At 39.2% G+C, this 144,179-nt stretch overlaps 1 protein-coding gene and 1 long non-coding RNA gene across 7 annotated transcripts; one reads left to right on the top strand and one right to left on the bottom strand.

The window, feature by feature from the left end:
• Positions 1-25,667: 25,667 nt before the first annotated feature.
• Positions 25,668-41,597, bottom strand: LOC127528410 (uncharacterized). Its single transcript, XR_007935302.1, has 2 exons — positions 41,511-41,597; positions 25,668-35,063 (listed from the first exon to the last, which is right to left on the bottom strand). It is a non-coding gene; the product is annotated as an uncharacterized LOC127528410 (long non-coding RNA).
• Positions 41,598-41,637: 40 nt separating this feature from the next.
• LOC114653568 (uncharacterized) lies at positions 41,638-131,295 on the top strand. 6 transcript variants are annotated; one of them, XR_003716535.2, is made up of 8 exons: positions 41,638-42,073; positions 48,697-48,839; positions 83,855-83,955; positions 87,053-87,191; positions 91,534-91,841; positions 93,463-93,617; positions 128,494-128,608; positions 130,030-131,295. XR_003716535.2 is itself a non-coding variant. In XM_051929081.1 (2 exons), exons 1-2 carry the CDS (start codon positions 127,723-127,725, stop codon positions 130,275-130,277), a joined length of 1,134 nt encoding a protein of 377 aa, XP_051785041.1. In that variant the 5' UTR covers positions 112,099-127,722; the 3' UTR covers positions 130,278-131,294. The 6 variants fall into 6 exon arrangements, 1 of the variants encoding a protein (XP_051785041.1); XR_007935300.1 differs by lacking the exon at positions 48,697-48,839 and having other exon boundaries at positions 130,030-131,294; XR_003716536.2 differs by lacking the exon at positions 83,855-83,955 and having other exon boundaries at positions 130,030-131,294.
• Positions 131,296-144,179: the final 12,884 nt, after the last annotated feature.

Below are 144,179 nucleotides of genomic sequence, written 5' to 3'. Positions count from 1 at the left end.
CCTGTATGGGGTGTCCTACTATTATATAATACCAATTCCCAAAGATGTGTCAATCTCAGATTTTTGAACAGTGCGTCCTGTGCCTAGGTTCAACCTCGACATCCTGACTTGTTTCTTACTCCATTTATATTACGCACTAATCAAGCAGGACAATTACCTTACACTTTATAGACAGATACTTCTTAAAATTACAATCTTTAAAGGAGAGTAGAAAAGCATGAATGTTGATTTTAGCCATTTCTTATGCTAAGGCAAAATGGGTATTTACAAAGCTGAAAATAAAGATGCAGCTTTGAAGAGATTAGATTTTTATACTAAATTGTTCTGTCTTTTGTTTTTCTAAATGAAATTATAATCTGTTAACCACTTATTATTGAAATTTCAACTTAGTCTTATCTCTATCTCCTTGAAGCCAATGCTTCTCCCTTCTTCTAAAAGCTTCTCCCAGTCTGCATCTTACAAGCCAAGACCTCCTTGCACAGGAAACTCATTTTGGCCACTTGTATGTGTCAACCTCATTCTTTTGGTTTATGACCACAGGTAAAGATGTGGATGTACACTGACCAATTAAGTAAAAGCTTCTTCTGAGGCCTTAGCTTCCTCTTGACTGTAGTGACTCAGGTTTATGTCCACAGAACTGGTATCACTGTACCAATTTATTTGTCAATTTCACAGGCACCTTCACTCATGAACAAAGTTCTGAAGTAAATGTAATCTACCACTTGGGACAGCTTATTATCCCATACATGAAGAGAACAAGCCACTGTTTCCCAGCAAAGGACCATTACCTCAGATTTGGTGGTTCTTTTTCTCATCCCATCAAGAACAAATCAGCTACAAATGGTCCCAGTACACACTGAAGATCACACATATTGAACAAGCAACTCAACACTAAGTATGCATGCTAAACTCTTGTTATGCAATAATACCAGAACCGCATATTTTTGAAGGACCTACCACAATACATTATGGGTACACAGTAAAATACTTTTTTCAAATCCAAAAAAGCACATGTTGACTGGATTGGCATATTCTCATGAGCCCTTAAATAACTGAAAAGATGAAAAAAGGAGTTCACTACTCTACCCACAGGCTTGCAACAATAAAAAGTTTTTATTTGCTGCAGCAACACTTACAGACATGGGCTCAGGTCCAAACAATGCCTCTGTCACCATTTAATCTGAGGAGGGTGTCTCCAGTGAACTTACCAGTTTCTCAAAGAACAGCCCAGGCAATGACCCATCCTGAGTCAATTACCAGTTTGATTTTTATACCATTGCTTTAATACTGTCCAAATATCATTCTTTAGATCCACAACAAACTAAACCCATGCACAGGCTTATGCCCTGGCCACAACAACTTCTCCCCTTTGAGCCTGCTGGTACCTCTTAATCACATCTGGAGACATTCTTACTATTGTTGCGTAGAAGGCATCTTTCTTGGAAGTCTCCATTACTGTTGGCGTAAAAAAAAAAGTCCTGGGGTTCCTGTCATCACAGGTACAAACAAGGCTTCTGACCACAGGCTCTTGCAGTGCCTTGAACAGGGATGCAGGAAAAATTCCTCTAGTGTCAAAAGTTGAACTTATCCCAAACAGAACGATCTACTTGTCATTCACAGTAAACTCTCATTATCTGAATGTGTCTTACAACTCTGTCAAGCAGACACTCCATTTGTCTGAGGCATCCATCCATCCATCCATCCATCCATCCATCCATCCATCCATCCTCTTCCACTTATCCGAAATTGGGTCGCCGGGGCAGCAGCTTGAGCAGAGATGCCCAGACTTCAATCTCCCCGGCCACTTCTTGTAGCTCTTCCAGGAGAATCCCGAGGCGTTCCCAGGCCAGTCGAGAGACATAGTCCCTCCAGCGTGTCCTGGGTCTTCCCCGGGGCCTCCTCCCGGTTAGACGTGCCCGGAACACCTCACCAGGGAGGCGTCCAGGAGGCATCCTGATCAGATGCCCGAGCCACCTCACCTGACTCCTCTCGATGCAGAGAAGCAGCGGCTCTACTCTGAGCCCCTCCCGGATGACTGAGCTTCTCACCCTATCTTTAAGGGAAAGCCCAGACACCCTACGGAGGAAACTCATTTCAGCCGCTTGTATTCGCGATTTCGTTCTTTCGGTCACTACCCATAGCTCATGACCATAGGTGAGGGTAGGAACATAGATTGACTGGTAAATTGAGAGCTTTGCCTTGTGGCTCAATTCCTTTTTCACCACGACAGGCCGATGCAGAGCCCGGATCACTGCGGATGCCGCACCGATCCACCTGTCGATCTCCCGCTCTATTCTTCCCTCACTCGTGAATAAGATTCCGAGATACTTGAATACTTGAACTCCTCCACTTGGGGCAGGATTTCGCTCCCAACCCTGAGAGGGCATTCCACCCTTTTTCGGCTGAGGACCATGGTCTCGATTTGGAGGTGCTGATTCCCATCCCAGACGCTTCACACTCAGCTGTGAATCGATCCAGAGGGAGCTGAAGATCACGGCCTGATGAAGCAAACAGGACAACATCATCTGCAAAAAGCAGTGACCCAATCCTGAGTCCACCAAACCGGACCCCCTCAACACCCTGGCTGCGCCTAGAAATTCTGTCCATAAAAGTTATGAACAGAATCGGTGACAAAGGACAGCCCTGGCGGAGTCCAACTCTCACTGGAAATGGGTTCGACTTACTGCCGGCAATGCGGACCAAGCTCTGACACCGATTGTACAGGGACCGAACATACTCTCAGAGTACCCCCCACAGGATTCCCCGAGGGACACAGTCGAAGGCCTTTTCCAAGTCCACAAAACACATGTAGACTGGTTGGGCAAACTCCCATGCATCCTCCAGGACCCTGCTAAGGGTGTAAAGCTGGTCCACTGTTCCACGACCAGGACGAAAACCACACTGTTCCTCCTGAATCTGAGGTTCGACTATCCGACGGACCCTCCTCTCCAGGACCCCCGAATAGACTGTTCCAGGGAGGCTGAGGAGTGTGATCCCTCTGTACTTGGAACACACCCTCCGGTCCCCCTTCTTAAAGAGGGGACCACCACTCCAGTCTGCCAATCCAGAGGCACTGTCCCTGATGTCCATGGGATGTTGCAGAGGCGTGTCAACCAAGACAGTCCTACAACATCCAGAGCCTTGAGGAACTCCAGGCATATCTCATCCACCCCCGGGGCCCTGCCACCAAGGAGTTTTTTGACCACGTCGGTGACCTCAGTCCCAGAGATGGGGGAGCCCACCTCCGAGTTCACAAGCTCTGCTTCCTCATTGGAAGGCATGTTAGTGGGATTGAGAAGGTCTTTGAAGTACTCCCCCCACCGACCCACAATGTCCCGATTCGAGGTCAGCAGTGCACCATCCCCACCATATACAGTGTTGACACTGCACTGCATCCCCCTCCTGAGATGCCGGATGGTGGACCAGAATCTCCTCGAAGCCGTCCGAAAGTCGTTCTCCATGGCCTCCCCAAACTCCTCCCACGCCTGTGTTTTTGCCTCAGCAACCATCAAAGCTGTATTCCGCTTGGCCTGCCAGTACCTATCAGCTGCCTCCAGAGTCCTACATGACAAAAAGGTCCTGTAGGACTCCTTCTTCAGCTTGACGGCATCCCTCACCGCTGGCGTCCACCAACGGGATTGCCATCACGACAAGCACTGACCACCTTACGGCCACAGCACTGTTCAGCCGCCTCAACAATAGAGGCACGGAACATGGCCCATTCGGACTCAATGTCCCCCACCTCCCTCGGGATGTGGTCGAAGTTCTGCCGGAGGTGGGAGTTGAAGCTACTTCTGACAGGGGACTCTGCCAGACGTTCCCAGCAGACCCTCACAACACGTTTGGGCCTACCAGGCCTGACCGGCATCCTCCCCCACCATCGAAGCCAACTCACCATCAGGTGGTGATCAGTTGACAGCTCCGCCCCTCTCTTCACCCGAGTGTCCAAGACATGTGGCCGGAAGTCCAACGACATGACCACAAAGTCGATCATCAAACTGAGGCCTAGGGTGTCCTGGTGCCAAGTGCACATATGAACACCCCTATGCTTGAACATGGTGTTCGTTATGGACAATCCGTGACGAGCACAGAAGTCCAATAACAAAACATCGCTCGGGTTCATCAGTGGGGCCATTCCTCCCAACCACGCCCTTCCAGGTCTCACTGTCATTTCCCACGTGAGCATTGAAGTCACACAGCAGAACGAGGGAGTCTCCAGAAGGTATGCCCTCTAGCACCCCCTCCAGGGACTCCAAAAAGGGTTGGTACTCCAAACTGCTGTTCGGCGCATACGCACAAACAACAGTTAGGACCCCCCCCCCCACCTGATGGCGGAGGGAGGCTACCCTCTCGTCCACCGGGGTAAACCCCAATGAACATGCTCCAAGTCGGGGGGCAATAAGTATGCCCACACCCGCTCTGCACCTCTCACCGGGGGCAACTCCAGAGTGGTACAGAGTCCAGCCCCTCTCAAGGAGATTGGTTCCAGAGTCCAAGCTGTGCGTCGAGGTGAGCCTGACTATATCTAGCCGGAACCTCTCGACCTCGCACACTAGCTCAGGCTCCTTCCCCTTCAGAGAGATGACATTCCACGTCCCAACAGCCAGCTTCTGTAGCCGAGGATCGGACCGCCAAAGTCCCCGCCTTCGGCCACCACCCAACTCTCACTGCACCCAACCTCCTTGGCCCCTCCCATAGGTGGTGAGCACATGGGAAGGGGGACCCACGTTGCCTCTTCGGGCTGCGCCCGGCCGAGCCCCATGGGTGCAGGACTGGCCACCAGGTGCTTGCCATCGAGCCCCACCTCCAGGCCTGGCTCCAGAGGGGGGCCCCGGTGACCCGTGTCCGGGCAAGGGAAAACGTCGTCCAAAGGTTTGATTCATCATTGGAGGTTTGTTGAACCGCTCTTTGTCTCATCCCTCACCTAGGATCAGTTTGCCTTGGGTGGCCCTACCAGGGGCATAAAGCCCCGGACAACAGAGCTCCTAGGATCATTGGGACATGCAAACCCCTCCACCATGATAAGGTGGCAGTTCAAGGAGGGGTTTTCTGAGGCAGCTCACCACAAAGTGGGGATCATTTAACAGCTCAGCACCTCTCTTTACCCATGTTTCCAGAATACAGAGCCTCAAAGCAAATTACACTATTACAGATGATTAATACAGCCTTTTGGCCTAAGCTAGTCTGATACAAAGTGTATTTATGAGCATCCTTGAGTTTGAACATGGAGTTCATTAAGAACAATATGAAACGAATGCAGACATCTACTAATAATTCACCACTCAGATTAAAATCCCAATCACGCTTTTGCATGTATCATCGTTAATCCTCATGTGAGTACTTAAATCTCCAAATTGGACTTAAAATCAGTAAAGGATACCCTTTTGAGCACCAAATCCAACATCTTTAAAACGGCACAACACTTAAAATATTTTTTTGGTGCGTACACACAAACAACAGAGAAAGTTTTATTCTCTGCAACTAAAAGTTACAAAGTAAAACTGAACCTCTCATTCTCTGGAAAAAATTCCCACTATGACACCTAGCTTGGCTTTGCGGAGTAGGGTTATGGGTATCTCTACACTTGCCCAAAGAATCTCCCTTGAAGCAACTCAGAATTGGAGAGAGACTGACCACAATTGATTCATTAGTGTAGTTCCAGAGCCAATGGTGTTGCAGAAGTGAGTCAGACATCATCTAGCTGGTATTTTGTAATCTCCTTTACAAGCTCCATCTCCTTACCCACAAGAGAAGCTGCATTTCACGACTGAAGAGCCAGTTTCTTGCCAAGTTCTAGTGTGTCCATATGTTTTTCACTCATGTCTATTGCCTTTTGGGTAGTAAACCCAAATGTTGGCTCCACATAGCATTATTGACTAAAGCCAAATCAGATATGCAGGTCATCTGACCACCAGGCACTAACTGGAAGACATAATTCCTGGGTTTTGCTCTAGGAGTGAGTTCCAGTAGCCCTTTTCCAGACAAGGTTATTTATTAGGAGGGTTATTTTTGGATTTTTGTTAATATATTCCTTCTTCTTAAACCAATTTGCCATGTGTAACCGGGTCATCAGCACACATTTCCAGACAACACTGCCACAAAGATCATTGAGACACATAAATTCTCCCAAGGGAACAAGTCTAATATTTACAATTCAACTTTTCCACCAAATTTCAATATGAGAAGTTGCCATGTTTCCTTATTAATTTTCAAAGAACACTTTATTGTATAGGTTAAGAAATAAACTAATTCTGCCTCCAAAAATCAAATTAAACAGACTAAATAGTTAAATTAATCTTAGAATTATCATTCATTAGGCAGTAATGAAGTATGTTTAAATTGTTTTTCATTTTTTAAGTTTCTCTTCATTCATGTTACATGAATGGCCACTACACTGTCAACCTTTAGGTTACATTAAAGTATGCCAAATTCCTTGTGTGTAAACCAACATACTTACTGTATGTATCTTCAAATAACACAACATAATTTTTTTTCTATGTTAATCATCCATCCATCCATCCATTTTCCAACCCGCTGAATCCGAACACAGGGTCACGGGGGTCTGCTGGAGCCAATCCCAGCCAACACAGGGCACAAGGCAGGAAACAAACCCCAGGCAGGACACCATCCCACCGCAGGGCACACACACACCAAGCACACATTAGGGACAATTTAGAATCACCAATGCACCCAACCTGCATATTTTTGGACTGTGGGAGGAAACTGGAGCTCCCGGAGGAAACCCACGCAGACATGGGGAGAACATCTCCACGCAGGGAGGACCTGGGAAGTGAACCCGGGTCTCCTAACTGTGAGGCAGCAGCACTACCCAATGTGCCACCATGCCGCCCTATGTTAATCATGCAAAGTGAAGTTAAACATATACAGTGCTTGAATATAGGCATCTACTAACTGGAAGTATATATTAATCTATTTTTTATCATTGCTTAAATGTAGATTTTATATTAATATTTAAGATAGGTCAGTGCATGGCTTAATAGCTATTGCCACACAGTTGCAGAGATCTAGGCTCAATTATGAAATCAGTTTCTGTTAGTGTGAACCTTGTATATTCTCTCTGTGTCTCCACTGATATTCTCAGGGAAATTCAATTTACTCCAAAGGTTTTCCATGTCAGGTCACAGGCCTGATGGAAATGAGTGCCTGATCCTATGAAAACAAGCTGCTGCTCACTATAACCTTGTAATGGGAAAGTAGGATCTGAAAATGGATGGATTTTAGAAAAGCAAAAGAATCAGGAACACATTTATAATTAAGCCTATATAATAACTTTTACTGATTCTTTATAAATTGAATCTTTTCAGTTATTAAAATATTTTTATACAATATTTTTGGAAACAGCATACCTCTAACACATGGCACAATCTGTGTGCAGTACTGTAAGAGAATTATTCACTATTGCCTTTTTGAGGAGTCACATGCGTTCAACAGTCTTGTTCTATAAAGGCTTTTTATTAGTCCATGACTGCCTGCGTTTCTTTCCCATTTGGCAGCAACTGCACATTTGTACATTATGCAATACAGATGGATATGAGAAGTGAAGCTTCAGTGACTGAAAGACAGTATTTTGTTAGTTTAGATGGTAAGGTTTGTGGTGGACTAATACAGCTACAGTATAATACAGTATAACTGATGACAGATATAAATTAATATATTGAAAATGTATTTAATAAAATGATGAAAGCTTAGCTGACTGACATAAATATGTAAATTTCATGTGGTTAGTCATAAATAGCATATAAACTGATGCCTATTGCTATGTTTGTTTAATGATATAAAACTTGTTTATTTCAATGAAAACAGTCTTGTTTAGTCTAAGTGGTATTACAGTTCAATTCCATTATTGAAAGCCAAATTAGCATTTTGCCTTGCTGTAGCTGTCAATTTAAAATGAGAGAAGTGCCATGAAGATTGAGCAGATGCTAAAAAAGGGCCCCTTTTGGAGCATGTGAATGTGCCTTTATTCCTGCCACATGGCAGAACACATGGAAAGCACTCCATTGCTAGGCCTCTGAACACAGCAACCAGTTATAAGGGATTAAATGGAACAGATGCAGTAAGATGCTTATGCTCCTTCTAGACAGGCCACTTCTTGAAGCTCAAAAGCAATGCTGAGCAAGTGCAGTAATTAGATGGAATTTAGCGGATAGCGAATTAGGCTTTTACACAATTAAATATTATAACCAATGCACACATTTGCACACTCATGGTAGTGAAGACGCTATCACCAGTTTGTTGGATTCCTGCATTCACTCACTGGCTCTCTGCAGCTGTTGCTGGGAGGTGTCTGGCTTGGGCTCTGTATGATATGTGAGATTCCAATAGGGGGGAAGGGGACATGAGGCAAAGCAACATTTTTGACTCTAAAAACATTATCCACAAGGCTTTCTTCCAGCTGCCTGTAAGGACTCTTAGAGACATCCTACTTATGAGCTTCACAGCTGATTAATCAGATCTGCTAAATGAATCCTAAAGAAAACAGGTGTATTTCAATGACAGTTTTATGAAGAAATCCTATGTCATTTTAAATACAAATTATACTATTTTGTAATGCTGTTTATTACATAATGGGCATCACAGCAAAAAAACAGTTAAACAAACACTTCACTTTTTTCCAAATATTGAAGAAAATATATAGTTTACATTTAACATAAAAATACATTATTTCTTAATTGTAAAATCTCTAGCGGAGAGAAAAAATGCTGAATTAGGCAGCTCTACTCAAATACTAAGAGGGCTGAGGTCCAAGGGTTGCACTGTAATCCACAATATAAGCTACTCAAGCCATTTTCTTCCACAGTGACAGCAGACCAAGCACAGATAAGCAGATTAGTCATAAAGAAGTGAAATAAGATGTCTAAAAATTGCATTGCAACATTTAAAAAAAATAGTGTACAGTAAGCTGGATACAGCCATTCAAAAATGAAAATTTCGTGACTCAGGAAACAACACAACACTGAACCAAAGTTACATTGCACTTTACTTTTTCACATTTCTGTAAGGGAATTAAATATTTTATCTGTAGCCAATGTTACATTTAAAATGAATGGTAAAAAATGTAGTGTGACCACTTAAGATCTTAAGGTGAATACTATGAAGCCCAGGACCATTCTTATTAATAGCTTTTAATGATTCTATTTTTTTTTTTATTTTATTGATTTTATTGTAATCATTCTATATAAATAGATCAATTTTTATAAAAATTAGGATTGAAAACAAATCAACCCCCACCCCTGAGAAAGAGAGCGTGGCCAAAGGAATAAAACTTAAAACTAGTAAAAATAAATAAATTGATGAGTTTAATAAGCAGATAAAGATAAATGGAGAATAACATGAGTCTAAATAAGTACATGGGACCAGAAGTAAGAAAACTTCAATGAAGAAGTGTGGACCATAATATATACGGCTTATTGAAAAACCCGAAAACAATAATATACATCAGATTAAGTTCTGATCGTTTTTACTCCAGTACTTGGAATTTATTAGAGTTTATAGGCTTCACACGAATGCACCAGTAAATGCATACTAAGTTAAGCTAAAAGAAGTTTATTATCAGATATTTATAGAATGATAACAATGCTCATGCATATGAATAACAAAAGAAATGGTTGCTTTAATATATGGATGCAGACATTCTGTGCACTTAATGTCCAAATGTAAATTAGAAACTTTTTAAAACATTTAACAAAATGCTTTATAATTTCTCAGAAATATACACTTTTTGTTTCAGTCGGCTGTATTTTTAAAAACAGTAAGGGTAAGATCTAAATATAAATTAGATCATAAAGTTTAATTCTAATTAGCAATAATCAAAAATGCTGTGCTTTTGTTTATATTTCTGTAAATGCTAATTTGCTTATAATGTACAAACATTCTTATTAGTCATGTAAATGCTGATAATTTACCTTCTAAACCTTCTAGTAAGCTCAGTACTGACACATTAGCATGGAGCTGATAAAAACTCCTAATGTTTTTTCTTTCTTTGAAAACAAACCAGTTGACTGAAAATTTCCACTGAGGAAGGATGTAGAAAGATGTTCAAAGCACTTTCAGCCATGACTTAACAGTAACAAAATGATTTACTACATCAAGCGTAAGCAACATCGACCCTGAAGGGCAGTAGTGGCTGCAGGTTTTAGTTCCAATCCCATTGCTTAATTAGAAACCAATCCTTACCAGTCTAAGACCTTATTTAATTTTATGGCTTGTTAGTCTGCAATTTTAGGTTCTTATATTGTAGATTTTTTCCTCTCCAAGGATATCATCTAAATGATTTGAAGCCTAGAACAGATAATTTTCAGTCTGTCACATGTTTCTCTTAACTGTTTTATTAAACCAAATAGAGTACGGTGAATCCACACAGGTGTAAATGGAAACAAGTTCGATAGAGAACTGCTAGCTATTTTGTCATTTGCATTTAATTGTTAAAAAGGAGCCATTTAAAATGGTGAATGAAGCTGTTTAAGACTGAAATAAGCAATTAAGGCTGGGGAACCTTAACAAGTGAGACCACTAAAATGAAGTATCAAAATGTCACTTGAGCAAAAAGTCCTGCATCAGTAATAATTGAAATCTCATTAAGAAACGGGGTTGGAACAAAAGTACGGTACAACCAGGACCAAATGTTGCCTACCCCTGCACTACATTAATCATGAATGTAGGTCTCATCGTGAAATGACATTTCATCCAGAATGCTCCAACGATGTGGAATAAGACCCACCCTCTTCCACTGAAAGTAATATCAGGAATATGCATTGTTACAAAAAATGTTCTGTATTTCTTAATAATTATAATGTACAATTTAAGGTTGCCATTATTATGCCAGATTTGATAACAACAATAATAATAATAATAAATTACATGTACAGTATATAGCATTTTTATAACCTACTGAAAGTGCTTTACATAGACAGTGGGGAACCAACTCAATCACCACCAATGTGTAGCAACCACATGGATGAAGCGACGGCAGCCATTCTTATGCCAGTACACACATTAGCTATTATGTGGTGAAGAGGTGAGAGAGATAGTTAGCCAATTAGAGACAATGGATGACTACGGGCCAGAATGAACAAGCCTTGGTGGATAATTTAGCCTGGAAACACACTATCCTTTTCAAAAGATATTCAGGGATCTTTAAATGACCACAGAGAGTCATGCCTTGGTTTCACATCTCATCTGAGGGACAATAGCACTACTGTGATATGTGTTCAAATACCATACCTGGTCATCATCTATGTGATATCTGTATGTTCCCCCCATATTTGTCTGAGGTTTCCCATCCCCATAAGTGTGTTAGTAAAGTTAACTGCTGATAATAAACTGACCCCCTGGATGTATATAAATGGGCCCTACAATGGATTGGCACCCTGACCAGAACTGTTTCCTTCTTTCAGTAAAGTACTGCTGAGACAGGCTCCTGTTCCACCATCCTTGAATTGGATGAAATTGGTTTGATAATGTTATATTATGCTAGAAATATGCACAATTCTGAAAATGGCAAGGCACTTACAGTATATATGTTGGTTATATGTACAGTTAATCTCTATGTTGTCTGCTGATGACTTGGCAATCCTGAATTTCCAGCTTTCAGTTCTTAAACAGACTATCCATCCATCCATCCATCCATTTTCCAACCCGCTGAATCCGAACACAGGGTCACGGGGGTCTGCTGGAGCCAATCCCAGCCAACACAGGGCAGGAACCAGTCCTGGGCAGGGTGCCAACCCACCGCAGGACGCAAAGCACAAACACACCCACACACCAAGCACACACACTAGGGCCAATTTAGAATCGCCAATCCACCTAACCTGCATGTCTTTGGACTGTGGGAGGAAACCGGAGCGCCCGGAGGAAACCCACGCAGCCACGGGGAGAACATGCAAACTCCACGCAGGGAGGACCCGGGAAGCGAACCCAGGTCCCCAGGTCTTCCAACTGCGAGGCAGCAGCGCTACCCACTGCGCCACCGTGCCGCCCTCTTAAACAGACTGTTAAAAAATAATGTGTATTTTCATTCATTAATCAAAAAAGATCAATATATATTGAAGCAAACAGTTTGTTAATCTAAAGCTTGCAAAACAGCATTTTTTTACTGCACATTTGTAGAAATTCAAGAGTGCAAGTTTAATTGGAAGTATACTTCACTTAATAAACAGCTCCCTTTACACCAGTGCCACATGACGATATTACTACTACAATTACTATTACATAGTGTCATCTTTTTCTGTTTACATTTTGAAGAATTATTATCTTTATAGGACGATATGTGTTCAAACTCTTATTTTTGGGATACTAGCATTAATTATATGGCAGGATGGGAGCATAATTTGGAGTTCTCATTACTTGCATAATTATTTGCATAGTTTTATTCAAACAGAAGTGGATGCTTCGGCAAATTTCATCATCAGTACATCACATCTTGCCATTGTTGCTGAGTACAAGTGATCAAAGGAATTTGGTTCTTTTTAAACTTCAGTTGTTATAAGAATCTGCATAATTATTTTTTGTTGCATATATTGTAACCACCAGGCGGCGCTGCAGCTCCCCAAACCCAAGGCACAGTAATACCCAAACTTTTTAAGAAACAATAAATAATATTTATTTATCCAGAAGCACCTTTTCCAAAACACCTTTCCAAAACCAGTTGCAAAAATACAATTAACAAATTCTTCCTCCTTCCGTCCTTCAGTTATGTGTTGCCCAGTGTTGCCAGGTATTCCCAGGTTTGGCATAAAAGAGAGCCTGCTACCTCCTGACTCTGACTCATCAATGTGAGGCAGCAGGCCTTTTATGCCAGATCTGGGAACGCTTCTGGTGTCACACTATGTTTTCTGGGAAGGATTGCTGGGCTGTAAAGGATGTAAGGAGGCCCTGCCCTCCACCCCAATGGATAGCTCCCTCTACCAACACCCAGGGACCCCAACAGGGCTTCACTTGTGGACTCCAACTCCCAAGCACCCCTGCAGGTGTCTCAACTAGGCTGCCACACGAGAACCCCTACCACCTGCCATATGGGGAATGGAACTGCTTCAAAGTTCCGGCTGATGTTTGTCCTTTGATTATTTTATACCAGCTTGGCACAAAGTTATCTTTTTGTCTAGCCGGCTAATCCATCCTTCAATTCTCTCTGGCTTCGCATCTGGCTAATAAATATTCCTACTTACAATATGCACTGTTTATGCCTTTACAATATACTTTTGACATTTGAAAATTTAACTTGTGTGGTTTATCTGTTAATTATGAGGGAGGAAATTGGTAGGAAATAATATGGTTTGACATTGTTTATCCATCCATTTCTCAACCTACATTTCCTAACTACAGGGTCACGGGGGTCTGCTGGAGCCAATCCTAGCCAACACAGGGTGCAAGGCAGGAAACAATCCCCGGGCAGGGCGCCTGTTTGTTTATCTCCAGGAAATAAACAAAATGTAATTCTCTGAAATACAGAATCTTGTTGAGATATTTCTGAGGGTAACAATTAAGATGTTCAACAAATCCAGTGCCTGACTCGTAAGAGCTTGACAGGAATATGAGTAATTCCAGGATGATGCCAGGAAAGCCTAAATTCCAAATTCCACCTGCAGAGGAGAGAGAAACGTATACTGACAGCAGGAGCAGTTCTGCAGATGCCAGTGTGAGAATGCAGTGTTGTCTCCAGTGTCTGTGCTGGGTGCCCCAGGAAAACAACAGATAGGGTTAAAGTATGGAATCAAAAAAGCTGAAACCTTTGTTAAATGGTCCGACTCAAACCACCTACACCTGAACACCAGCAAAACCAAGGAGCTGGTGGTGGATTTTAGGAGGCCCAGACCCCTCATAGACCCAGTGATCATCAGAGGTGACTGTGTGCAGATGGTGCAGACCTATAAATATCTGGGAGTGCAGCTGGATGATAAATTAGACTGGACTGCCAATACTGATGCGCTGTGCAAGAAAGGACAAAGCCGGTTATACTTCCTTAGAAGGCTGGCTTCCTTCAACATCTGCAATAAGATGCTGCAGATGTTCTATCAAACAGTTGTGGCGAGCGCCCTCTTCTACGCAGTGGTGTGCTGGGGAGGCAGCATTAAGAGGAAAGACGCCTCACGCCTGGACAAACTGGTGAGGAAGGCAGGCTCTATTGTTGGCATGGAGCTGGACAGTTTAACATCTGTGGCAGAGCGAAGGGCGCTCAGCAGGCTCCTATCAATTATGGAGAATCCACTGCATCCACTAAATAATGTCATCTCCAGACAGAAGAGCAGCTTCAGTGACAGACTGCTGTCACTGTCCTGCTCCACAGACAGATTGAGGAGATCGTTCCTCCCCCAAACTATGCGACTCTTTAATTCCACCAGGGGGGGTAAACGTTAATATTTAACATTATACATAGTTATTGTCTGTTTTTTTTTTTCACCTGTATTATTATCATTCTTTAATTTAATATTATTTATTGTATCAGTATGCTGCTGCTGAAGAATGTGAATTTCCCATTGGGATTAATAAAGTATCTATCTATCTATCTATCTATCTATCTATCTATCTATCTATCTATCTATCTATCTATCTATCTATCTATCTATCTATCTATCTATCTATCTATCTATCTATCTATCTATCTATCTATCTATCTAAAAGCATGCAACTATTTCTGCAAGATCCAAAAGAACAGGAAACCTATCAGATACCAATGGTACATGCCTTGATGCAAATGGTTGACTGGAGATGGTTGGCCAGTACAGTAAATGGTTGGCTAGTACTTGGATGGGAGACCATCTAGGGAAAAGCTTGGGTTGCTGGAAGAGGTGTTGATGAGGCCAGCAGAGGGCGCTTACCCTGTGGTCTGAATATGGATCCCAATGCCCCAGTGCAGTGCTAGAGACACTGTGCTGTAAAAATAGTGCTGTCCTTCAGATGAGATGTAAAATCCAGGTTCTGACCCATGTGTCCATAACAGATCCCTGGACATGCTCTGTAAAGAACAGTGTATATCCCAATATCCAGGATAAATTGCCTACCATGGCCTATTCATTCTGGCCCCCTAATCACCCCTGTCTCTAATTGGCAGGTGTACAGGAAGTGAACATGAAAGGAGTTTTAAACCTTAAATGTGACTATATCCAGAAGCTATAAAATACTTTTACTTTAATTTTGCTATGGACCATACAAATGGAAGGGCTGCAAGTGATGCAGTGGTAGCTCTGCTGCCTCACAGTAAGGAAAGCAGGATTTGCGTACCAGGTCCTCCCAGCATGGAGTTTACATGTTCTCCCTGTGTCTGTGGGGGTTTCTTCTAGGTTCTCCGATTTCCTCCCACAGTTCAAAGGCATGCAGGTTAGGCTAACTGGTGATCCTAAATTGGCCCTAGTATGTGGTTGGGGTGTGTGTATGTGCGTTCGACCTGAGATAATCTGATGCCCTGTTGAAGGTTTGTTCATGCCTTATGCCCTATGCTATCTGGGATAGGCTCCAGCAGACCCCCACAACTCTGTTCAGGACTACGTTGGTAAGGAAATGACTGATTGAATATATAAATGGAAATTACTGTTCACACAGTTAAAACACTTATAAGGTATGTAACAAAAATCATTCTGCTTTTGTTTGTTCACATTGGTTGAAAGTCATCAAAACATTCTTTCTGTAGTTAAATACATTCTTTCCTGGCAGAAAGATGTAGGTGGACTACTGGAAACCTTAGACTAGTTAACCCACCTCTCGAGGTCATATAAATATCCAGCAAGTTCTCAGGTACAGTATAATACACTCAGTTAATGAGCCTTTCAATGTCATAGCTTACATTTCTTTCCTAAAAGTATGACCACAATAATGACATTCTCAGAAATGTTTAACAGCAGGATTGGTAGTGATTAGTACTGCAGCTCAAAAGGGGTACTGTGGGGACAGAGGCAGGATCGTATAAGGTCCTGAAGATATTAGAATGTCAGTCTGTTGTCTCAAGCTGGGATATAAAGCTGTCCTTTCCTTCCAGTCAAAAAGTATGGAGTTAAGAGGTAAGTCAGTGGCGAGGGCACAACTGGGAAGAGGAGAAAAGGCAGATACAATATAGAAGAAAAGTATGATTGTAAGATCTCTATGAATAAAAAATGACTCTATGCATATGTATGAAAACACTGTATGTGTCAGTATTTCAGCAACATAAAAGTGTTCCAGGAGCACTTAAACTTAAAGATTAGCAAAGATCTCTCTTGACTTATGGGGATGACTCAGCTAGGAATAAGAGGTGTCACAGGTGGCTTGTGGGGCGAACCAACTGGGACGCCGAGGAGGAGGGCTTACGCCTCCCCCAGACCACGTGGGGGCGACCGCCCTGGTGGCTATGGGGACCACGGGTGCAGAGCTTTGAAGCTCAACCCAGTAGGGGCCCGTGGTCACCGCCAGGGGGTGCCCCAATGCCTTGGGAGCCCTGGACCTCAGCACTTCCGCCACACCCAGAAGTGCTGGGGGGAAGATTGTTGGGAGGCACATGGAGCACATCCGGGTGATTATAAAAGGGGCCGCCTCCCTCCGTTCGGGGACTGGAGTCGGGAGAGAAGGAAGGACAAGGTCTTGGAAGAGGCAAGGAGGTGGCCTGAAGGAAGAAGAGGTTGTTTAAGGGCCTGGACTTTTGGGGATTTTGGGGTTAGAGTGCACTTATTGTGAATATGGATTATTATAATAAACGTGTGTTGGGTGATGTAAACATGTCCGCCTGTCTGTGTCCAGGCCAAGTTCCACAGAGGGTATAAAAACCCTTTAGGTTTACAAAGATGCTGTTGCAAAGCCAAGCCAAAAAGCATGAAACCAAAAAGAACTACAGATGATTCTTGAATGTCTGATTACAATTGGTGCATTGTCTTGATTATTCCTTGTAAAGCGCTCATATAGAAAAAATATGAGATGATAAACAACGACCTCTATTAGTGCTAAATATCTATGCACAGCTCTATCAATTAGCAAATAGACAGGCCCCTAATTGGCCATCTGTTGGGGTGTCTTTACTTTTAACTTTCACAGGTTAAAGTGACAATTTTTGGTAGCTCCAGCAAAGAGCTAATAAACTGGATACATTTGTTACCAAAATGAATTCAAAAATAAAGAGCAAATCTTTCAAGCTCCATGATTATAAGACAAAGGAAAGATGCAACTTAGTAGCAAATTACTCTAGGTGAACAGAAAATGGAGTGCACAAGTGTACTTACTGATTTCCAGACTGAATGCACATTAAGACAAGTAACTTCAGGTTATACACATTGTATATTTTCTGAATCATGCCCTTGATTTTCCTTAAAAAAGGAAGTTGGTCAATTCTGTGAATGCCGTCTAGCAACCAAGTTTAAAACAATAAATTATTGTGTAAGAAAACATGTAAACAGTATTGTGACGGTGGTTGTAAGGTGACAGAATGAGCAAATGTAAAGTGAAAGTTAAGTAATAGTAGTAGAAATTTTGCTATGCTTACAGAGTAAACTGAAATTTTTACCTGGATGTTTCACCAACAGGCAAGATCTCACCAATATCCAGTGCCATGATACAGAAGTATACATTAAAATATATAACTCAGTTTTATTGAATAGGTAAAGCAAATCAGTTTATATTATGTACACTGTACCTCTTTTAATACCACTTGTTCATTTATGAGACCAGTTCATGAAACCTTGAAGAAAACAGCCTAAGAAAAGCTTTACTTTAGCACCATTTTAATGAATTACGTCTATCTAAAATCTGTGTATTTATTCTTAAGTAGGGCGGCATGGTGGCACAGTGGGTAGCACTGCTGCCTTGCAGTTAGGAGGCCCGGGTTCGCTTCCTGGGTCCTCCCTGCGTGGAGTTTGCATGTTCTCCCTGCGTCTGTATGGGTTTCCTCCTGGTACTATGGTTTCCTCCCACAGTCCAAAGACATCAGGTTAGGTGCATTGGCAATTCTAAATTGTCCCTAGTGTGTGCTTGGTGGGTATGTGTGTGTATGTGTGTGTGTGCCCTGCAGTAGGCTGCCACCCTTCCCGGGGTTTGTTTCCTGCCTTGCACCGTGTTGGCTGGGATTGGCTCCAGCAGACCCCCGTGACCCTGTAGTTCGGATATAATGGGTTGGATAATGGATGGATGGATATTCTCAAGTAACCACATTCCATTGTAGTTTTAAACCCAATCATTTTTCTGAAATGACTTTTGTCTGAGGTCTCATTTTGTTCTCTTCAAAAGTAACCTTAGTCTTCTTGTAGTAATCAAACTCACTTTGGTGTTGAGATTATAACTGCAAAAAATATTGTGCTGCTTCACAGACCTTCCAGGTTGAGGACAGAGGGAAGGAAACAGAGGATTTCCACAGTTTAATTTCTATCAGTAACTATTTATATGGTTTAGGGAACTGTTTGAATGCAGCTAAAAGTGTTCCATACTCTCTACTTCTACAGCTGTTTCATTTCAATAGAAAAGTAAAACTAAATATTAGGTAAGTGATTAGACCATAAAAATCTTTAATGAAATAGTACTCGAATAATGATAGTATTATCCTGTTTATAGGCTGAAACACTCATAACTCAGAGGAACTACATAAGAAAGGGCAGAGAACAGTCATTTTTCTTAGAAGACTGCATTCCTTTAATTTAGGTAGTGACAACCTTTACATGTTCTATAGTGGTGTGCAAAAGTATTCAATCTCCTTGAAAGTCATCATAATTTTCTGCATGACAAAAAATTTGTACACATATTTATCCATTTAGTATTTTTAATGTGAACTCATGCTGTAATAATACATTTCCAATGTCAGAAAACAAACATTTTCTACAGAAATTTAACTGAAGAAGAAAAATCAAAAGTTAGTGTTTGTATAAATATTTAAACCTCTGTGGTTTAGAAGCTCTATCTATCTATCTATCTATCTATCTATCTATCTATCTATCTATCTATCTATCTATCTATCTATCTATCTATCTATCTATCTATCTATCTATCTATCTATCTATCTATCTATCTATCTATCTACATACCTTTTGGATAATAGAATAGAATAATAGAAAATGTGCAGTAGCTGCACTTCAGGAGGTAGCCTGAGAGAATAAACTAATATGTCATAGCACTTATGTATCTACAGGCTGTGAGTGAAGTACAGTGGTAATTAATCAAAAGGTAAATTCTGAAAAAAGAGCAATGTAATGTTTTCTTTGAAAACAACCTTTTTGTCATAATTCTGGAGTTATAACAGTGCCCTTTCTTGAGTATTTTCTAAGTTTGTTAAAGTATGACAGAAAAGATATCTACATAACAGAAAGTTCATTGTGATATGGGCAGTGTATAGTTTACCCAATATTTTAGCTTTGCACTTATTCTAATAAAAGGTGGCTCGGCCATTTCATATTGAATATTTCAGTTGCCTCTTGGAGACATCACCTGAAGTTACCTGATTAACATAATTTTTCAAAGCTATACCATTATAATTTTCCTTGTCTAACAAATTTATTAATCTGTTTGAAGTTACATACATTGATTAATATGTGTTATTTATGTAAATATTCATTAGTATCACTATTTGACATAAAAAATGAAAACTCACAATATTAACGCTATTGTTTGCCCTCCAAACCAAGTACGAAGGCTATGTTTTAGAGTTTTCAAGCCAGGCATATTTGTTAAAGTTAACAGAGTAGGAACTCCATCCATTATCCAACCCGCTGAATCCGAACACAGGGTCATGGGGGTCTGCTGGAGCCAATCCCAGCCAACACAGAGCAGGAACCAATCCCAGGCAGGGTGCCAACCCACCACAGGACACACACAGGGCCAATTTAGAATCGCCAATCCACCTAACCTGCATGTCTTTGGACTGTGGGAGGAAACCGGAGCAAACCCACACAGACACGGGGAGAACATGCAAACTCCACGCAGGGAGGACCCGGGAATCGAACCCAGGTCCCCAGGTTTCCCAATTGCAAGGCAGCAGCGCTACCCACTGCGCCAGAGTAGGAACTCTTCTTATCAAAATAAATGCTTACAAGGTGGTTTATTGCACCTCTGGGATGAGAGGAACAGCTTATGATATAGAGTTCTGTCATCCTTAGAATGGTATCCTAAATATACCCTTTATGCTGAGTTTAAAGGAGGGAGCAGGAAGGGGTTGCGACTGCAACTGTAAAAAGGACAAGTTTGCATGTTACCACTATAACCTTGCATTCAGTAGATGACCAGAAGTTCACTAGCTTTAACTGGACCCCTTTCCTGTGTGTTTGTTAAAAAGGACCTTCTCATTTATCTGATAAAGTGAATGGAACCAAGAAAATACTTACTACCTTGAAAGATTATGCACAACAGTTTCTGCTGGCAATGTGCCCATGTACACCCACTGATCAATTTGATTTTTTTTTACCTTCTGGGACCCCAAGTCCTTTTCCACTCTCCAGGTGCAGACCTATAAATACCTGGGAGTGCAGCTGGATGACAAATTGGGCTGGACTGCCAATACTGATGCACTGTGCAGGAGAGGACAGAGCCGACTATTTCCTTAGAAGGCTGGTGTCCTTCATCTGCAATAAGATGCTGCAGATGTTCTATCAGACGGGTTGTGGCGAGCGCCCTCTTCTATGCGGTGGTGTGCTAGGGAGGCAGCATAAAGAAGAGGGACACCTCACGCCTGGACAAACTGGTGAGGAAGGCAGGCTCTATTGTAGACACAGAGCTGGACAGTTTGACATCTGTGGCAGAGCGACGGGCGCTGAGCAGGCTCCTGTCAATCATGGAGAATCCACTGCATCCACTGAACAGTATCATCTCCTGACAGAGGAGCAGCTTCAGCGACAGACTGCTGTTACTGTCCTGCTCCACTGACAGACTGAGGAGATCATTCCTCCCCCACACTATGCGACTCTTCAGTTCCACTCTGGGGGGTAAACGTTAACATTATACAAAGTTATTGTCTGTTATACCTGTATTTTTATCACTCTTTAATTTAATATTGTTTTTTATCAGTATGCTGTTGCTGGAGTATGTGAATTTCCCCTTGGGATTAATAAAGTATCTATCTATCTATCTATCTATCTATCTATCTATCTATCTATCTATCTATCTATCTATCTATCTATCTATCTATCTATCTATCTATCTATCTATCTATCTATCTATCTATCTATCTATCTATCTATCTATCTATCTATCTATCTATCTATCTATCTATCTATCTATCTATCTATCTATCTATCTATCTATCTATCTAAAGCTTGCACTATAAACCTTCTGTTCACACAGTTAGCTGTTAGAGAATGCCCTTGTTTTAAACTATGCCACTCAAGTACACCAGCAATTCTATTACCAAACTGTGTTTTTATTTATCCTTTACTTACACAACTGAATAGTCACATGTAAGTGCTTTTGTCTTTCATATATTCAATGTTGAATATTCACCCTTTTTCATATATTGATTCCATGTAACATTTATTAGCAAGTCAGTCTTAATGTCTCAAAGCATATTACACTGTCATAAATATGTATGTTGGGTTATGGGTTTTCAAATTGGAGGCCACAGCAACCATGCTGTGCTTAGGGGTCCATGGCAGCCCTGGCAAGGCTGATGCTCATAAAAAAAATCAAACAGATTTTAAAGATTGTCTTTAAATTATCACACACAGAGTTTAATAGGTACAAAAGTATAAAAAGAATCCTATAGCAATGTAGTTTTTGACTAGAGCTGCAGGTTCATTTTCTTTTTCTTCTTTTGACTGCTTCTGTTAGGGATCATCTTTTTCTATATTTACCTGTCCTTTGCATCTTGCTCCATTACACCTACCACCTTCATGTCCTCTCTCACCACATCCATAAACCTCCTCTTAGGTTTAGCTCTTTTCCTATTACCTGGCAGCTCTATCCTTAACATCTTTCTCCCAATATACCCAACAATTCTCCTCTGCACATGTCCAAACAAACACAATCTCGCCTCTCTGACTTTGTCTCCTCACCGTCCAACCTGAGCTGACCCTCTAATGTACTCATTTCTAACCCTGTCCATCCATGTCATACCCAATGCAAGTCTTAACTTCTTTAACTCTGCAACCTCCAGCTCTGTCTCCTATTTTCTGGTTAGTGCCACTGACTCCAAACCATAAAACATAGCTGGTGTCACTACCGTCTTATAGACCTTCCCTTTCTCTCTTGCTGGTACCCGTCTGTCACAAATCACTCCTGACACTCTTCACCACCCACTCCACCCTGCCTGCACTCTCTTCTTCACCTCTCTTCCACATTCCCTGTTACTGTGTACCATTGATCCCTGGTATTTAAATTCATCCATCTTCACCAACTCTACTCTCTGCATCCTCGCCATTCCTCTGACCTCCCTCTCACTCACACATATGTATTCTGTCTTGTTTGTACTGACCTTCATTCCTCTCCTCTCTAGAGCATATCTAGAGCATATCTCCACCTCTCCTCGACCTGCTCTCACTACAGATCACAATGTCACCCGCAAACATTATAGTCCATGGGGACTCCAGTCCCATTTTGTCTGTTAACCTGTCCATCACCATTGTTAATTAAGAAAGGGCTGAGAGCTGATCACTGATGTAATTCCACCTCTACCTTGAATGCATCTGTCACTCATACCACTGACCTTACCACAGTCTCACTTCCCTCATACATATCCTATACCACTCTTATATGCTTCTCCACCACTCCCAACTTCCTCATACAATACCACAACTCCTCTCTAGGCACTGATATGCTTCCTTTAAGTCCACACAGACTCAATGCAACTCCTTCTGTCCTTCTCTATACTTATCCATCAACACCCTCAGAGCAAACATCGCATCTGTAGTGCTATTTGCTGGTATGAAACCACACTGCTGCTTGGTAATCATTGGTAATCCCATAACTTCATGCTGTGGCAAATCAATTTTATACTTCTGTAGTTACTACAGCTCTGCACATCCACTTATTCTTAAAAATCAGTACCAGTACACTTCTTTTTCAATCCTTAGGCATCCTCTCACTTTCCAAAATTACATTAAACAATCTGGTTGAAAACTCCACTACTACCTCTCATTCCTCTTTTCACCCAAAACACCTCCGTGCTTTCACAAGTATGTCATCTGGACCAACGACCTTCCCATTCATCATCCTCTTCATAGCTGTCCTTACTTCCTCTTTGCTAATCCGTTGTACTTCCTGATTCACAATCTCCACATTATCCAACCTTCCCTCTCTCTCTCATTCTGATAATTCATTAGCTTCTCAAAGTACTCTTTCCATCTGCTCAACACACTCTCCTCAATCGTGAGTATGTTTCCATGTTTATCCTTTATCACCTTAACCTGCTGCACATCTTTTCCAGCTCAGTCCCTCTGTTTAGCAAATCATTATAGGTCCTTTTCTCCCTCCTTAGTGTCCAATCTCTCATATAACTCATCAAATGCCTTTTCTTTACCCTTTGCCTCCTCTCACTTCACCTTATGCTTTATCTCCTTGTACTCCAGTCTACTTTCTGCATCTCTCTTTGACTATCCTACTTCTTCTTCGCCAACCTCTTCCTCTGTATATTTTGCTGTACTTCCCCATTCCACTACCAGATTTCTTTGTCCTCCTTCCTCTGTCCAGATGTCATTCTATGCACCTTTCTGTCTGTCTTCCTTACCACTTCTGCTGTTTTTGCCCAGATACCTGGTAACTCTTCATTGCCACCCATTGCCTGTCTTTCCCTGAACTCCACCTTACAGTCTTCCTTTTTCAATTTCCACCATCTGATCCTTAACTCTGCATGCATTCTCCTCCTCTTTTTGATATCCAACATCATCCTATAGGCCACCATCCTATGCTGCCTAACAACACTTTCCCCTGCCACCACTTTGCAGTCCCCAATTTCCTTCAGACTGACCCTCCTGCATAGGATACAACCTACCTGTGTGCATCTTCCTACACTCTTGCACATAACCCTGTGTTCCTCCCACTTCTTAAAATACATATTCACCACAGCCATGTCCATTCTTTTTGCAAAACCCATTATTATCTGTCCTTCTTCATTCCTCTCCTTGACAACATACATACCCATCACCTCCCCATCCCCTCTGTTCCCTTCACCAACATGTCCATTGAAATCCGCTCCAATCACCACTCTCTCTCCCTTGGGAACACTCTGCACCATTTCATCCAACTAACTCCAGAGATCTTCTTTCTCATTCATCACTCACCCAACGTGAGGGGTATATGCTCCAACAACGTTCATTATCACACCTTCAATTTCCACCTTCATAATCATCACTCTCTCCGACACTATTTTCACCTCCAAAACACACACAAAAAAAACGCTTGTTTGTGCATCCCCTTTGGATGGATTCACACAGATACAAAATAAAAAAGAATCCTGGAAAAAAACGGTAGTCAAATAATCTTAGCGGTTGAACCTTTTTTGGTACTTAGCTTTGCTTCAATTCCACCACTCTGCTCTGCCTCTCAATGCTCCTGCTTTGAGAATTCACTCCACTCTTGACCAATACACCTAATTCTCCTCTGTATATCTGCCATTCATGCCAATTCAGAATCTATTATGGAGTCAGATGTAACCCCATCCTGTCGTTCCCCACCTTTTTGAGTCAATCCATGCCAGAAACAAGACTTCCCAGAAAACCACACGCCAAAATAGCAGACTTTCTATTAAAAAGAACATCTAAACAGGTGAGTGCTGTCTTTTTCACAGCCTCTACTCCCCAACAAAAGGTCCATACTGTGTATGTGCCCATCTCTCTCTCTCTCAAGTCCAATTTGCCAACAGTTGTAGAAATTATTAGAATAATACAGAGAAATATAAAATGAAGAAAAAAGAAAATATGAATAATTATTAATAACAAAGAAAATGCATTTAACATCTATCTTAGTAATATTAATCAATAGTGGAAAACATTTGTTTTGGATGGTGTTTTCAATGTTCAGGAACCTTCATTCTACCTTAATGAAATACAGGAACAGGGAGAATACAGAAGCAGAAACATGTAATTAAGAAGTACTTCTGACTGACTTATTTATTTATTTGGTAAACTGTATTAATCCCTGAGGGGAATATCTGATCTGTAGTAGTATGTAACCTGTTAATACTTCTCTTGATCTGAATTCATATGTAACTGTATAATGTTTGTACATTAAAAGCATGGACATTTTAGGCTTTCTGTTGTTTATTACATATCTAACCACACTAATGTTCTTACATTAAAAAAAATTCTTACATAATAAAAAATAAAAGGCACACACCAACACAAAAAACTGTTAGTAATAACTTGTTAAAATCCCAAAATGCAGCGTTATGGATGGAGAACTGAAGAGACATCACCTTGCTTAACAAGTAAAACCAAGCTAGTTTTGGGATTTCAAATCATTCAATTCTAGGAAAAGGTATGCCAAGAAAAAGGGTTGAAAACTACTGGCCTGGAGCAATCACATGCTATTTGATCACATGTGTGTCAATAGTCTGCAGTAGTTAAACATTTATTTTGATTAGTATTTCTACTATTTTCCAAAATCACGCAGCATGACTACTGTTAGCAATCCAAGATCATGTTCTGCTTCGCAGCATTAGGTTTATATTAGTGGGGGTGTGATGTCCTATGCCAGCAGCCAATGGCAATGTCTCTTGTTGGGGCATCTTGAAGTTCATAGACTAACGATGAGCCAGTAGCAAGTGACAAGACAACAACAGCTTTACAGTACAAAAAGTTCAGAGTGCATATTTATTATATTCACAGTCTTTATGCAAATGAACAGTGTAATAATAAATACAGTATTTCTTTAAAAATTCATATATAATATTCATTAAAATTACATACACAGGTTAAAACAGAATTGCCCCACAAAGAAATCTTCTTTATAGTCAGTGCAAAAAAAAATGACATTGTTCATCCAGGGAAACAGCAACTAGCACAAAACACAGTCGCTCCGACAACTTGCACACATCAGAGTTATCATTAGCATACACACAGTGTGACTACTCTAGTTTCACCCCACTCTAATTCGGCTTTGCATACAGCAATGCTCATGACATCTCCCCCAGACCCAGACACTTTCCTTCCCCAAGCCTTCTAGCCTTTACTGCTCCTTATTTAGCGCTCAATAGCTCTGGCCACCAAAAACACATTAAGGCTTTTCCACCTGCACTCTGTCTCTCTGTGGTTCTCTAACATCTCACTCTTCATACTCTCACTTCTTCTTTCAAACACTCACATCTTCCTATCTCCCTCTCTCCACACTACACTCAGCCTGCCCTTAAATGGTTTAGCTAATTAGAACTCGCTACACTGTCAATCCAACCGGCACATGGGGTTATATGCTAATCAGCTCCATTACCTTGCTCAACTGAATCCAGTTTCACTCTATTAATGACACAAGGTATCATAGTGGGGCCCTGACCAGATGGTACAATATTTTGGGGGTCCTTGGCTTAAAAAATTTTGGGAACCCATGTCTTAGATTAATTTGCTGAGGCTAAATTGACCCATGTGTGAGCGTGAGTGTGGATGTGTGCATGATTGCACCTGCAATGGAGTGGTGTCCTGTCCAGGGATCTTTTCTGCTTTGTGTCTAATTCTGCTGGAACAGGCTCTAGCCTTCCCAAGAAACGTATTTGAGTTAAGAGGGTCTGAAGATTTTATTGTATGTTCCTTACATTTTTTCAATTTATGTTGTTTTCCTAAAATGCTTACTATCAAAGTGACCTGAAAATGCTCTTTGATTTCTCATTCATTACCATTAGCAGGTATTCCAATACATTACACAGCTCCACCCACATAGTAGTGAAACAGGACAAACTTTAAAAATCATTAAAAAAAAATTTAATTCTGGCCAAGCAGAAGGCAGGTACGCTCCAACACCAAATGTTGGCAATGTATCTGATCATGTTCAGCTCTGATGGGAGAGCATCCTCCACATGAAGAGAAAAGCATGTGGCCGTGATATCTCTGGCAATCAGCAGTTACACTCTAAAACACATGTAGCTCTGATCTCTCGCTGAAAAACGTCAAACGTTACTCCTTAACAATCTGTAGATGATAATGTCTGTTGAACAAACAGGTATCGCTAACTATGTGGAGGCAAGGTACACTCCAACACGTGGCGAGAATCACTGGTCAACAAGCATTTTGCTACTGGGATTCTTTCATCTGTACTTTAACCAATTTCACTTGCTGACTCCAAATCTGAAAACCGTTTTCGTCCAGCACATCCCATTTTTTAGTTATGATGTTCCAGGTTTTGGACAACTAGGGTATCCGGACGGTAAAGGTGATGTGTTTCAGCATTTAAGAAATAAGTTTGGTCTCGAGAAAAATGAAGCCAAAATTAAGGAAGGTGTTTTTGTTGGCCCTGAAATACGTGAACTGATGCTTGACAATGAGTTCAAAAGGAAACTGAAGCCAACTGAATCAGCACCCTCATTCATGTAGGTTGTCCAGAATTTTCTTGACAGTCACAGAGCAAAGAATTATACTGAGATTGTGGAGAATATGCTGAAAGTATATTAGCTTACGGGAGCCAGAATGTCACTGAAGATGCATTTTTTACATTCTCATCTTGACTTTTTTCCACCCAATCTAAGCAATGTCAGAGATAAGCATGGGGAAAGATTTCATCAAGATATAAAGGTGATGGAAAAGTGATATCAGGAAACATTCACTCAGAGCATGATGGGTGACTACTGTTGGTTCTTGCAAAGAGAGACGGATGTGCAGTACAAGCGCAAAAGCGAGTGGCTCCAACATTTGTGGGTATGCAGACATCACTTTTATATTGAGGTAAATTGACATTAATGTGTCTCTGGTATCGTCTTCTGGTTTGTTTTCAGAATAAACACATCAAAACAATTTTGGTGGGACATAGTCCAATCTCCAAATATCGTGTTGATATATTATATTGATATTCAAAAGTGTCAAAACGTCAATGATGTGTATTTCAAAAACCTGACATGCTAGCTTAATTCCGATTTCATATATGAAATTAGCATAATAAACTGAATAAAAAGATGCTCTGAAGTTCCCAGAAGCAAACAAAAAATATTTTTTGTAGACCAGTGGAATTAGACCGACTCGAACGGAGGCTGGCGCTTGAGTGAGGAGGGCCCGCACCCCTCCTCTTGCCCTGCAGTCTCTTTCTCAGATTTGCGTAAATAAATTGGTACCGCAAGCGAATTACGATACTTAGCATGATTAGAGAAGTCGCAAAATCAACCAGAACGTTCAAGCAAATCTAAATCCGTTGAGTAGTTCTCTCATGAAAAGCAGACTGACATACATACATACAGATAGACAGACATTGGATTATATATATATATGTATGTATATATATATATATATACAGTATATATATATAGGGTGATAAAATAAAGACTAACAAAGTCTCGCAAAGATTTGGGGACTGACCCTGTATAACGTCCTAGGACAAAAGAATTGAAAAAATGGCAAAAAAGGATCAAAACTAAGAACATTTGACCGATGAGGTTTGAATACATTGGGTTTTTATACAAAATGGTGGAAGGAAATGAGGTTGACAGGAAATGACATCACAAGCAGATAGACGGAAATGACATCATTATTGAGGACAGGACGTGACATTATTATGATCGCGCTGGAAGTGACGTCATCTCGGCGAGCCGGAAGTGGTGTCATCATGGAGGGACCCAGGAAGTGACGTCATAAAGAGGAGCCAAAAGTGACATTATCTTGGGAGAACCAGAGGTGACATCATCGCTGGATTACGGAGCCGGGATTATTGAGTGGAAGCCATTTTGAGTGACCGGAAATATGGAAGGTTAGTTATTGTTTATCTTCTAATGTTCTGTTGATGAAGAGAAAGAGGCATTAGTACGTTCAATCAACCCTTTATCCCTTTTAGTATCACTCACCTTAGGGCTTGTTGGCTGCCTCCTAAGTGCACGTGTGTGACTCTCAAGAGTATTTTAACCCATTGCATCTGAGCACTACAGCGTGTTGTGTAGAGAGTGCAGAGGATAATCAGAATACAGCTTCCAGCCCTGGAGGACTTTTATAGCACACGCTTCCTACGGAAAGCCACCAGCATCTGCATGGATTCCACTCAGTCATGCCACAGTCCATTTGAACTTCTCCCACCCAGCAAACACTTCACAGACTTTCCTGCATGTACTTCAAGGCTCAAAAACAGTTTCATCCCAAGAGCTATAAGCACACATATAATTAAACATGTATAATGAAGATTTTTCAATGTTCCATAAAAGTTTTGAAGAATATGCGTTCAAAGCTTACAGCAGGTTTTACATTTATTACAGAGCTCACTGTGTGGTGATTGGCTACATGGAGAAAGAAAACAGAAAATGGAAGGACAGGAATTTGGGGTTGGTACACTTGACAGAGACAGTACTGCTGCAGTAAATTATTCCATTCAGGGTTGCGCGCATCCCAGCAAGCATCTTGCAGGAGGCTGAAACAATTCCTAGATGTGGGAGGCAAGAACAATCCCTGGATGCTACCATTGTGCCACAGTACCCCCACGCATCTCATCATGAAAATTATATCAAATATACATCTTAGTATTCCAAAATATTCAGAGAGCTGTAATATCATGAATGTAATGTATACTGTGTGGTGATCACAGCCTGAGCGTTTCTGTCTATGAAAGATTAAGCCCATTTAAGAAGCATGTAGTGATTCACACACGTAGAACACATAAAATACAAAGCATTTAATTTGCTACTTTAGTTACGGTGGGATTTGAAAAACTCTTGTAAATTAAACATTGATTTTAAGATGAAGTTTACGATTTTCTACTTTAATGACAAAATAAACTACGAGATTAAAATGGAAATTTTGAGATTAAAGTCTACATTTTGACCTTTTTTTCTTCACTGTGTCCCTATTTTTTTTCTTTTCTTCGCTTCCGTATGACACTCAGACAGTGGGCTACAACTCATCATTTCACCTCGACTTTGACATCTGGCCACTTTTTTTTTATTTTGGCACTGTGTGACTTTCTGAACTTCAACTTTTGAGTATCACTAAATCAGTTTCCTTTTGTTGCTCATACCACTGCCTAAGCCACCAAAAAGTATGTTTTTTCTTGCCTCCACTTCACTGAGTAGGACCTCCACTTCGCATTCAGTGGAATTCTTCTTTTTTTATAAGTGCTTTACCATTGTCTTTTAACAAAACAAAGAACTAAAGGTAATAATTATATTACGTTGTAATTTACATATTCAAATTTGTGAAAATCTGGGAAGAGTTAGGGTGGGGCTGTATGCACATGTACGTACGTTAAATTTCACGTTCATTGGGATTTATAAAGGTGAAGAGCGTGGAACTTGCTGTACAGTTTTATGCATCTAGATTTTTTTTGTGCGTACGCACATTTCCAGTTTTGTCCATACACCATATTTTTGTGTGAATTCTTTGCACTGTGTTATACATGAGGCCCAAGATCTCTAACTAGGAAAGAGGGACCATGTTGTCATTTTGAAAGTAAGGAAGGTGGCCCTCTGTGACCAGTTATGTGTAAGAACACTGTCACTGACTGAGCGGAGTAGATTTGTGTTTAAGACAGGGAATCTTAAAGGGGCACATGGCACATAGGGATATACTATATGTTCACTAGTGGGAGCGCCTCTAGTCTTTACAGTGCTAGGTTTGGAAGTGAGAGTCAAATAATATTTAAAGTCACATCAGACCAGACAGAAGAGTTTAAAAAAGAGGTTGAGGAACAGACTTACTGGCAAGATACCTGGATAATGAAAGAAAGATTTGAGGTAACAAGAGAGTATTTTTTTTTATATTAGAGAAGGCAATTATGTGTCCCAGGATTTCTTGCTTGTAGAGGCTGGAGTTTATTTGCTTATTTGTTCTTTTAAACTTAATTTCTTCCCTTTATTTATTCTTCCCTTCCTTAAGTTTTACATAACATTGTCAAATTCAATTAATCCAACTTCTCAGTACTGGAGCCTATTTCAACACTACTGGATGCAAGAGGGGGAACAAGCACTAGAAAAAATGTCAGTGTATTTCAGGACAAACACTCACATTCACAGTGGGCCAACTTAGTATTATTAATACACCTGACACACTCATCTTTGAGGATCTGGGAGGAAAAACACTACAAACACTAAAATTACACTAAAAAATCGTAATGAGATGATGGCTGAAGGGTACCCGACTTTTGCAAACAGCAAAGCTGGTAGAATCTGTTGGTGTTTTTCTTACTTTTATTTTTGTATTATACTGATGTGAAAAAATGCAGGGGCCTCATACCTAAGAAATGGTGCATTCATGGTGCTCTTTCACTCTGCCTGTCTGCCTCAAAAGTGCATTAAGCTTAAGATGTACTGTCCTGCTAGAGGATATAGCTGAAGGAAAGAAAAGTTACTATCTTAAGCTGGAGTCAGACTTGCTGAAAAACTTTATTTATTGCCTATCTGAGATATGGTATAATGTTCTTGTGCAAGAGCTACTAGCACCTCTGAAGTGGCAGCAAGATGACTTGAAAAGTTAGCAGAAAGGGTTAGTCAGAAACATGATGTACCTATGCTCCTATGCAGTTTTTTAGTGTTCTGCTTAATAGAGTTGGCATGTTTTATAGTGACTGGATATTTCTAAAAGAATGTGAACACTGTTTTGCCTGTGTCAAAGTTGGTAGTTTTTTTACTCCCTCTCAAGATGGCACCGGTCTAGGAAAAAACGATAAATAAAATTGTGAATATAAAAAGGTATCTAAACCAGTAAGAAATATTAGCTGTTAGGGTGACAAAACAGAGCAACTGATTCCTGAAGGCAAGGACAATGTACTGGCTGTTTACTCTGTGTTTTAAGCGTGACTTATTAATATGAGAAACATAAACATATGGGCACGTGGACCCAGCTGGAGTTTACCCTCACGTGATGATGGTGGTTCCACCAAATTCATATGACCATTTGGGTGGTACCTAGGTCAAAACACAAAAGAGTGGTAACATGAATGAATTCTGCCCGTTTAGTTAAAAAAACACAGATATTATGAAGGTGGCAGCAAACTATGGAATTATTCCAATCATGGTACCACTTTCACATGAACCCACTGAGATTCTTATGGGCTTATAAAGGAGGGGCAAGTGGATATGTAGTAGGGCCACTGATCACCAGTAGTGAATGCAGCAAGCACACAGGATGCTATTTCAGTGTTATAGGTTTAATCTGAGCTTATTGAATGAAAGTTCAGGCATGGCTGGACAATAAAGTACAATGAACTAAACTTACTATCACAAATTAAAAGTGTTCATGCACTCATCAGCCAGCAGCACAAGCCTCTTAACCAAGCCAAAATGTCACCCTAGAAGCTGCAGTTGGTAATTTAAAGGCAGTTGATCTTCTGCCAAATGGACCAGAAATTTTTCACTTTCTGTCAGCACAAATTAAAAGTAATAGAGAAGGTTCCCAGAAAGAGCCATATCCCAGATGAGCAGGTTTGTGCCTCGGTATTTAAAAGAACTGTATGCACCTGGGCAGGGTCAGGTTAGTACTAAAGGGTGGAGGACACAACAATTCTCTGTGCGACTCCAGGAATGTTCTAAGTGATCTGAAACTTACATCCTGTGTTGGAAAAGTAGTACCCTGCACCATGGTAGCCCAACAAGGTTTACAAGACTGAGCTTGTAATACAAGCAACCTGAAATAAAAATAGTATCTTGATGCAGTTTTTATTTTCCACAAGTTATAAACAGCAAAAGCAATACAAACAGTCCCTCTTTGAATACTTTTTGTGTTTGGAAAGAGGTCTAAGGAAAAGAAATCAAGAGCCAGAAAGAGGGGAGGGTTTGTTGGCTTGGGGGATACAGTTCCCCACTTATCTGTTATTGCCTCTTCTGAAAACAGGAGAACTGTAAAAAGTGCCTTAAGCAGGGCACTCTATATTCCAGATCTGTAAGTGACATTATACCACACACTTTCATATTTCTGACTGCTTCACCTATTGGTGAAGTAATGTTTGAACTGAAAGGGTGAATGGATGGTAACAATAATGCTACATTATTGGCCAAAGTAAATAAAAGAGATTCTAAACATCGAAGGGCTAGTTAAAAAAGTCAGCATAGCACATATTTCCACTTAATCCATAGAGAAATGCACAGATTCACTTCTCAGCCTCAAATTCAAAATACAACGAAAAAACACCTTTCACACATGAAAGCAAGTTTCAATGAAAATGAGTACTGAAAAGTAACATAATGTGGAAGAAATGTTACAAAAATGACTAATGTTCATGAAAGATAAGCTTTAAACATTCATTTAAAAAAATTTTGTTAACTGTACTGTATTCTAGGTACAGCTATCCTTAATACACAAGTCTAGGTAGCAAAAACAAAGCAAACTTAAATCCCATTAAAGTTCTAGCTAGAATGAAAATCTTGTTCAGAGCAGGGAAACAATGATGCACTTCTGAAATCTGACCTAGGTTTGGCGATCTTCTGTGCATAACTGATGGCTCGGACACCCATGTGATGTGGCCAGGCAAAAACAAAAGCAGAAGTTTGGAGCCACCATATCAACTTACTACCTACAGAATAAACAGTGGGGAATGGTAAGCTGCCCAGCTAGGTGTCAGCCATGAGCAAGTGGGATTTGAATAGCCTATACTCTGGCAGTGGAAGCCGCATTTTGGAATATGGCATGTTACTTAACTGACAGGAAAGCAGCCAAAGTTTGTGTGAGAGGTGGTAAAGTATCACTTACATAAAGTCAGTCTTCTCCACATAGAGAATTAGCTTTCACACCACTCTTCTCAATACAACGCTTTTCTCTGTCCTTCCCTAATGACACTCCTTGTGACTCATGCTGTAAATGGGGACATTAATTTCTGTCTGGGAACTGTACAGTTAAAAGTTTTCTCTGGTAGACAAAGAGGTTCACCACAATCTGACTGTGAGTTTCACAGAGAAAACCTCTACTGTTGCTCCAGGCTATGAACCAAAAGTACTCACATTTTTGAGATTTCTTAGAATTTAGCATACCGACTCATACTCTGAAAGTTCAGAGTTAACATGTTAAATGATAAGGGAGGAATTACCTCTCTGATCATAATTCAGGCAATGAATTGTTACTGGACTATTCTGTTAGTCACAGGGCAACTTTAACACTGTGAGGTCCTATGTATATTTAGTATGGGAACACAATGGACCAAAGATCAATCTCTGGGTGCTTATGCTACTACTCTGTACGTACTAATGGCTGCATGTTCTTGGCATATAGAAGTAGTTACTTTCAGTAGTCAGGAATTTTCTTGCAAGATCTGGAAGGCTCGAATATAGTATGCAGCAACGTTAAACAGGGAGATACCAAGCAGATGCTTCAGTGGGGAAAAAAAACACCTGTGTGGGGAAAGTAACCAACTATGAAAAACTTCACTTGTACTGAGGGGAGTCTAGACATATGAAATATGAATGGATCTTCTTGTTTAAGTGGTTGTCAAGAGTAGTGACCACAATCTAGCTGGTGCTTGTTGTGGGGGAAACTCTAGGGATGCTGCATAAGTCACAAAGGAGGCAATTTCTTGCTAGTGACATTCTACATTTGGTTGAGATATTGCAGCTGTACAGGAATGATGTGGTAGTTACTGAGGAAAAAGCTAAGTTATGAGAGGTGTTTGGCAAGTTTGTGGAAAATGACTGTCAGATAATGTTGGACATGTTTTGGCACAACATTAGCAGAGGCAAAGGCAGAAAGAAAACATTAATTTTGCCTGAGGAGATTGTCGTAGGGGTGCAGTAACTTTCTTTAGAACTGGACAAGCACAATTTTTATACAGGAGAGAAGGCTGGAAATCTTGAGTAGGATTAAATCACTTTATTTACCAAATATTTACTATAGAACAATGTTATGGATGCAGGGGTAAATTACATGCTAAGACAAATGTACTTTGTTGGAATATAGTTTCTATCATACTTCTTGAACGCTGCATAAACCTTTTTTTTTAACCTTGAAGAATATCTTTGAACTGGTAGATTGGTGGTGGGGATGGATGTTTTCAAAAGAAGGACTTGAGAGTAAGCAATAACTGCAGACAAATACACTTTTTACTCTGGTTCAAAGAACTGGTCCCAAAATGAATCCTCAGATCTAGATGGAGACATGCAAACTTTATCCTATGTGTGGAATGGTATATTATCATGATAACCAAATGACCTGAGGGAAATAAACAGGATAATAGCAAAGCAATAGTAACAAAGCTACTACTATGAGACTATGTATTTGCAGACTAAAGCATTTAGCTGATTATTTGATGTTGATTTTGTTCAATGGGAGAGCAGAATTGGGGCAGTGAGTTGTCTAGTTGTAACTGAGGTTTAAATAGTATGTTATTAGGAACCAGTTGTTTTATTTACTCCAATATCATCAGTCACAGAGAAAGAACCAGCCTTGAATTAGTAGTCCATCACTGAGCAAATTCACAGACCATTAAGTTTTACCATTTAACCTAATGTGCATGTATCTTGAATATGGAAGGAAATCTGGAGTATCAGGAAAAACTGTTCAGACATGAGGAGAATTTGCAAACTCCATTTAGACTGTGTTTGGGCTGGTATCAGGAAGAGACTGGAACTCTACTTCTATTCCTTCCTTCAATTTGTATTTTTGGCTAGGACTGGGATGGGTCCAACCCCTGCTAACTACTTTTGAAAGTAATTCTCTGCTTGTTCCTCCTATCTGTGGCTGCTGCTAAGCAACGCCTATTATAGAGCAACCTCATGATAGAACATGAGGAATTAAAATTAGAAGCCCAGAGCAGACCTTTCCTCTAGCACTGTCCATTCTGTCTTTGTGAAAATCTCTGTGAAGCTCTTTCTTATATTCACTACTTAGTGTTTTTGAAGTTTTGTCTGTCTTTTGGAATCTACTTCAGTTTGGTATTTACAATACTGTGCTTTTCTGTTTTGTGCCACTTGTTCTATGTTTGTGTTTTTAAGATTACGGACTGTAATAAATTTTACATGTGTTGATTAAAATTGTTACAGCTTTGATGTAATGTCTAGTCCATTTCATTCCACACAACAATCAAGGTGGGCACTGCCTGCCATGCTTTACAGGGTATCATAACACACTTTCTGGCTAGCATCTTGGCTTTTCCTTCAGGAGGACCTAGGCTGAGATGCTGTGCTGCACATTCTCATACATCTGCGGATGCCTCAGGTAGGCATGTGCCTAAGAGCCTGATTCCAAATGCAGTTTTCTGGAACTGTGAAGTTGTAACATTAACCAATGCAACACTGAAATAAAATAATCAAGTATTTATACTTTTTTCTATAAAATGTGCACGACAATTAGCAAAAAAGAACGCATATAACAAACTATTTCATAATACCTAACTACTTTTCTGGTGAATCTCAACATCAAGAACTTTATATGAACAAAACTGTGAACACTTTGCTTTGAATGGCAAAGCAGCACACCCTCATCAGTTGATCCTTGCATGTGTGACAAGAATTGCTAAAAAACCTTCTAAATTGAATGGCAAGGAAATATGGGAATTTATAGCATTGAAATGTTCAGCTTCAAATAAAAAATGAAACATTAAAAATTACTATACTGCTTCTTAAACTGGTTTTTAATATGCAAGAAGGGTACATCTGTTTATAGAACTCTACAAACATGGTTATAGGTTTATCCCTGGGACAGTCATTGTGACTTCCAATAATTATTTACTGATTATTGTAACCTTGCGGAACACTGCGGTGGAATAAACCTTTGGTTCTGACTTTTACAAAGAAGATGGGTTTTCTTTTTTTATTTTGCTGCATTATTCTGAAGTTGAAATAAAGACTCAGTATGCAACAAAAAATTAATTCCAGACTTATCCCCACTTTGCTAACAATGCACAATTTCTTACAGCTGAGATACAGTATAAACTCCTGGCAAGATGTAGAAGTTATTCACTGCTGCTTTAAGATTATCGCTAACTGAGCTATCATAGCAAAACAACAAAAAACATTTTGAAGAAATGTTACTTGACAGTTAATATAGTTATTAAAGCTAATGAAAAGAATGAATAGTTACAGCTTGACATTAAAAATGTGTCAATTTATAATCATTTGCCAAAATGTTGACAGCACACTGTTCATGGTGAACTGTGCAGGACTGCAGAGATTTAAAATATGCTATCAGTACAGCGGGTAAGGTATAAAAAATATTTTTTCCTAAAATTGTAAACCTAGTTATACTTATAGATTTGGAAGGACAGTTGACTGTACTTGTGCCTTAGGAAAGTAATGAATTATTATTATTATTATTCACACGACAGTACATCTTTCACATTATCCTTAAAAGTTCAGTTCTCTATGTCATAATATTGGACTTTGTTTCACTGCATAAATAAAAACTATACTCTTTAGGTATGAAAGAGTGGTCCTTTTGTATGGTAAGCAACTATATTTATTGTACTTTTTTAACAGTTGACCTTTTATACCCTATGCAATGTTATTACTCTTTCAGCTTTCCCCCCATGTAACCATTAAAACCCTTTTGGCAAAGCTGTTATCTCACTCACTTCATTTCCACATCTTGCATAAATCAGGTTATAGTGACAGTGGTAGCAGGTGTGACAGGCACAGCATGTGGCTTCGTTCCAACCATGCGCCTGTGCATGCTTGAATATTACTCATGGAAGATTTTGTGGTGCATATAAGGCACAGCCAAAACTCACATGATAACTCACATAATACATTTTTAGAGCAAGGTTGATGGACCTGCAAAACCAGCTGCAGGGCGAATTTGCATGTTAAGTGTAAACATGTATCAGGGTGCTTTTTCTTTCTAAATCTTCACAAACAAATGTCCAGAGAACGCAACAGAAATAAAACTGTTCTTAGTCACATTTAGACACATTCAGTCACATTAGACAAGTTATTTTAGTTAAGAATGATTTGTATTGCACTGTTGTGCTAGAACAATATAAATATGGCTTAACAGTGAATTGTGTGCTTGGGAACTTATAAAATTGAGGAGCCCAGTCACTTGGAATGTAGATTTATGAAGAGGCATTTTCTGATATAGGGTTTTCCACTGTAGTGTTGTGGAGAGCTGGTGCCTATGCTAACAGCATTGGACACAAGCAAGGAACAAATTCTGGATTTACTACTTCCAACATGCTGTCATTATTAGCTGTTTCATTTGCTGATTTTCTTACTTTTATGATGTAAGTATAGTGTGTGACCTATAGGAGGCATCTCAGAGCCCCAAACCTCAAACATAACCACTCAGTTACCAGTCCAGGGTTCAAAAGACTTTTTATTCAAAATAACACCTTGACAACTTTTCTTCTAAATCACAATTCTTCCATTCTTTCTCTCTCTCTTTCCTCCACTCCTTCCAGACAAGCTTTGTCCACCACCTCCTGATTCTTTTAATGCCGGACCTGGAAGTACTTCCAGTGACAGAACATTGTACCCAGGAAGCACTTCAGTCAAAAAACAAAGGAGTCTTCTCCTGGGTTAAAAAACAGGGCTGCCCTTCAGAACTATACTCTGCATGCAGCTCTGTGGGTGTCCAGTCTGGAGCAAAGCCACAGGAGCACTGCCACCTATTGTACTGGGGGAAAATTATTCTTGGCAGGCAGTCTACCCCAGTCCATTCATTATTTACTTATCCTGACTGGGAAAGGGAATAGGAACTATCCCGGCTGGAATGTACATCCTTCCATAATTGCTTATCGGCCAGGTAAAGAGACACTCTTCATTCCAGGCAGGATGCCAGTCCACCTATTAAATCTATCACAAGTGTTAACATTTCTTTTTGAGCATCATCCTTATAGAAGATCATGGGTCAATTGATTCCTTGCTACTTGATATATTTGGCATTTTACATTTTAACTTGCATTCCTTTCATGGCTGATTTCTATGTTGTTCCTGAAGATGGTGTGATAAGCTCCATCTCACAATGACTGTGAAACAGAAAATCCAGGAGTTTGGATGGTGGGACAAATTTTTAAATTAAGTGCTACCATGACCAATTACCTGGAAGATCTCCTGAACCTGAATTGTGCAACCCAGTTCTGTGATAATGTTTCAGCAGAGTTCATAATCACAAACTAATACTGCAGGTTTAAAAAAATCTACAACTAGTTAATTCATTTTCACAAAAATTTCAAATCATTGTGGACACCTTCCTAGAGGTTTTTTATTTATTTGAAAGGAAACAAATTACTCTTTTTCTACATTTAACTATAATGTAAGGGCATGTTACAAAAATGCAAATAGAACACAGCTGAAAAAATTTAACCAAAGCAGAAAATGGACCAAAGTCCCCTTTTGGGATAATAATAATAATTCAATACATGGATGATTGAGTCTAATGTTTCTTTAATGCTAAATTGGCTACTCTAAATTGGCCGAATACGCTAAGTAAATGTGGATGTGTGTGACTGTGCTCTGCAACAGCCTGACAACCGATCTGGGAATAGTATTGGCCAGCCTTTACTGGACAACCACATAAGAAAATGAAACCTATATATATAAAAGTCAGTGTATGTGTGTGTTTATGTATGTATGTTCCAGCATCACTTCCGAACGGCTGGAATGATTTTCATGAAACTTGGTACATATGTTTCTCATTGGTTTACTAAAAATGATTTACCAAATATTTACTATAGTACAATGTTATGGATTCAGGGGTAAATTACATGCTAAGACAAAAGTACTTTGTTGGAATATAGTTTCTATCTTTTTGAATGCTGCATAAACCTTTTTTTAACCTTGAAGAATATGTCTTCATTGTTTGTTAACTTATTTTTATTTTTAAAGTTGTCTCAAACAATTAAAAAAAAACACTTTATTTTCCTCCCAGGCAATGCTGGGTATTTCAGCTATGTTAGCTAGTTTATTAATAAATGTAGCAAGTCCTTCTCTTATATCAGTCTGTGGAAAGGCTAAAAGTGAAATTTGTTGGGAAAGCAAACATTGCAATGACACCTGCTAAGCTGAAATTAATTAAAATAATGTACATGTTTAGGTGACACAAATAAAAATGGATGATTTATCATACCATTCATCCATTATTTTTCCTTTACAGGCTGATAAAAAGTAACCAATTCATTGACATGCACACACTCACACCAGGCCAATTTACACTCACCAGTCAACCTAACACACATATTTGTGGCATGCACGAGGAGCATTGTGCACCAGGAGAAGTTGCTAGGCAAAACACTGAACTCAGGTTCTTCAAGCTGTGTGATATTGTTTTTCCATCCAAATTTATCAGTTGTCTTTAGAAAGTGACAGGAAAACCAAAAGAGTTGGAGAAAAAAAAATAGACACACACACTTTGACACAAAGAGAAAACACAAATTAGTTGCAGACAGTGTCCAAACTCGTAGTTAGGCTCACACTTTTAAAAACAAAGATGCCAGTGTGGTTTTTCAGGGTGATGCCATACTTTTGGTTTCCAAAAGAACCATCCATATGAATGTTCCAAAAAGAACCTTGATTTATTTAGATGCATAAGGTTCCATAAATAACAATGAATGGATGGTAATAAATTTGTGAAATATCAAATGGCTCCTAATTTTTAAAATATTTTTCATTGCGTACAATAACACGGGCCAAGTTCAGTTTTTGTTTTTTTGATCTGTCAATAGCCTCCTAGCTTGCCTACCATACATTCAAAATTTCTATTTTGTCCAAATGTTAGGAACCTTTCCAAAGTCCCAAAAACCAACTTCGTATGTAAAGAACCCTTCCCAGAATGATATGGTTCTTTGTGAAGCAACAGTTCAATGAGGAACCACACAACCTTGAGTAAAGTGCCATTAAAGAACAATTATTTTTTAAGAATGCTGGGCTCGCCACATTCTGTACCACACATTTTTTATTGATTACCACATATGCAAATTTAATGTGGACGTACAGAAATGTTACTACTGCCTGCTAATGTTTGTGTGATAATGTGTTTATTCTGAATTAAATGAAGTGAATGTTGCTGAATGTCATCAAATCGTCGCATTACTGAGATTTTGTAGCTGCAACGTTTCAAAAAGACACAAGTTAAAATAAAGCAGCCTTACAAATAGAGACAACTTGCTATGGGCTTTCCACCGTTAGCCTACTATTAGGTATCACTTAATAATTTATTAGAAGAATTAAGGAGTGCAGTGAAATCATGCGCACTGCTTGTCCGCTATTTACGTTAACCGTCTAATTCTAATAGATCTGCGGCTGTTTTCTTTTGCGTAGACGAGTCATTCTGTCGCTAATGTCTGGAAAACTATCGAATCTTCGAACATGCACACACAGTATGCCGAATCCTAAATAAAATATTCCTCTGTCGTTTTGTTTTTGTTCAACTTTTAAGCACTATTTTTAGGAGTTACTTCGAGCAAATCCACAGACTATAAATAGGTAAAGCTGTCCCGGCCATCCTCGTAGCCCTATTCGGACAATTACAATCAACACTCTTGCACAAGCATATAATGATGTTTGCTCTTTATATTATAATTTTAAAAATACTACATATTATCCTAGTGAAGTACAGCTGAACCATATCCGTAACTGGTAATGGCAAATTCATTCTGACCTTATTAAGAAAAGTTCTTAGGGCATTCTTAAGCGTCCGAACTCAGCCAATAAGCTACTTCCTATGTCAAAAAAACGGGGCGACAGAAGACAGGCGGATACTTTTTAGACTGAAAGAGACGGAGCAAGAGAGCGCGCGTGCGCATTCCAGAGAGACAGGTGCTCGCACGTTGTACTGTAGGCTTTTTATCCAATCACGTGCGGTGCGCGCTATAGTGAAATGTACATTGCCTTAGGAAAGTCTGACCCCTAGAGGCATTCGAACACTCTAAGTAATGACAAATTATAATGTTCGTTTATAAATACAACCGAGTGTAATAGCAGAGAGTAATTGCATACCGCAGTACCAATGAGGTCAGTCATGTAATATGAGATTTTTGTAAATAAAGAGAATGAAGCAGGACCCTGCCCTGCAGTCATCTGTATAAACGTAGATACGCAAGAACATATTGGGAAACAAACCTACTTTATTTCTGAGTGTACGTGATATGGGGGAGTCAGATCGGATTCAGCTTTTCGCCTCCAGCTGCCAAAGAAAGTGGAAGGATGAACTGAAATTTTCAGGTGAGTTGTTTGTAAAAAGGGTCCTTGAGAATTGCTACCCAGCTAGAGTGTAAATCAGTTGGAAAATATGTGTTGTTATTAATGAATAGTAACGTTTTGCTTCCCTTCCATTAATCTTTGTACCAAGTACAGGATGCATCCATTTCTACTATTTTTAGGCTAACTTGTCATAAAATTTAACAATAATAAAAGCAAATATGTTTCGCAATTTTAGCTCATTTATTGACTGACTTTTTTATAGCTCCTCAAAGAGCTAGAGCGATAAGAAATCAGTTTTATTGCTTGGTGTTTATATATTAATCCCATGCCTACTTGTTTAATCCAATATTAGCTGTTGCTACCCGTTGAAATCTAAGTAATCAACGTAGACTTCAGCATTGCCGTTTGAAGTGCACCATGCACTGCATATGTGTCATAATCCATTTGGTATAGGATTCTTAAAAGCACAGTAGTGTTAATGTGTGCATGCACCATCTACTGAAATGACAAATGCAATGCATTTTATTGCCAAAAATGTGTTGGAATTGCAGAAAAATAACAACAGGACGGACACACAAGCATACACGTATTCATTTATTAAGGTGGATAGGGTTGGAATAGGTTGGACCTTATTCTGTCAATCTCTGTTGCAAGGTAAGAACTAGCCCTAGATGGGCAGCCTGCCTATCGCTGGGTACATTCACACACAGAGTCATACACTTAATAATTCACACCAGACCAGTTTAAAGTCTCCAATCAACCTAAAATACATGTTATTGGAATGTGGGAGGTACAAATTAATACCAGTACAAAAAAAACAAAAAAAACACAGGCAGACAAGGCAAAACGTGCAAACATCACATAATATAATCCATGTGGAATTCAAACCTACGTAGTTTGCTGAGTTTAGTAAATTGTTTTAAGGTAAACAACAGACATAAACTATTCTTTGTCAATTATTTTTATAGTGGTTTAATTAATACTGTAACCAAGACTGAGTTCATGCTCCTGAGATCAATGCATATATCCTGTGGATAAAGTCCCAGACATACATAACACATAAGCACCTGAGGTAAATGCTGGAATGACCGGAAATTCTTTCGAACCCAAACATAAGCAAAACAGCATTATGAAGACAAAAATCAAACAGAGTAAATACAAGTGTTAGGCAAAGACAATGCCATGGTGCACCTAGATCCATCCATCAATATTCTGAAACTGCTAAGAAAGTAAAAACAGTTATGCTGGAAACAAACAAACAAACAAAAAAGAATATACTGTACCTCCATCAGTTGCATTTTATTCTCATTTTACCCCGCTTTAAATTTAATTTGGCAGCAGTCTCCACTATTATCACCATTAACATGTTTGTGTCTGCTATTACTCTAATTCTTTATTATTTTAACCATAATGTCAGCTCTGAAGAGACACAGCTGTAATTTTTGGCCCTGTTCCAAACCTACCTTGAGCCTTTATCAGGTGTGTTCAGTTGAGAAATTTCAAGTTATTTATTAACTGAGCCATATCTCTGATTGTCAGTGTTTCTGGTTCTCCTTGTCCTGCAGGGCCTGTGTTTCACTTTTCTTCATGAATTATTTTTTTTAAAACAAGCCAAGTTGTGGTGCCTGTCCATTGAAGGGCATACTCATAAACACATGCATAATCACTCATTTTCGGTCAGTTTATATTTGCCAGTTAACTTAGCATGCAGATGTTTGAGATGTAAGAGGAAAACCAGATTACTTGTAGAAAACCACATGCAAACACAGGTAGACTGAGACTGGAATTAATTTTCGGTCTTTTACGGCTATATGCAGCAATATTAAGTATTTTGCTACCCCTGCCTTGTTCAGTTATTTTTGCAAAATTATTTAAATTGAGTCAATATGAGTCTATTGGTTTCTGAAATGGTCTTGCTATGCTATATGCTGTGTGATAAAATGTTTTGAAGGGTGATGTGTCACTTAGAAAAAGATACTTATACCATTTCTCTTTCAGTATACTGATTTGACCTCTAATACTTTTTTGGTAAATTAGCACAGTTTTACATTATTTTAAACCTACATACACATCTAGGAAACTCTGTTAAATACGTCCACCTGACTTTTGCTTTATTTGAATAGTAGCTTATCTTTCTCTCCTTATCAGTTTTTTTAATCTGAAATATTTTTTGGCATTTAGATACATTTATTACAGCAAACTCATACTATGGCTTTCAAATAAAATGTCAATTTAGAAAAATCCAATAGTATTTGTTTTGGTTTACATACTATGCAAATAATAGTGGGTTTTGTACACCACATTTCACAGACTGCTTTAGAGGGAGATGATTAATACTGAATTTGTTTGGTCACCTTTCTCAGCACAATGTTCAATATAGCTTTACCCTAAGTGCAGATTTTTATCCATTCTGAAGGTGGCATAAAACTGGAATATCTTGAGGGAATGTAACTTCTGTCCATTCATCTAATGAGGTGTCCTCAGTTTATTTTCACTTTAGAATAGGTAGACAAGATATTTCCATGCTCCTACAGTTAGGTCCATAAATATGTGGACAGAGACAACTTTTTTCTAATTTTGGTTCTGTACATTACCACAATGAATTTTAAATGAAACAACTCAGATGCAGTTGAAGTGCAGACTTTCAGCTTTAATTCAGTGGGGTGAACAAAACGATTGAATAAAAATGTGAGGCAACTAAAGCATTTTTTTAACACAATCCCTTCATTTCAGGGGCTCAAAAGTAATTGGACAATTGACTCAAAGGCTATTTCATGGGCAGGTGTGGGCAAGTCCGTCGTTATGTCATTATCAATTAAGCAGCTCTCAGACTCAGCAACGCAAAAAGACCTGGACGTCCAAGGAAGACAACAGTGGTGGATGATCGCAGAATCATTTCCATGATGAAGACAACCCCTTCACAACAGCCAACCAAGTGAACAATACTCTCCAGGGGGTAGGCGTATCAATATCCAAGTCTACCATAAAGAGAAGACTGCATGAAAGTAAATACAGAGGGTGCACTGCAATGTGCAAGCCACTCATAAGCCTCAAGAATAGAAAGGCTAGATTGGACTTTGCTAAATAACATCTAAAAAAGCCAGCACAGTTCTGGAAAAACACTCTTTGGACAGATGAAACCAAGATCAACCTCTACCAGAATGATGGCAAGAAAAAAGTATGGAGAAGGCGTGGAACAGCTCATCATCCAAAGCATACCACATCATCTGTAAAACACTGTGGAGGCAGTGTGATGGCTTGGGCATGCATGGCTGTCAGTGGCACTGGGACACTAGTGTTTATTGATGATGTGACACAGGACAGAAGCAGCCAAATGAATTCTGAGGTGTTCAGAGACATACTGTCTGTTCAAATCCAGCTAAATGCAGTCAAATTGATTGGGTGGCGTTTCATGATACAGATCGACAATGACCCAAAACATATAGCCAAAGCAACCCAGGAGTTTATTAAAGCAAAGAAGTGGAATATTCTTGAATGGCCAAGTCAGTGACCTGATCTTAACCCAATTGAGCATGCATTTCACTTGTTGAAGACTAAACTTCAGACAGAAAGGCCCACAAACAAACAGCAACTGAAAGCCACTGCAGTAAAGGACTGGCAGAGCATTTAAAAGGAGGAAACCCAGCATCTGGTGATGTCCATGAGTTCAAGACTTCAGGCTGTCATTGCCAGCAAAGGGTTTTCAACCAAGTATTAGAAATGAACATTTTATTTTCAGTTATTAAATTTGTCCAATTACTTTTGAGTCCCTAAAATGAAGGGATTGTGTTAAAAAAATGCTTTAGTTGCCTCACATTTTTATGCAATCATTTTGTTCACCCCACTGAATTACAGCAGAAAGTCTGCACTTCAACTGCATCTGAGTTGTTTCATTTAAAATTCATTGTGGTAATGTACAGAACCAAAATTAGAAAAAAGTTGTCTCTGTCCAAATATTTATGGACCTAACTGTATATGCTTTTCATTTCAATAATGAAACCAGGGTCTCATATCTCTTACTTTCAACAAGGTTTTACTATTTATGGCAGGGTAGAAAAACTGGCCTGTCTTCCCTTAGGCTGAACAAGCTTTGCAGCCTTTTTCAAACATTTGCACAAACTTCACTAGTTTGAATATTATATAAAGTGGTTAGGACACTCCTGCTTTGCATACCTACTGTCTTTTTAATGTCTTTGTTTAAGACACCCTGCCATGTTATGCTGAAGTGTTGGTCTGCGAAATTAAGCCATTAGGCACTTGTCTAACTGAATTAATGAGCTGGCCGGGGTCAATGTAATGTAGTATCATCACCAGACTGGTACCTTTATTCAGGTTCTATGTATAATTTGTCAACCACTAGGGGATGTTGCTGCATCCTGAACCCTAGACACTGCTACACAGACAGACAAATAATGTAGCTCAAATGTGCTTTACATAATGAAGAAAGAGAAAAAAGACAAAATAAATAAGAAAATAGAATTAGGGAACACTAATTAACATAGAGTAAAAGTAAGGTCTGATGGCCAGGGATGACAGAAAAAAAAAATCTGCAGGGGTTCCTAGGCCATGAGACTGCCCAGCCCCCTCTAGGCATTCTACCTAACATAAATGATCTCACACTCAGTCCTCATTGTATTCAGGGTTCACATGGAAGAACTTGATGATGATGGTCATGTGGATTTCTGGCCTTTAATCCATCAATGTAGGGACATCACGGTGTTTTGATCAGGTGGTGGTGGCGCAGATCGCCACCGCAGAAAACCGGAAAAACAACAGAAGAGAAAGTAGAGGTTAGTACAGATTATGGAGCCACCAGGAATGATATTGATAATTAAATGCATATACAGGGCATCAGGATTAAACTAAAATGAAACTATGAGAAAGCCATGTTAAAATAATGAGTTTTTAGCAGTTTTTTCAAGTGCTCCACTGTATTAGCCTGGCGAATTTCTATTCGTAAGCTATTCCAGATTTTAGGTGCATAACAGCAGAAGGCTGCCTCACCACTTCTTTTAAGTTTAGCTCTCTGAATAATAAGCAGACACTCATTTGAAGATCTAAGGTTATGATTTGGAGTGTAAGGTGAGACATTCTGAAATATAGGATGGAGCGAGATTATTTAAGGCTTTGTAAACCATAAGCAGTATTTTAAAGTCAATTCTAAATGACACAGGTAACCAATGTAGTGACATCAAAACTGGAGAGATGTGCTCGGATTTTCTTTTCCTAGTTAAAATTCTAGCTGCTGCATTCCATACTAGTTGCAATCGACTGATGTCTTTTTTGGGTAGTCCTGAGAGGAGTGTGTTACAGTAATCTAGCCGACTGAAAACAAAAGCGTGAACTAATTTCTCAGCATCTTGCAATGTTATAAGAGGTCTAACTTTTGCTATATTTCTTAAGTGAAAAAATGCTGTACTAGTAATCTGATTAATATGCGATTTAAAATTCAGGTCAGAGTCAATAGTTACTCCTAAAATTCTTTAACTCCGTCTTGACTTTTAATCCTAATGCATCAAGTTTATTTCTAATAACCTCATTATGTTCATTTTTTCCAATCACTAAAATTTCTGTTTTCTCCTTATTGTTTGAAGCCAAGAACTCAAACGTTTTTTCTATTCTCATCAGTAGCTACTCCCTAGCTATACATGTCTGAAACCAATTTAAAAATGACCTCTATTAAGGAGATATATAGGCATATAAGCTACAAAAAAGGTCAATGCTCATAAGTAACACTTTATGAAGTTGTTAGAATGGTAACACCATCAACTTTTTCATTCTGATGTGAAGTAGGCAAACATTTTAATATTGCCTTACAAAACAACAACTGTGCAGTCCCTGGTAATCTCTACACTCATACTGCTTGTAATACCACCACTGTTTTCAATGGTGGTCACATGGACAAATGACTTTGGGTTTTATAGTGATGGCCAGTCCCTGTACAACTAAATCAAGTTGGATAAATAGTGTTTGATTCTCTGTTTGTTTCTTTGTTATTTTTTTCATCTTTGTATTTCCATTTTTCTCCTTGTATTTGTGGGTTAAATAAACAACCATTTTTGGTGCTTTTTGAACTGCTTTAGTGAGGTGAGGTGTAGTGCTTGCTGCCGTAATCTGTTTACTCCACAATCCTGGACAGTTAGGGGGGTGGATAGGTGGGGGAACAGATGATGGATGGATGGAGACAGTCAAATAATGCCAGAGGGACTGAAAATATATGATATATCTAAAAAAAATGAAAAGAAATGAAATTACGCTTGGTGTTCATAATGACCATAAGAGGAAGGATGTACAAATTTAAACCTGTCAGTGAATCATGGTTGGCATATATCAACCACTTGGAATAAATCTTTGAAGCTAATGAAACTTCAAAAGTAAAATGTGTGGTAATGTTGCTTAGTGTAATGGGTGTACCCACATAGAAATTACTTAGAAGTTAAGTATAGCTTGCCAAACTGAAGAATAAAACATTCAACCAGATAGTACTTTAAAGGGACATTTCTAGCCAAAGCCATTAATTCAATGAAAGTGTTCAAAAGGTTAATGATACGGTGCATCACTTTGCACCGACTTAAAGCAGTGAGTAGTCAATTGTGAATTTTTGACACTACCCTGAACTAGCTGTTGTGTGATTGCTTTGTCAGCAAAGTAAAGAGTGAAGCCTTACCAGAGAAGATTGCTTTCAGAGGATGGTCTGAATTTTGCAAGGTGGCTCACAGTATAGAAGCAGTTGGCAGGGATATGCTACAATGAAGGAAAATGAAGTGACCATGATAGTACATAAAATGTAAGTAAAGCCTGCCTGACAAAACAAGAAATGATACGGCTGTAACAGTAAGAATCACAATGCAAAGAATGCTATTTAAATATTTATTTAAAGACACTAATTGTCACCTTTGTGGCTGAGTAGAGACTATTAAGCATTCATATTAAGGTAACAGGTAAGTGACAACCTTAGTCAAATGTAAAGATGGCAAATAATAAAAAAAGCAGACAAAAGAAACTAAATATGGAAAAGCTAAAGAACTTGAACTAGGAATGTTGCTGAGCATTTAGTATATTTCCAGGACAAGTAGTGATTCCAAGCGAATTTTGTAATAAATGAGAATGCCTAAGTATAGAATTAGATTTGATGTTGCCATTAGAATCATTGCACATTTGCCATTAAAAGAAGCAAATATGTGTGAAGCTGAAGATGTACATTGCGTGACTGTCTGGTTTGGGTGCAGCTGCCTTGTCCTTGAATTCAGGACTGTCAATAGTCCTGTCTGAAATGAGCTGGGTAGTGTGAACATATAACAACCTAGAGGTAGGAGCAAAGTGCCAATGTGCTTTTATTTTCATATTCAAACAAAGGATTCAAATAAGAAAGTGCAGTTGAAGTCTTCTTCAAAATAAAGTCAATAAATAATACATAATAAAAATAGTTTCATGGTGAAGGTTAAAATGAATAAATAAATACTCCTAAAACAGGTAAAAAATCTGAGGTTAAAACTATAGTTCAAACCATATTCATGTCTCTGCTGCATACTCTCATGGTCTGCTCTATAACAGCAGACATCCAATGGCCTGCCACAATCCTGCCTTGCCTCCCAATTTTACCTCGGTCTCTTCTTTCTGCAACAGCCCAGCATGTCTTTCTTTCTTAAATCTCACCTCACCCTCCTTGGGTCTTAGAGCTGGGCTGAGTTGGTGACAGGTATGGTCTCTTTCTCCTGCTCTTGTTCCAGCCATCTTAGGCAGTTCTGTTGGCTGAACTTCTATCATCTTGCCACCTGATGTCAGTTCAGCAGGACCCCTGGAGTGCTCAATCTCTTGAACTCCTCGGGAATGCTCAGCAGGAATGACACGCCTCTGGAGCACCATACCCCTTGTTTCTCCACTCAGCCACTGACTGCTCTGCCTTCCTTCCATCGTGCTGGTTTGTACTCACAACGCTTTCTCCAACCTTTCACCGTGATCTAACCACTTCAGGTTTCTTTTAACCTATTGCAAGTGCAGGTGGCTTGATTAAGCCCCATGGAGCGTCAATGGGAAAACTGGCAGAACTGATTTCATCTGCATATGAATGCAGTTGGCCAATTCCTCCATTAAATACCCCAGAGACACATGGCTACACTACCGCTCCACCCACATCCACTGAGCCTATGCACAGTTTTTTTTTTTAAAAATGCACATTGCTACAAATTCCTATTTGTTTCCTCACATGCTGGAAAAATATTTCAGTTTTGTTCTAGTCATCTGTTACAGTGACATATAATAAGAAAGACGTTTGGCTGTGAAGGGTGTAATGGAACCAGGCCGTCAGGGAGCCCCAAATCTCAGCACAAACACACAGAAGAGTCCCAGTTTTCGATTAATGGATGGCTTATTCATCATAAAAACCTCCAAAAATGTTGAAAACACAAAACTCAAATCTCCACAATACCTTTCTTCTTCTCACCACACTGCCATCCTCCAGTCGAGTGTTGCTCTATGTCCTCCCAGCTCTGACTCACCTGGACAAGGGAGTGTGGTCCCTTTTATTGAGGACCATGGAGTACTTCCAGTGCTAGGTCCACCGCCTGATGGAAGTACTTCCGGGTCATATGAAAGTCCCATGAATTGGGGAGCGCACTCCTGGCATTCCCTGCTGGTTCCCGAATGGGTGCCGATATGTAGGGCTGCTGCCATTTAACACCTGGAAAAAAAAGTCCCCAGCGACATCTTCTGCTTCTGATGGGCTGTCCATCCATCTATTCTGGCTATCTCTTCCGGGTCTGGCCCCTTTCTCTTCCCTGGCTGGGATGCCTGTCTGCCTGCCAGGAGCCTCCTGTTTGGGTAAGGAACCATTTCCTTTTCTGATTGAGATGTCCGTCCAGCCCAAGTGACATCTACAAGGGATAGTTGTGAAGGTAGTAGGACCAGTATTATGTGGTTGGTATTGGATACAAAAGCTCCATCTGAATCGGAAACAATTTAATTAAATATATGAGTTTTGCTGGAAGTTGGAGATCTTTATATGTTTCCAAATGTGTTCAAAGATAAACTGGGGACAGTAAGTCAGATGCACCTTCTAAGTTTCATAGTAGCAGACCATTACCATTTTACATTTTTTTTAATTAATTTTATTTCAAGAAAGTTACCATAGTATACAATAAAAATATAATTTGCAGAAATTACACAACAACAGACTGAGGAGATCGTTCCTCTCCCAAACTATGTGACTCTTCAATTCCACACACATGGGTAAACCTTAACATTATTCAAAGTTATTGTCTGTTTTTACCTACATTTTTATTACTCTTTAATTTAATATATATATTTTTTTGTATCAGTATGCTGCTGCTGGAGTACGTGAATTTCCCCTTGGGATTAATGAAGTATCTATCTATCTATCTATCTATCTATCTATCTATCTATCTATCTATCTATCTATCTATCTATCTATCTATCTATCTATCTATCTATCTATCTATCTATCTATCTATCTATCTATCTATCTATCTATCTATCTATCTATCTATCTATCAAATAATTTCAAATTCAATCCAGAAAAAAAACAATAATAAAAAAGAAAACAGTGAAAAAACAAATACTTACCAAAAGAATAATTCAGAGTGAAATGAAGAGAAAGAGAGGAGAGACAAAAGCAGAAAAAAAACTTTATCCTTTATATGAATGCTTAATCTACTTTTTTACTTTAAGTTTTGCCCAAGTTTTAAAGTTTTAAACTTTAAAATTTGGGACAGATTCTCTAAGCAAGTATTAAATGTTTCCCAATTTCAAACAGTATAGAACATCAGTTAATATAGTTGTGAATGGGTTAGGAGTGATTGTGACACCAAGACTGTCTAATAAGTATTTAAAGATTTTTGTCAAAAAGTATGTTAATTTAGTGCATTCCCAAAACATATGGCCTAGTGATGCTGGTGCTAGATGGCAACGCTCACAAGTTGGATCTTGCTGTGGGTACATTTCTGGACAGTTTTAAACAAACTAAGTGTGATAAAAGATTTTAAGTTAAATTATTAAGTGCTTCAGGCATGTACATCTACTCCTTTTCTAAGGTGTTAATTGAAAGACTGTTTTCCCACCATACCCTAGGAACACTGAAGGGAAGGTTCTTTGAGGTGTTTTTATATATTGTTGAGATACTGTCTGAGTCTTCAAGACTGAGTAGTGTTGCCTACAGAATAAAAATGGGTGGGAGGTGTAGAACATTGGTTAGGTTTCTTTTAACAAAATTTTATTTTTCTAAGATGCAAATTCGTTATATTTATACAGTGTCTTAATCCCAAATGTTTTCCAATACTGAGTAGGTTTGGGAAGGTTGAAAAAGGCGATTATCATGGTAAGAAAGCAGCAGGTAACAACTTCCCTGCCTTGAAGTTTGTCCTGTATTTGTCCCATATTCTGAATGACTGGTGAATGACTGGATTATTAGTATACTAATGAAAGTTAGTATTTATTGTGGCACAAAACAGGGTATGTTGAAAAGAAGTACAGCAAGATTTAATTTCCATTGCTGACCAGGCTGGAGTAATTTGTTAACTTGTGCTTATTTCTAGGTCATTATATTGTGTATGTTTGACATACGTCAACGTTTAATAAAATTAAAAGTTAAGTTGTGGCATGCCACCTTCTATCAAAGGTCTTTGTAGGATTGCCTCTTGAATGTGAGACCTTCTCAATTTCCAGATAAACGAGGTTATAATTGAGTCTAGTCTCTTAACAAATGATTTGTTGAAGTATACAGGGATGCTCTGAAATAGAAATAGAAGCTCTGGAGGATGTTTATCTTGACAGTATTAATTCTTCCTGCTAATGTGAAATGGAAGGTAGACAATCTGTTAACATCTTGTTTGATTTTTTTTCCATGCTTTTACCAAAATTGTGTTGCAAAAGATCTTAATATTTAGCTGTGATATTTATTACTAGATACGTAAACTGTTTTGATATAATGAACAAATTGATGCCAAGTTTAGTATGATGTGCTTGACAGTTAACAGAAAAAACATTTTTTGAAGTTAATTTCGAGTCCAGATGTCTTTTGAAATTCTGCTAATGCATTAAGGACTAATGATAAAGATATTTGTGAGTCTGATATATACAATACCATATATCTGTGTATAGTTATATTTTCTGTTTGAGTCCCTTTTTGATAACCCAATTTATCTCTGATTTATTTTGAAAATTAATAGCTAGTGGCTCAATGATGACAGAGGGCACCCATGTTTATATACCACATTCTAGTTTAAAGTAGCCTGAGTTTGTGTTTAGGCATCTGGACTGATATAAAGTAATTTTATCCACGTGGATACATTTGTATCAAACACAAATTTGTGCAATGTGGTGAATAGACAGTCCCAATCTGCTTTTTCTAAGTTCAGAGATAATAAGATCACTGGTGTGTTAGAATTTGTTGGTGAGTATATTACATTACATAGATACCAAAGGTTTAGACTAAATGTTTGTTTTTAATGAATTCAGTTTGGTCTTGTGATATTACATAAGGAAACATTTTCTCAATCCTTCTAGCTAAAGCTTTGGAGAGTATCATTATTCAGAAGTATATCTGGTCTGTATGATGCACTTTGTAGTATGTATCTTTCTTTGGAAAAGCAGAAATTAATACTTGGTGAAACAATCTGAGGTAAAATTTAACTTTGTCTAGCTTCTGTGAATGTTGTTAATAATAATGAAGCTAATTTGGTTCATTTTTAATTTTTTTTATAAAACTCGGTGAAGTCATCAGGACCTGCTGCTTTTCTACTTTCTAGTGAGATTATAGCATCCAGTAGTTCTGAGAGTGTCAGAGGTTTGTCAAGTTTTTGTAAGCTAAGACTATCAAGCTTTTGTATTTGTATTTTATCAAAAAACTCATTGGAGTGTGTCTCATAATCTTTATACTGTGTGGAATATAAAGACGTAAAATACTCCTTTAATGTGTAAGTTATATATTTATGGTCTATGATTTTTATCTCCAGTTGTGTTGACAATTTCTGTTATCGCTTTGCAAACTTACTGTTTGTGGATTTTTTGAACTAAAATCTTTTTAGCCTACTCTCCATGTTCATAATAATGATATTGGTTTTTAAAAATGAGTTGTTCAGTTCCTTTTCTTGTCAAGAGATTCAATTTTGATTGTGAAATCTGTCTTTTCATGTAAAGTACCTTATTTGGAGATATGGTGTATTCATAATCTGCTCTGGAAATCTTAACTCTGATGCCTTCTTGGTCTCCAATTTATTTTTTGAAAGAGATTAAATAATGTGTCCTCTTAAAAATGCCTTCAAAGTTTCCCAAAGTGTTCTGCGGAAACCTCTGAGGATACGTTAATCTCTATGCATATAAACATACAAACTTTTATATACACTTGTGTTAAATCTACTGTCACATTAAATTACTCAATTCTTAGGCATATATAAGTATAATTTAATAAAATTAACTGTATTATGGTTATAGTAACTGAAGACGTGATTGGCCATCAACTGTTACTTTCTGTTTAGTTATAAACAAGAGGCTAAAGATGAATTCAGCTCTGTGTAGACACTGTTTGATACTGTAGAATGCAACTTGTTTTGAGGTGATTCTCCTACTTCTGTTTGAGATGATACGCTAATTGTTTTCCTATCCTGTAATTTATCAAATGTGACAATCGGGCTACTAGGTCTTAAGGCATTTGATCCATGTATTCAATCAGCATTGGAAATCTCAGTGTCAAATTTAAAGTCCCCTTCTTCAGCTATGAATTTCACTGGGTTAGGACTTTCACTGTTTTTAGGAAGTCCTTCAATTATGATATTGTTGCTTCTATACCTATCTTCAAACACTAATAGTTTTTCCCAGTGTACTTTGTATTCAGATGTAACAGCAGTTATTTTTTCATTGGTGGTGGAAGTAAATTGTACTTCTTCAATGTGACTCGTAAACATTTGTTTACATTCCTCCAGATAAGCCCCAAGTACTTTAATTTATTATCAATTTTGCTGATAATATCTGTACATTTCCATCCATTTTTGCTAGATTTTTCAAAATTTTACATCAAATTTATTGTCTAAACATACCTCCTGATCCTTCACATCCTAGCTTATGTTCTTCACATCCTGTTTTATATTCTGTATTGTGCTGTGAGATTTCTTTATTTCCATGTGTGTTCCCTTTATATCCTCCTATATATTCTTCATATCCAACCCAAGTCTGGTAATCAATACCTTTAACTCAGGCACTCAAACCAGTACCATTTTCTATGAAGGAACTAGTTGATAAAGATCTAGCGAGATCTGAGTCAGCTGATATAACTGTAATAATGAAGTATAGTGAGTGGGCTGCATCAGTACTGGCTGTTGTTATAAGAGATAAATCCATTTGCTTACGTGGGGACTATAATCAAGCTGCAAATGTTGAAACTTGCTCCTAGCAACGTATGGAGGAAACATTGACTACACTGAGTTTGGGCAAGATGTTTTCTAAAATGGACTTGACATCAGCTTACCAAAAAGTGCTGTTGGAGGATGATTCCAAGAAATATACTATCATTAATCAACATGCATAAGGGACTGCTTGTTTATAATAGGATACTCTATGACTTCAGGGTGGCACCTTTCATTTTTCAGGGGATCCATGAGAAGCCTATTGAAAAACTGTTGTATTTTTCTTAGGCAACTTGTTGATAATGGGCAAAGATAACCTGAACAATTAAAAAAAAAAGTCCTACAATTTTTATGTGAATAAACAATGTTAATGTGACACAATCCAGATGTGTATTTGATTAAACACAAGTAGAATACCTGTGATGTGTGCTTGATGGAAATGGTGTTCACCCTTCTAAAAATAGGGTAACAGTAAAAAAGGTAATGAAACTGAACTTTTCTGGCTGATTATTGATGTCTTATGCCAAATAAGAGTAAAGTATTTGTTCCTCTTTACAGCTTATTACAAGAGCAATCTACTTGCCATTGCAGCAGCGCTGAAAACCATGCTTTTGAAAGATTTAAGTGATTAAATTATCAATTCATCATAATTCATAGTTAATCAATGAAATCTCTTTCTCTGGCTTGTGATGCAAATGTATATGGTATTGGGGTTGTTCTTAAGCATATTATGCCAAGTAGAGGTGTACATCCAATTGCCTGTGCATCCTGTACACACTCAACAACACAGGCAAGGTATTCTCAAATTAAAATGGAAGTTTTAGGACTATTTTATATATTTAAGGAGTAGGTCACTCAACTTTGTGACTGACCATTAACCCTTACTGACCCTATTTGATTAATCTGAATGCTTTCTAACAATGGTTGCTGTATGTATCCAGTGTGTGGTTGTTATGTTATCAACTTATAACTATCAAATAATTTATTGAGCAGCAATGGTATGAAGATGGATTATCACAGGTTCCATTATATGAAATCAGTGATGTGGGGAGAGTAACCTTATCAACACATATTTATGTTCTGCTATAATGGCACATTGAGGCAGCACCATTGAATGGGCCTTATCTGGTGAAAGAGGGGGTGGTGGAGAGCCGGAAAACTCTCCACAAAGCAAGTAAGAGGGTGGAGGGTGTGTACCGGGTTCCTGCCACTAAAGTTGTACAGGTGGGGATGGTGAACCTCCACCCTACTTCTGAGAGACACCTGACGGGGTCTACGCAGGAGGCGCATGGCCATAATGGCTCCTGACCGTCAGATTGTGATGAGAGAAACCAGAGTTTCCCACTGGTCGAGGAGGTTAACCTGTTTATGACTGTACTGGAGCTGGAGGGTACCTTCAACCCATATAGTCTCTCTTGCAGTTCGTAAGTCTACTCCAGCAGACGATTGAGAGGCTGGAGTGGAGAGTTGACGCACCCCAGAGGGCAGTGGGAGAATGGCTGAAGTGGCACGGTGCTGTACTCTCCAGTCAACAAGATGTGGAGGTACAGGTGAGTGACACCAGTACCGTACATAAAACAGGGGTGGAAGGCGAAAAGGCCCCAGTATCAATCAGTTCTGGTTGCCAAGTAGGTGCTACCTTGACAGTGGACGCAGTTGTGATGACCAATCGTGTGGTGAAGGCGGAACCAGTGGAGGGGTGTGTGAAGAGCCAGCTGGTAAGTGCCGGCTGCCAGAGCAAACCACCCCAAGTGCTGACGGCAGTCTCACTGAAGTCCACAAGGGCACAGATGCCGCGGGGTCTCTTTTTATCCCATAGGGAGACCCAGACTGTCGTTGCGCCCCAGAATAAAAGAAAGACCCGGAAAAGGGAGATCGGGTCTTCCAACAAGGTGCAACGTGAGCCCTTGTGCTCTCCTGCATTGAAGAGTTACTCTCCGCAGGGGCGGAGAGAAGCCCCGAACCTGGCTGGGGACGAGGTGGAGTGGAAGTACCCATCCTATTTCCATGTCTGGAGGGCATGGGGACATGGAGGGAAGTGCCGGTGTTTTGAGTGTCAAAATCGAGGTCACACTCTTCGCTTGGTTTTCCTTTTCAGGGCGGAACCATGAACAAGGATATAACAGCACCCCACCCTGTCAGAAGACAGCCCTCACGGGATGGGCCACTTTGCCCTATGAGCCTCAGCTGAGGGAGAGATTCTGTGGCGGACGGCTGGGGCTCTTGCCCAGCGGGGATGCCTAGAGAATAGAAGGATTGGAAGAGAAACAATATCTCCCCTGGGACACGAGAGGACAGCTGCCCTGGTTTGCAGCCAGGCCACAAGATCAGAGCTTGGAAACTTAACCCTGTTGGGGCCCATGGCCACCACCAGGGGGCGCCTGGGTATTTGTGGAGCCCAGGACGGCAGTACTTCCACCACACTGGTGAGTGCTGCCAGAAGGAGATCCGGGAACACCTGGAGTGCTTCTGGGTGCCCATGTAGCACTTCTGTCATACTCGGGACTACTGCTGAAAGTTAATGGGGTACAATATCACACTGCATTCAAGGAGCCAAAGTTGGGAGGTGGAGGACAGAGATTGTGTGGAGGAATGGATGCGGTGAAGAAGGAAAGAAAGAAAGAGAAAGAGGAGAAGAAGATAAAAAAATGTGCTTTTGGGACTAGTGTGTTGCTGAGCCAGTCCGTGTTCGGGTTAGGGGGCTATCCGACCCCTGATCTTCCACTATATATATATATGTGTGTGTGTGTAAATAAATAATGCAGAGTTGACTGATCCACTCAATCACTCATCAAAAAAAGCACTATTTCCTCTTTAAGTATAAAGCTTAAGTCTGTCAGGATAGCACATCTAGGGCATTAGATATCCACTAAGAAAGGACATTTCAGTATATCAATATTTAGGGGTTAAAAAAAAACTTGCAATAGAAATGCTAAATACCTCAAAATCTGAAAAGTGCCTTGACAGATTTATTATAAATTTGGTTACACAGAAAAAAGAAAATTTGTCAACACATTTTTTTATATTTGTTGTTAATAATGCTGTAGTGAGTGGAACATAATAACTCTCCACATCCATTTTTTGCCACATGTTCTGACAACAATCGCATGTAGAAATGGGGTATGCCAGTTTATACAAATGAAGGCCGTCTGCAGAAGCAAAGTGAAAGGAGCAGCATTTCGCAAAGCTTGTGGAAGATGTGTCAAGTCAGTTTTGCACAAATGATCCAGTAATACAGGAAGAAAGGTATTTAATATACGTGAATCCCCCTACTTTATCTTATCTGCCACCTTGTGGAAAATTCTGATTTGGAGACTACAATTCTCATCAGTCAGTGCTGTGACCCAGATAATTGCATCCATACTCACAAAGTTTAAATAAGAACATCAACAAATGTGGCATATTAGTAAAGGTAGCAACTGCCGCTTTTCTTTTTTCTTGTATAACAGTTTTTTTTGGGATAAAAATTTCATTATTTTGCTGTATTACAACATTTACATTACAATGCATCTTTTTGTCTCATCTTGGATTGTGTTTAGTCATGTTGAATTTACAAAACACACTTTTACCCCCATTTTTATTTTAATCTGGATCCTTTTCAGAGAAATGTGTTACCAAATCCAGTGTATGCACTATTGCCTAACCCTTAAAGAGCTACCTTTCTTTCTTTCTACACCCACTCCCAAAAAAAAAAAAAAAAAAAACTTAAACCCAAATACCTGTTTTTACCTATTGTTATTTTATATTTGACATAATCTACAAAGCGAGATTCAGGCAGATGGACAGTGGAGGCACGATGCATTTGGCCATATGTTCACTTCATTTTACTGTGTCCACCTTATTTGACAATAAATCTAAGATACTGTAAACTGATCAGAATTTTTTTTTATTATAGCACAACCTTGTGTTTTTTTCTTTTGTCTACCTGCATATCTCCTTTGAGTTCTCAGTACCAATCAATGATTAGTGCTTTTAGATGTTAAAAAAAAACAGAGAAAATGAAGAAAAACAAACACTGCAAATTAACCAATGGAGACAAGTGATGATTAAACAGTATTTATTCAAACCCACTGTATACCTAATTGTACTAATGGACAATTGTTTGCAGATCTGTTTTATTATTACTTTGTGTTTTATATTTGTAATTAATTTAGACCAGTTTGAAGATATTCACATTATTCTCACATTCACATTAAAAAGTATTTTTCTGTTGATCAAAAAAGCCAAATTAAAACCACTGTGATTCAATGTTGCATAACAATATAATATGAAAACGTACAAGGGGATGTATACTTTTTACATGTACTTGAAATTAAAGCAATTTCTCCACTGTTCTCACTTAAATTCTCAGTTCTGGATTTTTACTTTACTGAATATCTGCTGCATATTTTGTCTCTCTGTATGATACTTTATTGGATCCAATAATAACTGGGCAGAATCAATATGACCAGCTCTTACCCCAATGTCAACTAAACCTTGCATTAGAGCAGTTAACCAACTCCCACCTACAGTTTTCCTTTCCTAAAAAATATTTAATGTTTATCGTGTTAGTTTGGTTTCTTTGACAACGTACCTACTTTGTGCATGTAAACTAGTACCTTTCTGCTTTTTTTGCATGTCACATATCTTTTTATATTTTTGTTTTGTCTATCAGTAAAGACACTAGTGTTTATCCAGAAATGAAACTAAATGTCAGAAGAATTATCAGTGATATATTTTTCCGTAGCTATGCCTCTTTATGTTCCTTGTGTTTTGGGTGTGGACAGCAGGTGGGGCAACCCCTTGCATTACTGTAAAGGACCACCCCATAAAAGGAATGCTGGAAAGTGTAGTCCCCGCAGTTCATTGAATGACCTTTGGTGGAGTGTGGATTTTTCTTTGAATATTTTTTTTTAATTTAAAGGCCTCTTTGGCTCTTTTTTGCCTCTCTTTAAGGATTTCAGTTAAGGACTTGTTCACTTTTAAATTGCCTTTTTGGCAAATCTTTTTGCCCTTTTTCACTCTTTTGATCATTTTCTTATATTTTCTTATCTTTGCTATGATATCTTCTTTTATAAAGATATTTTTGTGGTTCATCTCTCTACAACTCAGGGGTTTAGGGTAATTCTATTCTTTCTGATGGCATTCTGAATATATTTGGCTATTTTCTATATATATTTGAACTTCTTTTGACTTCTTTTTGAAGTCAAAGCCCATTTGGCCCAGCGTAGGCTGAAGCCGGCTGTCTGTGTAGGCAGTTAAACTTCTTATTTATGAAGGCTAATAAGGAGTCTGGTCTGCTTTTTGGCTCTGTTTTGGAGGCGTCACACTACTTTGGCCATTTCATGACTCTGACCATAGCACTAAAATCTGTGCACTGTCAGTGGCAGGGTGAAAACAGTATATCTAAGAAATGGAAAATTTGGTCTGGTTAACACATACCATTGAATTTTGTTCTTAATCTTCTAGTTTATATTGCATTTTTTGCTTTTGGTTTTCAGTCCCAATTTTTCTTAGTTCTTTTGTTTCTTGGTCTCAGGGTATTTCATCAGAATTTAGTGTTCTTCCCTCGCTTCCTTTGCATTTTCTGGTTTCCTTTTGTTTATTTTACACCAGTCTTTTGATGTTGTGAACTTATTATTTTTTTGTATTTTTGTTGTCTTTTCTACTTTTCTTTGACTCATTCTTTTTGTTTTTTATTTGTGGCAAAAGCTCTTGGTTGGTGCCGACCCGACACAGACTGACACCGGAGGCATGTGACAATGAAAATAAAAGATTTATTTTGTCTTCAGCCAGTCCCCAAAAACACATCGAACGGAAACACCAAAAAAAAACCACACTGTTCTTTCTCCTCTACTTCTCCCAAGCATCTTTGTCCTCCTCCTTCCGACTCTGGTGCCATGAGTAGTGGCTGCAGTCTCCTTTTATAGCCTACCCGGAAGTGCTCCAGTTGGTAATTGGCCTAATTAGGCTGCACTACACTGTAACACAGCCACACCTGGGCTAAGAAAGCCGTGCAGCTCCCCCTGGCGGTGGCCACAGAGCCCAACAGGGATGAGCTCCGGTGTTCCACAATAGTGGCCCCAATGCAACCCAGTGGGGCTGCCACCAAGTGTTCCGGGGGACGTAGTGTGCATCCCATGGCTGCTCCCCTGGATCCAGTGTCAAAGGGGCATTCCATCTGGGACCCGTCACATATTATATAATTTAGTATTTTTTTAATTAAGTATCATTTAGGTATGATTTGTCAGGGGATATGAGTTTTTTGGGGTAGTCTTTTTGTATTTTTGCCTATCCTGTTGGGTCCTTCAGCAAAGCCCTGACACAAGTGGCTTGAAGAATTGAAAGTATAAATAGAAACTGTGCCATGTCAATGAAACCCAGTTGTCAGAAAAGTTTATTGATTATTGTTATGTGTCTCCTTCTCTTTACTATTTTGTCAATGTCAATTTATTTATAGAGCATATTTAAAACAACATCAGTAATACTATCGGCACAGTGCTTTACAATAAAACATACAATAAACATAAATAAAATAAATAGAAATAAACTACAATAAAAAACCATATACCCAGCAGTAAACTGAAATAAACAAACTAAGTGGAGGGAACCATCAGTATCAGTAAAGGTCACGGAAAGCGATATTAGAAGGAGAGCTGGGGATAAAAGAGGAGAACATCCTTCAACTGGTAGTCAAGCAATGTATGTCACAGACTTTGTGAAATATTTTCATGTTTCCTGTTTTTAAATTTTTCAATCCTGCTTCCTTCTTGGATTGTGAAAATGTCTTTTTGCTTTAACATTTTCTTACTAGTGTACTAGTCTTTGTTATTGATCTCCTGACTCTCAACTGGTGCTTAATTATGACTCATTTTTATTGGAGTTCTAAAGATGTACATTCTCAATTACCATTGCCCTTGAATTGTATTGTTGTTGATACACTTTGTTTATAATTGTATACTCCTATTTTGAGTTGATTACTTAGCCATAATGGGTGGATGGGATCCTGGATCTGTTTCCTGACATTGTTTTTTTGTTTTGTCTTCATTTTGATACGGTTTTTAATTTTTTGTGTCTTCTACTGATATCATTTTGTTTATTTTGATTGCCATTATTTTGTGGCCATGTTATGATGACATGTTGGTGTGGAACCAATCTGAAAATATTCATACATCACAACTGGTGTGAAGTCTGCACTGAGCACTTATTCATTATCCACTGATTGTCAATGTAAGAATTTAAGCTTGCTTTAGTTTTTGTTGGTCCTGGCATTAGTACTTTTTTTCTAAGTTTATTTGACCATGAATGAGGATTTTTTTGGCATGACAAAAGACCAGTCTGATTTTCTAGTTTTCATCTTGGCATGTTTTGTGATGTATATTTAACCTTATCGTCCTTAATTCAAATCTTTTTTTCTATAACATAGAATAGGTATATTTGAGAACATTATTTTCTTTGTTATATCCAGATTACATGTGTGTAGAGTAATTACATATTGACCTTAATGGCTGACTTTCTGCTCATTTAAATCCATATTGTAAATTTGAAATTGTAAAAAATCAGGAACACACAGCAAAATTCTTAACACTGGTTTCTTTTTCTTGCCTCAAACTCACACTAGTAATTAATGTTTCTTCTTACGGTATATAACTTATCCATACTTAGATGCATGTTGGAAGGTGGTGCCATTCCACATAGGTGCAATGTACACAATGTGCACAATCTTGTCATCATACAACCAGCAATAGGCACAGCAACCACAAACAACATGCCTGCAGCCAGGCAAAGATGCATACATTATGGTGACACGAGTGACAAATAATGATTTTAAAATGGTGGCAAAATGATGGTGCCAACAGAATGATGGAAATAATAAATGCATTCAAAAATGCCCAATAAACATACAACTATGATACTGAATGGTTATAAACCTGTAAAAACAAACAAAAATTAATCACAGACACTATAATTACCATGAGTTTAATTCCTTTTCCACAATATCTAAGGCATGACTGCAGAGTAGTACAGTCTCTAAGATTTTTATTTTTTTACTTCTTTATCTGCTTATACCTGCACATTGCCTGTGTTTTTCTACTTTAGTACTTTCTAGGTGCTTTGCTTCAATGATGCTACATTCTGTTACAGTGACTGCTGAGTTGCTATCGATTCAACACATAATCCTGAAGCCTGCTAGTCTGATGCTGTTTTGATAATTCAATGTCTGACATTTATATTTTGGTAATTACAATTTATTAATTGTGATGTTCAGTTTTTGCTTTTATATTTGGTTTTTTGATTGGGCATATTTTGATAACCGGTATTATGTGAACTCCACCTCCTGCTCCTCCATTTACATGCTGCCTTTTATGTCTGTCTGTGTGCTCCATGTGCCTTTTCCTACTGAAGAGTTTTATTTATACCATTTTAACATTATTAATTATTCCGCAGTGATGCCACTGGAGGCATGTGTGGATTTAATGTAGAGCTAGCCCTTTCGCCTTTGATCTAGCATTTTGCTTTTGTTAACATTTTCTCTGTTTTTTCTCACATTTCCTTGTGAGGAAAGTCAGGAGACTTACAGCTAACTGTAGATGTCAAGAACTACAGGTGAAATTCATAGTCAGAAATTCACTGGGTCAGGCATGATAACTTCAGTCTTTCAATCTTTAAATCCTTAAAAAGGAACAACACCAGAATTGAAGGTCTCCCTGGAAAACAAGGAAGTCCAAACCCAGTGAAATTCATAGCTGAGCTGTTTTCTAAAATAACTAGAGAGAACTTTAAATCAGACATTGAGATCTCAGAAGCCTACTGTGTACATGGATCAACTGACTCCAAAACGAAAAGCCTAATTGTCCATTTCAACAAACTACAGTCCAAACAAAACTTCATGTCCCTTCTCAGACAGAAAGATGAGATTATATTTGAAAATAACCGCATTTGTATTTTCCCAGATTTCTCCCCTGCAACAGCTGCTAATCACGTCACATTCTACAACATTAAACACTGCCTACAAAGAGCTGAAATCAGATACAGCCTCTTGTACCCTGTCAAACGGAAAGTGGTTATTGAAGATCAGTTTTACATTTTAAGTTCTCCGAATGAAGTAGATAAAGAGCTAAGAAGACTGATCATTCTTTTAAAACACACAATCATGAGTCACACCACGTTCTGGCGACATTTGAGACATTTGCCATAACTGTATATTAAATTTTATTTATTTTATTTTATATTTTTTTATATATTTTATTTTATTTGTAGTGTCACATGAAATATCTGATTCTGAAGGATGTTATATCATGGTGATGGGCAATTTATCTAATACCAGTATGATTTTGATTAATATCTATACACCTAACGTGGATGATAGCGCTTTCTTCCAAAATGTATTTGCATCTATCCCTAATCTGAACACTCAAAAGGTTATAATGGTCAGAGACTTTAATTGTGTTTTAAATCAGGAACTGGATAGCCCCCCACCTACAATGGCAACAACATGTAATACTGCAAAGATAATTACACAGCTTTTAACGGATCATAACTTATTAGACACTTGGATGTTTTTAAATCCTAACCTAAGAGCATACTCCTTCTTCTCACCCATACATCACTGTTACTCAAGAACTGATTATTTCCTCATAGACAATAATTTTTTGCCTTCTATCAAATCTTGTATGTACAACGCTGTTGTTATCCCTGACCATGCCCCTCTGATCATGGAGCTTAAATTCCTGTGTCCTACACGCTCATCTCACAGCTGGTGTCCTATTCCCCCTGTCATTAGCTGATGAGAACTATACAGAATTCATATCCAAAGAAATTCATTATTTTCTTGAGACAAATGCATCCCCAGCGGTCTCAGCAGGTATACTGTGGGAAACTCTTAAGATATTTTAAGAGGATATATTATTTCAAACCAAGAAGGTCCCTGAGTTAATCAGTGAAATTACCAGAATAGATCTAGAATACACCAGGTCTCCAAAAAAGGCACTTTATAGGAAGAGGCAGGTTTTACAATAACAATTTAACCTCTTAACCACTAAAGAAATGGAACAGCTTATCTTTAAATCGTGACATCATTATTATGAACACGGAGTGCAGTCCAGTAAAATCTTAGCCCAACAAATTCACAAGCAGGAAGTCCATAATGCAATAGCAGCAATTAAGAACATAGACGGAGATAAAATTATTCACCATAAAAATATAACTTACACATTTAGAGAGTACTATAAGACTTTATATTCTACTCAGTTTAAATAAGATAAGACACAATCTAATGAGTTTCTTTATTCATTACAGATTCCACAGCTACTGTACATACACGTACAACTGTGGAACTGGATAAACCTCTAACTCACTTCAAAGTGGGAAAATAGCTGGCTTCGATGGCTACCCAGTTGAATTATATAAAAAATTTTCAAGTAAGCTAGATCCACTACTATTAGAAACTTTTATAGAAGCTAGAGACAACAAAATTCTACCTCAAATCATTTGTCAAGCATTAATTACTGTCTTTCCTAAGAAAAATAAGAACGTACTATAATGTGCATCATCTAGACCAATCTCTCTTCTGAATAACGATGTTAAGATACTCTCCAAGCTTCTAGCCGGAAGTATTGAGAAAGTGTTTCCTTCTGTAATATCACAAGAATAAACCAGAATTATTAAAGGCAGACACTTAACTTCTAACCTTCAGCGTTTGTTTAACGTAATATATTCACCCATTATCTTTAGATGCAGAAAAAGCAATTGATATTTTGAATGGGACTACCTATTCACCACATTGCATAAATTTGGATTTGGCCCAAACATACGTGCATGGATCAAACTACTTTATACTAGCCCAGAAGCCTCAGTTTGCATTAGCAATACTATTTCAGACTACTTCAATCTAGAGAGTGGTACTTGACAAGGATGCCCCTTATCACCTTTGCTCTTTGCAAATGCCATCGAATCATTGGCTGTATACTTTCGAAAGACATCAGAGATAAAGGGGATTGCCAGAGAAGGACCTGAATAGAATATGCAGATGATATGGCACTGTATATATCTGACTGACAAAATTCTGTGCCAGCAGTCCTAAAGGCATTAGCAGATTTTCAAAAGATATCTGGACTCAAAATCAATTTGAATAAAAGTTTGCTGTTTCCATTGAATTCTCTATCACACAATATTGGACTGGACACCTTCCCATTTATTTTAGCAGATCAGTTTAAATATCTAGGGGTAAATAGCACACTATTTAATGTCTGGAAAATGTCCAGGATTAAAACCCTTTTAGACCTGTACATAGATAATGTCTTTGCATCCTATGAACAATTATGCTTCAAATTCAAGTTCTCATCAGTACAATTCTTCCACTACTTTCAAGCTAGAAACGTTTCTGTCTAATTTTCCTAGCCCCTTACCTTGTTCTATTCCAGAATAAATATTGATCAGTCATGAAGACTCAGACAGCATCTCTACAATTTATAAAACAATTTTTAAAGTCCCTTCCTTTCAAAGACCCCAGAGTTCATTGGGGAAAGGATCTGTCACTTTGTATTTCAGAAAATGAGTGGAAGGCAGCCATGCACAAAAAACACTCTAGCTCCATATGTAAAAAGCATTCAATCATTCAACTTAAAATCTTTTAGCGAGCACAATAATCTTGATTAAAATTGTCCAAAATGTTTCCAGGGCAAGATTCAACCTGTGAACATTGTAATCTAGCTCCAGCCTCACTGGGTCACATGTTCTGGGTGTGCAACAAATTAACAACATTTTGGACAAAAATCTTTGCTTGCCTATCAGACAGCCTCATTGTCACAATCACTCCGAATCCATTAACGGCTGTGTTTGGTATACTCCCACACGGGCTTAAAGTAGAGAAGTACAAACAAACTGTAATTGCCTTTACTACATAACTAGCACTCAGACTTATCTTGTTCAACTGGAAGAATCTCATCTCACCATTTTTAAGTCAGTGGGTAACTTATGTTCTCTCCACTTGAAACTGGAAAAAATCAAATTCTCACTTAGAGGATTTGTTCAAAACATTTTTCAAAATATGGCAGGATCTAATCAATAACATTTTAGAACAGGCTTCCATTTTGGGGAAAAGGTTAACCTTCCTTTCTTGTTCCTTTAGAGAAGTTGACTGACTGACAGTTTGTTGTTGGCTCTCCTCTCTTTCTATCGGGCAGGAGTTTAATTTTACTTTTCCTTATTAAGTTTCACTTGTCTGTATGGAATGTTATCTGCTTCTAATTAAAATCAATACTAAAAATAAATCTTTAAAAATGAATTGGATGATTAACTTAATGCAAACTCAAGAGTAAAGATAATGCTTGAAGCCATTGATGAATGATGGCTTAAGTGAAAACAAAAAGAAAAAAATTACAAGATCTCTACAGTATGTCAGATTTAGTTGTAATAAATGCAGAGAATGAAGATTATGTGAGAACAATACATATTAAGTGACATGATACTATCTTTTGCTTTTTATATTATGCCATCTTGTGGCAAAACAGAGTTACTACTTTTTTCTGTTCTTTTCAGTTCCTCTTTGACTATTGTTTGTAGCAAGGGTGTTTCTATTCTCCCTTTTCCTAACTTCTACTCCCTGTTTTTTATCTTTTATGTGTGAGTGCAGAAAAATATGTTTGTCTTTGGAATGTTTATTTTGCCCAGTTTTGTTCAACTTTTCTTTAAAGTGTTGACTCGTTTATGTATTTTTGGCTGTAAGAAAGTGAAAACATTTATTCTTTCTTTTAATACAACATAAAAAAGGATGGTTTATATTTTGGTTAGTTTGAGTGATTATTGTCTGTGTAATTCATCCCTATAAAGGAAAATCAATGTAGTGTAAGCTTTTTATTTATTTGTTTTATTAAATAAATCTGCCTATTAACATTCCTCATTATTTTCTGAAGCAGTGACACTTGTAAGCTTTGCCTTAAGTTGCAAGCACCAGCTTAGCCCATTTATGCATAGAGTAAACTAAACATATTTATTTCCAGGGCATAAATATTTTTTCAGTCTGCCAGAAAATTAACTTACATTGTGTCAAATATTTCAGTATTATCCAGAAACCTTAAAGAATTGGCATGCAGTATATCGATTTTATAATAATGGTCTAAAAATGCAATCTAGAAAATTCAATGTTGCTGAAATCCAGCAGAACTAAATAATCAATGCCACTAGGTAGTGCTCTTGTTTCGAGAATGCAGAGGCTAATGCGTCTATCTGTAATTTTCATGATATTGCCAATATCCCCACCTGATACTAGGAATTGCATTGCAAAACATTTATAAAAAATGAGGCCTGAGTTAGAACACAACATGATTAATAACTTTCTATCTTTAGAGGGTTACTTCCCCTTAAAATCTGGATGGGTAGATTTCCAGCACTTTTTAAAGAATTCCAGTCACCTTTTCGTTTCTATATACTTTCCCTCCAGTTATAGATAGATTGAACTTTATTTGTCCTCAGGGGAATATTTAGCTTTTTACAGAAGTTCATTAAATAGATAATTATACAGACATACACACACCAGAATGACTAAAGAATGAAAATTATAAAGAATAAAAAACTTCTGAATTGGCCGTCATAGTCACAGTGAGGCATTACTGTATACAGGTATATTTCTTTTTGTATTAAAGGAGCCCCTGTACTCTTTCTTGAAGTTTCCTAAGAAAAAGGAGCATACTCTACCTTTTCTTATATAGTTCCGCTATATTATGAGACTAGTCCACTCTATCAGTGATGTGGACCCCCAAGTACTTTTAGGAGTGGACCACTGCTACATCCACTCACCTTGAACTGGACTAAAAAAGACATCAATCTGTTGCAACTAATGCAGAATGCAGTTGTCAGAATCTTATTTAGGAAAAGAAAATCCAAGGACAGCTCCCCAGTTTTGATGTCACTATGTTGGTTACCCGTGCAATTTAGAATTGACTTTAAAATGCTGCTTATGGTTTACAAAGCCTTAAATAATCTTGCTCCATCCTATATTTCAGAATGCTTCTCACCTTATACTCCAAATCATAACCTTAGATCTTCAAATGAGTGTCTGCTTATAATTCCAAGAGATAAACTTAAAAGAAGTGGTGAGGCAGCCTTCTGCTGTTATGCACCTAAAATCTAGAATAACCTACTGAAAGAAATTCATCAGGCTACTACGGTGGAGCTTCATTTTAGTGTAACCCTGATATTCTGTACAGTAATCCCTCCTCCATCGCGGGGGTTGCGTTCCAGAGCCACCCGCGAAATAGGAAAATCCGCGAAGTAGAAACCATATGTTTATATGGTTATTTTTAGAATGTCATGCTTGGGTCACAGATTTGCGCAGAAACACAGGAGGTTGTAGAGAGACAGGAACGTTATTCAAACACTGCAAACAAACATTTGTCTCTTTTTCAAAAGTTTAAACTGTGCTCCATGACAAGACAGAGATGACAGTTCTGTCTCACAATTAAAAGAATGCAAACATATCTTCCTTTTCAAAGGAGTGCAAAGCAAGCAGTCAAAAAAAAAATCAATAGGGCTTTTTGGCTTTTAAGTATGCGAAGCACCGCCGGTACAAAGCTGTTGAAGGCGGCAGCTCACACCCCCTCTGTCAGGAGCAGAGAGAGAGAGTTAGAGAGAGATAGAGAGAGAGATAAAAAAATCAATACGTGCCCTTTGAGCTTTTAAGTATGCGAAGCTCCGTGCAGCACAGCGTGTCGTTTCAGGAAGCAGCTGCACACAGCCCCCCTGCTCACACCCCCCTACGTCAGCGCAAGAGAGAGAGAGAGAAAGTAAGTTGGGTAGCTTCTCAGCCATCTGCCAATAGCGTCCCTTGTATGAAATCAACTGGGCAAACCAACTGAGGAAGCATGTACCAGAAATTAAAAGACCCATTGTCCGCAGAAACCCGCGAAGCAGCGAAAAATCCGCGATATATATTTAAATATGCTTACATATAAAATCCGCGATGGAGTGAAGCCGCGAAAGGCGAAGCGCGATATAGCGAGGGATCACTGTATATGCATTTAATTATTATTTTTATCACGGCTCTGCAATCTGTACTAACCCCTACTTTCTCTGCTGTTCTTTTACTGGTTTTCTGTGGTGGAGATCTGCACCACCAGCACCTGATCAAGACACCATGCAGTCCCTACATTGATGGATTGAATTCCAGATGTCCACATGACCATCATCATCTAATTCTTCCACGTGAAGTCTGAAAACCATGGGGATTGATTCAGATCATTTATGTTAGGTAGAATGCCCAGTGGGGGCTGGGCAGTCTCGTGGCCTCAGAACCCCTGCAGATTTTGTTTTGTTTTCTCCAGCCCTCTGTAGTTTTTTTGTTTTTTCTGTCTTCTTGGCCTTCAGACCTTACTTTATTCTTTGCTACTTAGTATTGCCTAATGTTATTTTTATATTTTTATTTTTTTTATAAACTTTTCTTTCTTCATCTTGTAAAGCCCGTTGAGCTACATAATTTGTGTGAAAACATGCTATATAAATAAATGTTTTTGTTGTTGTTGTTGGACATAAAGACTGTTTGGGGCAGCAAAAGTCAGCAAGCAGTTCCTTGGTTTTGCTGTTGCTAAGTTGCAGACAATTTCTTCTGCACCTAGAAACAAAGTTCTACCCCTGACTTCTATACTATGTCTCATCCTCAATATTGAAACACCCATAAGTGCAAAATCATCAGAGAATTTCTCTAATTTCTAATTTATCTTGACCTGTTGTTATATTTATAGTGTTATATGTGCAGAGGGAAGTAAAAAGAAAACAGGACTGTTCCCTGAGGTGCTGCAGTATTGCCCACATCCATATCAGAGATGCAGTGCTTGAGTTTAAGACACTGAGGTCTGCCAGACAGACAGTCCATTATCCAGGACACCATAGACTCATCCATCTCTGAGGTTACCCCTTAACAGGGATGGCTGGATGGTACTGAAGTCACTAGATAAATCAAAAAACTTATTTCACAATGTGATACCACCTTTGTCCAGGTGAGAATAAGCCTTTTGAAGTAGATAAATAATTGCATCCTACACTTCAATCTTTGATAAGCAATCTGCAGTTGGTCCAGATGGTTTACTACGAGAGGACTCATATGGTCCAGGACCAGCCTGTCAAAGGTCTTCATGATGTGAAACACAAATGCCACTGGTCTGTAATCATTAAGTGAAGAGGCACCTGCCTTCCTTTTGAACAGGAACAATACAAGATGTTTTCCACAGCAACAGTGTGTTCTACTGTAGAGCCTTAGGGACAGACTGAATAGGTGAAATAGGATACCACAAAGTTGGTCAGCATAGACCTTAAGAGCTCAAGGACTGACACCGTGTGGTCTTGTGGTTTTTCTAGTGTGTAGCTTCCGTAGTTGTCTTCTTACTTGGTCTTTAGGAATGGATAGCCCATATTTATGGATGGAGATAGACTTGTTACTGGCCATTCCAATTGAAGTGGTAGGAATTGTTGTTGTAGTATGGATGGTGTGGGGTGACTGGTCATTGAAAGAAGGTGGCAGTGGAAGGGAAAATCCATTTAAAAATTAGGTCTGGGTGTTAGCCTTGTCCACATCTCTTTCTAGCATCTGACCCTTGGATTTTTTGAGTCCAATATTTATCCCCTAACTATTCTATACATCTTTGATATTATTCTGGGTGTTTTTTTAATTTAGCTTTGTAAGCTTTCTTTCCTTCACTCAACTTTTTCTTCAGCATCTGCTGTGTGTGTTTCACAGCCTCTTTGTCACTGGATTTAAACATTGTCTTTTTCTCATTCAGGACACTTTTTAGCTCCTTAGTAATCCAGGTCTTGATGTTTGGAAAACAGTGCACTATCTTTGAGGGTACCACAGTGTCGACACAAAAGTTAATGTAGTTGGTGATGCAGTGAACGAGTCCCTTAATATCATCCCCAGATCTGTCATTTGGAAACAGTCATTCCTATCCTGGTGAAATCAGGTTGCTGTCTAATAACAGGCTTTTAGCTGGGAATTAGATTAATCAGATTGTGGTCAGATCTGCTGAAAGGTGCCAGAAATTTATACTTAAAAGTATCTTTAACTTTTGAACAGGGTAGGTTCAAATTGTTATTTCCTCGAGTGTAACATGCATATTATAACTGCAGGGTCAAAATGATGTATTCAGATCTGTAGTTATAACTGTAATATGCTGCCTTTTACACCTTTCCTCATTCACATAGATGATCAGTCCATCTCCTGTCTTTTTTCCACACTGCACTGGGTCACTGTCTGTTCGAATAAGATCAAATCTGTCCAGCAATGAAACAGTGTCAGGTTTATCAGGTTTATGCTAACTGTCCATTAAACACAAACTGCCACCGTACCTTTAGGCACTGTGACCTGCTATGAGATCAGACAATTCATCCATCTTATTTAAGTGTGATCAAACTTTGTCCATTACAATAGATGACAGACCAGTTCTGAATTCTTTTTGCCTTGCTTTTATTCTTGCGCTAGCACAACACTCTCTCTGTTGTTGGACAAACAGTTGTTGTGGCACAGGGAAACTGAGATGCTTAGGCATTCACAGAGCAAGTAGCTGATTATGGGATTATTTAATACATTCCACTTTTATTTTCTCAGTGTCTGTTATGTTTTCTGGTGTTACAGACATTAGGTAGCCTCCTAGTCCTCTTTGCGATCCCTCCCAAGACCCCAACCTTCTGTTTGAAGGGCAGCTAAGACAAGCCAGTGCTTGTGCTTGCATTGAATGCAGATCATTAATAAATTTAAAATTAATTTATCCAATTTCTAGTGGCTACACTCACTGACAAGCCAGAAGTCAGATCAAATCTTATTTTAATCAAGACTAGTAACTAGTAAAACAAGTTCAAAAATAAAAACAGAGAACACAGGTTCTGTAAAAAGGCTGCTGCTTTTACAGCACCTGGAAGTAGAATAGTTGCATGGATGCAATCTATTATGTCTTCTATAAATGTAGTGCCAGCTTGTATGTAAGAATAAAATACTTCAAGGAGGATATGGGCTACAACTGCAAGGTATTTATGAAGAAACACAAATATTATAAGGCATCCTTCATCAGAGGTGTACATATATGAAACCTTTTGCAAACTTTATTATTGATAGCAGCTGTTTGGAGAACTCGAAATCTTAATTTAGTACTGAGTTGCACATAGAATAGTTTAAAAGGAAATGAGGAGCTATGAAGATATAACTGTTCTTATTTTTGGTGTAATTCTTTTCCATTTGATTCTTAGCAGATAAAATGTTTCTTCAAATTATTTAGATGCAAAACTGAATTCATGCATGGTTGCTGGAAGAACAACCAGATGGCTTTATAAATGTTTCACATTACAGTAGTTCCCCAGTTAACTTCAGAAACATTTCTCTCTTTCTCTCTATATATAAAAGGAAATCCTGGAATGGAAAGCAAATGCAAGGCTACGATACGTGATAATCTTGAAAGACATTTAAAAGACCCGCGAGAACAAGGAGACTTGCCACTGTGCGTCTCGTGGGGACCGTAAACATGAGACTTGGTGCCAAGAGATTGTTCCAGGGCCGTAGCAAAAAGGACAGCGGCTGTACAGGCTTTAAAAAGATCGAAGGGTAGCGCGACACCAGCTACCCCAAACGAACGCGAGCAGCATTATACATCCTGCAAGAAAGAATTCAAACATGCCCGGGGCCAGAAATAAAAGACAGGTATTGCTTTTACAAAGTCATGCAAGACCAGGCAGTGAGCCATCATTTAAAACAAGTCAACAGACCTCTAATCTAGCAGTTGCTGGATTGCTTTTGGCAGGCAAGCATCATGTGCTCGGAGCTCTTAAAACAATGACATGCGAAAGGCAGAAGAGGCAGCTAGCAAGCAGGAAAAAGACAGTAAATGATCCAAAGGCATATCCTTACCGTACGTTCAGCCGCAACACCCTTCACAACATGAGCAGTATTATACGTCTGGGAAGAAAGAGATGTAAACACGTGCGGGGCAGGAAATAAAGAAACAAGTATTGTTTTTATAAAAGGTTTTAAAGTAAAAGTGAAAATAATGCATACAGTATGTAACAATTCACCAGAAAATAACAGTCTCTTTAAATTGTAGATTGCCTGCCTAAGGTAAAGTCATCCCTGATGAATGGGGAAGTGGGAATGAGGGGTTCTTTCATCGGATTAGCGCAATTTCAGATGTTGAATGACAAAATGGGGGAGGCAGCTTGATGAATGAGGTCTCCAGGACTTAAAACAAATCCAAATCATATTATGTGATATCATCTAATGTGAAATTATACTCCGTACTTCTAGAATTTTTATTTTTATATTGTATTGAGGATTTATTCTGTTCTATGTATTGTACTGTACGGCTCAGAATTAAGACAATGAGTAAAATGACAAACTAGAACTTCATAAAGACGTTTACAAACGTTGACGCTAAACATATGCAGAGCAGGTTAAAGACTATGAAACCAGTGAAATTAGAAAGGCAAAAAAAAAAAACAAAAAAAAAAACGGCGCTATATACATGTGGAGAAAGTTAAAGGATATGAAAGTAGGAAAATTAGAAAATATAAAAAAAGAAAGTAAAGATCGCAGTAGCGCAAACAAACAAACTGCCTCATTTAACTATGCACCAGTCTAACTTTGGTTTTGCACAATAATTACTACACTATTGCACCTTAACACTTAATTCTACTTTATTCACATAATTTTGCTTATTTATTATGTTCTATTATACTGTTTTCTTTCAATCTATGACTTTTTGTTAATTTAACTGATATTCTTCTAACTTTGCACAGTTTTTGATAAGCAGATCAGGATGCATTTCACTGCGTGTTGTCCTGTATAACTATGCATGTGACAAATAAATAATCTTGAGAATTTCAAAACGGAGTTTACCACACATGCATTTATTGGTTACTTTGTTAGTGTATATATATTTATCTGTCTGCTTATTTAAAAAGCTACATTTACCCCAGGAGTCAAAAACGTTCTGTCTAGCCCTTGTACAAAAACCTAGACAAAAGCTGGGGTATCACCTTGGTAACCCCATGTACCTTTGGAACTGTGAGAGGAAAATAGCATGACTTTACAGACAGGAGTCCAATGCAGAACTCTACTTACTTTTTTACTTTGTAAAAAAAAATTATTAACTGATGATGATATAAATCATTTTGTCTGTGCTGAAATTCCAAACAGAGAAACCTGTCCTGACCTTATTAAAAAGACAAGCAAAACACGCAGCTCGCCAGCAGATGATCCGACTGCTTCTCCTTGCGTGCGTTCAGCCACCCTAAACCCCCTTCACAATGCGAGCAGCAGAGACACAAAGTGGCAAAAGGATAGCTGCTGTACAGGCTTTAAAATGATCAACAGGCAGCGCGACAGAAGCAGTAGAAAGACAGCAGATGATCCGAAGGCATCTCTTTCGGATGCGTTCAGCCGCCCCCCTTCACAATGCAAGCAGCATGATACGTCCTTCGAGAAAGAGATTTAACCATGCCCGCGGCCGGAAATAAAGTACAAGTATTGTTTTTACAACGTCACGTGAGACAAGGCATTGAGACATCATTTAAAACAAGTCCACGGACATCTAACCTAGCAGTTGTTGGATATGCTTTTGGCATACACGCTTCATGTGCTCCCAGCTCTTAAAACAACGACAAGTGACAAGAAAAACACGCAGCTCGCCAGCAGCAAAAAGCCAGCAGATGATCCGACCGCTTCTCCTTAGCGTGCGTGCAGCCACCCTATCCCCCCCACCATTCACAACGTGAGCGGCAGAGACACGAAGTGGCAAAAAGACAGCTGCTGTACAGGCTTTGAAATGATCGGGCAGCGAGACAAGCAGAACAGGCAGCTCGCCAGCAGCAGAAAGACAGCAGATGATTCGACGGCATCTCCTTAGCGTGCGTTCAGCTGCACCCCCTTCACAACGCAAGCAGCGTTATATGTTCTGCGAGAAAGAGATGGAACCACGCCCGGGGCTGGAATAAAGGACAAGTGTTATTTTTACAAAAGTTTTAAAGTAAAAGTAAAAATAATGCATATGTAACAATTCCCATGAAAATAACAATCTTTTTAAATTGTATATCCGGTAAACCAAACCGGGTGGGCGAGTGAAGCGAGCAGGGGGCAGAGCCCCCTAGTAACATTAAATAATAATATTAGGGAACACTGTTTTGGCTATGTGTCTTTTTTCACTTTTCTTGCACATAGTTACATAACTCACTCTCAAAAAAAATAATTTTCTATCACTCATTATCATTGAAATTAATTGTTTGATTTGTTGAAAAGAAAGTGATTTGCGAAATTCTTTGATTGGTAAATTTGCTGAAAGATTGTGTTATTTGATTGGTTCAAAAACAGCAAATTAATTTTGAAAATCTCTATGTGTCACATATTTTTCTGATTAGCCAGTCTTTTTACTTCAGAGAGACTCCCTGCTAGGAAAAAAGAAGCCGTAAAACTGAGCAATCAGAGCATGGTGATGGCACATGAAACTGTATGATGATGAAAGATACAAATATAAATTTGGACTCCAAAGGAAACGGGAACCATAATCAACTGAAAGCTGAGGGTCAGGAATTCAGAAAATAGTTGGCCTGCCCATTCATTCATTCTTAAATATGCAACCCTATAAAGAAGAAATATTTAAGAAGAAAAGGCTGACTAACAACCAAAAACCAGACAGGCAGAAGGTATGAAACACAGTTAATAGAATTCAGAGCACATCGTAATTACACCGTGTTGGATGTTTTCTGGTATATGTAAACAAATCTTAATCTTACTTTGCTGCTGTCATGTCACACTCTTGGACATCTCCAATGCAAACCTTTTGAGTCTGCACCCCTTGTGAAGTCTGGCCATGCCTCCAGTGTTCAATTTGGCACCAGTCAACCCACAGTGTGAAGACTGCATTTGGCCATTAACTCTCTCTTTGTGTTGCATGGCAACTGTAAATATTTAGCAGTTTCTTGATGCTATTTTGCCCTTTGCCTCTTATGCTTAAAAATGATTGTAACATTCACTGTGGCCTGTAATCTGTAATCCATGTGTTTTTTGACCTTGATTGAATTTTGACCATAATGCCTTTATTTTTAACTGTGTCCTCTTCTGCTCTTTGCATTTGGTTATTTTAATGACCATTTTATTTTGGTCTGAACTCATTTACTCATTCTCCAGTTGTCATTCTCATTAATAATAATAATCCTATAATTGCTTTCTCTGGTATGTCTGTACTTTCACATTCATGAGTGGCAGCATTCTTAAAAGCGAAGATACAGAACATTTTGATCAGGGCTGAGTGTGGAGTGACAGGTATTTTGTGTACCATGTCTTTGTTCTGAGTACTTTTTCTTTTTCCTTGAATTTTCATGTTTTATATTGTTGATTTCATTGTTTTTTTAATTTTTGACTGTCCCAGATTTTATGTCCGCTCATATTGCAGAAACCATATATAAATCAATGAATTAAAGAGGGCCAGATGCTACACGCCACTGACTCTTTTCTGTGGATGATATTAACAGATTGGGAAAAGATCAAAGTGTTTACATTTTCCAATGTGATTCCCCTTTTTAGCATCAATGATATTTGTAATTATCATATCTTCAAATGTCTATAAAAAAGAAGTATTACATTAGCAGTGACGGCTGAAATAACAACCTGTACAAAGCATCAAATAATATAAATCATAACCTCTTACAAAACACTCACAGAATCTATAAACAAATTTAAATAATAAAGCTAGAGAAAAAGATCATTCAGAGGATGAATATTCAATTGCTGGTATAAAAGACTGAATGGATAAATGTGCAATAATAGATTGGAACGCAGCACTAGCGATCAACAAAATAAAACCAGTTTGATCTCAGAAGTAAATTATGTGAATCCAGAATAGCCTGGGTTTATTTGGCTACTCTGAAGATGGCTTATTTAAGTCTATGCTTTCAGTGGTTGCTGTTCCCAACTTCATTTTGTTTTAGGCAACAGCAGGCAAAGGAGAAGAATTGCTGGATTGATTAGGCTTCAACAGTCATTGCACTTTAGTTTCCTGCTTTGTTTGGTCTTTTCTTCTTTCTCTGCACTTTGGTTTCTTGTATTCCTCGTCCTCCTTTCAGCCTCGTCCATTCCCATGATCAGCGGCTTTTACAGATTTTTGCTGTCCCTAGAAACAGCCAGATGGTAATCCAGAAATCCTACCCACTGAGGGGATATCAGTCAATTTCTGGTCTTGTCAATCCAACTTCTTTTATAAATGGAGAAGAACTTCCTGCACTTCTTTTTCTGTAATGGAATACACTGAGATGATATCATGCTGACTTGTAATGGAGCCAAGATTATATTTGGTTTATTTATTTTTCCTGGATGAATTTATTTATTCTTGTTAACCTGCTGTGGTACTTGTGTCACTTGTGTAACAGTTGCAAGTTACTAATCCAGTCCATGGGATGTTCCACCTGGCACATTGCGGGTCTTGGTGATCAGGAACAAAAGTATTTAATCTTAACTTTATATCATCTTGCATGTATTTATGATAATGTAATATGTCTTGGAGAGGGTTCACTGCCCATTGACCTAGGTCATCAGAGCTCTGACTTTATCTAACTTTCTCTGTTTAAACCAACCATAGTTATCCAAAGGTTTATTTTTCTAGAAACGCTAGTAACTGAATTTTGTTTCTTCTTTTTTGTTTTCAACTTCAGTAACAAAGGACAATATATATGGTTTTAAGTGCCAAACATAGTAAGTTAATGGTAAATAGTAAATTCACAATTGTTTGCTTAATTTGAATAGAATGTAAATTTCACATAAATACATACATAATGTAAGATTATGTTTTACAACCAAAAGCTAATGTGTCAATGGAATGCTCTAAAGGTTCTGCTATACTTCTGATTTGACAATGGAATGAACTCAGGTTGTTAGATAGACAGGTACAGTAGATAGAAACATAACATGTTAGAAAGATTGAAAACTGTAGAGGAATATAGTTTTCTCACCCTATGTCAAAACATAGGTCATAGCATGTTTAATAACATAGAAACTTAAAGAAATGTTACCATAACACTGAAGCCTTAAACATAACATCACAGACAAGATGGTTTTTCTTTTTTTGTGTGTATAATCAATTTTTCACATTATATATTTTGTATTATTGTTGTGTGGAAAATTCATTTCTGTCATTTGTATTCCTGATTTACTTGTTTTATCACTACTCACAGCTTGTGACCTTTTTGGCTCAACTCCCTCTTCACCATGACTGACCGGTAAACTACTGCCTAATTGTAAACGCTGCTCCGATTTGCCTGTTGCTCTACTGCTCACTTTTTCCATCACTCGTATAAAAGATCCTAAGATACTTAAACATCTTTACTTGAGACTGCACCTCTCTCCCAGTCCAGAAAAGGCACTCCACCCTTTTCTGGCTGAAAACCATGACCTTGAACTTGGACGTGCTGACCCCAAACATGCTAGAGAGATTACATGTCTTGGCTGGTCTAGAAATGCCTCATTATCCCTCTGAAGGATTTGGAGGAGGTGGCATGGAAAAGACACATCTGGGCATCATTGCTTAGACTGCTGCCCCCACAACTCTTTACTGGATAATTGAGAGAAAATGTATGTATGTATGTATGGATGGATGGATAGATGTCTTTTCTTGCCTTGCTCACTCCCTGACCATGTAAATACCTATATAAATAGCATTTTCTTATATATTGACAACACGGAATCATTGCTCTCCACCTTGATCAATGAAATGTAAATACTTACCAGCATCCATCATCAGGGCACATAGACAGAATCTAATAATGATGAAATGAGCAAGAAGTCATATATTATTGGCTTCTCCTGTATGAGGCCTCTGTTGTCTCCTCCTTCTGAAATGACCACATTCCATTTTAGTTTTAGACCCCCCTATTTTTCTAAAGCCACTTTTGTTTATGGTCTTGTTTTCTTTTTTTCAAAGTAACCTCTGTCTTCTTGTAGTAATCAAACTCACTCTGGTGCTGAGATTCTAACAGCCAAAAATATTATGCTCCTCACAGCCCTTCCAGGTTGAGTAAAGAAGGAAGGAAAGAGTTCCGCAATTTAAATTCCATCAACAACTATTCACATGGTTTAGGTGACTGTTTGAATTCAGCTAAAACTGTCCCATACTCTGTACTTGTGTAGTTGTCATTTTAAAAGAAGTGTTAGTTAAGTGATTGAGCCATAAAAAGCTTTATAGTTTTGTATATAATTAAATAGTACTCAAATATTGATAATATTACACTGTTTATAGACTGAAGTATTCTTGTAACTCAGGGGAACTATAAAAGAAAGAACAGAGCCGTCTTTTTTCTTAGAAGACTGCATTCCTTTAATGTGAGTAGATAGATAGATAGATAGATAGATAGATAGATAGATAGATAGATAGATAGATAGATAGATAGATAGATAGATAGATAGATAGATAGATAGATAGATAGATAGATAGATAGATAGATAGATACTTTATTAATCCCAATGGGAAATTCACATTCTCCAGCAGCAGCATACTGATACAATAAATAATATTAAATTAAAGAATGATAATAATGCAGGTGAAAAACAGACAATAACTTTGTATAATGTTAAATGTTAACGTTTACCCCCCTGGGTGGAATTGAAGAGTCGCATAGTTTGGGGGAGGAACGATCTCCTCAATCTGTCAGTGGAGCAGGACAGTGACAGCAGTCTGTCGCTGAAGCTGCTCTTCTGTCTGGAGATGACACTGTTTAGTGGATGCAGTGGATTCTCCATAATTGATAGGAGCCTGCTGAGCTCCCTTCGCTCTGCCACAGATGTTAAACTGTCCAGCTCCATGCCAACAATAGAGCCTGCCTTCCTCACCAGTTTGTCCAGGCGTGAGGCGTCTTTCCTCTTAATGCTGCCTCCCCAGCACACCACCGCGTAGAAGAGGGCGCTCGCCACAACTGTCTGATAGAACATCTGGAGCATCTTATTGCAGATGTTGAAGGACGACAGCCTTCTAAGGAAGTATAGCCGGCTCTGTCCTTTCTTGCACAGCGCATCAGTATTGGCAGTCCAGTCTAATTTATCATCCAGCTGCACTCCCAGATATTTATAGGTTTGCACCATCTGCACATAGTCACCTTTGATGATCACGGAGTCTATGAGGGGTCTGGGCCTCCTAAAATCCACCACCAGCTCCTTGGTTTTGCTGGTGTTCAGTTGTAGGTGGTTTGAGTCGCACCATTTAACAAAGTCATTGATTAGGTCCCTATACTCCTCCTCCAGCCCATTCCTGATGCAGCCCACGATAGCAGTGTCATCAGCAAACTTTTGCACATGGCAGGACTCTGAGTTGTATTGGAAGTCCGATGTATATAGGCTGAACAGGACTGGAGAAAGTACAGTCCCTTGTGGCGCTCCTGTGTTGCTGACCACAATGTCAGACGTGCAGTTCCCAAGACGCACATACTGAGGTCTGTCTTTAAGATAGTCCACGATCCATGCCACTAGGTATGAATCTAATCCCATCTCTGTCAGCTTGTCCCTAAGGAGCAGAGGTTGAATTGTGTTGAAGGCGCTAGAGAAGTCTAGAAACATAATTCTTACAGCACCACTGCCTCTGTCCAAGTGAGAGAGGGATCGGTGTAGCATATAGATGATGGCATCCTCGGCTCCCACCTTCTCCTGATATGCAAACTGCAGAGGGTCGAGGGCGTGTTGAACCTGTGGCCTAAGGTGGTGAAGCAGCAGCCTCTCCATGGTCTTCATCACATGTGATGTCAGAGCAATAGGCCGAAAGTCATTCAGCTCACTAGGACGTGATACCTTTGGGACTGGGGTGATACAAGATGTTTTCCAAAGCCTCGGGACTCTCCCCTGTTCCAGGCTCAGGTTGAAGTTGCGCTGTAGAGGACCTCCCAGCTCCGATGCACAGACCTTCAGTAGTCGTGGCAATACTCCATCTGGACCCGCTGCTTTACTGGCACGAAGTCTCCTCAGCTCTCTGCTCACTTGCGCTGTTGTAATTATGGGTGGGGATGTCTCTCCTATGCTGGTATCAGCAGAAGGATGAGTGGAGGGTGCAGTACTCCGAGGTGAGAGTGAGAGTGGGTTAGGGTGGTCAGACCTGTTAAAGAAGAGTAGTGACATCCTTTACATATTCTATAACTCTTTGATGGCAAGTGCAGTTTTCTAAACTGTGGGGTGCTGGGCCAGTAAACTCTCTTCAAGAGAGGCAGGTTCATTTGTGGGATACGCTCTTGAGGTAATAGTAGAGGAGAGAATGAGACACACTATCTTAACCCAAGAAATTATTAAGCAGAACTATGTAAAGAAACACTACTGGGACTCCTTTTATACCAATGGCAATTCACCTTATAATACTTCACTGTGACTGTAACTGCTTTTTTATCTTTAGCCAAGTCAGGTGTTTTACTTTCATTTTAGTATCTGGTGTGTATTTGAAGGAGATTGTTGTTGTTTGTTATATTTATTTAATGAGCTTTTGTAACAATCAAAATTTACCACTTGGGGCAAATAAAGTAATATCTATCTGTCTGTCCATCTGTCCATCCATCAATCTTCAAAACTTGCTTCTTTCATTGTAGGGTTTTAGGGTGGTAAGGTTTTTCTTGGTACAACTGACAATGCCAGTTGTAAATCAGTGACTCATATAGATTACTCCTCACATCTTGTGCAGGTTTATGTATAATGTGTGTATATGTAGATGTGTATATATGAATATAACTAATGCATCTTTGTGTTACCTGCACCACATATAGTAAATTGGATTTAGCCCAGGTCACTGGGTAAAGGTACACATTTCTCCTATTATAACAGAAGACTCAAGTTTTCATTAATTGTTTTCAGGGAATATATACAACTACTGGGTGATATGGTAGTATTGCTGCAGCCTTGCAAAAAGGAGACTGATGTTCACATCCCAGGTGCTCCCTGTGTGGAGTTTTAGGGTTCTACCCTTATCTGCATGGGTTTCCTCTGGGTGCTCTGGTTTCCTCCAACAGTCCAAAAACATGCAGGTTAGGTAAACTGGTATTGCTAAATTGGCCCTAGGGTGTGTGTGTGTGTGTGCGTGTGCGTGTGCGTGTGTGTGTGTGTGTGTGTGTGTGCATGTGTTTTCACCCAATGATAGGCAGGTTAACTGTTTAGGTGTTGTTTCTACTTTCTGCCCAGTGATTGCTGGGATGGGCTCCAGCTGCAGTGGAACTTTGACCCAAATAATTGACTTAAGAAAATGGATGAATTGATATGCTGTATAACTATTGAAGGAGATAAGACTGTGTATGAGAAATAAAATACCATTTTGAGCAATATTAAATAGAAATGAAAGTAATAAATTCAGAGTTGTTTACAAAAAAAGAATTCTTTCCAAATTTATATGCAGTCAGCGAGTCTAAAGGAGGCAGTGTCTATCCTGCAAGTATTAAATAATATTCTCAGATAAGAAATTAATCCATTACTGTCTATGTTCACATACAGGCATCTACATCTCACCATATTTGGCCAATTTAGATGTGTAAATATCGTTTGGAATCTGGGAGTGAGAAAGCCAGGGTACATAGGAAACCCACAGAGACATGGTGAGTGTAAGGTCCACACGCACAGTGAACAGTTCAGAGTTTGAACCCAGGAGCTCTATCCATGGTACCTCAGAATAATTGCATTAATTGTAAGTTCCTCAAGTGGTATGTATAACACAGGTTTTAAAAAATATTTACATTCCCCTACATGTAACAAACAAATTAGGATGCTTTTCTATTTGTATTGTCAGAGAAAAGTGATTTGTGCACTAGTACTATGGTAATTTGTATGCAATACATTATAAAATTTCTGTCCACTGCTAACTTGCATTTCCTCTTTAGTAACTGCTTTTACAGCAAATATACTGCAGTTTGGTTAAACATAACACCTTAACTGTCACAGATGTTTTGTGTAAAGATACCCCCAAATAAATAGAAAGGCTGGCTCAATAAATCTAAGAGTTGATTTCATTTTTTTCTTGCATAAACCCAAGCACACCCATAAACATTACATACTAGGAAAAAAAAAAACTGCGAGCCATGCATTTTAAATAGATTTAAATAGGTTCACACTGAACAAAAAGCTTATGTTAGAGATGGAATTCCAGCAGATACACAACCTCTTTTCTTAGTCAGCATTGGTAGACAACGCCAAATCTCAAAAGGGCTACTGTATATCGCTGGCTTGGATTAAAGGGCTGTGTGAGTGAATGGAGATGATTTCCCAGCCATGTGGTTTACACTTAACAGCTTGGAAGCATTACTTTGTGGCTTTTCTGCACCTCAAAATATTATATTAAGCTTCATAAAGATTTTAGGTTAGCTCAGAGTAAATTAGAAAAGGCATTTTATATGGGATGGGAGAAATGTAGACCACCATGCTTGGCCTTGGCTTCGGTTTTAATCACATCCATATGTACCTAGACAAATTTAATGTATCATTATCATTTTTATCTGTGTGGACTGAGGCATCTACTTGAAATGTTACCACTTGTAGCTTGTAGACTAACTTTTTTTGATTTGCGGGATTGACTGTTTTATACCTTTAGCTGACAATTGTAAGAATTTTGCTGGATTTATTGGTCTCATTGTCCCTTAGTTATTTCAGGATAGTTATAAGCACTGTTTTTGGTTATGCATATTTAATTTAAATGTTTTCTCATGTTAAAAGTATGACAAAAATTCAGTACAAAATTATTTTGTGAAAAATATTACTCTAATGAAAAATCTCAGGATATCAATCAATTCAAGACATGAGATCATGATTTTTTAATTGAATTTCTGAAAATTCTTGAAGGTTTTGCAGTGGTTCAAGATGAGGATTATTAGTTGTTTGGTGGTGTTCACATTACATGTCCAACACCAGTCAATAAGATATATGCTGAGCCCGCCCCTTCCCCAATGAGTGCAAAGTCACACCCAAATAATATAAAATATTAACCACACTGAAAATGTACATTTTTTTCTGCATGTAGTTGTTGTATTGTGGATAAACTCCCTCCTCCTTATTTATAAGTGCTCCGATAGGTGAGATGTCTAGCAATTTCAATGATTGCTAATTGTGCTGTTACTGGAAATTGTGCTCACGTCAAGATTTATGAAGGTATGACATCTTATTTTGAGATTTTCTACACTTTTTCCAACTTAAGCTTTGTTTAATATTTAAAGACCTATTCCATTGTCAAATCCTTTAAACCCTCTATAGAGGAAAAACATACTGTTTTTATGGATTTTTATGGAGGATTTTATGGAGTAAAGGTACAGAATGCAGTGACAGTGTATTGACTAAGATTTATAGGTGAAATTGAGTACCTGTATATTTGGGATTGCATGATGATTGCATCATGGAATGATAGAAACATTTTGTAGTTATTTTGTGGTTTAGTACATTTAACATGTTTGAGCTCCCTCTGCAGAAGTATATTTTGCAGGGAGAACAGAGAGACAAAGAGTATGAAAGTGTATAAAGTGTAAAACTCAGCACTTATTCAGAGGAGTGATTCTGGGCTGTTTTCATCTTCTCTGTTAAGTCACTGTAGATGTAGCTGATGATCATCCCACTGTCCCATCCTAAGGTTTCGGCACATTTAACAAAGAACAGAGATAATTTAAATTTATGTAAAAAGATCTGCATCTAATTCAGAAAACAACATACGGATATGACCAGACTTCTGAAGGTAGATTTTCTTTTTTCCGGTAATTGTTAGTGGCAGCCCATAGTAAAAATACATAGAAGTGAAGTATTTCATTTAGGGACCCAGTATCACATGTACAGATTGACGGAGGTGCAGAATTGTATCTGGAGTATTGTGTATAGTTCTGGTCACCATGCTACAACAAAGATATAACATCACTTGAAGCTTTGTAGAGGACCGTAACCAAGTGCATCTCATGAATTAAGGACATGTCCTAATCTTACAAGCTTTAGAGTATTAAAAATGTTAAGTCTCGAGTAGAGGAGGCTGTGTGGGGACCTAATCCAAATCTTCAGAATTACCAAAGGCATTAATAAAAAATGTTCAGCAAATGATACCAGTGGATATTAGAGGGAAATGTATTTAAAACTGAATCCAGGAAGCACTTCTTTATGAGTTAGGGCAATCTGGAACTACTGAGTCATGTAGTTAAAGCTAAAACCTTGACAACCCTTATGTATTTGGATCACATATAGGATATCTTAGCTATTACCTATGCAAACCATCTTGATAGACTGAACTGCCTCCTCTTGATGGTCATATTTCTTATGTTTCATATATGTCTTAATGGAAAGCACTGCCATTAATATCACACTGGACAAATTAAGGAAAAAAAGACATAAGGATAGGGGTGGCATCATTTATGTGGGCTGGTTGGTGATTACAATGGTGAGGGAGGATAATGAAGAAAAAAAAGATAAAGAAGTGCCATTACGTAAACACCCATGGGCTCTACCTCTTTCTTTTCCATTGCAGTGGGAGAATGAAAGAGAACAGAAGTTGGTGCTGTTAAGATTTGGGTTCATTTTTAATATTTTCCTTATTGTTCTAAACTATTTTCAAGATTGTTTATTTGCCGTTAATAGGAATCTTGGCTCACTTATTCTGATATTCATTTTTTTGTTTTGTATTTCCAAAGCATTCACGTCTTTTCTAATGGCATTTTGTTTTTTTATGGGCAGTTCCTTTTTGAAGTTTTCTTCATACTGCTATTGGAGCAGTTGCCACCAGGTGATTAACAGCAGTTGAAACCTGTTATCTCATTGGGTTAACAGTTTAAAGGCTAGTGCCTGAGATTGAACATTCAACTAAAGATTGAAAGTAAGTGATTTTTAATATTTGTATGTGTATTATTGGTTAAGAATTCCTGGTCTAGATCTATTTGCTTTGTTTTCTCTACTTCATTTCAAGCTTAGCATTTTGGCTTCATTATTAGGTTTAACTGAGCGCTGCTTTTGACTTCGGCTTGTTAATTTATATTATCTTGTTCTCAAATCAAATGAAATCTACCTCCTGGTTGTCTTAGGCAGGACAACATTTCAAATCTTAAAATGTGGGTCCCTGAGGTGGGCCACCTGATGTTTAGAATTAGTGAGATGGATTTTGAACAACAGACACAATACAAACAAATCTCAGTCTGCATAAAATATTAATTGTCTAAAGAATATTTCTTTCCTCTATTGTACCGTGATTTCCTTGTTTTATTATCTATTGATTACTAGTACTATGCGGAGCTATTTAACAGCAAAAACCACAACAACTCCCACCACATTGGAAATATGATTGTTCCTTCAAATAATTACTGGCTGCCCTGCTTCCAAAGGGAGAAGTCTGTGCCTTTTCTGAATTAGACAGCATGTCAACAGAAGAATATACAAAATAAAATTTAAAGAATAGTTTTATTGGACTGTCTAGCAGTCATATTGGGGCTGGATTTTTCTTTTCCTGCAAATTAAACAAAATTACTGTAAAAACAACTTTCCTCCCCTCACCCTTTGAAATACATAAAATTAGATTTACCTAGTGCATAATAATCTCATTTGAAATAGAGAAGGAGAGAAGTGGAAAATTAAATGATGCCACATGAATTAGGTAATACAAATATGCAATATTTCTGTCATTCATAAACAACATTAATTGTGATATTTTGGGAAATTTTGTCCAGATCTATATTGATAATATACTAATTTTTTCTAAGGATTTGAAAACATACACTGATCGAGTAAGAAAGATGCTACAATGGTTAAGAGAAAAATCTCCTTTTCATGGTGTAAGAAAAGTTTGAATTTCTTCAAGATAGAGTACTATGCCTTGGTTTAAAAATAAAAAATAATTTTCACTATGAATATGTCTAAGGTGTCACCTATTCCACATTGGAAAGCCCCATAGAGTCTGAAATAGGTGCAGTGAATCCTAAAGTTTTCTAACTACAGTAATCCCTCGCTACTTCGCGGTTCACTTTTCGCAGATTCACGACTTCGCGGGTTTTTAAATACAAGTGATTGCCCGCCTATCGCGGAAGTTATGTTTCAGACCCATCAGCAACAGGAGAAAATCCGCGATATAGAAAGACCATATAAATAAACATTTTTATAGTTTAAGCCTTAAAATGCCCATCCCACATGCTTTAAACACATGTAAACTTATAAAACACACTTTGTTAACACATATGATATGTGGATGTCGGGCTAAGGATATGAGTAATATCTCACTATTATAAAACATTTTAACTTCACGCAAGACAAGACAGTGAGACAGGAAAATTGGTGATGTACAGGCTTTTAAATTATTGACACGCAGAGCGACAAGCAGCACAAAGCCAGCACAAAGTCGACTTCTCCTTAGCGTTCATTCAGCTCCCCACCCCCTTGACAATGCGAGGTGGCAGGAGCGTACTGCGCTTCCGGGGAGGGAGGGGTTTGAGCGAAGGTGCGTTCAGCTCTCACATACCCACACACACACACACACACACACATACACACTCCTCGCGCAGAGCGACAAGCACGCATTTTGGCAGAAGCAGCACAAAGTCCATTTCTGCTCAGCGTGAGTTCAGCTGCCCCCCTTCACAAAGCGAGTGCAGACACATTGACGTCTGATCGCTGCGTGCAGTGTGCAGTGTTGGTCTGAGGTGTTTAAGAATGTAGAAAGTGTTTAAGAGCATAGGAAGTGTTTATAAGAGCGTGGGAAAGGTTAACAAGAGAGTGAGAAAGGTTTATAAGAGTGTGGGAAGGGTTTATAAAGCCTTAAAATATGTATAAATAATAAAATAAATATATGTCGCTACTTCGCGGATTTTCACCTATCGCGGGGGGCTCTGGAACGTAACCCCTGCGATAGGTGAGGGATTACTGTACTACTAGTTTTTTAAACTTAAGTAATGTGATTTTTCCCTATTACATTGATGAGAAGGAGTCATAAAAAATTCAGTTGAAATCTATAGGCACAACAGGCAGTTCTCCATTTAAAAGTCCTTTTTACCACAACTCCAGCCCTTCAAGATACCTCCCTACAATTTATCGTTGAAGTTCATGTGTGTAACAGAGTCAGAACAGTACTTTCAAATATGTTTCTGGATACATGGTTAGCTCATCCTTGTGAATAGTTTTCTAGGAAATCATCATCAGCTGAGCAAAATCATGATATAGACAACTGAGAAATTTTAGCAGTCAAGCTCGATTTAGAATAATGGTGTCATTGGTTGAAGGGGGCTACATTTCCATACACTGAATTTTATTATTATAAAAATCATATGTATCTGAAGAGTGCAAAAATCCTGAACACTTGACAAGCCAGATGTGCATTACTTATTAGCTGTTTTGATTTTTTAAAACAACTATTATACAATGGACAAGAATGCAAGGCAGATGCATTATCTAGGTTGTGTAAACCCATCCTTCCTTCAGAAAAGTTCCTTGCTGCCACTTTATTGTATCTTCCAGATAACTTAGATAACTGTATTAAAGAAAGTCAAACATAAATACTTACCTCTACTAAGGCTGCTATGTGGAATTTTTATTTCCCACCAAGTTTACGGGGTTGAGCTATTGAATAGGCCCATTGCTCAGAAATGTTTGGCACCTGGGAATCACCCAGATCCTCGAGTTAGTCAAACACATTATTGATTTTGTACATATTTGTGAAACATCTTTTGCATGTTGATCTTTTGAAATATATACCCTCTCCAAGCTGTCCATCAGAGGTCATACCTCTGTCAATAGTCAGACAGAAAGAGTTTCTTCATTGTACTACAAATTCTTGCCAATTCTTGCTAATCTATTTGAAAGATGGCCTACAAATGGCTGAGTCTCCTTGCAACGATTGTGTCACCTTGCTATAAAAATGTCACCATCCAAGTGCCTTTATGGGTTTAAATCTCCTTTGTTTGATTTAGCTTCTATATATTTCTTGGTACCTAGAGTGGCAGATTACTGCAGTAAACTTTGTTCAGTGTGACAGCTTCTATATGAGAATTTGAAAAAGGCGGAACAAAAGTGGTTTGTGGACCATAGATGTAAGCTAGCCCCTGAGTTTCAGGATGGGTAGAAGGTGTGGCTTGCTATGTGAGACACCCACAAGTGGGTTCCATCTCATAAGCTAGGGCCTCATTTTATGAAACCCTATTTGATTCAGAAGAAAGTTGGACAGGTTTCCTATAAACTGGCCCTTCCATCACATTTCAAAATTCGTTCAGTTTTTCATGTATCACTGAGCAAGATAGGTTAATTGGCCAAGTAAAGATAACACTGTATAGTGTCAAAGCCAAAGTGAGAACAGTATACTGTACTATACATATACACCTGAATGAAAGTGGTTTCCACATTACACTCAAAACCAAATAACACTGCATGAAAATGTCACATTAATTCTTGCAACTATGAAGATGCCTCGTAACTCAAAAAGGGCATTAAATGAATGAATTCCCTCATAAAATCTAAAAACTCTTAATTCAAACTCTCATATCTTATAATTTTAATGATATTAATGGTCCCCCTAGTGTTTAATTTAAGCTACATGTGATTGACAATGCATCTTTGGTTTTTTAGTGAAATCGTTACAATTTTTGCATTGTTCAACAACTCTGCTTGCCAGATTTTAGTGTACAATGTTTTATCATGGACTGAATGTATTCAGGCACACTTTTACAGAATCAAAATTCATTGACCAAGGACGAGTTACAGTTGCAAAGTAAAATACAAAAGAAAGATATTACATGTTGTAAAACTTTGCCTGTAGTTAGTAGGTTGTGTCACTCAAACACTTCGTTTTGGTAATTTTAATTATTCTGGAATAATAATTTATGATGTATTATGTACAAAAGTATGTGCTAATATCATGACCCAGAAATTAACTTGTCTTAATATCACAGATGATAACTAAATACAAAAGGACGGAAAACATCGAAAGATAAGTCCAGCTCTAGTGAGGTATCCTCCCTCTGCTCTTACTGTTTATAAATTTTACAGAGACTTACAGTGAAGCTTTTAATAACTTGACTGCCAGAACATAATTATATCAAAAGAAATGCAGCAAGTAAGTAAGTCCAATTAATCCCTGAAAAGACTATTTTAAGATATGTGATTCATTTTCTCCCTTTGTGGATTTCTAGCTCTAGATATGGAAACTGTATCACAGACCTTTGCTTCCTTATATATTGTCACAGGTCACAGAGTTGCACAGGAGACTGAAAAAGGGGATCAGGTTTCCAAGGTACAAAATCTTTATTGCTGAACTGGCAGGTACAAGCACAAGACTTTATTCAGAAGGGGATTGTCAACAGCAGATCAGCTCACAGGTTACAAATGACAAACATGGCGGCCTAGCTCCCCTGTCTACGTCAAAAGAAAACAAAGTCTTCTTCATTAGGCGGGTTCAGCAGCTTGGAAGCAGTGACTGGAGTAGATGCAGTCTGAAGGAAAGAGGACAAGAGAGTGAGCCATTAGGATGACTGTGGCTGAGGCACATTGCACGGTAAGCCTGTAAGCCAGCAGCTGATCCCGCAAAGGGGACACATAACAGTATGTTTGTTTCTCATTGAAATCCTGTTTAAGAGGGGGTTTCTGAAGGGCAGCTGTTTTTCTTTGCCATAGATTTACTGTTTAACATTGAGACAGCTCATTGTTAAAAGTGTTAGAGCGTGCAGCTGGTGGCGCTATACAGAAGGAAAAATGGAGCAGAGGAACTACTGAACTGCATATGAGGGATGCTCACCTCCATTATAAGCAGCTAACCAGCGTCGACACCAGTCACAATATATATGTACTGTATATATAATTTATATTTTAACAAAGAAGAGAATTTACAATTGGCTGATATATTATTGACACCAGTTCTTAAAAACTTAGAGTACCTTTAGCTTCACTAAACAAGGAAAAACCACTGGGAATTTAACTATAATTTTAATAAATAGCACTCTCATTTATGTACTTGACTTATTAATGAGCAGTTTTTAAAATGTAGATTTTAATTTCCACATCATGTTTCTTAAACAAATGGCTGAACATTAGAAATGAAGCAAAAAAACAAAAAACAAACAGACATTTGGGAGAGATATTTGACCAAAAATTATTTTCAGTGTAATACAGTCTTGGGTGGTTTATGTATTTTTGTTAATTGAATACTCAACCCAAAAAATCACAATTATTTTTTATATGTCACTTACCTGAAGAACTTTGTAGTGGTGTTATTTAAATATTTGGTGGCATGAATCAACAGATCATTAGGCTCCAATATAGAAAAGAAACAAGCTGTGGTGTGTTTGGTTGGGGGCGGTAGGTAGGTTATCTGTGTTGTGTTCCTAGTCTTCCATTTTCTGTTTCTTATTTTTGCTTTTAGACACATTGTGTCTGTTGTGCCTCTCTCCTTAGTCTATACAGGCATCAATAACTTTCAGTCCTTTTACTGGTTGGCTTTTTGATGGGATAGGGTGGAAGGGTTGGAACAGAGAGGTGATTCCCGTTGCTTGCTATTACTGCTGCTTATTGTTTTTTCTTATTCAATGCAAATTTGATCACAAAAACCAAACTTCATGGCTGAAGATTAAATTCATGTCAAGAATAAACATTAAAATAGTTTTAATAAATGTCACCTAGAATCTTAATATCACTTTTACAATTTAATCAATCATTGTAAAAAAACTGTTACTGAGGATGTCCTTTTCCTTAATGACAATCATAATAATTAATATCTATTAAGGTGTAAGCTCTCTCTGTGTTGCTATACAGCCGACCAACCCACAAAAAATAGCGGTTGTCTTGTTTCTGTCCAGCCAGTTTTCTTCCTAGATGATGGTTATCTTCTTCATGTCCAAGGAATTGACTTGCAAATTGGCTGTAATTTTGCAAATAAAAATTCTTGAGTATGCTCTTAGTATTTTTGATGATTTACAAGTAAGATTTCCTGTTAAATTTTGATATTTAAGATTTGTGAAAACTAAAATGGTTGTTACTTCTGCTTTGTTTATTCACATTGATATTAAGTATTGATATTAGTTTTATTGATATTAATATAACTGTATAGTAAATTGTGCCACTGAATTTTCTTAAGCACTTAACTCCTCATGTTAACTGTTTGATTTTTATTTTGCACATAGAGAAAATCTTCATTTGTGAGCCAAGAAAAGTGCACTAATTTAATGTGCTAAAGGCTTTGTGGATGTTCTTGCCTGAATGGACCTTCTTATGTATCAGTTTACCCAAAGTCCTGGAAAACGATTCAATATTCATCACTGGATCATTCACAGGAAAGGTACTGTTGCCACAGGGCAATTTGTTACCCAATATTTTGGTCACTTGCCCAGTTTTTGTGGGCAAAGCCCAGATGTTTGCAAGCAGCAGTACCAGACTATCTTCGGCAGAGAGGGCACCATTATGATTATCAGTTTGGAATTCTGCAACTTTTAAAGAGGACATCTTAAGGATCTAGTAGATCAGCCATTGGTTTTTTGATTCTTGAAGAGAAAATTTAGAATTCCCTGTATCTGCATGGTTACTTCATTAATTTGGGTATGATGGCTTTTGGCTGTTTTTGTATGTGGCTTCTATACAGTGTGAACACCAGGGGTCGCTCTTGCCCCGTTAGACCCAACAGACAAATGCTGACACATGGTAGAAGCACCAAGAAGTATTCTTTTTATTCTTTTTCTTCTTGAAACAGTGCCTCCACACCACCACATCCACCAAGCACACAATAAATACCAAATCAATACTTTTCCTCCTCTCCTCCCAGCAAGCTCTCTTACACTCCCTCCCAACTCTGGCTCGCTTGCTGGGTTCCCATCAATCCTTTATATAGTCCTGGACCCGGAAGTGCTTCTGTTCCTCCTCCTTCATGACTTGCCAGCACTTCCAGGTCAGCTGGAGAATTCAGGTTTTCAGTCAGCCCAGAAGTACTTCGGGGCTTCCGTTGTCATAGTCCATTAGTACTTACGGGCTAGGCGAGAATTTGTTTTCCCACCAACTTCCCACAGTGTCCCTTAGTGGCACCCATGGTACCCAGCAGGTCTGTGCTGCCGAACTCCAAGTCCCATAGTGCCCTGCAGGCATCTGGGGCACCACTGTAGTTCAGGGATGCTGCCTTCTATTGTCTTGGGGGAGGCAGTGTCCTTGATAAGCTGCCTTCCCCCATCCTTCCATTACTGGGGCGTCCCGGACAGAATAAACTGCTAGCCGTCCCTTGCAACAGATACATTCCAATAGGGTAGATAATGTCATTAGTCACTGCATCACAATTATGCAACTTTTAAAGAAGACATTTTGAGGATAGTCTCACTAGTTCACATGTAATAGTATATCTTTTGTGTGTGTATCTGCACCCAGCTATTACTGAGGTGAATTGACTTAAAATATTATTACTGGAAAACAACAACATCAATAACATATACTGCCATTTCAGAAAGGCAAATGGAATTAGACAGGGAAAGCTTAAGCAGAAAACAGGGAAGATGTTTTATAGGAGATTAGGACTATGAAATGAGTTAGTCCAGGTAAGATTATGGGGATCAGAAGCTAATAAATACATCATGGACATCCCCCATCCCCCCTTGGTTGCGTTTCTTCATTGCTTCAAATATTCTGCAGCAACTGAAAAGGTTCAAGCATTGAGTAGGATGCATATAGAAAAAAACACAGTTTGAATATCTTTGTTTAAAAAGTTTTAGTGAAATTCAAAAGCAAAAACAGTTCACATTAAGATGAAGAAAAACTGATAATACATACTGTACAAAATGATTTCATGCAGTTGTTGTTTCAGTTGCAGGCTTGCATTTCTTAGTTACATTTTTTTTTTTGTTCATCACTGTTTATGTTGCTGAGTACATTGATGTATTTATTTGTTATAAGATTAAATATATGCCCTATACCTTCCCATCTGCAAACAATCTATCTTAATGTCTAAGCTTATTCTACAGGTACATCAGAGTTATAATAGAACTTCAAGGAATGTTCCATTAACATGATAGCTTATATTGGATGAAACAGATCCTTCCATTTTTGTGTAACTATACAAAACCAATATTTTATTCTAGTTAAATGAATACTCTTATCAATTTAACATTAACTTTCTTGGATTGGCTGATACACCTGAAAGCTTGAAAATCAAAATTGCATTAATTTTTTATAAATTACCTAGGGCCCATTACTGAGTTTGTGAGAAAATATGTTAACACAGTGCAGAAAGCTCTTTATAGGCTGAACTGAAAGTCAGCACTCAGCAAGCACTTTACAGGCTAGATAGGGTAAAGAAAGTATATGCAGATGTTTGACCAGCAAAAAAGGAATGTTAATCCTTTAAATTAGGAGAGTTCAAGAAAGAGGTTGGAAACTTTCTTTAGAAACCAAATAATCCGAACCACATGTGTGCATTAATGCTTTCCTATGTAGAACATCATCTGAGTAATGAAGAAGGCTATGTGAGTAACTGCTCGGACAAGGGTTCAAGAGTTGGGGTACCTCCAGGTAAACCCATTTTATACTGAAATGAAAAGAAACTATCCTGTCTTTGGTTCAAAGATGCCTTCTTCAATCTCGGTTGCTGGTCTCAAAATGAGGTGCTAGTTCCTGTGGATTGCCCATATATATAGCACCTGCCCCATATGGGGCAGGGTTTTTGGAGCTACCCCAGAAGTGAGATCAGATTTCTTCAGGGCTTTATGCCTCAGGGGGTGTATATGAAAAAGAAAAGGCAGCTAGTGGTCGCACCCTCTTTCATCCTGGTGTAGAAATGCTTACCTCACAGGAGCCTTAAAGATGTCCCCTAGGTGCATCTACTGTATGTGACTGATTCCCTGATACCAATATTGGTAGCCAGTCGTGTCTTTTTCCCAGTTTACCTGTTTACCTTGTACAAATGGGAAAGTGAAATTGTTGTTCTCATTAGTCTCTTTGAGTGCAGTGTTACTGTGTATTGTTGTTCAATAAACAAATCTGCAGCTGAGATGAACTTGTGGCAGTGCTACTGGGGGGACTTCAATTCCCAGCCGTCAAATAGAGTGCACAGGGGCTGACCGGAGGAGACCTTGATTGGCATCCACTATAAAGCAAGTTGGCATTCAGAAGAATACTGTTTAGGCAGTCTTTGACATGCAGTTCCTAAGTGAGAATATGTCATGGAAAGTGGTACTTTTGCATAATGCTGGCATGTTTTGTTTATTTGCAAAGAGTGTTTCCATGTATAATGTGAATCGTCTACTTAATACTGTATATGTATTTCCTAGTTGACAACATCCTCCAAATCCAATTTATTATATAATCTGTAGTATCTGAGAAAGATTTCAATATTCAGCCAATGGGCCCCCATGCTCACCCCAATCCCTAGTTTACTTCTGGGGTGTTGTACATGCTGATTCAAAGAGAGAGCAGCCTAATGGGATTTTTCTCAGTAGTTCAACAGGCCAATCCATTCTTGTATGTAAACAATACTTCTCTGGTACTAGAATCATTTAAAATGGGTAGGGTTTAATGTACCAGGAAGTTTATGTGTACATAAGCTGATGACTTTTTAAGGAAGAAATTTTGGGATGGGAATATTAATATAGAACAGGAAAAAAAACTATGATGAGAGCAGTAATAGTGTGAAAATAATTTGTTTTAAAGCTTGAATATAGTTTTACTTAACCAGAAATAAATAATACATGATATAAAAGCAGTAACAAAAACAATTACAAATCCCTCAAATAGCAAGTATAATATTAAAGGCTGTAGATTGTTTAGAAAAGCTTGATAAAATCAAAAAGGTGAAAGAGAAGCTATATACCTACGAGAAAATTTTAAATGCATGGCTGGCTCATATGAGAAACTACATTTAATGAGGTATTTGGATGAGAATTAAAAGCAGTAAAGACAGAAGTATGACATTGGGGATGTGTGACAGAATCGTCAGTGAAAATGATACTGCCAATTAAAACCTGTTTAATAATATTAAAAAGTCAGTTTAAATGGGGATGTTGTAGTAATATTACTTTAATTAACCTATTGTAAATTGAAAGAATGCAATAAAAACTACAACACATGAACAAGAATTTATAGGTGTAATTAATATTTTTCACTGCAGTATAGCAAAGAGCCAGTAAGAGTAGAAATTGACCTTGACTTAAAAATCTATTGTTAGACAGAATTCTGTATGCAGTTGGCAATGAGCACTTAGGATTCAGTGATAGTTATATAATTAGTTCACAGTCTTGGTAGGGTCCATTGCCAAAAAGAAAATTTCCATTTACCCATCTATTTATTCTTTTTCCTGAGAACATTTAATCTTTACTGGCAGCAATTGTCACAATTCAGAGACCAACTCAATGTGGAATGCGTTATACTTTGCATCCTTGGCCAAATATGCATATTTATTATAATGCCTCTGGCACCTTTTTTGGTCTATCAGAGCTTTGTTGTGGCTTAGCACTACTGTGCCATTCACGAATTGGAGTGACCTTGTAGCCTGCAGCTCCAAGGTAAGAAGAATTTATAGCTGATTTGTTGAAGGAAGATCAGCCAACTATTTTAAACTCCATGTTAGCAATGAGAAAGGAAGAAGAACTGTAATGCTTCTTGTTTTAGAACAGAAGACAAGTCTAGGAAAGTCTTTGCGGCATCATAGAATTGGGGGTAAAGCTGTAGACCGATTTATTTTGAAAAAGAAATTTGCAACTTTTTGAGTGTTTTCTGTTCTGGAATACTTGTTTATTTTGTATTTGCTTCATTTTTGTAAATGGTGTGACTGGAAGGTTCTGGGCATTATTCAGGGGGATAAAAAGATGCCATTCTTCTACAGCTTTACAAAAACATTCCAGCTGCCAGCTTCTGTAGGCAGGTAGAGAGTCTCGATACTGTGGCTGTCAATGAGAAGTGCTTGCCTTGGCAATCAAAAATAGTAATGTGCTGGATAGGCTCCAGGGAGAAACAGGTAGCTGTGACCACAGAGTGGAAGCGTATTGTACATATCATTCCTTACTGTTAGGCTGACCAGTCTTTAATACTAGAGATAAATAAGCACTTCTTAGACCCATTGAACACCCAATTTTTTGCATTTTTTCAAGATCCACAAACTTATGTATTGTCCTGGGGGATCATTCATAAAAATTTGCATGGATTCAATTGTGAAAAAAGCACACTAAAAAAACAGGAAAATGGATGCACCAAAAAAATCAGATTTATAAGACTTGGCTTATGCACATTTCTATGCAATTTACTATTACTTCTATGCAATCACCTTATAAATATGTGTACGTGAATGTGCCTCAATCACCACCCTAAAACATCCAAATATGGAGCATGCTAATCAATCTCATACATATGCAGACTTGATGCTGCATATTTCATTGGCCAGTAAAGCAGCCTTTTAACTGATGCATTGAGACCCTGCAACCAGCATTCAAGAGTATCTGGTTGTGCTCCATAACTGAATGTTCAAGATCATATGCAGCATTATAGCACCTGTCTTCTGTGCTATAATGATGTAATTTCTAATAAAATGAATAGTGCAGGCCATATGAAAAACTGAGTGTTCAGCCGGTTACCTTACCAACAAGTCATGCACCACACAGAACACTGTCACATCTGAGACATGCCGTTTGCTAGGCACAACATGGCAAAACAGATGATTTGTGCTTTAATGGAATGTAACTACTTGCAGTTAACAAAAGCAGCTTCATTCTTGTTAGGTGCCCTTGTTGCAATATGAATGCATTCAATTGTTCCAATTACATTAGGAGAACCAGACACTGCTGAAAATTGCCTTTTCATGTTGGCAAAAACATGTTATGTTTTATGTATGTGCACCCACACCAAACGAAACTGGATGAAGTGCCTCACTGGTTGGTAAATGGCTTCTAAGACAGCGGCGTGATGGATTGAAACTTGGCTGAACTATTCCTGACCTGTCGGCCAGTTCTTAGAGCAGTGACAACAAGTGGTTGATATTAACTGATCAAAAAAATCAAAAAAGTTCTTAAGTGCAAATATGCAGCATTGACCTTCTTAAAGAGGAACTAAAATACTGTCTGTACATCATGTTCATCATTTTTGAGATGTAATATGTTGGTCATGTCAATGCAAATTCTAATAACAACTCAGTGACATGAATTGTTATACACATGAGTTGTCATTTAGCTGGTTTGGCTGCATTTCCCTGCTTGATAAACAGTGTCTTTATTTTCCAGATTTTCTGAGATGTTGCATACACATGGGTCAAAGTTGTCTTAAATATACACACATTCACCTATCTAGTTTTCTTTTATAAATTCCAAAGTTTGTGTGTAAAGTTGTATATGCACATTTCAGGCCTCTTTTTGTGCATATGCAAGCTTTATAAATGAGGCCCCTGGAGTGGCATGCATATTAATGCATCTTTTTGGACTTAAATTTTGTTTGTTTTTAATTTGCACATGTGGGTTTCTTTTATAGATACTTTACTAATCAGTTCATTTTTATTTTTATGAAATTAAGAACATTTTTCTATAAAAATAAATTATGATCATGTGTGAATTCCATTTTCAGGTTTAATCAGAATGTGCCTTACCCAGAACAATGATAGAGTCTATAATATATCAAAAATACTGTAGTTTTTTTAAAAAAACTATTTGAACCACTTAGCATACCTGAGATGGGTGAGAAAATTAATAAATAAAAAGGTAAAAATAATGAATTAAACTTGTTAGTGTCAGAAAGCTTTATTGCAAATAATGTGTTTGTTTTTTCGTTCTGGTTCAAAGAATCCCATATTGCTTCAAATACATCCTGAAACAATATGGCTCCACCAGGGATGGCTTGGTTTGACAAAAATAGTAAGGAAAATACTTGATTAAAGAAAAACTAAAATATAATGGGTGGGAATCAAACCCATATTTCTTGTTTTTATTGTCAAGCATGTTAACCACCACACCACTATCACAACCAGCATGGTGCTGTTTCTCTGTGTCTAATAGACACTGTCTATAGGACACAGTTTAGTATTTCATTCCACAACTTATTTTGAAAATATCTGTAAAGCTCCTTTTTTTGGTTTTGCTCAGCTATTGTTTCCAAATGTCTTTAAAGTGGGATTTCATTATGAGATCGGAGTCAGATGTTGGGTTACAACCACTCGCCCTGACCTTGAACCACCCCTACTGCTTCTTATGAGATAAACTGAAAGCTATTTGTCAAAAACATGATATATGCAGATTGCAATACAATAGAGAAACAGTGGTAAGTATGTTGCATTGATGGCATAATGGTGAGAGATGATGCCTGTGGCCTCAAATTGCAACTAACAATTCTAGTGATAATAAGGCCTGAGCTGTGGCAGCCTGGGGCCATTTGTCCTAAAATAGATCCTGAAACAGGCGCATGAATAAAACAGATTGTTGTGTATGATGTTTGTTAACTTTGAGAAAATGTTTGACCACCTACCTGGGGACTCATTGTATAAGATCCACAGGCACAATGGCATACCAAAGATGGTTAGCACTGTTAAGTCATTGTATACAAATTCTGAATGCAAAGTAATCCATAGTAACTATCTCATAAACTTTGGAAACTGGTGTAACACAATGATGTAAGCTCTCACCAACTCTATTCCTATTAGCAATCAAATGGCTGATGTGCAGAGAAGTGGGTGAGAGGCTACAACACTATAGGCCTCAAATCAAATCAATGTTGAAAAGATATTAGCCATGAGGAAAAATACTACAACAAGTGAGCCAATTACAGTCCAAAACAAACCTCCAAAGGGCACAAAAAATTCACATAGTTAGGCAGTAATGTTACAGAGAAAATAAATTAAAATCAGGATTACTAAAGAATTACTAAAGTAAAAATACAATTAACACATTAATTACATTAAAAAAATGAACAAAACAAGTAACAAAACAAATAAAATAAAAGTCCTAACAAAACAATTACATAGAGCAGTACTCAAGCATTTTGTTGAAAACGTGAAGTCACTACTCTATTTTAGTATTCTAGTCGAATTCTCTTTATTTTGACTCAGTTGTAAATTATTAAGGCACTTTTCCTACTCAAGTAGGCCCTAATAATTCAAATTCTCAAAAAGTTCACACTCAACCCTTCTCAAAAAGACTGTTAAAGTCCAGTCTCTCTTCTCTCCTTTTTATCCAATATACTTGAATGTGCTATCTTTAACCATGTCTGTTCTTTCCTCCTACAGGACAGATTGCTCAAGCAGTCAGTTAGCCCCAATGATTGGTGTTGGGACCTTCTCTTTGTACACCACCTCACTAAGCCCTATCATCCAACAGGACTAAACATTCTGTGCTGGAATCATGGAATATCTCACTGATAACTAAACTTAGATAAAGGCACACCATCACCAGGTCAGGGCGGGACAGTGTAGCAGTGGGTAGCGCTGCTGCCTCGCAGTTAGGAGACCTGGGTTCGCTTCCCAGGTCCTCCCTGCGTGGAGTTTGCATGTTCTCCCCGTGTCTGCGTGGGTTTCTTCTGGGTAATCCGGTTTCCTCCCACAATCCGGTGCATTGGTGATTCTAAATTGTCCCTAGTGTGTGCTTGGTGTGTGTGTGTGGGCTGCCTTGCGCCCTGTGTTAGCTGGGATTGGCTCCAGCAGACCCCCGTGACCCTGTAGTTCGGATATAGTGGGTTGGATAATGGATGGATGGATCTCCAGGTCAGCATGGCAATGATAGAGCTTCTTATTTTCCCCACCAGAAATGGTTCAACTTCCATTCTTTGTAAAGCTCATTATTACTAACAAATTCCAAGTCAGCGCATAGCCCTGGGATGATGTTTGATGAACCAGCTATCTTTCAGTGAGAACACTGCAACTCTCATTCATGCAAATTCATTCTTTATAACATCTACAAGTTCAGGTATGCAGCAGAACTTCTTGTCCAAACATTGGTGTTGTAACATCTTACTGTAGCTCTTAACTGGCAGGCATAATTGCATACACTGCCAAAACTCTGCAGGTAATTCAAAATGCAGCAGTGCATCTTGTGTTCAACCAGCTGAGATGGCCACCCATTACTCCTCTTTTTAGGTCTCTCCACTCGCTCTCTGTAGCAGTATGTGTTATGTTCAAATACTTTATGCCTGCCTGCAGAGCAGCCAGTGGATCAACACCTATGTGAGGCACTCATAAATTCCTATGTTCCTTCTTGACCCGTCAAATCTGTTAGAGATGGCTGCAACCCCCAGGGTGTCATAGTCTTCAGGCTTGAGCTGTTTCTGAGCTGAAATCAGGGTAAAAAATAATTTGTTGACCAACGCAGGGTAAACTGGAAATTTTCTAAGCCTTACAAAGATGAACTTGATGGTTGTCATAGTTGAAGAATTTTAATATTAAAGGTGTCCAAAAAAGTACTATGACAAGTAAAAATTCTATAGAACCTCCTGACTGTGTTTGAAAAAATATGCTCAGGGAATCTGAAAAAAGCTTTAAGTGCAACAGTGTTATAATTTTCCTTTATTCTTATTATGCTGGCATTGTTTCTGCAGTTTCTCTCCTCAAATTCTGTTAGCTTATGGAATTCCAACCCTCCAGCAGCTTAATCTCTTCATTGTAGAGACCCAAGTGATTAGGAGAACCAATGATGCTATTTATAGAACTTTACTAAGCATATTTTGCAGTTCCTTCAAACTGGAGTGTTGCCTAAAGCCTTTAAAGTTACCAATGTAATTTCAGTCTACAACAAGTGAGACAAAATGGATCCCAATAATTTTAGAGCAGTAACTTTACTTCTATGCAAATTGTAATCAGAAATAAATTAGAGAACTACATGTATAAAAATATAATAACAATAAATATTCGTCCACATAAGTCCATGAGTGGAAGATGCTACCAAACCAATTTGTCAAACCTTCACAAGAGGCAGCTGGAGTAATAGGAAAAAGCAAATCATACAACATAATATATTTAGACACTCATAAAGATTTTGGTCTGATTATTCCATAAAGATTACTTTTAAAACAAGGAACCATTGTCATTTCAGGAAAGTAATTAAAGTGGATTTCAAGTTGGTTCTTGGGCCAGAAACAAAGAGTACAGATAGTGGAAAATTCTCCACATTTGGTTAGATAATCAGAGCAGCCCATCGTGATCATTGTTACACTTTCTAATTTACATTAATGACATATATTCTGAATTCGTTAGTAAAGTTGTGAAGTTTGCTGATGACACCAAAACTGGAGAAAAAGCAAATATACAGGCAGCATAAAATAAATTCAAAAAGATCTAGAAAATCATTAAAACATTGTGAAAAGGATTTAGGATTTTATGTTGATATAACATTCTAATTGTCTGAGCAAAGTGCAGATATAATCAAAATGACAAAAACATAAGGAATTTATTCTCAAAGCTGTTGAATGTAAAGCAAGGGGCATTATATCCAGACTGTATAATGTGCTATGGAGACCACATCTAGAATGCTATGTGAAGTTGTGGTCACCTCACTATAAAAACCATATAAGTAGCTTTAGAAGCAGTGCCGAGAAGACCAGCAGCATGAATACTGTGCAATTACATGAATCTCCAGCCTCATAGCTTAATGGAGTAAATAGTCTTATGCCATTTGTCACACTTCTTATGTTTCGATATTCACTAGCACCACGAAATCCATCAAGATCTTTTTACGTTCTTCTTTAATCTCCTTGATAGAAACCTAGAGAGATCCAGCTTGTCCTGAAAACTCTGCTGGATGGAACCTTACATTGCAATGAGCTGGTCGACTATAGATTTCCTTATATTTCTCTTACTTTCAGATGAGTATCCACTGAATCTTGGAAAGAATTTGTTCAAATGGAATCTAAATCTAGCCTTATCAAGATCTCAGTAGCAGATGCAGGTTGAAGTATTTTGACTGATATGTGGTTTTAGCCTGTTATGTCCCAGATTCTGTGATCAGATGATGTACATAAAGATGGGGAAAGCTGCAAAGCAATAAAGAGGCTTTTTGTTGCTCTTTTAGCAAGCTGGTGATTAGATTGAGATAATATTAATATGAAACTAAGAAAGTGTTAGCCATGAGACCAGATGAGGTTAGTTTTGTAGAGGTTGGCAAGATCATAGAGAATATTGGATGCACCCAACAAAGCAGCTGTAACACACTATTTGACTTCTTTGGAAGTGATGTCAAGATGCAGTCCAGCTTTTCTTGGCAAAGGTGGGGAAGCATTAACTATATGGTCAAGCAGAATGAGAACTTTGATAAGTTTCTAAGCCTCCTGGGCCCAGCCTTGGAAAAAAACAGTGCAAAACACATCTCAACTGGATTGATGACATTTCTGTGATTGAGGTTAATTCAGCATTAATTAATTAATTCATTAATAATAGTATTTTATTTATTACAGAATCTTATCTCAAACCTATTTAACAAAATTATAATTACCAATAGGTACACTGAATGCCAAAATATTAAATGATATAATACAAACACAGAGTATAAACAACTTAAAAATGAGATAAGAAATTCACAGGCAGAAAAGGAATATAAACTATTACGTCTTAGTAAAGGAATGGTAATATTTGGTAAATAGATATGCTTTAAGATTAGACTTGAAAGATTAGGGGGCATGTGCATTTGCATAGAAACTGAGGAAGGGAGTTCTACAATTTGGGAGCAGCCACACTAAATGACTGAGCTTGGTGTATAGGATTGAAGAACAGCAGGAGAATATGAAGGGACAAGGCCATTAAGTGCATTGAATACTGTATTAAGTCTGAGAAGTTAAAATTGAAAATGAATGAGTACAGTAAGCCAGTGTAACTGGAAAAGAATAGGAGTAATATGTGATGTAGTTTTTCTGTTACAAGTGAGTAGCCTGGCCACTGAGTTTTGAATATATTGCAGTTTAGTGAGAGATTTGACAAGGAGAACAGTATAAAATTAATTAAAGTAAGTCTGACATGAGGTAATCAATGCATAAATTAGGACTATCATGGAAAGTAAGTAAAGATTGGAGATGGAAAATATTATGTAATTAATTGATATAATGAGGCTTTAGTTAAAAGTTAATATGTAACCCAGCCACAGGGGATACACAAACCAGTGTGTTTCTTTGTGCCGGTCCCAAACCCGGATAAATAGGGAGGGTTATGTAAGGAAGGGCATCCGGTGTAAAATTTTGCCAGTTCAATATGAGGACAACAATACAAATTTCCATACCGGATCGGTCGAGTCCCAGGTTAACAACGACCGCTACCAGTACTGTTAGCCAACAGGGTGCTGGCAGAAATTGGGCTACTGTTGGCCAAAGAAGGAGAAGAAGAGGGGGGAGACATGTCCAGAGGCAGGAGGAGAGGAGGAAGGTAAAGAGAGTGTAACTAAGGGTAGGAACATTGAATGTTGGTAGTATGACTGGCAAGGGAAGAGAGTTAGCAGATATGATGGAGAGAAGCAAGCTTAATATATTGTGCATGCAAGAGACTAAATGGAAGGGGAGTAAGGCCAGGTGGATCAGAGGTGGATTCCAACTGTTCTATCATGGTGTGGATGGGAGGAGAAATGGGGTAGGGGTTATTCTGAAGGAACAGTATGTTAAGAGTGTTTTGGAGGTGAAAAGAGAGTCAGACATGTAGTGTTTTTTAGATTGAAGTAGCGACACACTCAGAATAACGTTTCGAATGCTGTTTATTGTTAACCTTGTTAGACCAACTCTCCATACAGCGTGCCTTTAAACCACACCCCTTCCTCCAGCCTTCATACGTCTCAAAAGACGTAGACCATAGCAATCAACACCCAAACATAAAGCAATAGACAAAAGCATCATTAAACAATCATATACAACATTTCCCCCCTCTCCCACTAATTGAATTAGGTGTGAAAAGAGGATAGAAAGTCTTGGAAGCGGGCAGGCCTTGAACGCAGTCTTGCTGCTCGAGATATTGGGGTTCCACTGCTAGCAGTGGGTTGAGGATCCGTATTCAGGGGAAGAAGAAGGGGGGCCTGGGACATCCAAGTTGTGTCATCTGAGGTAGGGTTGCCCTTGATGAAGTTATCAGATCCTGAAGGGGCTGGCACCTTGCGCAGCCTGCTGGCATGCCACCGAGACCCATCCACTAACTGAAAGGTTGCAGGCCCAAGCTGGCTCTTAATCTGAAGGGGTGATGACCAGAAGGAGTGAAGCTTGCTAGAGTGACATGGGCAGCAGACCCTAACCCAGTCCATCACCTTGAAATTGGGAATCCGTATTCTCCTCTTCCTGTTGAAATCATGCTGGGACTTTGCTTGTCGTTTTTGCACGTTTGACTCAGCTGACTTGGTGGGTGAAAAAGTTGTAGGGGGGCGAAGTCTATGCAAGGGTAGTTCCAGCTCGTAACATGCTGAGCAGCTCTATAATGCAGCAGGGTCTGTGACAGTGCTTCATTAAAAGAGAAACCCTGCGACAGGTGAGCCCTGAGGCCATTTTTTAGGCTTTGATTAAAGCGTTCAACCCCTCCATTAGCCTGGGGGTGATAAAAGGATGTTTTAATATGGCGTATACCCCAGTTTTGGACAAAATCAGTGAACACAGCAGATGTGAACTACGGACCATTATCCGTTTTAATGCATTTTGGTAAACCCTAGCGAGCAAACAGTGTGTCCAGGAAACCAATGAGGGACTCCGCTGTGACTGAGCCTATGGGAGTGACCTCTGGCCACTTTGCGTGGAGGTCGTATGCTACTGCCAAGAAGCGCTGGTGATGTGGCACACTTTTTAATTCACCACAGATATCAACTTGAATGTGTTGCCAAGGCTGATCAGGCCAGGCCAAGGGGTGGAGAGGAGGGATTGGTGGGGGCCCAGTCTTACCACTTGTTAAGCTTGTTAAGCATGGTGCACAGTTACACTCCTTGCCCTGTGGCTCATTCACTGCCTGAACAGCAGTTAAGGGATTCGAAGAGGGCATCTGTATTTCACTTATTTTATGTGCACATTGAGAAGCTGATTTTATTTGGCACGCAATAGTCAACGCTTTACTGAGCGTCAAGTCATCATCCTCCAAAAGAAGCCCCTCACACACCAGAGGAAGAGTAGTTTTTTCAATCAGTTGGTCTCTAATCATTTCATCACGAAGAAGGTCAAATTTACAAGACTCGGCTAAACCCTTTAAGTCAGCCGCGTACTGCGAAATAGACTCACCAGCACGTTGTGTCCACTGACGGAAATGTAGCCATTTCAAAGGGACGCTCTGCTTTTTTGTAAAGTGGCCGTCAAGGAGCCCAATAGCGGCTTCGTATGTGTCAGCGTCGCCGAGAGTCTGGAAGACACGGAGTCCTTCTGAGCCGAGGCAATGCAGGAGAATGGCTCTTTTTCTAGCACTAGCAACTGCGTCCAAACCCACCGTAAGCAGGTACGTTTGAAATGAAGACTTCCATCTGTCCCACGTAACAGGAGCTTTGCCAGGCTGAGGCAAGAAAGGCTCGGGGGGTGGCAGTGAAACAAATGGGACATTTTCAGCCATCCTCGTTCGCCAAATGTAGTGTTCTCTAGATTGAAGTAGCGACACACTCAGAATAACGTTTTGAATGCTGTTTATTGTTAACCTTGTTTGACCAACACTCCATACAGCGTGCCTCTAAACCAGGGGTCCCCAAACACCGGTCCGCGACCCACTGCCGGGCCGCAGCCATCTGACAGCCGGGCCGCGAGAGAACTGCCGGCAACGGAGACTCACTCAGACTTTTCAGAACGCTTGGCGGGTGGGGCTTTGCAGCGGCGCAGAGAGAGGAGTGAGTATTACAACAAAGTATTGTTACGGTCCCGACAGTTTCCCCATGTGACACGAGTCTATAGAAATCGCATTACTACGAAGTACATTCAGCAGATGCTTTCATTACAACGAAGTGACCTTGAAATGCCTGAATGAATCATCCACAGAGCAGTTAGATCTGTGGTCGCAGCTCAGATGTGCACGTTTGCACAATGATCCCCAAACAGAAACATTGTAAAAAAAAATTCTTTCTACGAACTTTCCTCGTACTGTTTTTTTTTTTGCTGTTTTTGTTTTCTGTGGTTTTCAGTGATACCTTTTGCTTATTGCTTGTCAACATTTGAAAAACATCCATTGGAATTTAACTCATTGTCACCTTCCTATAGAAACGGCAGACACGAAAAAAACGATAACAGTGTTAATGTTTGTGATGTGCAATCTGTTGGAATGGCAAATGCAAAGCATATGACTTTGTTATATGCAAAAAAAGAAGAAAAATCTCTTGTTGCAAACGTATGCGAACTGCTTAATAACTTAATAATAATAGAAATGTTATGTAAATTGTATATAAAACTGCCCCCCCCCCTCCCCCCCCCACGACCGGTCCGTGGAAAAATTTGCATCTAATAGTGGTCCTTGCTGTCAAAAAGGTTGGGGACCACTGCTCTAAACCACACCCCTCCCTCCGGCCGTCATACGTCTCAAAAGACGCAAACCATAGCAATCAACACCCAAACATAAAGCAATGGACAAAAGCATCATTAAACAATCATATACAACAAGACAGAGTAATGATTATGAAGCTGGAAATAGGAGGTGTGATGATGAATGTTGTTAGCACATATACTCCGCAAGTTGGGTGTACAATGGATGAGAAAGAAGATTTTTGGAGTGAGTTGGATGAAGTGATGAACAGTGTACCCAAGGTACAGAAAGTGGTGATTGGAGCCGATTTCAATGGACATGTTGGTGAAGGGAGCAGAGGAGACGAGGAGGTGATGGGTAGGTATTGTGTCAAGGAGAGAAATGAAGAAGATCAGATGATAGTGGATTTTGCCAAAATGATGGATATGGCTGTGGTGAATACGTATTTTAAGAAGAGGGAGGAACATAGGGTGACATACAAGAGTGGAGGAAGATGCACACAGGTAGATTACATTCTATGCAGAAGAGTCAGGGGAAAGTGTAGTTAAGCTGCAGAGGAGGGTGGTCTGTAGGATGACGTTGGAGATCAAGAAGAGGAAGACAGTGAGGGCAGAGTCAAGGATCAAACGGTGAAAGTTGAAAATGGAAGACTGCAAGGTTGAGTTTAGGGAGGAGTTGAGACAGGCACTAGGTGGCAGTGAAGAGTTACCAGACAGTTGGGGAAACTACAGCAGATGTAGGAAGTGTGCCAGCAAGAAGGGTGCTTGGCGTGATATCTGGAAAGAGGAAGGAGGAAGGAGGAAAAGGAAACCTGGTGGTGGAATGGGGATGTACAGGAGTGTATACAGAGGAAGAGGATGGCGAAGAAGAAGTGGGATAGTCAGAGAGATGCAGAAAGTAGATGAGTACAAGGAGATAAGGCGCAAGGTGAAGAGAGAGGTAACAAAGGCTAAAGAAAAGGCGTATGATGAGTTGTATAAGAGGTTGGACACTAAAGAGGGAGAAAAGGACCTGTACCGATTGTCTAGACAGAGGGACCGAGCTGGGAAAGATGTGCAGCAGGTTAGGGTGATAAAGGATAAAGATGGAAACGTACTCACAAGCGAGGAGAGTGTGTTGAGTTGATGGAAAGAGTACTTTGAGAGGCTAATGAATGAAAAGAACGGGAGAAAGAGAAGGTTGGATGATGTGGAGATAGTGAATCAGGAAGTGCAACGAATTAACATGGAGGAATTAAGGACAGCTTTGAAGAGGATGTAAAATGGAAAGGCTGTTGGTCCAGATGACATACCTGTGGAAGCATGGAGGTGTTTAGGAGAGATGGCAGTGAAGTGTTTAACCAGATTGTTTAATGGGATCTTGAAAAGTGAGAGGATGCCTCAGGAGTGGAAAAGAAGTGCACTGGTGCCGATTTTTAAGAATAAGGGTGACATGCAGAGCTGTAGTAACTACAAGGGGATAATATTGATGAGCCACAGCATAAAATTATGGGAAAGAGTAGTGGAAACTAGGTTAAAAAGTGAGGTGATGATTAGTGAGCAGCAGCATGATTTCATGCCAAGAAATTCCACCACAGATGCAATGTTTGCTCTGAGGATGTTGATGGAGAATTATAGTGAAGGTCAGAAGGAGTTACATTGTGTCTTTGTGGGTCTGGAGAAAGCATAGGACAGGTTGCCTCGAGAGGAGCTGAGGTATTGTATGAGGGAGTGGCAGAGAAGTACGTAAGAGTTGTGCAGGATATGTACGAGGAAAGTGTGACAGTGGTGAGGTCTGCGGTAGGAGTGACTGATACATTCAAAGTGGAAGTGGGATTACATCAGGGATTGGCTCTGAGCCCTTTATTATTTGCAATAGTGATGGACAGGTTGATAGACGAGATTAGACAGGAGTCCCCGTGGACTGTGATGTTTGCTGATGACATTGTGATCTGTAGCGATACCAGGGAGCAGGTTGAGGAGACCCTGGAGAGGTGGCGAAATGCTCTGGAGAGGAGAGGAATGAAGGTCAGTAGGAACAAGACATAATACATGTGTGTAAATGACAGGGAGGTCAGTTGAATGGTGAGGATGATAGGAGTATAGTTGGTCAAGGTGGATGAGTTTAAATATTTGAGATCAGCAGTACAGAGTAATGGGGATTGTGGAAGAGAGGTGAAAAAGATAGTGCAGGCAGGGTGGATTGGGTGGAGAAGAGTGTCAGGAGTAGTTTGTGACAGACAGTTATCAGCAAGAGTGTAACGGAAGGTCTACAGGACGGTAGTGGGACCAGCTTTGTTATATGGGATGGAGACGGTGGCACTGACCAGAAAGCAGGAGACAGAGCTGGAGGTAGCAGAGTTAAAGATGCTAGGATTTGCACTGGGTGTAATGAGGATGGACAGGATTAGAAATTAGTACATTAGATGGTCAGCTCAAGTTGTATGGTTGGGAGACAAAGTCAGAGAGACAAGATTGCGTTGGTTTTTACATGTGCAGAGGAGAGATGCTGAGTATATTGGGAGAAGGATGTTAAGGATAGAGCTGCCAGGCAAGAGGAAAAGAGGAAGGCCTAAGAGGAGGTTTATGGATGTGGTGAGAGAGGACATGCAGGTGATGGATGTGACAGAACAAGATGTAGAGGGCAGGAAGATATGGAAATAGATGATCCGCTGTGGCAACCCCTAACGGGAGCAGCCGAAAGAAGAAGAAGAAGTTAAAAGTTAATATGTGTCTGGAAATAGAATGTAGAATCTAAGGTAATGCCAAGACTACAAGCTCTATCTGAAAAAGTAACTGTAGTACCATCAGAATTGATAGAAAAATCATTGACCTTTGAAAGAGTAGTCTTTTAGGATGTGGAAATGCTTACGTACTAAACATTGACTCCATTTTCAATATTATATAGAACAGCTTCAACAAAACCAGGATTGAAATATCCAGGTGCTGGATGCCATTAAGAAAGAAGTGGACAATATAGTGTGTTCCAGTTACTGAGGGATAACACCTGTCAGTCCTTCCAGGAAAGTTTATCCTGTGGTGCTGGAAAGGAAGCTCTAATAGGCAGTCAACACTCATGTTGTGAATTCTATCCTAACCATGGTGGTCTAAATCTTTCTCTTTTATGGATATGTGAGAAGTCAAAAGGGTTTATTTTTAACTCTTTTAGGGCTAATTTTTTTTTTGTTTCTTTTCTCCCAGGGCTGAATATTTTTCCAAAAACTAACATTTTTTAAAAAAGAACACAAAGCAATTGTTTAACATATCAAATCAACAAAAAATATTTACTTTTGACAAATGTTACTGTCTTGCATGTTGTATGAGCCTGAATTCTCTATGTGTTGTTTTGATGCCTATTTTTCAATTGTCTGTTGCTGCATTTTCTAACATATATTGTTAGTGTGTACTGTAGAGAGACAAGTCACCCATTTGCCATCGTGCCATGCCACTGCCACCAAGTTTTCTGCCTGCATGAAAACCGTATTGTCACCTCTTTTCATCTTCTGAAACTTTATGAACTTTATGTATGGCATTATAGCCTGGCTCACCCCATGGGATTTGCTTCTGTTTATTACAGAAGTGAATAAAACTTTGCAGCAGCACGTACCTAAGCCACCAGGGGACAAAACACGTTTGGACCAATGCTCCCTGAAGTTATATCACCAGTTCTGTCCCATCTCTATTTGTAATGCCACAGCGCGCTTCATCTCATCTTTCGTTGTGGGTTTCCACTTTGAATAACGAGAATGCGATGCAAACGCAGCCCGCGATTCAAAAAAAATCTCTGCCTACCTGTTTGTCTCGTCTGACAGTAGCTGAAAAGCAGCATCAGGAGAGAGCAGCCTGAAGTACAGCAGCTGGTGATCTGTCGTGTCCAAAAGCAAGCCATGCCGTCTTGTAAACTCCGGTAGCCATATCGGCTCTCAACGGATCAATGTCTGTGTATTTATCCCATGCGAACCTTGCCGTAGATGCATCGGCTGCGCGAAGGCACTCAACTGGCAGCAGATCCACTGGCGCGGCATCGGCTGGTGTCTGATCAGCTGATGCCTGCTTCTAACTCTCTTACTCGATCTCCTGATCACTGCCAATAAAGTCCGATTCTGAAAAATCAAGAGTCCGACTCCGCGGTAATGCGCAAAACAACGTCTGCCAAGTGTTTTCTTTTCTGCACTTGCTTCGCTGCCTTTTCACATGTCGGTGCCATCTTGCCTTTGTTTACATTTCGCAACTCACGCACACGCAATGTTTATTTGCCGAGTCAACGAGTCTAGCATTCCTCCAAGCACAGAGGGAATGCCTGTGACGTGACAGTGAGATTTGTCGCCATTAACAGCTGATTGTCGCCCTTTATCCCTGGATGTCGACTTTTGTCGACATTCGACTTCAACCCCTCCTGTCGACAAAAGTCGACATCCGCCCTAAAAGAGTTAACTCTTTTAGGGCGGATGTCGACTTTTGTCGACAGGAGGGGTTGAAGTCGAATGTCGACAAAAGTCGACATTACAAGTCGACATTACTTTTCTGACAGTTAACTGACAATCAATGAGTGTCCTGATGTTCCATGCCATGTATAGACAATGAAGTGTGTATGTTTGTATCACAGAAAGGATTAAAGGATCTAAAATGACATGCTTAGTTATTGCTACAACCATGCTGTAATTCCAGAATGTATCTTCCATAATGTGACCTACTGTCTGGTATCGGTTGCCTGAGCTTTCTCTGGTGAATACAATCACTATTTCACAGCTTCAAAACCAGCCATAAGATCCAGGCTGCACCATGCATCATTCTTTCAGATGAGTACAAGAAGACCTTCATGCCTTTTATATTGCATTTTATTGCACTCATTTTATTTTGAATTGGTTGAAAACACCCCTTCTAATTCAGCTGTACAGTTCACACAGTTAAACACTGTTTACATTTTGTTGACAAAATAATCACTAAAAGTGTCGATCAACCATTATTTTTATAGTGCCTTTTATGGATTTGTATAACAATTTCTTTGAAAATACATTAGATCATTATTGTCAGAAGTATGGAATACTTGCATACTGTATGTTTACTACGAAATGACCTGCATATGAACTCATTTATTTGGAACCACTGATCTGCATGTATATACAATTTGATCATATTTCCATAGGAGAACCCACAGCCAGAAATTAATTAAAGATCAACAATACATAAAGTACTGTATGTTAAAAGAGTAATGGGATATAAAGAGCTTCACCAACCAAGGAGCTGGCAATATAATTATGTGAGATGAACCGTGCACCTGTCTTTGATGTTCATTTTCTTTTTCTTCTTGAGTTACAGTATATGTTTATGAGATGCTGTTGGGAGGAGGTTTATGTGTTTACCATGGAGAGACCAGATATGGTATTAGCACTTCTGGGCAGTGATTGCACCTGCTTTTGTGTTCCTCCAAGAATATCCATATGAGCACAGCAATGTCTATGTCCATGTAAAAAATCAAAAATGATTATCATAAAGCAACACTGACTTAAATATCACTTAAGGATATGTTTCATGTGACTCCATGGAAAACAAAAAAAAAGGTGGACAATGAAGTGCTTCAGTGTTAGAAGTTTTGAAACTTTTTGAAATACGTTTAATCCATCACTATTTCAAGATGATATTAGATGTATAAAATGCAACAAAGCAGATAATTCCATGATTGACCTACAAAAAAAAAATAACAAGAAGTTTACCGTATATAAATAAGGGATTCAATAACATTTCTACAAAAAAAATCTGAAATATAAAAAGTGGAAAATATAAAATGTGGAAAGTAATTCTTTTGAAAGTTGGAACACCCCTCTCATGTAGTAGAATACAGTAATCCCTCCTCGATCGCGGGGGTTGCGTTCCAGAACCCCCTGCGAAAGGTGAAAAACCGCGAAGTAGAAACCATATGTTTATATGGTTATTTTAATATTGTCATGCTTGGGTCACAGATTTGCACTGAAACACAGGAGGTTGTAGAGAGACAGGAACTTTATTCAAACACTGCAAACAAACATTTGTCTCTTTTTCAAAAGTTTAAACTGTGCTCCATAACAAGACAGAGATGACAGTTCCGTCTCACAATTAAAAGAATGCAAACATATCTTCCTCTTCAAAGGAGTGCCCGTCAGGGGCAGAAAATGTCAGAGAGAGAGAGAGATAAAAGCAAACAATCAGAAATCAATAGGGCTGTTTGGGCTTTTAAGTATGGACCGCCGGACAATGCAGCTGCTAGGAAGGGAGCAATGTAAAGGTAGTCTTTCAGCATTTTTTTAGAGGAGTGTCCGTATCGTCTAGTGGTGCGAACAGCCCCCCTGCTTACACCCCCTCCGTCAGGAGCAGAGAATGTCAGAGAGAGTGAGAGAGACAGAGAAAAACAAACAATTAAAAATCAATACGTGCTGTTTGGTCTTTTAAGTATGCGAATCACCATGCAGGAAGCATATCGCTTGACAAAGCAGCCACATTTAAGCCCAGCAAGGAAGAGAGCAATGTGAAGGTAATCTTTCAGTGTTTTTTGAGGAGCGGCCATATCTTGTAGGGGTGCAAACAGCCCCCATGCTCACAATATATTTGAGGAGTTTTATTTAATAGGTAATATGCGCTCTGGTTGGGTAGCTTCTCAGCCATCTGCCAATAGCGTCCCTTGTATGAAATCAACTGGGCAAACCAACTGAGGAAGCATGTACCAAAAATTAAAAGACCCATTGTCCGCAGAAATCCACGAACCAGCAAAAAATCCGCAATATATATTTAAACATGCTTACATATAAAATCCACGATAGAGTGAAGCCGCGAAAGTCGAAGCACAATATAGCGAGAGATTACTGTAGTCTATCCATAAATAGTACTCAATTGATTTGTGACATTCAAGAAAGCCTACAGGTGGGGCTTGAGTTCATTGAGGCAGGCATTGCTGTGCTATAGCAATCTGGCCATCTTTGAGGGAAGAAAGAAAAACATTACAATGTGGTATTAGGGTATGCATTATGGCATTTTAATGGCAAAACTATGCACTGTAATAATAGCAATGACGAAATGAATTATGCACTTTTTTAAAAATTTTGTATTATTGTTCTGTCTCACCGGTGGGTCCAAAACAATGGTGCTGAGTTTAAAGTTTAAGCAACCCTGCAGTAAACAACCAGAGAAAGATGTTCTTGCACAGGAGATGATATCAACCAATTGCTATAGATATTTTAAAAAGCCTTCTGTGCTGAATCAAGAAAAATATTTAGAATCTTGTAAATAATATTTAGCTACAGGTATTTTAACTTGTCCTTGAGTTGGGGTAGCCCTTGAAGTTCATCAGTGACACACTTTAATAATGTTATATTTTCATTTCTGCACTTCCGTATTTAGACATGCTTTCCAAGGTATAAACACAAGCTATTGTTCCTATATATATAAAAGTGATATCATGCTGGCAGACAGTTGGGCATTTTGCTCTTGGGCATGTGAGTGTTCACTACAAGGTTAAACTAAAGCCAGTGAGCCAGTAATGAATAACAGAGACAAAGAGAGAGGCCTGTTATTGGGGTTTTTAATTTTCAAGAGTGGCATCACCAAAGTAGACAGGTGCTACACTGGTTAGCATGGCACTCTCAGAGCTCCAGAGTACCTGGTTTGAACATCAGCTTGGGCAATAACTGTTTAATTTATTTACACCATATTCCCCCTGCCCATATAAGTTTGTTTCTAGGTACTTTGTAGTATTCCTCAAACATGTATCTTTCCATGTTACCAAGTATGTTTTCAGGAACTACAAAGTGTTTTATGTCATTTAGCATCACCCATGTCGAATTAGCTCAGCTATTGTCCTAGTGATGAAGATTCAGGTAATATTCCCACACTACTTCACCCTCTTTCTTAATTTAGTATGACAGGAATGTATAAAACATTCACTTTTCCCTAATTTTTGTATGTTTTAATAGAACACCATATTTGTAAGGCCTACTCACTGTCCACATGGAATTCCTGTGTGGTTTCCGCCCACATTAAAAAGATATGTGTGTTACATTAATTAGCCCTTTAAACTGCCTCATGTAAATGAGTGAATTTGTGAAGAAGAGAGATGGACTAGCCCATCATCCAGTGAAGAACCTGACCTTACGCTTAGAATTGTCAAGACAGGCTCCAGCGAGCCAGAACTAAATTAAGCAGCTTCAAAAAGGGTTGGAAAAGACAATGGTTTCACCAGAAAAGTTGATTGTCCTGATCTCATGAGTCATCTCTCAAAATGATGAAACTAGGAATTAAAAATGAAAAACATACTTTAGAGCAAATTTTCTCAACTGGGGTTTGAGACATCGCATTGGGTTCTGTGGGAAATGGTAACAAATAGCAGTGGCAAATAAATAAAGTTGAACAGTGGAAGAAAATAATAAACCTTCTCTAAAAGGAATAAATTCGAGTTCATGTTAGTTGTATTAACAGCCACTAGGATGCGTGGCAGCGCTGTCCATGCTTCACTCATCATACCACAACTAGCGCTAGTGTCGCTTAGGGCTCGTTTATGCTTCACGCCTAAAACGCATACGTGCATGCATCATGGCTGCCACACGTTCCCAGCATTCATTTGATACGTCCTCTGAGCAGGTCCTCATGCGATGCATGCGCGAGTTGCAGTCCCAATGGATATTCGGGGGGCGCAGTGTGATAAAAGTTGGAAAGTGATGTCAGATTCTCTGTTTACTATCTACATGTGACAGAAAGCCGCTTTGAGGATGCCATAGGATCGATGTGCCTGCTTCGGTGTTTCATGAATGGTTCGATGTGGTGAAGCAAAATTCCAACATACAAATGCAATTGTGGTGCTTTTATATTCAAGAGTTGCATATTCCCATCGTAATGACACAAAACATTTTAAAAGTCTCACATACCATCTTATGTGCTGCCTTTTTTTTGCACCTTCACAACAGCAACATAATGTACAGAGCTGTATCTGAGCCACAGAGAAAAAAATTAAGGACACAGTGAAAAGGTGTATTTTGTGATTAAAGTGGAAATTTTGGCTTTAATCTCGAAATGTCCACTTTAATCTCATAGTGAACTTTATCATTAAAGTAGACCATCATAAACCCAGTTGTTAATCGCTACATGCTCCTGGATCTTCCTCCTGACCTGACAGAAGCGGCAAGCAGCAATAGATCTCCACACAGAGCATATTAAATGTATGATATTCCAACTCTGTGCACATCTAGAATCCTTACATTTATACTTGATATCACTTTCATGATGAAATGCATTAAAGTGTGTATATTACATTTTACAGATAAATCATTAACTTCATTTAAATAATGAATATTGTTAATAATTGCACACATGGGGGTGACACGGTGGTGGAGTGGTAGTGCTGCTGTCTCGCTTGCCTGGAGTTTACTTTTTTCCTGGTGGGTTTCCATAGTGTATTCCAGTTTCCTTCCAAAGATATGCAGATTTGAGGATTTGGTGACGCTAAAATGACACTAGTGTATGTGTATGCTTGTATTCACCTTGCAATGTGCTGATGCCCCGTCCAGGGATTGTTTCTGCCTCGTGTGCAATGCTAGCTGGAATGGGCGCCTCCCTGGATTGATTGATTTAATCATTAAAAATCCTTTTCAGAGATATTGCAGCAAGGTGTCCTCGGACTTTAATGGATGTTTCAAGCAATTCACAACACAGCGGAGTTGAACGTTTTCTCACCGTGATGATATCTCGCACTGCCACCTGGTGGAATCTTCCAGATTTATGTAAGGTATGCGCGCAAGTATAAACAGTAAAAGGCTTGCGTAGCAGTAGCGTCCGCTGGTGCATGTTTCATGTGAAGTATAAACCTGGCCTTATGAGTTAACTGCTGCTAGTTAGTGCAAGCAAGAAATGTGAGAAGTTCAGTCAGTCTCTTATCAATCCTACATGTTTTCTAGTCAGCAGGTATGTATTCACCCATTAATATGAAAAGTTTGTATGTTTTCCCTCTCTCCCCGTTTTCCAATGTATTTCTTTTGTTTGCTTTTATTTAGGCCGTGTTTTTAAATTACTCGAACAACAGTTTGAGTATTCAAACTTAAAAATTGGCATTTTTTAAATACACTTTGAGCTAATAAGCATGCATTTTAAAAGTGCTCGAGCAGGCGTTTGAACACGATTTTCATGCACCAAATCGCGAGGTGGTGCTGCTTGAGCACATACAAAACTTAAAATTATTATATTATCTGACCACTGTGTAACAGATGAAGCGTGGAGCCACCTCTCGAACCCTCAGGTACCACTCTTCAGACCAGGTGAAAATATAACAACTATTTATTTTGTTATTATAATGTGCACAAAGCACCCTCCACTCCACACTCATATAAACAATAAACTCTTCTCAAAAACCAATACCTCCTCGCCCAGACACTTAGCCCACCTTCCTCCCAGCTCAGCTCAGTGTCTGGGCTTACCCAGAGTCCTTTTATAGCTCCTGACCCGGAAGTGGTTCTAAGCACAACCCACAAGTCCATTTCCTTCCGGGTCAGGGCAAACAGTCCTCTTCTTTATCCCGGGAGCACGTCACTTCCTCCAGTCACGTGACTGATATGTTATAGGGCATGCCAGAGCCCACTAGCCCCCCTACAGCGACTCCTGGCGGCCCCCAAGGTATCCAGCAGGGATGTGTCACAACACTACAAAGTCCATGAGGCCCTGCTGGAACTCGGGGCACAAATATGCTGTCCGGAGGGCTCCTCCTAGCGGCCTGGGGGTGGCGACCGGAGTCCATAGCCGGTCGTCTGTCACAACTGTTTTTCACTGTTTTTTCGGTATTGTTCTAGCTATTCTATAGTAATCAGTAGGAATTGTTATCTCTCTATTATAATAAAAAAAATCCTGGGATGAGACAAGACTTTTTAGCCTGGGACGAGACATGACTTTTTCAGAGAGATACTTTCAAGTACCGGCAAGACGAGACTTTGTGCCAAGAGATTTAACTACGCCCAGGGCCGGAAATAAAAGACAAAGAGTAGATGATAAAGTAGTCATAAAGAATTCAAAAACGTTAGCATGATACACATACAGAGCAGGCTAAAGAAAATGAAAGTACTAAAATTTGAAAGTCTGAAAAAAATGTTAGTACAAATTGCATTAGCACAAATAAATGGAAATTATTACTTGGTGAAATAATGGAACTTCGAAAAGAGATCAAATATATTGTTCGGATTTAAACTTTAAGTCATAGACTTGTAGATCGTCTAATTTGTGTTGCCATCAAGTAAAAGTAGTGTTTCTTCCCAATGAAGAGGCGTATCCACGAGAATTAAAAGATTTGTTGTTTGGTGTAATTGAAATCCACATACGTGAGCGGCAGAGACGCGAAGTGGCTGGCGCGTAGCGTTGGCCAGGGGGGTTGACGAGCAAAGCGAACAGGGAGCGAAGCCCCCTAGTGTTGATGTAAAAAAATGATTAAACTATTAACAATAATTCCACTGGTCTACAAAAAAATATTTTTTGTTTGCTTCTGGGAACTTTAGAGCATCTCTTTATTAAGTTTTTCACACTGATTTCATATATGAAATCGGGATTAAGCTAGCACATCAAGTTTTTCAAATACACATCATTGATGTTTTGACACTTTTGAATATCAATATAATATATCAACATGCTGCGGTGGGTTGGCACCCTGCCCAGGATTGGTTCCTGCCTTGTGCCCTGTGTTGGCTGGGATTGGCTCCAGCAGACCCCCGTGACCCTGTGTTCGGATTCAGCGGGTTGGAAAATGGATGGATGGATGGATATATCAACATGATATCTGGAGTTTGGACTATGTCCCTCCAAAATTGTTTTGATGTGTTTATTCTGAAAACAAACCTGAAGACGATACAAGAGACACGTTAAAGCATATTTATGTAAATTTACCCCAATATAAAAGTGAGGTGAGCATGCCCAAAAATGTTGGGGGCACTCACTTTTGCGCTTGTACTGCACATCCGTCTCTCTTTGCAAGAACCAACAGTAGTCACCCATCATGCTCTGAGTGAATTTTTCCCAATATCAGTTTTCCATCACCTTTATAGCTTGATGAAATCTTTTCCCATGCTCATCTCTGACATCACTTAGGTTTGGTGGAAAAAAGTCAAGATGATAATGTAAAAAATGCATTTTCAGTGACATTCTGGCTCCTGTAAGCTAATATACTTTCAGCATATTCTCCACAAGCTCAGTATAATTCTCTACACTGTGACTGTCAAGAAAATTCTGGACAACCTGCACGAATGAGGGTGCTGACTCAGTTGGCTTCAGTTTGCTTTTGAACTCATTGTCAAGCATCAGTTCACGCATTTCAGTGTCAACAAAAACACCTTCCTTAATTTTCGCTTCACTTTTCTCAAGACCAAACTTGCTGAAATGCATCACCTTTACTGTCCAGTCACCCTAGTTGTCCAAGACCTGGAACATCATAACTAAAAAATGGGTCGTGCTGGACAAAAGCGGTTTTCAGATTTGGAGTCAGCAAATGAAATTTGTTAATGTAGAGAAGAAAGAATCCCAGTAGTAAAATGCTTGTTGACCAGTATCACAAAGTTACTTCTTCTTCTTCTTCTTCTTCTTCTTCTTCTTCTTCTTCTTCTTTCAGCTGCTCCCGTTAGGGGTTACCACTGCGGATCATCCTCTTCCATATCTTTCTGTCCTCTGCATCTTGTTCTGTTACAACCATCACCTGCATGTCCTCTCTCACCACATCCATAAACCTTCGCTTAGGCCTTCCTCTTTTCCTCTTCCCTGGCAGCTCTATCCTTAGCATCCTTCTCCCAATATATCCAGCATCTCTCCTCTGCACTTATTCAAACCAATGCAATATCGCCTCTCTGACTTTGTCTCCCAACCGTCCAACTTGAGCTGACCCTCTAATGTACTCATTTCTAATCCTATCCATCCTCGTCACACCCAGTGCAAATCTTACCATCTTTAACTCTGCTACCTCCAGCTCTGTCTCCTGCTTTCTGGTCAGTGCCACCGTCTCCATCCCATATAACATAGCTGGTCTCATTACCGTCCTATAGACCTTCCCTTTCACTCTTGCTGATACCCGTCTGTCACAAATCACTCTTGATACTCTTCTCCACCCATTCCACCCTCCCTGCACTCTCTTTTTCACCTCTCTTCCACAATCCCCATTACTCTGTACTGTTGATCCCAAGTATTTAAACTCATCCACCTTCACCAACTCTACTCCCTGCATCCTCACCATTCCACTGACCTCCCTCTCATTTATACACATGTATTCTGTCTTGTTCCTACTGACCTTCATTCCTCTCCTCTCTAGAGCATATCTCCACCTCTCTAGGGTCTCCTCAACCTGCTCCCTACTATCGCTACAGATCACAATGTCATCAGCAAACATCATAGTCCATGAGGACCCCTATCTAATCTCGTCTGTCAACCTGTCCATCACCATTGCAAATAAGAAAGGGCTCAGAGCCAATCCCTGATGTAATCCCACTTCCAACTTGAATGCATCCGTCACTCCTACCACAGACCTCGCCACAGTCACACTTCCCTCGTACATATCCTGTACAACTCTTACGTACTTCTCTGCCACTCCCGACTTCCTCATACAATATCACAGCTCCTCTCGAGGCACCCTGTCATATGCTTTCTCCAGGTCCACAAAGACGCAATGCATCTCCTTCTGGCCTTCTCTAAACTTCTCCATCAACATCCTCAGAGCAAACATTGCATCTGTGGTGCTCTTTCATGGCATGAAACTATACTGCAGCTCTAATCATCACCTCACTTCTTAACATAGCTTCCACTACTCTTTCCGATAACTTCATGCTGTGGCTCATCAATTTTATTCCCCTGTAGTTACTGCAGTCCTGCACATCCCCCTTATTCTTAAATATCGGCACCAGTACGCTTCTTCTCCAATCCTCAGACATCCTCTCACTTTCCACGATTCCATTAAACAATCTGGTTAAAAACTCCACTGCCATCTCTCCTAAACACCTCTATGCTTCCATAAGTATGTCATCTGGACCAACGGCCTTTCCATTTTTCATCCTCTTCATAGCTGTCCTTACTTCCTCCTTGCTAATCCGTTGCACTTCCTGATTCACTATCTCCACATCATCCAACCTCTTCTCTCTCTCGTTTTCTTCATTCATCAGCCTCTCAAAATACTCTTTCCATCTGTTCAACACACTCTCCTCGCTCATGAGTACGTTTCCATCTTTATCCTTTATCACCCTAACCTGCTGCACATCTTTCCCACCTCAGTCCCTCTGTCTAGCCAATCGGTACAGGTCCTTTTCTCCCTCCTTAGTGTCCAACCTCTCATACAACTCATCATACACCTTTTCTTTAGCCTTCGCCACCTCTCTCTTCACCTTGCGCCTTATCTCCTTGTACTCTTGTCTACTTTCTACATCTCTATGACTGTCCCACTTCTTCTTTGCCATTCTCTTCCTCTGTATACTCTCCTGTATTTCCTCATTCCACCACCAGGTTTCCTTTTCCTCCTTCCTCTTTCCAGATGTCACGCCAAGCACCCTTCTTGCTGTCACCCTTACTACATCTGCTGTAGTTTCCCAGCTGTCTGGCAACTCTTCACTACCACCCAGTGCCTGTCTCACCTCCTCCCTAAACTCAACCTTGCAGTCTTCCTTTTTCAACTTCCACCATTTGATCCTTGGCTCTGCCCTCCCTCTCTTTCTCTTCTTGATCTTGTAGAAGAAGAATGTTCTCCTCAGCACCATGTATTTTGTGTGTTTAGTAAATTAGAATTTTTATAATAACTATTTTTCCAACTTGCCAGTGAGAGACGCTTTGGCTTATGAACTAACAAAAATATGTTATTCCAGGGTTCAGAAGAAATAGTGTCCACATGAATAAAATGTAAGCTGTTTCTTGTTTTCCCTTTCTCAGAGTGAATGTTTCAGGGACAAGGTCACAAGGCTGCAGAAAATACATGTAGTTTATGCAAAGGCGTCTCTCCTGTGCTCAGCTTCCAAAACACAGATAATGCTTAGCTCAACAGACATATTGCTTAACTTTACTGTTTTGATAAGGATGTTCTTTCTGTCTTATTAATCATGAGATGCTGAAGTATAAAAAACCCCTCCTGGCTTTTGATCAGGGTTCAATTGAGCTTTGCGGCAATAAGTTATACTCTTTTGAATCTCTACTTACTGCGACTCCGAATGAATAAATAAAGTGAATTGAGAAACTATTATCTGTCTGCTTTTCAGTGTGCCTTTTTTGTCCACAGTTTTTGGCGCCCAACGTGGGGCAGGAGACGGGCAGACGACTCCCTGGGCGGGTTCGTCCAAGTGGACTGATTTCCGCGGATCGAGGACCAGCTCCGGTAAAAGTTAGGACTGGCCTACCTTGGGCGTTTTCCTGCGTGGGGAGTCGCTGACCTCCTCCTGACCGAAACGAAAAGCAACTGGATGGGATTTTTCCAGGCAGGCAGAAGGAGTTGCGGTGAGTAGATTCGGGGGATTCCCGTTGGTTTGACTGGTGTGCTGGAAGAAATAGAAGTATACGGGGAAAAGAGAAAAAAAAAATAATAATAAAAGAGAATAAAAAATAAAAGCATGCTGAAAGAATAGAGAATCATACCGTATCGACCTAGAAGGGTTTTAGTGATTCATAGAGAGTGACGGCACAGTGTGAATGCTAGTAAGTCACCCCTTAGGAATTCGAGTAGAAAGGACTGAGTGGCACGTTCCTATATTAAGAGGAATAGGGGTGAAAGGGGCAGTTAGAGTACGTGTGAAATTTGGAAGAGGGGAAGTTGATTTCCACTTGTCGACTGGTTGATTTCCGGGGACGACAAGTGGGACGAGAAATAATCGGGGATTGAGTTGCTCTCTGTTGAAGGCCTGCCGCTGACTATGGGAAATAAATAGCAAGCCAGTCAAACAGGTCCACCAGGGTCCTCAAAACCTAATGTTAGAAGGATTATTTTCAGAGAATCACCAGGCTCCTAGTACACCGTTGGGATTGAAAGGCGGGTCCCCTAAACAGTTAATAGAGAAGCAGACTGGGTTGGATTTTAAAAGGCATGTAAGAAGTGGAATAAGCAGAGGCGTAACAACCTGCTGGCTGCTGAAGTCAGAACACAAAAAAGACAAGGAAGAATTATTGCTAGCGTTGCAGAAAGTGAAGATAGAGACAGCGCCCAAGCCTGAAAGTAAAAGAAAGCAGACCGAAAAGAAAGACCCCCTATACCCCGTAATCTGTCCACCCCCTCCTTACCAAAACTACCCCGCTTCCACCTCTTGCACCCTCTTCTCCAACAACACCCCTGTTAACAGACGAACCGTCTGGAGCAGGTTTTTACGATGAACAATATCATTATGACCCATCCTCACATATTGACCCTGAGGAAGATAATTCAGATCATTCACAAGGTGCTACTGGATTGTAATGGCAGAAATTAAAAGAGTCTCCCAGCGCACGAGCAGTCCGTGGACTGCAATTTGTGGAGCTGTTACAGCAGCTGGATAACATGTATAAAACAAATGCTGCAGAGTGGACACAGGTGCTCCGTCGACAGCTGAGCACCACATGGGCAACTGTAAATCACGGTGATCATAACGGTGTCCCTTGGTGTTGGAATGAAGGTCCTTTCCTCGCCCAGTGAGAGCCTTTGAAAGGAGCCCTGGCAGAAAAAATAGAAAAAGGGCACAAACTGGTCACTACTTTCAGCCGGCTCACAGATTGCAAGATCTGATGGCTAATCACTCTGGGCTAGACAATACAAACGATAGAACTCATGCTGCAGTGCCTCCTTTCATCTCGGGACTGAGAAGTGCCATTCAAAGCAAAGTCTGCACGTCCTGCAAAAGGCTGGAAGACCGCAACGTTCGAGGAAGACAAGCGTCATGCAGAGCATGCTGACAGTCAGACTAAATTAAAAGAGTCAGACACACAGACCAAACTTTTGGCTGCACAAATAAATTACTATACTGGAAGAACTGACCTGGCTAGGGGGAGAGGACACGGAAAATTCTTTGGAGGTCGAGGGCGAGGGCACAGAAGAGGACGCGGGTTCCATTTATCAAACCCTAATAATCCTTTAGCTTAGATGCCTAACCCTTCGGAGCAGACGCCAGCGTCATATGCCTGCCGCTGCTGCGGTGAACTTGGACATTTTAGACGCAACTGCCAACACAAGCGCCTCCGTCACCCCCTCTCCCTGAGCCTAATGACATTCCTTGGTCCTAAGAATTATCAGGGACCCCAGCCACTTTTTCCAGTTTCCTTTGCTTACTCGTCATGCTGAAACTGATCTTTTATTGACTTTAATGGCAAAGAAACTGCCTTTGAAATGGACACAGGAGCCATGCGCTGAAGGAGGTTCCTGTGCAATTACAGCTCAGCATTAACAGTTTCATTATTGACTCGTTGCTTTCTGTTAAATCATTTGTGCCCTGTGAAACTGCTGGGATGGGATCTTATGACTTAATTGTCAGTCTCAATTTTCTTTAACTGAACAAGGATCTTTGCTGCTCCATTCCTAAGCTCCTGTGCCACATTTCACACCCCAAGCCCTCTTTTGCAGCCTGGACCCTGAACATCTCCCCGCCCACCTTCCTCTTGAAAGCCCTTCATTCTTTCCCCTCATGCCTATTTCCTCACTTACAAGTCCTGGGCACCCTGCCTTGTACTGCCCAGTATTTCCCTACTGAAGTGGACACACCTTGGTTAGAATCTTTTCTTTCCTCCAGCACATGCCCTGAAACTTTGCACATTCCATGTATTTTTGTTGTCTACTAAAGCAGTTGCTTCAGTGCACCTCACATATTCACAAAACGTTTTCTTTTTAGGAGATTTGGTTCCCCATGTTTCCTTAGCACTGTGGTCCCAAGGGAAAAATTGATTAAGGAAGGATAGCACACTGAGCCACTGGTGATTTTCTCAAAATCTTCCTTCCGCCCGTACTGTGTCCAGGATCCTCTGTCTCCAGAGGCAGAGGCTGGCATCGCCGCCGTACATTCTGATCTCGTGAGGCGAGGAGCGATTATTCCAATTACATACTCTCCAGTCAACTCCCCCATTTTACCTGTAAAAAGGCTGACGGGTCCTGGCGTTTTGTTCCAGACCTATGACAAGTTAACTCTGCGGTTTTTTCCTAGAACACCTATTGTTCCTAATCCTTCCACTATTCTTTCCACGATACCCCCGTCCTCCCGGTACTTCTCTGTTATTGACCTTGCTAACGCTTTCTTTTCCATTCCCGTGCACCCTGATTCTCAATTCTGGTTTGCTTTTACCTTTCAAAACCGCCGATGGACCTGGACCGTCATGCCTCAGGGATATACTGAAACCCCTTGTGTTTATGGTTTTGGCCGGAAAAAGATAATAAATTAATACAGTATGTAGATAAGAAAAAAGAAAAGAAAAATAAATAAACAACAAGTGCACATGACACTCAGAAAATTGCTATTCTTTTTAGGTGAAAATGGCCATAAAAAAAGTGTCAAAAAAAAACAAAAAAAAAACTGCAGTTACTTCAAGCTATCGTTAAATATTTAGGTCATGACATTTCTTGCGATACAAGAGCTCTCTCTAGCGGCCGTTTAACCATCATTCAAAACCTTCCAAGACCGGTCACAAAACAACAGGTTAAGTCAGCATATTTCTCTGTGGCTGCATAGCTTTTGGTGGGAATGTTTTCTTGTTGTGGAGTTGTGCTGTGTGTTTCCCGAAATGGATTATCTTTGTTTGCAGTTGGCACTTGGGTCGCCACGGAAATTAGTGTTTCCTTGTTGTCGCTGACCCGGTTCCGCCTCGGACTTTTCCATGATCTGGAGGCTAGCATGTATGGCACCACGGTGAGATGAATTCCTAATTTAAAAGTAGTACCAGCTTGCGGCCTGAGAAGTTGTTTGCTTGTAAGTTTTTCAGGAGGAGCACAGCCTTTACAAAATCTAGCTAACACTGCGATCTGGCTGCATGCAGTGATATAGCAGGCTGACAAGGCTCTATGTGATTAAAAAAAAAAAAATGCATTACTCTCACTGACTATATTCTCGTCCATTCACTGGGTTCGTGGATGAAAAAGGGGGGATTAATGAATGCAGTTTTAACGCAACCGCATACAGACAAACAAAGTGCTCATGAGCCCCCTAACAGTAAAGGTACGTCACGCCGTTCATTCTATTTTAGTACAGGCTAAAACCTCACATCTCACAACTGCAAGAGCAATACACTATCAAAATGTACTCTATACTTTGTCCAATGTCACTGTTGAAAGATGCTCTACCTTCAATCCAGCCACTCTTCTTCCAACTGAAGAAGACGTAAAGCCACATGACTGTCATGATGAAATAGCTAAAGTTGTAAAGCCTAGACCAGACCTACACGAAACACCGTTAGATATTGGAGAATTAATTTTTGTGGACGGATGTTCTTTGCGATTGGAAAATGGAACACCCTCGACCAGCTATGCAGTAGTGAAAGGTGGCCACCTGCTGGAAGCAAACCGAATTTCATCAAATTTAAGCGCGCAGGCAGCTGAATTGATAGCTATCACCCGAGCATGTCAGTTGTCCGAAGGGAAAATTATAACAATTTATACGGATTCCAGATATGCTTTTGGAGTCTGCCATGATCATGGAGCCTTATGGAAATTAAGAGGATTTAAGACCAGCGCTGGCAAACCGATCCAACATCAAAAACTGATTGAATCCCTCTTAGAAGCTATAACTAAACCATCAAAGTTAGCGATCGTTAAATGTCAAGCTCACATAGGAAAACAAGATCCTGTCAGCAAAGGAAACGAATTAGCTGATCACTTTGCTAAACAGGCTGCATATAATAACACACCAATTTCTTTATTCCAACAGAGAAATAACCAGGACCCTGATAATCAACTTGTTTCTTTACAGAGTGCAGCCACGGACAGAGAAAAAAGAAAATGGTCCAAAGAAGGGTCCCTCTCTGATGGAGTCTGGACCCATAGGCAAATTAACAAACCTTTCCTCCCAAAGGCTTCTTTCCCAGGTATGTCAAAAATCGCTCATGGTCTAGACCAGGGGTAGGCAACGTCGGTCCTGGAGTGCCACAGTATGTGCAGGTTTTTGTTCCAACCCAGTTCCTTAACGAGAACTCAATTATTGCTGATGAAGCACATATTGCTTAAGTGACATTTTAATGCTTCATTTTAGTGGTCTCGCTTGTTAAGGTTCTCCAACCTTAATTGCTTATTTCAATCTTAAACTGCTGCATTCAGTGTTTTAATTGCTCCTTATTAGCAATAAGATGTAAAAGACAAAGAAGCCAGCAGTTCTCCAGCTAGCTTTTTTCCAATTACATCTGTGTGTGTTCATCATGCACGGTTTGATTTAATAAAACACTTAATAGAAAAATGTGACAGACTGAAAATGATCTGTTTTAGGCTTCAAATCATTTGGATGATATCCTTGGAAAGGAAAAAAATCTACGATATAAAAGCCTTACATTGCACAGACTAACAAGCCATAAAATTAAATAAGGTCTGAGATTGGCAATGATTGGTTTCTAATTAAGCAATTGGGTTGAATGAAAACCTGTAGCCACTGCGGCTCACCAGGACCGACATTGCCTACCCCTGTTTTACATCTTATTGCTAATAAGGAGCAATTAAAACACTGAATGCAGCAGTTTAAGATTGAAATAAGCAATTAAGGTTGGAGAACCTTAACAAGCGAGACCACTAAAATGAAGAATTAAAATGTCACTTAAGCAATATGTGCTTCATCAGCAATAATTGAGTTCTCGTTAAGGAACTGGGTTGGAACAAAAACCTGCACATACTGTGGCACTCCAGGACCGACGTTGCCTACCCCTGGTCTAGACCATGCTGGAAGGGACGCCATGATTCAGGATGTTGAAAAACACTGGGAAGCTGCAGGCTTTTCTACATATGCAGAGCAGTTCTGCAGATGCTGTGCATTATGTCAAAAGTCTAATGTAGGAAAGGGCACCCAGGTAAGTCCCGCTGTTACACCTAATCCAATGGGTCCGTTTGAACACCTCCAAATGGATTTAATTGAACTAACTCCGTCTAAAGCTTACCGTTATTGTCTAGTAATTGTTGATGTGTTCTCCCAATAGGTAGAATTTTTTTCCTTCTAAATACGCTGATGCTAAAACTGTAGCCAAAGCTTTAATCAAAGAAATTATTCCTAGGTGGGGCATACCACAGAAATTGCAAACTGATAATGGCACCCTAAAATCTAAATTAGCAAAAATCTGTGAGCAGACAAATTTATCCTGGCCGGACGCTTTGCCTCTGGCCTTAATGAGATTGAGGGCAAGAACACACCGGCAATTAGGACTGTCGCCGTTTGAAATTCTGACCGGACGACCCATGCCTGTGGGCATGGTTATGGGAAATGTTAACGTGCATACTGTGGACAATGATCTTCTCTCTTGTCTTACAGGTCTCCGAGCTTCTCTGAAAGATGTCCACGAGCAGGTTAACCAGGCCTGGAGGACTAGTCTTCCATCTAAAGACACGCCGATTCCCTTAGGCACTTGGATCCTCGTCCATGACACTCGGAGGAAACATTGGCATCAGCCGAGGTGGAGAGGACCGTTCCAAGTTCTTCTGTCCACACCACATGCAGTGAAAATGGAAGGATTGCCCGCCTGGATTCACTCCTCACATTGCAAGAGATGGCACCCTTGATTGCTGTGCTACTATGCTTTCTTTTCCCTTGTCTACTGCCCTGGTCACCTTGACTTTCCCGTTAGGAATCACCACATCAGTGCAGGTTGATTTCTGTTCTATTATCAACTGTGGGACTGGTCGACAAGAACAGTGGACCTGGTCTGACAAATACGTGTGTATGACTGTTTCGAAGTATTATTAGGGAAGTAACTGCGACACCTGGCAATGGGTTTTTGCTAACACTGGAACTGAGGACTTGGGTTCTCAACCTTTTGAGGCCCAAAAATACAGTTCGAAAAATCGATTTTCTATCATAAAAGAACATGCTTCTCATGAATGTGTTGACAACCATTGTAACCCCTTGATTTTCACTTTGAAGAACCCCTCATTACATGACTCAGGAACCTATATATTAGGGGCATATGTATCTGGAACAGACCCTTTAGGGAGATTTCAAATTAAGATTGACAATCCTGTTACTAACACCTCTCATTCTCCTGCGTTACTCCTGTGTCACCTATATTTTTGTTGGTTCAAAAAGGGGGGAATGTAGAAGAAGAATGTTCTCCTCAGCACCATGTATTTTGTGTGTTTAGTAAATTAGAATTTTTATAACTATTTTTCCAACTTGTCAGTGAGAGACGCTTTGGCTTATGAACTAACAAAAATATGTTATTCCAGGGTTCAGGAGAAATAGTGTCCACATGAATAAAATGTAAGCTGTTTCTTGTTTTCCCTTTCTCAGAGTGAATGTTTCAGGGACAAGGTCACAAGGCTGCAGAAAATACATGTAGTTTATGCAAAGGCATCTCTCCTGTGCTCAGCTTCCAAAACACAGATAATGCTTAGCTCAACAGACATATTGTTTAACTTTACTGTTTTGATAAGGATGTTCTTTCTGTCTTATTAATCATGAGATGCTGAAGTATAAAAAACCCCTCCTGGCTTTTGATCAGGGTTCAATTGAGCTTTGCGGCAATAAGTTATACTCTTTTGAATCTCTACTTACTGCGACTCCGAATGAATAAATAAAGTGAATTGAGAAAATATTATCTGTCTGCTTTTCAGTGTGCCTTTTTCGTCCACAATCTCCAACGTCATCCTACAGACCACCATCCTTTGCTGCTTAACTACACTTTCCCCTGTCACCACTTTGCAGTCTTCAATCTCCTTCAGATCAGCTCTTCTGCATAGGATGTAATCTACCTGTGTGCATCTTTCTCCACTCTTGTATGTAACCCTATATTCCTCCCTCTTCTTAAAATACGTATTCACCACAGCCATGTCCATCCTTTTGGCAAAATCCACTATCCTCTGACCTTCTTCATTCCTCTGCTTGACACCATACCTACCCATCACCTCCTCGTCTCCACTGTTCCCTTCACCAACATGCCCATTGAAATCCGCTCCAATCACCACTTTCTGTCCCTTGGGTACACTGTTCATCACTTCATCCAACTCACTCCAAAAATCTTCTTTCTCACCCATTGCACACCCAACTTGTGGTGCATATGCACTAACAACATTTATCATCACACCTCCAATTTCCAGCTTCATAATCATTACTCTGCCTGACACTCTTTTCACCTCCAAAACACTCTTGACATACTGCTCCTTCAGAATAACTCCTACCCCATTTCTCCTCCTATCCAAACCATGGTAGAACAATTTGAATCCACCTCCGATCCACCTGGCCCTACTCCCCTTCCATTTAGTCTCTTGCACAAACAAATATATCAACCTTCCTTCTCTCCATCATATCTGCTAACTGTCTTCCCTTATCAGTCATACTGCCAACATTCAAAGTTCCTACCCTCAGTTCCACTCTCTTTACTTTCCTCCTCTCCTCCTGCCTCCGGACACGTCTCCCCCCTCTTCTTCTTCTTCGGCCAACAGTAGCCCAATTTACACCAGCACCCTAACTTGTCACTTTGGGGTTATGTTGACCAAGTCAGACGCAGTTAGATGCACATCACGTCATGCACACACTGTCTTTAACTTTCATTGTTCGAACAAGTGTTTGAGTACAGTATATTGAATTTCTGTTCGAGTACATTTTGTTCAAACAGCTAGTGCACTTTAAAAACATGGCTTGGTTTAGTTTTATTAGTCTATGTTTTATTTATCATCTTCTTTTCATTTTTTTTATTTTATAGAAATTTCTAACCATGAAAATGTGGCACAGGTTTCACACTAGAAAAGTAAATTTCATTAATCATATATGTTTCAAGAATAACATTTCTTTGGCACATACATTTGTTTATAAGAAAATTGCAAATAGACCATTAAGTATAGCACTTATTATTGTTATATTATGTTATGAATCTTTTCCTTATGATCTTTAAATTCATAAATAAAACAAATACTAATAATGATATAATTATTATGTAGGAGTTCCCTAGAACATGAATATTATTTCAAGGGTACCGCAAGTTCAAAAAGGTTGAGAAACACTGCTTTAGAGATAAGAATGCCTTATGTAATTAAAAATGACTTTTTATAATGACAGAGTCAATAAATCAGAGATATACCAGTTGTTATTTTCAAAAATACTACTAAGAATGTGATCTTGATATTGTCGTTGATCACATATTTGGGTAAATTTGTTTAAGTTACTACATTCTTATAATTCTATTTCACATGAGTAACTTCACTAAAAGTAGACTGCCACAGGGTGGTGCTATTGCCTTATTTAAAAAACTCAACCATCTCTTGCAAGGCATCCTTTTCCATTCTTGATGAGATGAAACTCTATGGTTTTAGGTTTTCAAAGTTTAGTTGACTTGCTGCTATTATTTTAATGCAGTGTTATTTTTCTACCATCAAATGTATGAAATGAATATTAGTTATTTAAATAATTCCATCAACACACAATTATTAATATTATTGTTGGCACTGGTGCTTCATGACTTATGGTTTAGTGGTGTGCCCAGTGAAGGCAGGTAATGCAGGAATGGGTATTTGGCTTGTTTGGGGTGGTATAGAGAACGAGCAAGTCAGTGCAGGGTCCTCTCGCCCTAAAAAAATACATACTGGAATTAGCATGTTGAAGGGAAATTGTCATCTCTTTCGATCTATTAATAGCAAGAAAGTACAGTGAAATGCTGCAGGTGTTTTTGTATAGATTTTCAGAGAAGTTCAGGCCAGTGATGGCTCTGGTCTAGTATAATTCAAAATCCCTAGAATAGACACCTTTATTCCACCTTGCGTGTTTCATGCTTCCTCTTTTGTCACATTACCATAGCCAAACTGATAAATGTGATTGCTCTGAGGGACTGTACACACAGACCTAGATGTTTTGTTATATAGTAGATAGATATGCAGGGGGACATGGATGTATTAGAGGCATGGAATCAGTTTTATAGGAATGTTAAAGAGGAAATGTAGTAGGTGGCAACACCTTTTGACCAACAGAAGCCACATGGTTTCACAGTAAGATATCTTCACTGTATTGATTGTTTAGGAGAACAGTCAGTAAGGTGGTTGCAATGGACACCTTTCCTGTGAAGTAATATAGATGGCTCCAGGATACAGGAGTAATACGGAAGCCTAGTGGAACCTTTTACCTGGCGTATCCTGAGAAAATATTCAGTGCATTCAGAAAGTATTCAGACCCCTTCACTTTTTTTCTCCATTTTTTGTTATGATGTATCCTTATACTAAAATCATTTACATTCATTTTTTCTTCATCAATCAACACTCAATATATCAGAATGACAAACTGAAAACAGGATTTTAGACAATTTAGCAAATTTATTAGGAATTAAAAACTGAAATATCACATTGACACAAGTATTCAGACCATATTCTATGACTCTTGAAATCTGGCTCAGGGGCATCACATTCTATTGGTCAACATTGAGATGTTCCTACACCTTGTTTGGAGTCCACTTTTTGATTGGATGTGATTAGAAAATGCATACAGCAATCTATATATAGTATATTGTCGTGCTTGGGTTTCTGAGTTGCACAAAAGACAGGCAATTGAGTACTGGGCAAAGAGAACTTTATTCTGGGACCAGCAAGAACAGCATTATAAATATAGAAGAATAATAAAGAAGATTTTATTCAAACAATCAGCTAAAGCGGCAACTTCCTAGCTGCTCCAGCCCTGCCTTCACTTTATAAGAACTCATTCTTCGGGCAGGTTCAGTTGCAGAGAAACATTGGGTGGATCAAACTCGAATGTAGTCTTAGAATAGGTAGAATGAGAAGCCAAGAGGGTAGGTCAGTGCTCAGCTTTAAATGTTCTAATCATTTTGTGACTAACACATTACATGGTAATGTGGGCAAGTTAAGAGTGTCAGCATGCAACTGTATAGCTGCCACTACCAGAAGAGACGAAGAGGCAGCGACAGAAGTCACAATATATATATAAAGTCCCATAGTTGACAGTGCGCATTAGAGCGAAAACCAAGCCATGTTGTCTGCAGAACTTAGAAACTGGATTGTGACAAGCCACAGATTTGGGGAATGCTACATAACATCTGCAGAATTTTCCCAAGAGTGCAGTGGTCATGATAATTGTTGAATGGATGAAGTCTGGAACAACCACAAAACTTTCTAGATTTGGCCCATTTGCTAAAATAGGCTATTGGCTGAGAAGGGGGTTGGTGATGAAGAACCCTATGGAGATCTGAGAAATTTCCAGATGAACAGCTATCACTGCACTGCAGTACTACACCAATGGATTTTATGGCAGAGTGGCCAAACATAAGCTTATAAAAAAGGACTCTCAGGCTGAGAAAAGCAAGAGTCTCTTGGTCTGATGAAATCAATCTGGAACTGTTTGGCCTCAGTTGTAAGTATCATGTGTGGAGAAAATCAGGTAACTGCTCATCGCCTGCGCAATATTATTCTAAACCTGAAGCATAGTGGTGGCAACATCATGCTGTAGATTTATTTTTTAGTAGCAGGGACTAGGAAACTAGATAAGGTAAGCTGAACAGCACAAAGTAAAAAGGCAGCTTAATGAAAACCTGCTCCGGAGCACTCTGCACCTCAGACTTCACTGAAATTCCACCTTTCAACAAGACAATGACCCTAAGCACAAAGCAAAGTCAATGCAGAAGTGACTTAGAGACAATTCTATGAATGTCCTTGAGTGTCCCAACCAGATCCCAGATTTGAACCCCAGCAAACATCTCTGAAGAGACCTGATAGTAGCCGTCCACCGTCAATCTCCATTCAACTTGATAAAGCTCTAGAGGATCTGCAACAAAAATAGCAGATAATCCCCAAATCCAGGTGTGTGAAACTTATCATGTCATGCTTAGGAAGACTTCATGCGCTACCAAAGGTGCTTCAGCTGAGTCCTACATAGAGGGTTTAACCTCCTTAGCATTAGACCCAAGAGTCACTCAGGCTGCAAAAACAGTGCTAAATGTGTTAGTCCCAAGTGTCTGTTGGCCAGTGATACAGACGCACCTCATGTAAAACCTGAGGATTACTCGGGCTGTAAATGTGCCAACAGCATTAGTGCCAAGCATTACTCGGGCAACAGTATAGGCATGCCTTGCGTAAGCATCAGGCCCAAGTGTTATCCAGGCAATGGTGTAGATGTCTCTTCTCCTAGTCTCATAATGGTATCATGTACGAAATGCCACTCACTATCAGTGATGATGAGGTAATGTGTCTTCAGGCAGTGAAATTGAAACTAAAAGTGATTCTGGTCAATCTGAAAATGACGCTTTATGCAGTGTGCTGTGCATATCATTATTATCATTATCCATTATTATAATTATTTGTATCATTATTATACTTTCTATACTTCTGACTTTGTACTTTTAATGTTTTGCACGCTTTACAGTAGAAATACGAGATTTAATAAAAATGTTATCTTTCAAGCCAAAAATGCAACGCTTTTTACATTTTTTGTGAGAAAAAAATAACACTAATGAGGTTAAATACTTGTGACAATATGATGTTTCAGGTTTTTTTAATACATTTTCAGACTTTTTGAATTCCTTTTTTCGCTTTGTCATTCTTGGGTATTGAGCAACGGAAACATAAAATAACATGGAAAAATGCATTATAATGTAAAATCCATATAAATGCATTATAATGTAAAATCCATATAATATACACTAAAGTACCAGTGCACAAATTTTACATTTCAACACATTATGTTACATGATAGAATTGTCAGTTAGTTTTCAAATGAGCATAGGCTTGGGTGAAATTAATAATTTCAATTCCTTTGAACATGCAGTAACAGCTGGCATGATATGTGTCAGTTCTTTTATTCTTTTAAAGGGTGGAAGTAAAAAACTACCAGTGACGGGTCATTCTGTGAACGAAAATAGCTTGTGGATCAGAGGGATAAAGGGACAATGTTGAGAATCATACATACAAACTGATGAGCCACAACCAGGCAAATCACTTCTGAATTCAATGTTGGTTTGCAAGATGTCATCTCAGAACGCAACACTTATTGGAGCTTGTCTTGAATGGGTTAGTACAGCTGAATACCATGGCAGGTGCCAATGTTGTCAGTGAAAAAACAGGGAAGTATATTTCCAGTGAACACAAAAGCATCAAAACTGGAAGAGTCGAGGAGTTCAAACATGTTGCTGTGGTTGGGCAAATCCAGGTCAACTTTGCATCATGCTGTTGGAAAGATGAGAATTTGGAGCAAGCAACATGAGTCCATGGAGTGATCATCTTTGGTGTCAACAATAGTGGTGACAGTGTGATGGTATGGAGAAGTTCCTGGCAAATATTATGGCCACTAATTCCCACTGCAAAACACTTGAGTGGCATTGCATCTGAATTCTTTGTCGATCACGTTATTCTCCATTTATAGTTACAGTTTATAGACACTTGGATGGATATTTCTAGCATGATAATGCACCATGTAACAGGGCAGATTTTGTCACCCAATGGCATGACAGTATGTTTTCATTACTTTTGTGGTCCACTCACTCCATCATAAAATCTTTAGAATTAGGTAGAAAGTGCTTTTTCATGCAAGACTGTACAGCCTGCAGCAACTACACAATGAAATAATTTTCATATTTCTGCAGCATTCACAAACAACACATCCAGTATTTTGCAGAATCCATGCCCAGACTAATTCATGCTTTCTGGAGGCCAAAGGTGGCACGGCACGGTACTAAGTATCTATCTATCTATCTATCTATCTATCTATCTATCTATCTATCTATCTATCTATCTATCTATCTATCTATCTATCTATCTATCTATCTATCTATCTATCTATCTAGATAGGCGTACCCAATAAACTGGCTACTTTGTTTGTAAGCTTGAATTTGAACTGATGAAATGTTTAATGCCCCAGGGTCCTAGCAGTGTGTGAACTGGATCTACATTTGTCAGTGTGTTTTCTCCAGATATTCCAGTTTCTCCTCACTACCAAAAGATTTGCAGATTACACTGACTGGCATCACAAAATCTGCCCCACATGAGTGTATGTGGTTGCATGTGTGTGTAGGAAGTTGTCCCCTATGTTTCTGTTTAGGCTTCAGCTGCTCCTGACCTAACTGAAATAAGTGAGTTTGGAATATTTTTCAGTCAGTGAAAAAAATAATATATTTAGATAAGAAGAATAGATGGCTGATTCCCTTTCCTTTGTAGCAGTGGCAGTATTAATGCTGTGATGGACAGCATATAAATATTTCTGTATGCAAACTATGTGGACTAATATAATAATTTGACCCAAATGCAGTGAGTTCAAATAACATTGATGATTTCCCTGTAACAAGAGGATTGCAATGAGCATTTTAAGACAGTGTAGACAAAAATGACAGAAAAAATTGACAGTTAAATTGATTCCCACCACCAAGAAGATTTTTTTCAGTCAGCCAACAGTAAATGAGTATAGTTCAGTCAACAATAACACAAAAATGCACCTTTGTTACACTCTCTGCTGCAGACTACTTAGTTAAATATCTACAATCCACCTGGTGATAGATACGGTGCAATTTTGAAAGCTGCAGTTGGATGGTTTTGTGACATTGTTTATTTAAAGTACTGCGACAATAGATGGCGCTATACCAGCGCTTGACCCGACACAGACAGACACGGGAGGCACACTAATAAAAATATAAGTTTTCATTTTTATTTTTCTTCACCTGTGGGTAACACCTTCCCCGTTTCCCACTGGCACCACACAGTCCCAACAAGCACTAAGCACACACACAATACTTTTTCTTCTCTCTATCTCCTCCACTCCTCTCAAGCTTTGTCTCCCTCCACCCAACTCTGGCTCCTGGAGTGGTGGCTGCTGGCTCCTTTTATAGCCCAGCCGGAAGTGCTCCAGGCTGCACTTCCAGATGTGGTGGAAGAGCCGCCCACACAGACTCAGGAACAACTGCAGCGCGCCCAGGCGGCACCCCCGGATCCCAACAGGGTTGTAGAGAAGTCCATCTCCCATGGAGTCTTGTGGGAATCCGAGGCAATACTGCCCCCCAGGGTGGCTGCCATCTAGCGTCCCGGGGGAGGTACTGTTCGGTCCTTGCTTGTTCCCCTGGACCATATAAAGAAGAGGCGTCCTGGCCAGGCAAGGGCCCCAGCTGTCCGCCACAGTACTTTTTAGAAAACTCAAGAGTCTGAACCTATCAATATGCATAGGATAAAGCTAAAATTTTACCACAGATTTAATACAGTTCACTGATAAATGTAATTTAGTGCATGTCATAAGAGATTATTGAGTCAGACATCTTTATTGAAACCTGGGTGATCACCCACAATGCACTTGGCCTGTTAAAGTGATGTCTACTGAGTACATTGGATCCAGAATGTTTTAAATTGATTCTTATTTATGTTATATTTACAGAATTGTAAATGATAATTTGCCAGGCCTCTCAGCATTTGCATTGTGGACCTGTGAGATACTTGTGGAGTTTGATCACTATGTATATTGGACACTGTCGAGACTGTGCGGTCTTCTTTCCTCTTTATATATATATATATATATATATATATATATATATATATATATATATATATATATATATTGTCACGCATGGGCGTCGGAGGACTCCTCTTAGGGCCAGAGAAAGGTACACAATAGCCCGCCGAGATGAGAGGGGGGGCTACCGCTGACCTTGTCCAGTTCTTCCTCTTCCCCCACAGCTCCAAGAAGCCGCCCAGCAAGGGCACTTAACCCCACCCCTTCCAGAAATACCGATATAAAGGAAGCACCGGCAAAGAGAAAGGCGGCTACACGCCAGAGCCTGTGACTTTTTGAAAGGACTGATTCTTGTGAAGGAAGTCCCTGTATGGGACAGCGCTGAAGTGCTATTTTCGTTACTTTTGTTTATTTTGTCTGTTTGTCTCACGACGATTAAATGGGATGACCCGGTTGGTGTCCCAACATTCCGACTGTTTCCAGTCTGTTCTTCCACCGCCCAACCACAATATATATATATATATATATATATTGGTAAATAAACAATAAATAAGCCTTCACACAACAAAAAAGATTTGGGGCAGCCTCCCATATACTTGGAAGTTGGCTACAAATGCAACATTTGAGGAAATAGTCTTTACAGACAAAGAGTCCAATACTGAACTGAAACAGTAATACAGGCAAAGTGGTTTTAAAGTCAGAAGGAGGAAGTGATGTCAATCAGGAGGAACCAGAAGGGAGATCTTCTGAGGTGGTACTGGAAGTGATGTCTTCTGGGGCAGAACCAGAAGTGACGTCATGGGAACCAGGTGGAATTTCCCACATTTGGTCTGTGGGGATAAGAGAGAGGATTAGTGCACTCTGCCACCCCCTGGTCTAACTGGGAATTACCTTCTTTTAAGCCCTTTAGCTGCTTCCTATGTGTGTGTGTAAGATTTTATACTCTTTTTCATATGCAAAAACTGCAACTGTAAAAAAAGATTTAACTCTGCTGAGCAATTATTAATAATTTACATTAATGACTTTCCATGTATGCTCAAGCTCCCACCTGAAATAACAATCTAGTTAATTCCAGAGCAAAATAACAAACCTAGGTGCCTTTCAAACCAAAAAAAAAGCCTGTTTAATTCATTGTGAAAAGCAAATGTCATATTGCAAGTGAACTTGAAAATTAATTTCATTATGCTTTCATTGCTCACTAGGGATACACCATTGCAATACAGTCTCACAGCTCCAGGGGCATGTGTTATATTCCTAATCCAGGCAGTTTTTGTGTGGAATATGCATATCGTTCCAATCTTAACTTGGGTTTGCTCCTATTGTTTTGGATTTCTTCCATATCCCGACGATAGATTAAATGGTGATATCAGTATACACCAGTATTTGTGTGCGAGTGAGGGGACAACAGATGCTTCTATAATACGCCATAGTTTCACATAAATCAGTAATGAATAAAGGGAGTTCAGGAAATAAGTGGGTGAACAGATTTATTTGTCATGTTACCCTAGGCCATTATCTGTTTTTGGTAGTACTGTACTTGTGGAGCTTCAAGGATATACTGTATTTGCATTAACTCTGCTATTTTTTAAGCTGTGCTTTCTGTTTGTTTTTGCCATTTATAGGTTATCTGTGTTATTACATTCATTAAATATGTGTTAATGACATCATCAGTTTTAATGATATCATCATGCACCTTCAAAAAACAAGGTGAAAAAACAAGAAAACCAGGCATCAAAAATATATATTTTTTGGTTTTAATGGTTTGTTTGGTTTTACGAAACATTCCACCCAAAAATGATCATTTTTGTATCTCTCACCCTTTGATCTATGTAGTGATAGCTGAGAAAAAAATTTAATCTCATTTTTGGATATTACAAAATTCTTAATAAAAAGGGCTTGAATGAGGAAGTAGCAAAATGTAAAAACATCCATGAAAAATTCTCAAATTTTATATAGGTATCTAGTCATACTGTATGTTCACAGTGTCCCAGACATATATTTCTGCTGATTCATCCAACCATCCATTTTCTGCCACTTTGCAGATTGCAGGAGTAGGATTCTGAGCAAAAATGCCCAGATTTCCCTTTTCCCTGCCACCTCCTCCAATGCCTCTGGGGGATACCGAGGTGTTTCCAGGTCCTCTGACAGATATAAATTCTACAGCATATTCTGAGTCAGCCTGCAGGTCTCCTCATGGATTGACATGTCCAAAACAGCTCCCCAAGGAGGTGTCCAGGAGGCATCCTAGTCAGATACCCAAACCACCTCAACTGGTTACTTCTGATGCAGAGAAGCAGCAGTTCTACTTTGAGTTCCTCTCTAAATTCTGCGCTTTTCACCCTATCTCTATCGCTGAGTCCAGACACACTGAGAAGGAAGTTAATTTCTGTTACTTGTATCTGTAGTCTACTTTTTTTTTTGGTCACTATCCAAAGCTTATGACCATAGGTGAGGGCAGGATTGTGGACCAACAGGTAAATCAAGGGCTTTGCCTTTTAGCTTAGCTCTCTCTTCACTGCGACTGATCAATACGTCTCCATTACGCTACTAGGATCCGCCTGTCATTATCTCTCTATCTTCTTAATTTACTCGAAAACAATAACCCAAGATACTTAAACTCCTCTGCTTGATACAACACCTCATCCCCAACCTGGACAGGGTGCTCCACCCTTTTCCAGCTGACAACCATGACTACAGACTTGGAGGCACCGATTCTCATACTGGCCACTCCACCCAGCTGCAAACTGCCCCGGTGCTTGTCTGAGGTCACAAACCAATGAAGCCAACTGGACCACATCATCTGCAACAAGCAGAGATGTGATTCTGAGGTTATAGAACTGGACAACCTCTACTCCTTGGCTGCACCTATACATTTTTTTTTACTAAAATATTGTTAAATAAACTGTTCCATAAAATCCTCTCTTTTATGACAGCAAAGTGTGCACAACTGAGACTGACCTTTTGAAAAGAGGATGCGCCTATTGGCCTCATTCATTGGTCAACAGTCATGCTTACCCATTGGCTACCCTGATGCCCCATGCACTCTTCAATTGCACTACTTCAGGGTTATTCAGTGGTAGTCTGTGAAACTGCACTGGTGAATAGACCTTCTGCTTTTTGAAGCATCTCACATATGCACAGATCCAAAACTGATAGTGTTTTAATTCACTTTTCCTTAACTTTTAACCTCTGTACACCTCTCCCAGACCATGCTCTGCAATGTTGCTATCATGTGAAGTGGCATGGTAATCAATGAATGAGCTATTACTTTGCCCATTTCCTGACCAATGAATAAGGGGGAGAGGTTCAGTGTTTAATTAAAAAAATACAATCAACAGTAACAGATACACCAGTTATTATTTTTTGTGTGTACTGTTCTTTTAAAATTAAGCATATTTTTGTGTTGTTAAATATCTTACAGGCACATTTATTCAAGTAAACATACAAGTTCAGGATACAGTGACAATTTTTATTGATCTTTTTCACATTTGCATGGGCAGGTTAAGCAACTTACTTAGTAGGGTTACATGGTTCAAAGTATTGTGCTATAACCATTGCATTATATTTCCTAACTTAATGCTGTGGATTAGTTACAAAAACTAAGTGGATGTTATAGAAGACCTTTTGATTTTGTTTTGTTCCTAAGAACTGCCTGTAACTCACTGAACAGCAGCTGTTCAGTGTATTACGCCAGCAATACCATGCTATGCAGCAGCTGTGTTGAGAAGCCATCTGTGTCTCAATGCCAAGTCCCGATAAACAAGGTGGCAAGTGTTTGGTGTTTTGCCGGTCACTTGTACAAAAAAAGACGTTGCAGTCTTGTGTTTTTTTTTTTTGGCCAGGCAATCCTCTGCTTTCTGTGCTTCTGTTTTGTCTGTAATGTGCTTGCTTTCAGCACAAGTACTCAGTCTCATCTAGGGTGCCATAGTTTTGTCTCAATCTGTGCACCAGGAAGCCAACTCTGTCCTTCAGTTTCCTGTATTCCTGCCAATGCTGGTTGGCAGCATCCGTCTGTGTGTGTAGCCTGCAGCCCCATTAATGCAGCTGCAGAATACTAGGTTTTTAACCTGGCACAACCCCAGAGTAATAGTTTTTATCACATCCATTAAATTTGCTTGATTGAATAAATGATTTCTACTATCCAATCTCTTGCTTGTTTCTAAATATGATTTTGTACAGCATTTAGATATTTAACCTTTGACACTCAAAAGTAGAATTGGCAATTCAGCAATAATTTAATCTTTTCTCACTAGCTGGATTGTGACAATTCTACATTTTACGTCTGTCATTCCTGGGTGAAACACCTCAGTAGCTTCAACTTTATACACAAATACATAATGACTCTAATTGTAGATGTCAGCTAGGATGTAGTACAAATGAGGTTTTGTCAGATAAATGGAATGACTAAGTTGTGCACCTTGTAATTGTCTGGGCCATCTTCTAAGTTTATTTATCTGGTTCTAAGTGTTGTGTCCCATGCTGCTAGGAATAGGCTCTGGTACTCCATAGCTCTGAAATTCAACAAACATGGTATAGAAAATGCATGGATAATGGACTGCACCATTTGCCAAGATGATTAGTGCCAGCACTGTTGAAAGGAATCATTGGGCACTTCATATAAGGTTCTTGCTTATCAATTTGCCCACCCATCCATTTTAAACCAAATTAATCAAACTGAGGGATAGGGTGGTGGATCTACTAATTAAAACATTTTATGCATTTTTAAAGTATTTTTTTTATTAATGTCTAATTCTTGGGTGTCAAACTTAGATCTTGGAAGGTCCTAGTTGCTTTAGATTTTGTAAGTAGTAACCAGGTGATAATTTAATACAGTAAACTTATTTGTTTGAATTATAATTTACTTGCTTAATTGTCTTTTTCCTTTAATAGGCAGCTAAACAATAAAAAGATGCAAAGCAAATCAACTGATAACCAGCTAACTTAGGAGTCCTACACAGTTCTAGAGGGCCACCACTTTTACTTCAACCAATCTCATATTAGGCTGGTAATGAATCTCATTATTTTATTTGATGGCATGTTAGTGCACT

This window comes from Erpetoichthys calabaricus, chromosome 6 (assembly GCF_900747795.2).
Source record: "Erpetoichthys calabaricus chromosome 6, fErpCal1.3, whole genome shotgun sequence".
Lineage (NCBI taxonomy): Eukaryota > Metazoa > Chordata > Cladistia > Polypteriformes > Polypteridae > Erpetoichthys > Erpetoichthys calabaricus.
Note: the sequence above shows the minus strand (reverse complement) of the source record. Positions and strands in the feature narration are given on the sequence as shown.

Bases quoted from the DNA above. Each gene is read 5' to 3' on its own strand.
- LOC114653568 (XM_051929081.1), top strand. From the start codon at position 127,723: ATGAGCCCCCTAACAGTAAAGGTACGTCACGCCGTTCATTCTATTTTA. The intron at 128,609-130,029 runs GTATGTCAAAAA...CTTGTCTTACAG, and splicing joins CCCAAAGGCTTCTTTCCCAG to GTCTCCGAGCTTCTCTGAAA.